The sequence below is a fragment of the Barbatula barbatula genome, assembly GCF_947034865.1.
Source record: "Barbatula barbatula genome assembly, chromosome: 14".
Lineage (NCBI taxonomy): Eukaryota > Metazoa > Chordata > Actinopteri > Cypriniformes > Nemacheilidae > Barbatula > Barbatula barbatula.
Window position 1 is genome coordinate 14,030,087 of NC_136777.1, and position 121,896 is coordinate 14,151,982.

Sequence of the window (121,896 nt, forward strand, 5' to 3'; positions counted from 1 at the left end):
GGTACACTATATAACAAATATGTAGTTGAATCAACCCAGCATTGTAGTTAATTTGACCCAGCATTTGGGTAGAATATTTAACTCATCTGTTGGGTTAAAAATAACCAACCCATCTTGCTGGGTCAAATTAACTACTGTTGGTCTGGTGCAATAGTGACCCAGCGGTTTGGTTATAAAATAACCCATGTTGGGTTATTTTTAACCCATCATTTTTTAGTGTGTATATACGTTTTACGACAGCTTTAGAGGTGTATCAGGTGGCCTTAACTTCCCTCTAAGCATCAAAACCTGCTTACAATGCAAGACCACACTTGTATGCAAGCAGTATTTCAAGCATGTTGAAAGTGAAATCTCCCAGTTACACAGTATCAGAACAGCTGTGAGGCTGCAACATCCTTAAGGTCAAAAGCGGCCACATACCCTCCAGTCTCTTAATCTTGGCCTTGACCGAGATGACCTGTTCAAAGTGTGACACGCGCAGCTGGAAGCAGGTGCCTGTCAGAGTTTCAATGAACAGCTCGTAGCGCACCACACCTAAATTGTCATCATTGAAAAAAGGTGGGTTTCTCTTGTCGGTCATTTCTGCACGGGGAGGCCAGCAAGGCTCAGGACGAGACAACAATGAACCCTGTCCAAGGTGGGGGAGTGACGGCTGTGATCCCACCTCTGTCACAGCACGAACACATCATGCATGAAGCTTGAGGCTGTGGACAAGAGACAGGACAAAGAGCTTTCAAATCTATGAGGTTATACCAACAAGAAGACAACAAATACCAAATAAGAGCATGCACGTCAAATGTTACGCTAACACTTTACAATAAGAGTTTGTTTGTTAAAATGAGTTAACATGAACAAACACCAAACAATACTTCTAGTTCATTTGGTGGTAAAATAATAATAATTGCTATTCTGCTATTTTAAACATTCTATAAATATACATAATAGTGTTTACTGTATTTATACTGTGCCACACCATAGGACACAATGCGCTATATTTGTCAACTCCTGATGTACACATTTTGGAAGAGGTTGGTTTGATCATTTAGTTATGTAATAAATAGTTAAAACCAAAAGCTGTATTTGATAAGTTAATAACCAACATAAACAAAGATTAATAAACGCGGTATGTTGTTCATTGTTTAGCTAATGCGTCATCTTATGTTAATGAACGAAAGCGTAACCATTATACAACACAAGAATTACTTTTTGTTTAAAAATCCCTTAAAATTCACACACTTTTGCGCTGAATTATGCACAACATGCCCAATGAGTCTGACGTTACACACTTTCCATTTAAAATCCAACAATTCTTATGTCGAAACGCAATACATTTTGTACAAACCATAAATTGACATCGTTTGGATATTTAAAAAAAGCTTTGTCACTTTTTCTTGTAAACAATCCTCCGGTGTCATCGTCTTAACTTAGTATCATGAGATCGGCTGTGAGCGACACCTGGATCTGATGTCCCAGCCCTCACACACCCCAAAAGGTAAAGGCTCTCCCTTTAAAGGTGAACGCGTTCGATCCTCGACAGTTACCTTACTGTATAAGTACAAAAACTAACTATACATGATGCTTTAAATCTCTTTTGGTGGCTAGTTGTTTTAGCAGAGACAGTCCAGCGAACTACTCACGGATGCCGTCGATTCACGAGTTCCTCCTCCTCCACCTTTGCAGTTCATGAAGTGTGAAACGTTTTCTTATTTTTCGAACCACGAGCAATTGCTTTTGTTCGCATGTCAAGCAGCTCAAAGGCCATTAAAACCATATATATATATATATATATATACGCGTGATGGGGACAGAGCCAGCCTCTTGCGATGCTCTTGATCGACTGTGAGCAGAACGAATTATAGTAGCCGTTGTTAAAACAAGATCCTTCTTCGTCCAATCGCAATAAGCGGTGGGCGGGACAACACGCTCGGCCCCTCCCTCCGTCTCCCGAATGTTCACCCTGGCAGCGTCAAACAATTGACTGCCTACAAGGGACTTTACGTTTCGGACAATAATACAAAACAGTGAACATGTTAAATGCGTGTAAGATTACAAGCTTGAAAGATTTTAAATACGACACATTATGAAAAGCAGAAAAACAGCCGTTTCTTCGTCAAGTGTGTGAATTTCAATGAAGACCTCAACACTCATACATTTCATAAAATATATTTCCTTTAGTTTCCAAAAATCATTTGACATGCGGCATGAGAAACGTAAGCTCAAGCTATAAAAACATCAACGACAGAAGACGGAGCACTTACGTTGGGCATAGAATTGGCACTACATTGGAAAATTAAACCCTACGGATGAGAAATGTGTCCAGTCTCGATCAAAACATAGTTTTAAACTAATCTCGTATTTAAAGTGCTGATGAAAGAGACATAAAACCGCTGCGCATCAACGCCAGTTCATGTCAGCAACATCATTTACCATTTAAATGACTTACAGATGCCATTCGACATTAACAGACATATGATCCTTTATTCTAGTTTTGTTTTTTCTAAAAGCTACTCATTTTAGTTTATACTATTAACAAACAGTGTTAGAATATGTCTACATTCTTTTAGTCCGTGAACTTTGCTACACAGTTAGAAGAAAACGGTTATGAAGTAGGGCTTAGTTTCCCCCAAACACGTTCAAGGGATCATCAAAAATATCGTGGCCTGTTTCCGCAGCCGTGCTGGGATCCTGGTTCTTCTTAGACTTGGGGGGCGGCTTTACGGTCGGTTTCGGAGTTGCAGCTGAGAAAATGTCATCTATGGGAATATAAAAAAAGGTCTGATATGTGTTTTGCAGAGTAGCACTTTTCATTTCATAGCAAATGCGAAGAATCACATCACGCTACATAGAAAGGGAACAGTGTTTGGCAAAGATAACTAACCCATGTCATCGTCAAATATTGATTTTGTCTCCACTTTCTTCTTCGCTTTCTTCTCCTTTGGCTTTGTGGTGGTAGTTAAGTCAGCAAAAATGTCGATGTCATCATCAAACAGACTTGCATCCAGAGACACTTCCTTCGGTTTCTTCCGGGGTTTGGAATGTTCTTCCACTTCATCCTGTAAAAACGAAATGATTAAAGTGAAAACCGAACATTAGCATATCACGCAAGTGAATCAAAAAAGGATTATCACCTGAAAAATGTCAGGTTTTGTAGTGCTGATCTCCATTTTAGATTTTTCTGTACTTTTTCCTGCTCCAAAGATATCATCATCGTCGTCTTCTAGGAAGGACATTGGTTTGGCCTTCTGCACAGGCTTCTGTTTCACCGTGGCAAAAAGATCATCCCCATGACTGTCAAAAATAGATGACGTCTGGTCTGTCTTTGAGGCTATGATGGCTTCTGTCTTCGCTTCCTTGTGGCCTTCCTCGGGAGGCTTTGTTTTGTGTTTTGAGGAGGGAGGAGGCTTTGTCAAGGGCGCGGTGGCAAAGAGATCATCAGAATCAAATAGGTCACCGAGACGTTTCTTCGGCCTGACTGCTCCATCTGGAATCCTGGCTGCGACAGGGGTGGCGACAGGTATAGTGAGTGCTGAAGGTCGCGGTGAAACAGGGTTCAATGGAGGGAGCGAAGAGGCCATGTCTGACTTCTCATATTGGCTTTCCCCAATCGCCTCTTCAGACTCCTGTGCTGCCAGATGTCTTGCTGCTCTCGTCTGAGGTCTCCGTCTCCCTGCACCTTTAGTGCGACTCTGAAGACCGAAGAAATAAATTAATTGTGTCTCCGTAAATAGGGTTTAGAAACACTCCTGTCTGACCTACCTTGTTAGCATTCTCAAGCGTGTTGACCTGAACCGGTGAGTCAAAGCTTAGGCCACTCTCACTGGAGGTCTGACGATCAAGGATGGTATCAGCAGGCCTGGCAGATGCAGGAAGGGAAGAGGACAGTCCAGGGACTGCAGCGACAGCTCCCGGAATCCGTGGAACAGTGCCTGGCAGAAGCCTGGCAGGGTTGACAGCTAAGCTAGCCTGAAAGAAAACAGACAGGTCTTCACATTTGTTTCACAACTTAAATCAATACAGACAGAAGCTGAGATTAAGGATGAGCAAAATGTCAGATGTAGAGTCCTGCATGAGTGTTTTCCGATCATTTAGACATTATTTGCAGCACTGGCACAAAGACAGACAATATTAAGGCAGAGATACAGGCATTCTGATATGCCCGAATATAATGTGAAAATGTTAACACGTCAGGAAATATTGTGTGCAGGCTGATGTGTTTTAAGAGATAACATGCATTCGGCGTGTGTTTCGCCCTGTAGAAATATCAGAGTCATGCAAGAGTTAAAAAGCTCCATTGTTGGAAGATAAAAAGAGAAGAGATACTGTATTTAGAAAAAATAAGTTACTTGAAGTTCTCCGATCCTTGAGGAGGTTTTTTTAGGTTTTAGAGGGCTTGTAGGCTCCTGTGCAATTAAATAATATCAATTATATTCAAGGCAACCAATAATAAAAAACTATATTCTTATTAATAGGGAGCAAAAATGTATGTCAAGTAGGTTTTATGTGAGCTAAAACCATATGTGTTTAAAAAGTAGTGTGTTTATTTTGCTAGTTTAGTAATTATGTAGTAAATGAAAATGTTTGATAAATATACCTTGTTTGATGTCAATGTTGGTTTGTTGACTTCATCTTTTTTAAGTTTGCTGTGCTTCTCTGCTACTTTCTAGATTGTAAATCATTTATAGATATAAAATATCAGTATAGTTCACTTTGCAAAAAACCCCAAACAAAAATCTGTGGTTCTCAACTGGTTATTTCAACACACGTATTTTATAATAAGAACCAAATCTGGCAACCGAATCTTGGTTTTAACATTTCTCAGTAGTTTTGTTCATGGTTTTGAAGGATGAGGGCATGTCACACAACCTGTCCATGTTGGCATTTGTGTTATTCGACCTCTATCTGGTGACAAATGAATTCGCACCTAAACATCCTAGAGTTGTTTATTATAAGTCAAGAGCAATTCACATGGGATATATCTCCTTATTATTTCTGTAGCTGCCTAAATGTTCTTTTTTCTTGCGAAAAACACACATTTTTGACACTAATTGAGAACCAGCACAGTTGAATTCACTTTTAATTCTCAAGTTTGAAACAAACAGTACCGGAGCAGCTTTAGGTTTAGATGAACTGAAGAGATCATCATCATCTTCATCCTCTCCGAACAGCATTGGGGCAACAGGTTTTACTGAGCTCTGAGACGACACCTGCGTAAATTAATTCATTTCTTTTTAACTATAGATTCAAATAAATACTTTTCATTCATGTTGTCACCAAAAAGTGAAAAAAAACTTCACACAACAGTCCAGAAACGTAATCACGTCTCAGATCGCAAATTTAGTTTTGCGTGTGATGGAACTCACAGCTGCTTTAGCAGATGATGAGAAGAGATCCACATCCGGATCGTTGTCCCTCTGTTGTGTGTGACTGAACAGAAGCTCCTCATCTTGAAACACACCTGTGCTCTTGATATGGGACCCATGGTCCTTAACAAAGCACAGCGATTGAACCCCTTTAATATATTAAACTCATACAAATCTACACTCTAACACAAAAACTGAATATATTTAAAACAACTAACTAACCATTAGTGTACTCTTTTCTGCAGGTTTGGAGGTTTTAGAAGACAGTATTTCACCAGAATTCTCATCTTCATCATCGTCGTCATCATCATCATCAAATAGACTCAGAGCTGTTTTTTTAGTCCTGGCCCCCTTACTGTCCATTGGCGGTGGACCCTCCTTGTATAGATCCTCGCCATCAGAAAGCACTTCCTGATTATTCAGTTTCCGTAGAACAGGCAGAAAGTACAGACATGTAATCCTTCAAGCGCTTATTAGAAGTTTAAAACAAAACATTTCTGTCTTTACAGAGGACAAAATTCGGACTAGTCTTGGTCTCGACTCTTTTTCTGAATTCATTTGAAAACGATCTCGCTCACCTTCCTTGTATCTTGCTTGCTTCCTAAAATGTCAATTCCACCAAAAAGACTAACTGCTCCTGCTGGCTTCTTCTTTATCTCAGTGTTGTTATCAGAGGATGGAACCGATTCCACAGGCTTCTTCTCGTCTGCCGTCTTGGCAGATGCTACGATGGGCAGAATGTCTTCTTCTGTAGATTCAAACAGGGAGGGAGCACCAGATGCCTGAAATACAGAAACACAAACACATAACAAAACAACTACACGCTGTTGTTCTTAGCTACTGGTCAATAAAGCAAAGTGTGTGTTGTTATATTGAAGCTTTCCTGGTTTAGTAAAGAGCTTACTTTAGATTCAGATGAAGCTTTGTTCGTTGGTGGTTTAAATCCAAAAAGCGGTTCTTTGTCTTCGTCATCATCTTCATCCTCAAACCGTAGAGACGCTCTCTGAGACGACTTCTTACTGCGAGGAAAAATAAAAAAAACATTTACAAGGAATTGTGCCTTACAACAAAATTAATTTCACCAGTTTCGTTTTTCTACTGGTCACAGATTCACAAACCTTGATTCCTTTGTGGCTGCAAACAGATCATCATCCTCATTCTCCACAAAAAGACCATCTTTTTGTGGAGCTTTGACACTAGGTAGCCTGGAGGGGGCGCTAACGCTTGACTTCATTCCACCCGGCTTTACCTCTGGACTTTCTTTGCTGGATTTTATGCTCATCCACTGATCCTGAAACAGACAGATATGATTCCTTTGCTTTTACCAAAATCGACATTCTACAGTTTTGTCTTAAGTGCAAACATAAGCATAGCACACAAATCTACAACAATCATGTACTTAGAAACTGCATTTTTACTGTTTTGGACACTAATATGAATATACACAACACAAATACCTGATCATCGCTAAACAGGGTGCTGGATACAGGTTTCTTGGGTTGTTGGGATTGTTTTTTTACCTCAACCGATTTGGACTTTGTTGCTGATGAAAAAAGGTCCTAAAAGATCCAAATAGGCTGTTACTGATGAACAGCGCAGATTAAAACAAAAGTATTTCAATTCAGGAGTCTCTCACCTCTTCATCTTCATCATCAAATATTGAGAGCGGAGTTTTACTGGGTTTATTCTGGTTTGCTGGCTTTGATTTACTTTTAGTAGCATTTGGGAATACCTTTATGAAAACAAAAAATGTGACAGTTATAGCAAATGCAAATACAGTGACAAATATGACGCGGCGACTTGTGACTATTCAATATATCAAACAAATGATGAGCCCTAATTGTAATCATAAGAAAACTGTAAAAACCGGAGCTGAAGGAAGAAGATGTTGAACTGTGCTATACCTGGGAGTCTTCCTCATCTGAAAATAAACCCTTGCTTTGGACCTTCCCTGATTCCTCCAGAACATGTAAAGATTTGACTGCTTCAGGTGGAGGTACATTCTAAAAGAAACCGATGCAAAAGCAATATATATTCATATTAATACATTCGTACAGAGCAGAAAGAAGGAGAGAGACGAAGAGAGAGTTATACCTCTTCAGATTTGGTGGACTCCTCACTGGTTGAAGGCTTGCGTTTCTTCAGTCCCTCCACTAGTATATTTTTTGTGCCAGGCCCGAACATTGAAATGGCACCAGCAGGGGGCTGCAAGCAAGTCCAGTCAATACAGTCAATACTCAATACTGTACGCAGATGGCAAGAATACAAAAATTAAACAAGACCTTTTTCTCAGGATGACGGGTTTCCTCCTCTCCATCTTCTCTTTTGTCATGCTGGGGAAGAATTGCACTGGATTTCCCACTAAACATAGAGCCATCATCATCCTCCTCTTCCTCAGCCTCCCCAAACAAGTCCACTGTCTTTTTTGGCATTTGCTTCTCTTTTCCAGCTGAACCCGAAAGATGAATAAAATACTTTCAGTTTCTCTTAATGACAATCATAAAGACATGATGAAAATAGACATTTACCAGGGGTGGATTTTGTAAGAGTCTTCCCGGTGAAGAAATCATCTCCATCATCGTCATCATCAAAGAGTCCACCCCCAGCTGGGGAAAGTTTTGGAGCTGCTTGTACTTTAGGCCTCACTGGGCTTTTATCATCTTTGCTCTCTAAAGAATCTGAATCGTTTGGTGTACCAAACAGGCAGACATGAAAATTACTTCCCTCATTAGAATCTACATTCACAATCTATGTAAAACAGTGTAGTACAGGGGTTCCCAAACTTTTCAGGCCGCGACCCCCAAAATACAGGGCCAGTGACTCGAGACCCCCACTATCCTCGGAGATGGTTAAAGTATACAAATGTTGCGCGCAAATGCGCATGATGACAACCCAAAAGAGCACAGTCTAACATAATACTATTTTACAGTAATTTTCTCATTACATTACTTGTTATATGTAAACTATGAACTATTATTACAGACGGTCGAATTTCACCGAACTGATTCGTGTGTTGATGGATGTTCCTCTTTTCGTACATGAGGTAGATGGCTTTCTGACTGCGGTGCTTCTCCGCCCTCCTCCGCCGGCCTCCCTGCGTTGCCTTTGGTCGATATTAATCAACGTTTCATTTCGACAAATAAGAATATCCTAAACTTAAAGCCTGAAAATCTGCGTGCACATGGGACCGTTTAACATGATGCTGTAAATGGACTTGCTGCACCAAACCTAATGTGGTTGCTAAAGTGACGTAATCTCCTCAGGGGTCACGATCGAGGGGGAGGAAATTCCTAAGGCGGATGGTTTTTATTTCCATGGTTTTATTTTTCACTTCCTCGCAGCCCTGTGATCCTACTTTGGAAACCCCTGGTGTAGTAGTATGCAACTATAGCACAGACAACACTCACCGGGAAAGATGGAAACAGCAGCAGTGGGGATTTTCTTAGTTTTTTGGGGTTCTAGAAAACAAAAAACAAGAAGCATGATGATTTATGTAGATTATTTTACGTTTCAACATCATCCATCTGATAACGTACAATAAAGTACAACAGAATCACTTTCCTTTATAGGCACCTATATCATCATACACAGCATAAACAGCAAAACTGTCCTACATTTCTTTTTTTACTATAACATTGTAATGTAAGAATAATGTAACACAATTGATATGCGTTAACATTAAATATTGGAAAGAAATGCACAATGGATATACTGACAAAGTTTGTTTAAGGAGTAGTTCACTTTCAAATTTCATGTAAATTCACCCACCCACATGTCATACAAGTGTTTATATCTTCTGTGGAAAACAAATTGAGGCTTATGAGGAAAGCTTTCCAGGGTTCTACACCATATTACGGACTTCAACGGGGGGCTGTTGGTTATGGTCCAATAATCAGTTTCATTGCAGCTTCAAAAGGCCCTACATGACACCCGCCAATGAATGAGGGTGTTGTCTAGCAAATGACAAGTCATTTTTCAAGAAAATGAAAAAAAAAGTACTTTTTAAGCATAAATATATAGCTTGCTCTGCCTCGGAGTGCCTCCATGTTTGCGTGTCCACAACTTCATTCTACATTATCACGTTGGAAAGGTCACGCAGTAAGGGGAACCTCCAATCCAGAGTTTACGAGTGTGGAGAAAGAAGGCAGGTTATGCGTCTTTGTGCAGGATTACTACTCCTTATAGAGTGTTCACACCAAACGTAAATGAAGTGTTAAGCGCGAGTGATTTACATGTTATGTCAATGCAAAGACGCCATGACCTACTTGCGGTGCCATTGGTGCTAATGACGCGCATGGCGCGAATTGAGTGTTCGCGTGATTTGTGCGAGTTCAAAAAATCTAAACTTTGGCGAAAAATACGCACCACGTTAACCAATCAGGAGCTTGCTGTAGTAGGGCGGTGAGCGAGCGGCAGAAGCCCATGACGCGAAACCGTGTATGTAACGAAGAGAATTTCACACGCGAATGATGCGAGTAAACTCAAAATGTTCAAGCGTCCAACTACACACGAATAGCGCGATTTACCGCGTTTGGTGTGAACGCTATTATAACGGCTGGTTGAACAGACTGTTACTTCTAGTAAATCATACCTGTTGTTCGCTTTGCAGTCTGTTCCCACTCAGCATGCTCTGTTTTGGGTGCATCAGAGAACAGATCTCCCTGAGAAACAAAACAATTATTTTTATCTGATCTATTACCACAGACGTCTGTGATTGATATAATTAACAAAAATATTTATCAAACCAACCTCATCATCATCAAATAATCCCCTGCCTCCACTAAACAGCCCACCCTTGCCTCCAAATGGAGAATACTCTTCATCGTCCATTTTTGGTGGTTTGAACATTTCATCCTGATCATCCTCCGCTGTAATAATATATACACAAAACCCAATGCATGACATTACTTTGTTTGTTAAGCAAAACTAGTCCAATCATGCTAGAAACCAGAAAGGAAAAAAAATAAACAGTGAAGTTGGTTTGATGAGAACAATATTGTCAATCTGTCAATATTTTCACATTAAATATGCAAACTTTAAATATTTATGTTTACATGCAAACTGCAACATATGGCAAGATATACGCTTCTGATAATTGAAGTGAACACAGAGTTGCTCATACCCTGAGGTTTTGTTTCTTTCTTTGTTTTACTCTTCTTCTGAGAGACGGATGGGCCTGATGACATGGCTTAGGAAATAAAAAAGAAGTGCATGCACATGACAAAGAAAACAAACTGAAAATAAAGATGGAAATGTTTGAAGTAAAAAAACAGAATCATTAATTGTATGTTCTTTGACTTTACATGTGCGATCAGCCTCTTGTTTGCTTGGAGTTTCTCCCTTAATTCTGGCTGCTAGTTCATCTGCAAATGATGGCAGGCCAGAGTCCTGAAAAAAACACAAGATAAGGTGTGAACTTTCAGCCTACAAATTTAAATCGGATTACAATTCTCTATGTTTCCAATTCTTTGTGGTTAGAAAGAAGGATATTAACCTTTCTGAGCTCGTCTTCATCTTTATCAGACCCTCCAAATATGTCTGAATCTTCATCATCTTCATTCTCTTCATCAGCATCATCATCACTGACAACGGAAGGTTTCTATACGACAAGCAGGATGTTTGTGAAGTAAAATATAGATTGAATCCACACATGTGCTGTGTGTAAATATAAAATAAAAGTATGCTGGATGTAAACGAATGTTTAAAAGTGTTATAAAATTGGCCAAATTATTACAATAAAGATTATGTAAATCTGACTAATCTTTTTTAGTCATCGTTTTATTTTTCTATTGGCAAACCCCATCTTTAAAGAAAATTATTATTGCCTTTAATAATTAAACCTGAACAGAAATCTTACTCACATACTTTACTTACCAATTTTTTACCAAAATATTAATCTCTTACTTTCTTTAAGTGCCGATGGACTTCATCGTCCTGGTCAAAATCTTCATCTGACTGCTTTTGCCATAGAATCCAAGGGGAAAATTGCACATAAACAAATATTAAGAGAATCTTTGCTTTTTATTTATTATAATGTTGGTTGCTAAAAAACTGAAAAATAAATATCATCGGATTAAAGTCTGATCAAATTAATATTTTTTTAATGCAAGCTTTATTTCTTTAAAATGCATATATATGTGTATATAATATACAACATCATCATCTCTCACCTCATCAGTGTCCTCATCCTCACTCTCAATGACACTGTCTCTGTCACTGCCAATAGACATTTCTAAACATAATGACAACAAACATGAGTTAAAAACAAGAAGTCTGTTTTTTTATCCTGAACATTATGAATAGGAATATAGTGAAACGTAGTGGGTCACCATCACTGGAGAGATCTCCCAGGCCAACATCATCCTGATCCATAAATGCTTGAGAACCAATCAAGTACGGCAAAGGCCTGTCCACATACAGGTCCTTTACACAGAAACATAGCAAGACACTTCAGCCTTTAGCCAAGCCATGAAATAGATTGTTATTGTCTAATAAGGATTCAATAATATTTTACTTTTGCTTCCAATATGGGCTCTACTTTCTCCGTTGCCTCCTCATCCTCAGACTCAGAGTTTCCTGCTTTAATGTCAAGCTGCTCGAAAGCAGATTCCAGAACCTTCAGACCGTAGTTCACCGCCTCCTGGACTTTGGGAATAAGTTCAGCCTCTTTCTGCTCTCTTGTCTTTTCCTTCAGAAAAATGCTTTTTATGAGATTATCTGATGCATCACATAATGAAAATACAGTAAAAAAACGTACCTGCTCAGGCTGTTTCTCCATTGTTTCAGGTTTTGGAGCAGACTCTTCAACCTCCTCATCATAAACTCTCTGATCAAAACATCACACATTACATCCAATACTACATTATGTGATTCTATTTGATGATTTTCATTACACACTCATTTTAGCTTGAAGCAGTTATCTGATCCCACCTAGAATAAGGTGTGAATGCTCACTAACAAGTTCCGAGCATTATTTTAAGGAAGATGGACAGCTCGTGGCCTTCGAAATGTGTGAATATCTATTAAGCTGTTAAACTAATTTGAACTCTTCCACAAATGATCACATGGCTTCAGTTGAAACTGAAGTTCAAGCTCAGGACCTAAATATGAAAGCTTACGAAAAGCTAGGCCTCAGCAACTTAACTGCCATTAATTTCTGTAAATGTCAAAATAAGCTTTGCACATCCATATACAAAGTGATTGTAATTTAATTTTCATATTTAGTCATGAAAAGAAAAGAACTGGCGTACGTTTTCAATGAACTGTGTGTTGGACAGCATAAGAAAGTCATTAAACACTGTGTGTAGGCAGCTGTCTGTGGCTTTAGTGTCCCGAATAAGACCGTCCAACTGCTTCTCAATGTCATGAGTCTTGGACAGCATCCTTTGAGAGAAGTCTTGCAGGAAATGTAGTAGCTGCACAGATAACACAAAAAGGTCTTTATCGAAAATCTTTACTGGGAGTCACACAGAAGTTAATACAGTATGAAATGAATTATGAATGCATTCCGCTTTAGGACTTCATACCCCTGAATCTGCTGCCAGTGACCAGCTTGAGCTGTTCTTCCTCATCTCTTCCAGTGTCCAGGGTCTCTCCCACACCTGCTCAGTCTCCCCATTATGAGTACTGGGACCATTCTCCATATAATTAGACATCCTGGTCAAATCGGAGCAATGCCACAGATTCATTCATATATCACCAGTGAAAATGCACTGCAAATGAAACTCATAAATATGAAATTAACCATGTCACTTTAAAGACCAGTATAACTTATGACTTTTGATGCTTAATGAAAAGACTTTGTCTAAGAGTGTTCTTACCAGGTCCAGAAAATACGATCAAATAACCCCAATGTTATCAACCCTTCACTGGCTACCTATTAAGTATTGTATTGACTTTAAAGTTCTTTTTATCACTTATAAAGCTTTAAAGGGTTTAGCCCCTACCTACCTAACAGAGCTTCTATCACACTAAAACCAATCACTCTCTCTAAGATCTCAAAACTCAGGACCTAGAATAACTAAATCCACCGAAGGGGGTCGAGCTTTCTCATACGTAGCCCCTCTGGAATAGCCTTACTGATACTATTCGAGGGTCAGACACACTCGCCCAATTTAAATCTAGATTAAAGACGCATCTTTTCAGCAAAGCATTTACTTAAATGCAAAATATGCTAAACGCCCGGGAGACTGCATTTATCAGATATTATTTACTAGAATAATTTAACTTGTTATATAAAACACCATGTAGTGTGATTGACCTTTTTAGTGTTTTAAGGTTTCAATTTTCCCCTGTAAAGCTGCTTTGGAACAATGCACATTGTGAAAAGTGCTATATCTATCAAATTGAATTGAATTGAGACTTCTCATGTGTTTACTGCCAGACGTATATAAAATAAAAGTCTAAGTACACTAACTATTTATCCATTAAATATTGATATTAAAAATTGGTACAACTGTGTCAGATGCTCTACTTCATAATTTCTCACATCGCAAACGCATTTAACACCGAGTTGCATTGATTTATTTGCTTTGTAGTGATTTCACCATTAATACGGTGTATGGTAGTTGCTGTCATGCAAGGTTAGCTGATGCGCTAGCAGCAAACTGAATCTATTCTGACTTCTGCAGCGCATTGATTTACCTTGTTTATAAATGATCCTCTCTAGTATTGTCTTCACTTCATATCTGAGGAGAGCAGCAGTGTGCAAGTGAAGCTGATCGCTGTCAGTCGTCTCGGCATTACTTCTTCCTCTTCCCTTAAGAGTTCCGCCATGTTCCGTCTGCGGAGAGTCAGCTGATTCCAGTCACCTGACTGAGACGCGCTCGTCACGGGAGCGCGCTGACCGATCTCAGAACAGCTTACGTTTCACGTCATGAATTTTAGGCTATTTTACAATATCCTTATGGATAACTAAAATGGATTAATAATATAAATTTTTACCAGAAAAAATTATGAATTAGTTTAATTCCAATTACACTGTAGGTAGCCTTTATATAATCGATTATAGTAATACACATTTGTTTATTTGATATTCTGGGTTATGCACATTTCCATTTGCACAAATTGTGTTGTTTATAAATGTCAGAAGGGAATAGGTCTGAATCCATATCTAGTTTATCAAGCATGCAATAGCAATAGCTATTTTGGGGTAAAAGCCACAAAGGAAAAGTACCCACCAGCTTCTTTGTGTAGGAAAACCACAAGGTTGAGGAGATGATGTAAGATTTGTTCTTCCCATTTACACGGATGCGGAACTTCCTCCCTACCACTTTCGACAGCTAAACATTTCCAAGGGCTTTCTAAAATCATCATTTATTTTTGGATATTATGGTACATTGCCCAAATGATCATGTATAAAACAAGGTTCTGCTTTTCATAGGCATTACAGTTATCTTTGTTCTACGTGTAATACATACATATTATTGGTCTTGCTTGTTAAGTAAAATTCTAAGCAAGCAATGAAAAGATTATAGCATTATTATGTGACATTTTTCTTATATTCATTTAACGGAGTTAAATAAACCACAGAAAAAGGAAATGGGAAACCACATGTACTCAAGTACACGGTATACAACTGGAGAAAAAAATCTATTGCAAAACCTTTTTTTCTGTTTAAAGAGTAAAGTAGCCTACGCAACTTATTTATTCATAAGAAATCATTATTCTTACACAAAACATTGTGGTTTTATTTATAGCAGTTTATTTAACATTTTAAAATTTGGGCTACAATATTATGAAATGTATTTTGTTTCCTTCTTCGACATTTGCAACCCTTCTTATTTCCTTCCCCCAGCATTTAACACATGGTTCTGTATTCCGGATATATATACATTCGAGAAAAGAATTAGGTGATTGAATCATGAAAAGTAAGTGTTATAAAACAGAACATACATAATAATTTGATGTGATGTACTAAAAAAAGAGGCATTAAAAAGAAGGGTATACGTCATTTTATAGGTAGAGCAATTATTATCCGATCATTTATTAAAGTTAAAAGTTACAAAGACTATTTTTATTTAAAATAAAAAGTATATGAACCATGCACCTGTATTTAAATAGGAAAAAGAGAGATGATGCATACAAATTATTCTTGTTGAATCATGAATGAATCCTGACTCTCTATACAACTCTGCTAAAGCATCTAACCCTCATGTGTCAGACAGCCACACTGTTTGGGATTCGGTCTGGAGACAGATAGTAGTATGGAAGCCTCTTGCCCTCATTTCGGTTCTTGATGACTTTGGTCACTTCTGCAAGATTCTTGCGAAATTTCACCATGGCCTCCTTCGCAGGTTTCTCAATGAAATGCTCATCATTATACATGCCTAAAAACAGCTGTAAAAATAACATTGATCAGTATGATAATGCCTTGATTCCTCATTATTTACATATAGCACAAGCAAGCAGTGTGTCCTCAATACCAGTCTGACTTTAAACATGTATTTCCTCAAAACAGCATGAATTCGAACATAAATTTATATTTATAAACGGTAATGAATCATATACCATATGAATATCCCACCTCATTTTCTTGAAACTGACTGAGGGCCCACACGGCTCCCAGATGCCAGCAGGAGCGGCCGCGATCAGGCAGACTCTCCACTATGTACTTCAGATCCACCTCTCCCTTTTTTGTTGGAGGAGGCTTTCGCATAGTTGGAGGGGAATTAGGAATCCACGAACACCAGTCATACTGGAGAAGTCACCGTTTTAGTTAAAGTTCAAAATTGGATGAAAGAGGAGGCTTTATAAAAAATAATATGTAGGAATGACATTTCAGTACAGCGTTTACAACAACATCTGTATCAACTCACCTGACCAAAGTTAACCGCAGCATGGTGTGCAGAGGCAGTGAATATTACCACGGTAAGATACTCCGCTAGCTGCTCTTTGGTTTGTAAAGTTTTGGGAAACTCTGCAAAAAGTAACATTTCATCATTACAGTTTTCATTCTGAGATCAGACATCAGGACGTGCTACACGTGTGCCTTTTATTTATACTGGAGTGTGCATTCAATATACTAGTTAGCCACCCAATGTTTAAGTTTAATATTCCAAACATGTGATAAAACAGGCAACTTTGCCAACTACCATTTAAGGAGAAATGTTTGAGACAATTGGGTTAATCCGAGAGTTCCTGATGTCATAAAAATATTGGATTTTCTTTTATTATACCTACCACAAAAGTCAAAATCCTGCATCCCAAAGCTGCAAACATCTTTAACAAACGCTTGAACCTCAACATCTTCCTGAACTGTGTCATCACTGTCGTAGTAGATGTTCACCATATCTGTCGCAAAGCTGTGAGGACAATAAATCAATAGAAAATTATTAACACATAATCATTGATGAGTTATCATTGAAGATGTTGAATCATTCACATCCTACAAAAAGTCTTTAAAAAAAGTAATAAAAATAATTCTTTCAATATCCTTCATTTTTACTTTCAGTTTGGATTCTGGGTTTAAAGGGATAGTTCTCCCAAAAATAAAAAACTCTTGCATCCTTTACTTGCATCCTCATGTCATTCTAAAACTCTGTGACCTTCTTCTGTGTAACACAATAGAAGGAGTTTTGAGAAATGTGGTTTTGTGTCCACATAATGTTTACAAAAGTTCTTTAAAATATATTCTTTTGTGTTCTGCAGAACAAAGAAAGTCATACAGGTTTGAAACGACATGTGGGTCAGAAAATGGTCACAATCTCCCTTTGATTAAAGCTTCTCAGACAGAATGAGATATACTTTGTCACAGCCTCCCAGACTCTGCAGCCATCATCTCTGTAGAAGTAGGTCGGCAGTTCCTCCTTGTTTTCCATGCCACGAGCTTTTATGGCCTCTGGGAAACACAGGGACTTGTAGGTGAAGGTCTTCATTGACTTCTGGACCAGTTCTACATGGCCTCCTCCACCCGTGCCATTAGCCTATGGCATATCCACACACATCAAATATATAACCTACATTGCTTCCTGAGATCTAATGGTGATGACAGGTAAAGGAGTTTGAAGAACGTCAGATTTGTTTACCTTGTCAAATAGTCCACACTCACAGATGAGTTGCTCACGAGCTTTGGTGTTAATAGCAATTGTGAAACGGATGTGAGGCAGCAGCAACTAGAGGAGCAAAGTATTTCCCTTTAGAAAAGCATACAGTGAATATTATGGACATGATCATGAACGTTAAATTACCTTAAAAACAGGGTGAACTGCAGGTAGTTGTCTGTACATGGCTATACCAAAGACCTCGGATATCAGATGCGTCCTAAGGAGATGCGTGACTGTCTGGTGTACGTGGAAGTCTGAAGATCTCACCCAGATCTTGGCCAGCATCCAGTCATACTGATCATCACTCGGGAGGAATATTGGGCTATCATTCCCTGGAGTTTGACCCAACTGTGTGAATGAAATAAAGGTCAATTTCAAAATTCTGTATGATCAGAAATGTTATTACAAAAACAGATTAAGATACCGTATTATAATTATTGGTATTGTTTCATTCACACCATCCTCGTGTTTTGCATAGTACAGATACCTGAATTGCAATTGGCATGATTTTGTTATGACCGTTCTTGTACAACAGGCAGATGGGGGCAGCCAAATACTGAAGAGTGCATGGGTCCGTAGAATTGGGTGTCACTCCATTTAATACCTCATAGTCAGCAATGAAGATGTTTCCTGCCTGAAAATCAAGACAAATTTGATATATAGGCAAAACTAAAGTATCAACCATAAAAAAAGAAATAAAAAATAGGTGATTGCTATTACTTAAGAGATGTGCTTTGCTTTAAAGAAAAAATTGTTTCTGCCTTAAAAAATAGACATGCCTGAAACGCCTCGTGTAACCACACCCCCACAAATCTATGTCAGATAAATCATGTATACACATTGCATTACATCTAAAACAAACGATAATATTAGTTTTAGCCGTGTGACACGACCCCTTTAAAAGGGGTACCTTGAGCTCTTCTTCAAGAGTGAGACCTCTCTCCAGGCTGTCCTCCAAAAGCTTATGTGTGACTGGAAACTTGTCTGGTATCTCAGTGCATTTTGTGATGACCACAGGATTACACCCATTCAGGAACTGGTATCCAAACATGAAATCCTCCTTCCAATGCTCCATCACATATTCTGTGGATTGGGCATAAAGACACATTTAACTTTTCTTTTAGTTTCATCAAATAACGTAGAGAAATATGAATGAACACAATGCAACATTATATTACAAATAGGATGTTTGTAGCTATGAAATGTGAGGGTAATGTCAAGCAATTCTTCATCACATATAGATAAAAAACAATTGTTGGAACGATCTGCCCAAAATATGCTGACAGCTAATTCAAGAAATAAATCCAAACCTGATATTGTGTTCTTTATTCTCATAAAAATTCGCTCAAAATCAGCAAAATCCGTCCATGAGGACTGAAACATGTGCATGAATTGATTTACACAGAGGTTCTCTATCCTAAAGAATAGAATACAGTTAAATATAGACCATTTATTATATTGCATTACACTCAAAATATATACAGACAAGACTGTACAATTTCAATGAAAAAAATTGCATTATCATCTTTTTATTTAAAATAATAGAAGTGCACACTTTTTAGAAAGACACTCAAACTATTTATGTCAACACCACAGTCTTCTGAACTCTGCAATTTCCCCTTTTTAACAGTCACAAAAACTTCGGCACGAAATGACACAATTGGTCAAGTCCTGTGGACATTTCGAATACCACGAGAACAGTGCGTGTTTCCATTTCGAAAAAGGTACAGTACATGCAAGTAGATGCAAACAAAGTTATTTTTGATGCATGCAAATATGAATGAGCACAAACACAGTCTCTATGGAATAGTCAGAAGATAACAATAATGAGATTTGCATTTACATTTAGTCATTTAGCAGACGCTTTTATCCAAAGCGACTTACAAAGAATTCAGGGAGCAATAAGCAATAAGCAATATGTCATACAAATAAAGGAATGCAAAGCCATTTCAAAACAAATCTCACGCTTTGCTGTAGTTGAGAACAAAGTCGACCCCTTTCTCGCTGTCGAACTGAATGTCGCGTGGAAGCTCGCTGTGGGCTTTGGCATCGATGCTCATAGGGAAGCCAGGGTGCCATTCCTTCCATCTTCAACATCAAGCACAACAAAGCCAGTTTGCATTATATCCACACTTAAGTCACTTCAAATCAAAATCATAGCATTCATTTAAATACAAATTCTGTCATTATTTATTCACCCTTGAGTCATTTTTTGAAGAACACAATATTAGTGGTAGACACACAATGGGAGTCAATGGGGCCAATATAATTTGGTTACCAACATTCATCAAAATATCGTCTTTTGTGTTCTGCAGAAGAACGTCATACAGATGTGGAATAATATGAGGGTGGATAAATGATGAACGTTATTTTTTCTTTTTTTGGGTGAACTGTCCCTTAAGGTTAGTCCAATGCAGATAACTAATGTAATTGGCTATTTTGGATTAAAAGCATGTGTTTAATGGGTCAAGCTAAAAATCTAACGCACTCATTATCTGTTACTCTTCAATACATGATAAAATCACATGCATTATACGAGGAAGTCACTTGTTAAGCTCTTGCCACAAGTTGCATCAAACCTGTATGCTTTCTGTCTCTGTTCCAGCTCTTTGCGTCTGTGCTGCTTCACGGTCCTGGTCTTATCTTGCTGTGGCAATCGAGCTAGAAAGCAAGCACTGAAGCATAAATATGATCTGAAAAATATGATTTAGATGTTGCTATGTGTAAATGGATAAAGCTGGTTCATCAGAACATACCCCTGCCGTCTCTGAGGATCACCTCATTGTCATCCACAAACCAGCGGAAGCAAGGAAACTCAATGTAATCCCCGTGTGGTGTTTTGACCGTGATGTATTTGCAGTACCAATCATCGTGCATCCAGTATTTCTTCTTTTCAATTTTGATCAGCTCGATTTCACCCAGGTCCTCTGAGACACTGACGTCATATGAATCCACCTTACAGTGCGTTGGGGGAGTGGGTTAGATACAGAGCAGGCAATGTCTTTGAACTTATCATACTCAGACCTTGTGGGCAGACTCACAATTTAGCTTGTTTTGAAAATGACTACATTTCTTTTTGAAATACGCACACTGTTCTTTGTATAAACATATTTTCTTTATAGGCCACTTTGGGAAATGTAAACAACGCTGTCCAACCCTGGTCGAGGGGAACTTTGGAGTTTGAACAAAATACAACCAACAGAACATTTCAAACGGAATCAAAATGTTAAATGAATATATCTAAGATTAAAAAATATATGTAAAATTATATAAAAAAATGAAACCAAAAATGCTTCTGGACCAGTCTATAATGAATGTATATTGACATTTATATTACATGCCATTTTGATAACATTTTGAAATCAAGCAGTAATAAATTCAACTCTCCTCCTGAATGAACATAATCATTACAGAGAAGCTTCCACCAACTGAAACAGAAAATGGCTGCTGTTTTTGTGATACATCTGTGCTAAAGTAAAAATTATTGTCAACCCCAGATGATTTTCTTGTTTGATAATAACTATTTGACATAACAGTCCACATTGTTTTCCTAAATGGTGTTGACACATTATTTGAGGCAGGCAAACAATTAATTTAGCACCAATATCCAAACATGGTGAACAACTTTATTACAGATTCAATTTATTTAACCTAATACCTTGCATACTATCTTTTTCAGCACTATAGAGTTTTATAGTCTATTTTGCCCCATTTCAGAAGAATCACTGCACCACTTGTGGTTTACACATCTTTTGGACAAATGTATTCAACAACAGCCATACAAGAATAAATGCCTAAGATTAAAAGTGCAAGTAGAAGACACGGATGTATTTCATGCAATAATCTGTTCTTTACCAAGACCTAAATAAACAGTACAAAATATCTTACCGCTCCTCTCTCAAAATCATTATAGAGGGGTTTATCCAGGAGAGTTCTCTCACTGCAGTGTTCAGATCCCACCATGGTCAGGTAAATGTAGTCATCTGTTCCAGCAAACCACTGTGTGCCAGTGGCAACAGTCACTGTGTAGTTGGGCATTTTAGCTGGACTGGAGAACAGTTCTTCCTCCTATGGACCTTTTAAGAAGAGTCTAAAAAAACACTGGTTCCTGTTCTCTCTCTCTCTCTCTCTCTCTCTCTAACTGACTCATACAAACATTTAAAACGACAAATGCCACAGCGTTCTCACATACTACACGGAAATGTGAGGTTGTGATCTTGATAACCATCGTGATAAACTTAACCAACAGTCTGTGTGAACTTTCTCATGCATTTGTTCTTTGATGAGCCGCTACAAGTTTTAAAGTATTTATTTTAGTAGTATGCATTTTAAACATGTTAAATGCACATGCAATAAAATCCTATAACAAGCACTAATCATTGGCTTCTCTTAATACTTGAATCACTTATACTGCGCTTGTTATGCACGTCAGATATTTTAGTCCCTCTGGGATTGTAAAAGTGTTACTCTGAGCAGGGAGTTGCTTAACACTTTTTTAAATGCGTTACTCATCAGCAGTTTGTTTGGGCTCCATTATCTGTGGTGTACCATCTTTAATCCTGCTGATAAAAATGGACGAAATGTATTTTTGCTCCTTATCTTTTAAAGTTATTGTGAGGATGGTTGAGTCTTAGGGGACACGCTTACAAAATAAAATGCCATATATATTTGATGTGTGAAAAGTTTTGAACATTACTCTCCAATGACTAGAACTCGTCTGTTTTTACTACTTAACGTTTGTCAATATGACACCACTATCATCGATGTTTTGTTTAGAGCATATTTTCCAGTCAAATAGGCCATTCTATACAACAGTACCTCACAAACATAGGAGGAAACAAATGCAAATTAAGTGGTAGGTACAGGAAAAAAAGTAATGCATTACCCAGCAGGAAAGTCAGGGAATGTCAGGTAAATCCCAGGGTGACTAATGGTATGGATTGTAATGACAATAATCATTTGTGCATTTAAAACATTACAAAAACTCAGAAAAAATGTTTATATTTTGACTCCATGTTTTATATTTATGTAAGCAACATAAAAACGAACACTCACATACAAAACAGCATGTCATTGATCACCAATAAGCCAAGCGGTCATTTCAACGTGTATTTTTAATACAAATAAAGCAAGAAATAAATACTAGAGCTAAACGTATTAAAATGTAAGATTGTGAACAGCCATAAAAACTGTCGATTCGCTACAATCAGTAAAGAGAATTAAGACAAACATGATAGTTGAGTGATTCAGCTCTGTGGTAATCTGTGCAAATAAACCTGAAATTCATCATGACCCTTTACGCATTACTGTTACTGTTGCTTTTCAGTCATAAAACTGCTTTCATCAGTTATAAACAAAATCCTCTGTCTGTTCACTGCACTTCTAACAAACAACCATGTTTTTTGTAAATGACAGATGTAAATGTTTCCTTTCATCCTCTGGCAACAAGTGCCCAAGTGGCCGTACAACATCATTTCACTGCAACAGTGCCACCATATGGCAGAACAAAAGAAGAACACAAGTCATCGAACTATTGAGATAAACATAGAATTGTGAAAATTCACAATTGTTTTAGGTGAAAATGTACAAACTACATTTAAAATGTGTTACTACGGTACAATAAGAGACTCAGAACAGAGGCTAGACAGCATTATTTACAAATATTTTCATATGTATATATACCTAACCAGTCTGAAAACAAAGTTCATGTTTTATTTAAGGGAGTCCATTTTGTTCCCATGACAAATGAGTGAATAATGTATGCACATCCCCAGTGATATGCACATCACCACAAACTGTTCTGCTTGCTTGTGTTTCCTGCAGAAATGCATGCACAATACTGGATGTTACCGAGCAGTCTTTAAGTTTAGCCACAGTAACCTCTTTATATAAATGTGACTCATTAATACTGCATAGGCATAATAGACACTCTCCTTCATTCAGTCCATTCCTAAATTATTGAATTGAAGTGGTTAGGAAGTCACTGAGTGAGATGGAGATGGTGAGATGAAAATGATTGACATGGATTTGATGAAATATAAAGCTCTATATAAATCAAGTCTGGCTATGGAAAATTTGGTTCCACACTTTTTTTTTCCAGTTGCTTCGATTATTAGTAATAGCTCAAAGCACTTTGTGTGGCTTCTGCAATCATCGCTGACATAATTGCGATGCCATAAGTGAGGTAAAGTTGAGGCATAATATTCAGAGAGATATTCACTTCCAATGCTTTTATAGATATAAGGTTGCCATGCAATTTCCATTGTCGGTTGCTAGGGGCACACTCCCAAGAGCTAGTCTTCTCTTTGTCCTCTGCCCAGCGACTGTTGCTGGAATTTGTAAAGCCACAGGTTTGCCATTAGCGTGCAGGGATTTTTAAAAACACATCGCTGTTGACTGGAATGGCACACAATGTTGATGTTGCCAGGGGTCATTTCAACGTTAAGGCTCAGTCAAACTTGTTCTAATTCAGATGAAAGAATTGCTTCATGAATTCATATGTTGTGAAGGCAACAGCTTGTGAGGGTATGCAGCGGATGTAGTTGAGGGACAGACCGCGATACAATCCGTTCTTAATACCGTAGTGAGAGTACACATACTTGAGGGTTTTTGAGAGGGTGCTGCTCAACACAATAAAGCAAAAATATATAAGCGATTGCATGAATAATGTTATAAGCATTGCAATTGAAATCGTTCATTTTATAATACTCACAAACATTTGTCCGAATCAGGAAGTGATGTGCCTAATTGCATTCTTCTCCTGGCGACATCTAGTGGATATCTATGCAAAAGAAAAAAGACAAGGGATAGGATATTCAAATGTCCCTGTGGTGCTATAAAACACAATACGGTACTCATTAAATAAATATTTTATAGAGATTCCTAGTTAATGAAATACTTGAGCATTACTACAAAATGAATCCCATAACTTTTTCAGCTTAACTTTAAACATTTGTGACATTTCCGGGTTTCCCACAACCATACAAATCCTCTTACTGACAATCTACAAAGATAACAAACAAACAAAAAAACGGAAAAACATACGAAATAGTTTGAGCAATTGCTCCAGCAACTCCACCGCACAGCAGATTGACATGAGTCTTCAGCACAAGAACATCTGGGTTGTCAAGAGACGGCTTGCCTAAATGCTCTGGAAAGTGGGTGAGTCCCAGAGTCTTCAAAGTACCATAGGTGAAGAAAGAAAATCCTGTAGGATGGAGCAAATGAACAAAAGGACATCAGCTATATTAAAAAGTGTTTTTGAGCCTGAAACTCCAAAATATCAGTATGTTTTATTGTACGATAATAACCTGCATATGGAGCCATGCCAATTATTGTGGGGGTCAAACCTCGGTAGAAGCCAGAGATTCCTCCTTCCTTAAAAAACAAAAACACAGTAATCCATACAGGCACCACAAAACCTCTCAACGATTCCTGTTTTCCATCATTCGTACCGTCAGGTAAATGGTCTGAAAGGCGTTTCCGATGCCAGTGTAGCGATGCTCTCCTGTCACTTGAAAAGCCAAGCGAGCTCGGATAACATCAAGTGGATAGGTGCAAATAACTGCCGTCATTCCTGTGGAAAGCAGTTAGTTATGCATAATTAAACACTAAAAGGCCTTTGGCATTAGTACAAATGTTATGACAAAAACAACAAACCTGCCATAGATCCCGCCATCAGCCGGTGAATGTGTCCAGATATTCCAAGCTGTGTGCTAAGGAACTAAAAATAAATAAGAAACATCTTAATGCATCAGATAATTTAAACAAAAAGTATCATTGGTATTAAGTACAAAGCAAACTTTATAGTCAAGCCACTAAAAAAGCCAACCACATCAAGGCAATTAATGATTTCAACACTGGTTGATATAAGTATAAGATGACTTTAAAATAAAAGAAACCTTTTTGTAGATATCAAAAGCCATAAACTGAATGGCTCCATAGGGGAAAATTCTCATCATCATAGCCCCATTTCCCTTGTACAGCCCAAGAAAGCCCTCCTTCTTTGGCACAGCTGTAAGAGTGGCAAACACTCCTACAAATAATAAAGAAAATCATAAATTCAGGTGTCTGTTGATCGATTATCTTATAAAGAATAATTCCTTAAACATTAACGTTGTTCGCATGCACAACACAGACTGACCAAGATGTTTGTAATGAGGATTTTGAGCTTGGAGTAAAATCTTTATTCTGTCCAGAGGTGCTATGGTGGACTTTGCACAGCATCCTGCCACACCTTTTGAACACAAAAACAGCATTACAACAGTGTTACAGCTGTCCTATAACATCGCAAAGTGGTCTGGTAGCGTGACTGGTCAAATATGGCATTGCACTAGCAACGCAAACAAATTAAAAGTAATCAGACTGAAGACGATTGGATAGAAGTGCTTCCCTTCGTGAAAACGAAAATGGTAAACAAGGAATGAATGTGACCTATATTGGTATTTCAACTTCAATAACACATTGTACACTACATATGTATGAGTGGCTCAACCCATGTACTTAACTACTCACTTTCCACAAGTGGATCGAACAAGGATCGAAAGTTTGCTTTACCTCCTGCTACAAAGGAGCGGGTCCAGTAATGGAAGTCCCTCTGAACAGGAGCCGGGATCTGAGCTGGACTCTGTGAAGACACAGCCTCTGCTGTCATGATGTCTGTTATCAGGATTCCAATGCGCTCATGTCTTCAGCACACTCTGGAATGTGGTCTAAACAAACATATGCATTGTTATTCCTACGCCTTAACTTATCTCTGCCACAGGTTGGACTATGCACGCAGACAAGTCATATCAAACAGAAATGGAGTTGTAAAAGTCAAATTTACAAGTCTTCGGTTTTGAGAAAAGCAATTACAATACACACTTTAAACTAGAAGGGCAAACTATATGACATACAGCTGTCATCTGGACAGGTGAGGGGCAGAATTAGATCTGGAATGAATGAATTTAACTTAAACGCAAACATGCAATAGTTACAGTGGCAATGATTCTTTATAGTAAAATGATTTCATATTTAGGCTGGAAATTTAAAATCTGATTTGCTGGTACAGTGATTGTAATTATATGATTATATGAATTAGAAAAGTGTAATGCAAAGTATTGTTCTATAAGGTTTAAAATCATAGTAATGCCATTACGCCATAACCAGAAAAGGTAAAAGCACGTTATTTCTGTTAGTGTGCCGTTGGCTTGTCTGTTTGTCGTTGCAATAACGTTCAATCACAAGCATTTACACCACAAATTAAATCACAACACGAATCACAATGATGTTTAGACAATGTTACCTTGGTCACTGTTGCTATACGTTATGTGCTTCCTCCCCACATCACAATTCAACAACTCTCGCCGTACAGAAATAGTTTGGTTTTGCAGTAGCACTCAGTTGAATGCGTTCATATGCACATAAAATACACTTGTACTCAAACAAGGTCAGCACAGGATTGCACAACTGAGCACATCGACCAGCGGAACTCACGTTACGTGACCTGTCAACTCTACCTCCTATAAACGACGCACCAGTTGCATTTATAAACCAAGCTCATGATACCAATACTATTCATTTTAGATTCAATCTAGAAAAGGTTTACTTACATACGATAAGACGTCAAGCCACGGGTACACGTTTTCACGTGTTTTTTGGCAGTTTAGCCCATAGCATGTCCTTCACTGATTCGTTTACCGTCGCAGGATTCATACGTCACCGCACCAAGCGGCCTGTGTATTTTTCTTAAGAGGATTTTTGTATTATTTAATTTAATGTTATTTTAAATTATTCCTTGGTTATATATGTATTTAAATGGTATATGATTTTTAATTTGATTTCGTATGGTAATATGTTGTGCATTTTTGGTGAATGCTTAATTTCCCCTTTGTTGGTATTTATAATTTGTATTCAAAAACATTTTACTTCAAATTATTTTTATTCAATGATTTTCTGTTTTATAATGTTTCTTTTTGGGGGGTTTACATAGCTGCTATCTGCCCTATTTAAAACGTTGTCTTTCTTTGCCTGGCTGTACCGTCTGTAGGATATTTTAGGAGTTTTTGTGTATTGTATATTTATTGCCTTGAGAATAATCCAATAATGCACAATATATACATATCTAAATGCATCGATTACTACGTAACCCTTTTCATATCTTAAATCAACATGAAAACACAAATACAAGTTTAACTTATTTCGATAAGTTATAGTAACGTTAAAATATATGTTGCCGTGAGTAGCCTAATTGATCATATAATGTTTTACAGTGTAAGAGTTTCACCGTATAAATTCAAAAGTATTACGATAACACCTCCAACATTTTAGTCATAATGAAACTGACGTCATCTCAAAACGTGGTACTCCACATTTTGGCTATCAGGCAATGCGCGACATGTTAGCCTGAAGCACATTTATTCGTTTTTAATGATTCATCCGACAGATATAAAGCCTTCCGGTAATCCAGTCCACGTTTTCCCTCCACCTGACGGACGTCCATTAAATAGCCTGAAGTTGACTGGAGAGTGTAGCTTGACTCTGGCTGCGGTACCAAATGGATTGACATTGGGTTCGTCTTTGATCAGACGCGTTACTCTCTGTGGCAGCACGTCAGGTACAGTTTGACGTTACGTTACGTTCGGAACAATGCAGCTCGATATGTTGGTCGCGCGCGGGTCGAAGGGAAAATGCTGAAGGATCAGTCGTGTCGTGCAGGCGGGGAATATTTAGCCCTTCGACAGCGCGACTGTCTCTCTGGTATGTAAAGTATTTCAACTCCCTTCAAAGTGTCCGCAACAACACGACAGACTTCTGTTTATAAACTTAAGTATGGCTATTTTCAATTGTTAAATTGTTATCACGCTTAATAGTTTGTAAACGGCGTTGTCTAAACCGAAACAAACTGTTGAGAGATAAGTGTGAAAGGACGTAAGCGATTAGTCAGCTAACTTGACACTGTGTCTCGAAACCCAGATACCTCCCTACATAGATGACCGACTTGGCGTCTGTGTTATGCTAACAGTGCTGTCTAAGTAGGGTGCCTAATGTGTTTTGCGCGTGTAAACATCTGCGAGGTCCTCGAGATTCACTTGTCAACTGGAATTGATCACGCACGCGCCTTTAAAATAACTTTACATTGAAGTTTAAGCAAGTGCTCGAATTGAATCAAGTCCCCACCATAAGACTTTTTTTGTGGGGGTGGGGGTTCGTGTCGAAAATATACAATTTATATAAAGTGCACAATATATTTGATCATAATATATAAAACAGGCTTACATAAAAGAACAGGCTTTTACTGTATTTTGGATCAAATCAATACAGGCTTGGTGAACAGAAATGACATTTGAACGGTTGTTTTGCGTTTCAAATTGAAAGTCACATGACAACTAGCCCATAAACAAACTTAATATCAATTATTGTAAATAATTAATTCACAAAATGTACCAAGTCCATTGTATGCATTTAATCACATTTGTCAATATCATTTTTACTCAAATAAAGATATCTGAGGGACCCCCCAAGTCTATTTTTGTACTTGTTATGGGGGTCTGATGCGTAAAGGGGATCCCGGATTCCCCCAGGTCCCCTTCAATTCGAGCACTGGTTTTAGCATTTAGTATTTGATAAACGTGTCACTCTGCACACATGAGTGACATTTATACTACAAACTTAAAATGAGTATTTTCCAGGAAGATGTAACTTAAGTCACATTTAAAACGTTTTAAATTAATGTCAACTTGTGCTGTAGGTTGGAATGTAACTTGGGCGACCTTCATGCTATGCCAGTTTTATACAATGTACTGTGTTATTCTGTGAAGTAATTCAAGAAAATGTTGTAATACTGTACTTAAACAATTTAACATTTAGCCTACTTAAGTGTTTTTATATTGTCAATAATGTTGGTGGATTTTAAGCCCAGGGAACATACTAACAGAAACAAATGTATACCTTGAATATACTTTGTCTGCCAGATAAATCGATGTAGATATTTTATTTTTATGTAAATTATAGCATCCTCATATTTACATAGTTTATACCAAAAATATAGGTTATATAGTTTATTGTAATGTTTTATACAGTTGGGACACTTCGTGAGATACTCCGTGAATGCATGAATGAATGAACTCTGTGCATGCACACATTATCTTGCGTAAAGTGCACTTTAAAAGTATATGACACTTTACACATGATAATAATAATCTAAAATGGTCTGTGTATGGTTAATGTAACTCTGCGTTATCTTGAATATGTAGTTACGAATGTCGTCTGATGGTTCATCGTCATGCTACAAAATTATTTGATAAAATATTTGCGTTTGGAAAATATAATAATAAATGTTATTTTCCACAGGTAATGCAACATTCTCAATGTAATCTTACTTGAAATATTTCAAACGTGCTGCCCAGAGTCCTCTTTGTACTGTTTCCCATGCCGGCTGTTCTGTACCGCTCCGCCCTCACTCTGTCAGCTCAGCCATGCCTCCTACTGCTAAAGTACCCAAGAGGTCAACACGTGCGTCTGTAAAGCAAAACGTTAGGGGGTTGAAAGCCTTCATGACCACAAGGCGAACGGTCAACTCGCTAAAAGCTTATGGCTTGGCTACACGGAGCCAAGATGAGATAAAAAAGTCCAGAGTCAAGAAGCAGGCAGTCAAGAGGGCCCAGAGGAGTGTTGTCAGTAAGCCTGGCGGGAGGAGAGGCAAGAATGTCCCTGTTGTCAAAGGATCCAGGCACACGCGTGGTTCTTTGAGGCAAAATGGCTTGTTGTCAAAAGATAATAGTCAAGGGAAGTCACCTTGGAGCAGTCTCTCGTGTCAGAGCGTCCTACGGGACCTTGATTCTCGCACGAGGCAGAGTAAAGGCAGAAAAGGAGGTCAGAAGATCAAGGAACAGGATACTGATACCGAAAGGTCAGAACTTCATGATCCTAATTGTGATGGCCTACAAATGAACTCCTTTATCCCGACTGGAGAAGGACTGACCGTTAACATCGACTCTGAGGAGACTGCGGAGGAGGACAGAGAGACTGTTGTTCACAACAGTGACAAGGCAGAGGAGGAGAAGCTGAAAGCCAACACAGAAACTGCACAAGATGAAAACCGCTCGGCTTCTTCCGAGCCGGCGAACACGGCACTTGTTGAGCAGCGTGACCCCGTCAGTGATGTAGACTTTGCGAACAACAACAACAGTTCCTCAGACTTAACATCTTTCTACCCTTCACAGGCAGATACGTACGCTTCAGGTCAAGCTGAGAAGGTCAACGATGAACCACACACACACTCAGACTTTCCTGACGGAAACGCTCCAGAACACTCCGAGACTGTGACTTCCCTAGTGTGCCAGTCCCCCAAAGAAACAGCACTTGAAAACTTTATAGATGCTGCCCAGGTGAACGAAACTGAGTTTCACAGCACTGTAGTGGACTCCAAAGATGAAACGGAGGATGCTGAAATGTCAGGGAAGAAAGAGGGAGCGCTTTCTCTCCTCTCGCTGAGCGCAAGCTTTTACGACAGCGCGCCGGTGTCTTTTAACAGCAGCACCGAGAGCAGCCGGTCCTCATTCAACAGCGAGGCAGAGTTGTTACTGGAGCAAAGAACATCAGGAAACCCTTCTCTCCAAGCTGAGGATATCCAGCTGCGTTTACTTCGGGTTCAAGAGAGGAAAAAGAGAAGTCGCTGTGGAGTTTGCACGCCCTGCCTGCACAAGATCAACTGCGGGGAATGCAGCAGTTGCCTGAACCGAAAAACAGGTCATCAGATCTGTAATCTGAGGAAATGTATTGAGCTGAGGAGGAAGAACATGCAGAGCTGCACTGCTGAGGTAAGAAACAAGGATCTTCCACTTTTAATTCACGTACATTTGGAAGATTGTCTGGACTTGGACGTGCTAAATATAAAGCGCTGTTTGTCTTCCTGTGTACTTTTTCCAACAGTTGGTGGGTAGGTTGCTTCCTTATTTTGTGTTTCTGTTGTGGGTACCGAGCCCTACAGAAGGTGCTGATAAATATGCAAAGAAGCTTCACTAGGAGCTGGACTTCTGTTGAGCACCTGCGACACAGCCCTGACTGCTTGCTTGCATGTAAATACTGTAACATGTGACTGGACAGAAATGTCCAGTACAGCTCTTACTTTACTACATTTAAACTTTACTTGAAAAATGAACTAGCCTGGAAAGGGTTTGATGTGAGGAAATCAAGACATGTTTGGCTTTTCGTCCATACTTTTACTTTACATAGATGTTTCCTCTATTCACTGCCTCAAGCAAATATGAATGCAAAGCAAAAAATACACAAGCTTTTGTTATGAAGGCATCACATGACACTGTGAGATGTGCACGTGCACCATTTTGGGGCCTGCATTTATAAACAGCCACAGACAAAAATTAAGTAAATTCTCTTTACAATGAAACAGTTTATCCTCGGAGTGGCCATCTTTTAAAATATAATCTAAACCTTTCCTCTTTGTTTGACCAAGAGGCTTGCTGTTTTGTTTTGCCATTGTTTGGGGCTTGCGTGGATCATGTGATAAAGAGCTTTCTGTGGATGTTATCATATATTGAGCTGATGGGGGAGAAATTTCATACATGGTAAATAATAAAAAAAAATGTAATATTAATTGGATCATTTCGAAGTAGACAATCTTTCTTTATACATAGGCTTTACGTTGAGTATTCGCAGAGTTTATAAAGTTTTTATGACGCATTTCATAAAGATGCACATGGAGAGAAAAGGCTTAAAGCACAGCCTGTATATTTCAAATTCTTTTACAAAGCAAAACATGTTGTATATAATAAGTACACACTAATAAAAGTAGACCGATCACGGTTTCGAATCATGTATTAGTCTTATTTGTATGACCAAAATGACTGGAGTATTTCAGTCTTGCTCTGCAGCAATAGAAAAAGATGTGGCAACATGTTAAGACCTAAAGGAATAACACTTATTACAGATGCTTTTAAAGATGAATTAATAAAAATATGAAACTTGATGTTCTGCTGGAACATTGTTTGGTCTAGATCATCATTATTATTCAAACTCGGATTTGGCCTTGGATTGTGGATTTCAGACTGTTTCCATCTTGAAATAAAATCATGTAGTTATTAGGCTTGTTCGACTTCATGCGATGCCACAAGAATCTGCAGCCGCCTGACAATAGCAATGCATTCTGGTTTGACAATTGGTCCTACTTGGATCTGCGCTGCAGTCTCCTCCTTACGATCACATGTGCCATTAAAGTACGGCAAGAGCAAAACGAGACCAGCCGCCTAGGTCAGGTGCTGCTCAAAACCGGCTGCGAAAGCCTTGATGACGACACGCCCTATTCTAATTGGGCAAAATGTTTACGTGTATTTAACATGTGCTGCGTGTTTATTCCGAAACACCCAGTTACGATTATGCTCACAAATGATCTTTTTATATCACAGTTTATGTTTATTGTACTGATCTGAATGCAAAACATAGTTATTCCTACATTCACTTAATCAGGGATAAATAAATGAATATACCGTGGTCTGCTGTAGGTTTAGCTCCCTACGGAAGCACAAAGTGTCTGTCGACTCGACAAGCCTAATGTGTAGTCATGGCGGATCTCTGCAGTTATTGGTGCTTCTGCCATGTATCTGTCTTTTAGAAGTAATATGGTAGAGCACCAGCAGCGATGGTGGTGAGATTACATCAGATTGAGGTCTATGTCTCTCATTTCCCTAAAATGTAGAGCAGTGTTTACCTGAAGTCACATCTGTCATAGTCATGTGATTGTTCAGGTTATCATCATCAGTGTGAATGGGTACGTTGAAAACCAAGGACGGGTCGGACTGTGTGTGCGGATTGTGTGAGAAAAGCCATCTTTAAACAAACAGAATTAGGAATATGAATAAAGAGGATTGTCATGTTTGCATTCATGTTGTTGACATCACATAATATGTAAAGTGGAAATAGGTTTTTGTAAGGGGAAGTGTTGAAACATCACCAAATATGCAGTCACCCACTGCACGATGTGTAACAACACCATTTTTCTGTTTTACACACATGCACACACACTTATCGGCTACTCTTCCCAGCCATTTTTTATTGTGATTTAAAAAAAGCGTATATATGTGCTTTAATTGTTCAGATCATTTCCTGAACAGGTCAAGTCTGTTTGGGTGTATAAGGATGCAAGAGGCTGTCTCGACAGGACGATCAGGATCAGCCTGTGTCCACACCTATAATATCACATCAGACAACAACTCAAAATGCTGCTACTGTCAGACGGGATTGAATGATGCTGATAGTCTGTACATACGCATAAGATGTGCGTTTATCTTTTTGTGTAAGAACTAATTAAAACATCAACATGTTGACTGGTTTGCCATCCAGTATGAGAGATCATTTGTCACATTTTTATAAGGTTCTTTGTATTTGTGTGTTATCTGTGTCTTTAGTGTTATTTCACACGATGAGCCCTGGGCTAGACAGAATCACATACCACATATCACAGCCTGTGCTAAAACATGTCTTAATAAGTCATTGCCTCTACTTTAGGCTTTACATTTGCTGGGATTATTCAGGATACATCTCGGTGCATTACTGGCTTTTTCTCTTAAAGATCTTTCTAATCATTTTCTTTTACACAATATAAACATATTGCATATTGCATAGATTCATACAAAAAATACACAAAGTGTTGCTGCAAAGCAATTTGGCACTAAAACTTCGGTGTATGGTAAAATGTGTTTACAGTCATCTTTGAATTTCATGATTCATCAAGTCTTCATCAGGTCTTCAGAGTCACAATTATTCAAATGTTTTTCCATGATACCTCATAGTGGACAATGGAAAGTTTACTTATGAATGACATTGCATGGTTGGCACTTTCAGTAGGAGGTAATAAGGGTAAAATGCAGGCTGTTTGTGCACGCCAGTGTGGTTTTAATCTCATATGACAGGGCTTTGAGGCCAGGCAGGATGCTGAGGAAATGCTCATAAAGTTTCTGTTGATGTCACATGTTCTGAGAAATGTTTTACTGACATCACAAGTTCTGATATCACAAACCCTTCCGATGAGCAAGAAAGATATCTTAAGTCATATGTTTTTTTTCTGTGTAGTTCTGCAGCTGGAGGGTTACTCATGGGGTCCTAAAGGTGTTGGTGAACACATGATCCTAATCTTCCATTTCTAAACAAATAACATAAGTGTGCATAAAACATACTTCTAACAAAATAAAATGCATCTAACTTTACAGACTTTTCTTGGCCTTTTGTTTACAAGAACTGAATGCCTTTTTAATCAATAAACGCAACATTTTGGGAAGGAGAGGTTCTGCGGCAAACACAAACATGGGAAGAAATGGGAAATCACAAGTTGATTTCGTATATATTTTTAGGCAAAGAGCAGTTTTAACAGTAGATGGTGATATTCGACTGCAACGTTTGGTTATTCATGCTTTGATGTGCTTGTGAGCTTTTCATATTTACAAGCAATTTTAGGAAGCGATAAGTCTGAAGTTGATTGGACATGGCAGCACAGTCACTACAGCAGCCGGTCCTCCCCTGTGTTCTGCTTTGTTTTAGAAGTAAACAATGCGTTTTACAATCTTTGGGGAAATTATTTATTTTCTCCAGGAAGTATATGGAATGTGCAAATCAAAAAGGTGACCTTAAGTTACCTATTTTTCAAAGCTAGTTTTGTTTACAGTTAGTGACTGAAAATCTGACTTCTCAGTTTGTGCAATAAATGTGTTGGGTAAGTACTGCTTTAGACACAGTGTGCTCCTCATGATGGCAGCACCTTGGATCTGTGTTTTGTATTGTTGGCATTAGGTTTTTTAAAACTTACCATCCATTTTTTATGTCTGATAGGAATCGGGATGTTCCTCTCATGCTGGTCACATACCTGTATGTGTCATGTCCAATGATGCAGTAATGTATTAAGGTTAGATTACACTTTGAATAAATGAAGAGATTTTAAAATATTCTAGACTTTAAAATTGTATTTTCTTTATTACAAGGATTACTATTTTCACAGTGTCTTTATCAGCCATTAGATGGTGTTTCTTCACTAAATATTGTTTTATAGCCTACATGAGTTTACACAGTCACATGTTTTTTGCAGGCAGTTTAATTATGTTGCTTCTGGAGTAATCATATTAAATAGCTTATTTGGTGGCAGAAATAACTTGAAAGTATGAAACATAGTTGAAAGGTGTGTTGTTCCTTTGAAGGTTAATGTTGTTTTGAGTTTGTAATAGACTGGTGGGTAGTCCATTTCGAGCAACATGTCAGTCCCACATTTATTGAGGCTACATAATGCTTGAAAAGACCAAAGCTCTACATACATACATGCATGAATCACGTACAACAGTGAAGACAAGACTCGGGCCTTATCAAATCAATTCCAAATAATAAGTCACTTTTAAAACCGAGTTGGGCAAAGAAACAAAGACATTGGGATACAATTGTAAAACAGTGTTTTGGATCTTAACCCATGAGCTGACAGCTATAATGCCAGGGAGAGGCAAGTTGTGCGTGGAGGATTTTAATTGAGAACACTTTGAAATAGATTAAAAGGTTCTGAGCAGTTTTTCAAGTTGTAATAGTAATTTTTCACATGAATAATGGCTTGATTGTACCTTGTGATCTGTTAACTGCCACTTTGATGAATTAAAGTAACAATGTCCTACTGAAACTACAAAATCTGCACATTATTCCAATATTTGGTCCCCTGTGTCTATGTATGATAATGTCTCGAAACAATAATGCGTTAATACATTGGTATGTGAGGGACTTTAGGAGTGTGTTGAGCAAATCTAGTGAGCATGTCAGTCAAGATTCACATGCTGAAGTTCAGGGGTGACCCGTGATATCATCTAGCAATTTAACTTGGCACAGATCACACACAACATAAACGCAGCACATCAGGGATGATGAATGTACAGCGCACAGTGGACACTCCGCTGGGCCAAAATCTATCCAAACCGTCCATTATCATCAGCGTTGATAATGCTGCAGTGTAAACCAAATTTTTTCCAAAAAAGTATCTGCAGACCAATGCTATTAATAAATGCAGAGCAGTTTTTTAACTATTACTTTAAAGCTGCCATAGCACATGCAGTTTCTGCCAATCTCATATTAATCTTGAGTACCTATTGAGTAGTATTGCATACTTCATATTTTCGAAGAGTGTTTGGTTTTATCACGTCCCTAAAAGAGATATCATTTGATTAACCAAGGTGATATGGTTACCATGGTGTCAGCCTATGAAGGTAAATCGGTAGCAAAACTTGAGAGCATGTAGATTTTAATTGTGACCTTGTAAAGTAAGTATTTGTACCTGTTTTTACTCAATGTGAAAACTTGTTGAATGTTGAGATTTGCACTCGTGGACAAAACTCACAAATCTGTCTTCTGAATTTGAAGTTGCAGAAAAATGGTCACAAATGTGTAAACTGCCATTTACAAAATACATTGGCAGATACAAATGCATTGCACATATTTACACGTTTTCCTAGATTCAGATTTGAATTGCAACCCCAAATAGGCATCTACATCCTCTCAAACCTGTCACTGCTGTTTCAAATTGCCTTGACTTTTGCTACTACTTTCGTGATAAACCCATTTCAAAACTAACTTGCAAAACAATCATATTGGAATATGATCCAGAAAATGCATTTGACCAAGCAGATTAATCAACTTTGGCAGCAGAGAGTAACAGATCGGTAAGGTTTTATTTTGAAAAACTATTAGGTTTAACAAGTAGCAAACTTCTTTAGCTGCCTTTGATACTTTATGTCCCGACGCAACACGATAAAGTCAATAAAACATATTAAAACTAAGCATTTGTTGCGTCCAGCGGGGACATATACTGAATATAAGATCATTTTACATAACATTTTTGGTGTAGCATCACGCTGCAGGGGAGAACAGCCAGAGGATACAAGGCTAAATCCAGTTCCCGATGGATTCAGCTTCGTAAATATGAAACAATTTCTGCATTTGTGACCGTAGGACTGACAAAAAGCTTACGTTTGAATAGTCTGTTGCAAATTCTTACTTACAGGCTGTGAGTGAGAAGCGTAAGACTGTCCTTACAAAGTTGGAATTGCCCCACTTTTTTTCAGAAACAGCCAGGTGTTAATGTGCTGCACATACTCAGATTTTGCAAAACCGTGTTGTAAATAAAACGTAACCAGCGATTTCTAAATGTGTTGTCGTTTGGAAGACCCAACTAAGTCGTTTTTCATTTAAAATGAAATGCACAACGTCTCCGCGACATGGCGGCAGCAACTATAACACTACAGCGGGAATAGACACGCCTTCTTACATTTACATTTATGCATTTGGCAGACACTTTTTTCCCAAAGCGGCTTACATTGCATTATACTATACAAAAGTATATGAATATGTCACCAGTACCTTACGCACGGTACTGGTGACATATTCAGCTGTCGATATGCTTTGATGGCTGCTGTTTCGAATATGTTAAGGACACAGCGCTTTTCACAACAATGAGCTTTGTCAAAAATAGAGGCGTTAAACATGTTTAATGTCATGTGCAAAAGTCGATTTTTGGGTAAACTTCCCCTTTAAGCAAAACATATAGTCAAATTCACATGTCAACATTCATCTCTCCACCTGACGTCATACAAATATCTGCACCCACCAATTGTCAAGAAATGAGGTTTTACAGGTAATGTCAGTATCTCCCAGTGGGCAAGCTTACGGCGGCTGTGGCAAGGAACCAAAGGTAAAGGGTTGGAAAAAATCTTTGGACAACCCATCCTCAACTAGGGTCCAGTTCTAAGGTGACTATTTATTATATGGTGTTTTTTTGCTCATTTCATAAAATAAAAAATAGAAATGATGTAATTTGTATTATTAACATAAGCATCTTACAGTAGTTCATTTCATAAGCTTTCAAGTAACATATTCATATACTCCAAGAAAACCTAAAAATACAAATACAAATCTCCTTTTCATCTGAGATGTTTAACATTATATACCACAAGTATTGAATTGATCTTTAGATGGAGATAAAAGAGTGGATTCTGTCCACAATGACTTCAACTCTGTGATTTACTGTAACATGTTTGATAAAACCTTTTAACGTCCTTTTAGAGCAAATTAAATTACATTTTAAAAGCACACGATTCGCATTTGAAATGACTGCATGTAATTCCTCTACTCTTCGAGTGATGCAAACCACAGCCCATATTTTACTTATAAATGGGAAACCACTGTAATTCCTGAGGTAACCCGTGGCGAATTAGCCCGTCTGTTACAAACTAATGTCATGACTTACTTTACAGCTCTGTGAAGTAGAATTCTGTCAATGTTACAATCATTTTATTTAATCACTATTTGAAAGCTTTTCTTGGAACCTGTGGGCAGGGAATGTAATGCTGTGCCCGTGTGTGATGCTTGGCAAAAGCAAGCATGAGTGTTTATGAGCCAGGCCAGCGAGTACAGCTGGTAGGTGGCTAATGTGAGAAAGTGAACGAATGAGTCGTGAAATGTCAGCACGAGCGAATGTTCAGCATCAGATCTCTCTGACCGTTGTCACGCAACCTCCACTAAAGCAGATATTTTGTGAAATGGCGCAGTGGTTTTGTGTCCATACAATGGAATTCAATGGGGGCTAGTGTTGTTCGGTTACCAACATCCTTAAAAATATCTTCTTTTGTGTTCTGCGGAATAAAGAAAGTCATACTGTTTTGGAATGACACGAGGGTGAATAAATGAGCTGTCTCTTTATATTTAGACCCACCATGAAGTGACTTGTTTATAAAAGCTTTTAGTATAGGGCTGGGCTACCCCAGTCTGAAAATATCTCATCACTTTTTGGTTACCCTAGGATTAGTATCTCTCAATATCGATAATGGGATATCTTAAAACGTTTACCATACAACATCAGTTGCCATGGCAGAGGTATGGCAGTGCTGGAAAATGTCTCCACAGTCCTCACATCTTTACAGTTGAATAGTGATTTAAATTTCAATGTCAGGCCTCCAAACAAGCCAACGGATGAATCTTTCAGCTTCTTTTGTGCAGTCCCAGGTGTTCCTGCACTGTTCTTTTCACACAGGCTAATCCTTCCAAGAGAACCGAACAGGTTTGCGGTGTGTTATATGAATCATCATCAGCTTAAATTAAAGTCATGAGAAACACAATGATGGTGATCAGGAGCCCTGTATATTTTTAATTGCTGAGGTCAACTTCATCAGTTCGATTGTCCTCGGTGCACGTTGTCGGTTTGGCCTTGTTAGCACAAAGCCAACCTGCAGATATTCTTCCTGTGTTCACACGCTTACCTCCAAAGATCTTGGGGAGCAAAACTGTCTCTGAAGGTCTTGTTTCTTATCAAAAGTGTTTTCATGCATCTTTTTGTTTTCAACGTGGACATGAATGCATAATGCGTCAAATCACAAGTGATGGTGTAGGACGTATGAGGGCGGAATGAGCAATACGGTTTCTTAACCCACTTCACCCACTTCCTAACTTTATTTGACTCTCGTGTGAAGCCCTGTCCAATACTTACTCACACTTTTAGGATTTCACATTAAATAACTTGTGTTAGCCAGCACGAGAGCTAATGAACGAAAGTCATACTCGCTCCATTAAAATATGATTTTATTGCCTCGTAGAGGGGATTTGGTTTTCAACTCACGTTTTTGTTCTTGCTGTCCGGGGGGGTTCATTTACTATGTGTGACTTCAGGGACTTGTCCAAGCATGGAGTCATGCTTTCCTGAAAAACATGAAAAACACCTTTGCTCATTACCACTTAATCGTCATGTTCCTGGTACTGTTGTGATTATTAAGCATTTTAGAACATTTTAATCTGGAGAATTATTGAGCTTGAGCTGGAAAAAAATCATGTTTGGGTTAGTTGACAACATATTTGATAGGGTTGGAAGATATATGCATATAGGAATAGTTTGCAATTACTGAATGATTATGATACTTCGCAGAGTTGCGTATAGTAAATGGTTTTGGTCAATGATACATAGCAGAGAGACTGGCGAGGCATTAATACTGATTATACAATTTTTAGTTTTTAAACATATTTTAATTTAATGTAAATATTCCAAATGTTATCTACATTTAATAGAATTACACACTCTTAACTACAGTTAGGGAAATAATTATTTGATCCCCTGCTGATTTTTTAAGTTTGCCTGCTTACAAAGAAATGAATGGTATATTATTGTTTTGGTAGGTTTACTGTATTTTAACTTATAGAGATTATAAATTGATTTGCATTTCAGTCAGTGAAATAAGTATTTGATTCCCGAACAAAACATAACTTTGTTCTTGGTGGAGAAACCCTTGTTTCTGATAGTTGGTCACCAGGTTTGCACATGTGTCAGGATACATAAGAGTACAGTCCTCTGTGAATCTTTAAGGTTTCTTGGCTGTCGCTCAGCAAATTGGAGTTTTAGCCTCCTTCACAGATTTTTTATCGGACTAGGGTCTAGAGACATTAAATGTGCTTCTTCTTAAGCCACTCTTTGGTTGTCTTGGCAATACGTTTTTGGTCTTTGTCATGTTAAAGGGACATCCACGAAACATCTTCAGTGATCTAGTTTAGGGGAGTAGGTTCTCCTCCAAGATTTTACGGTACACGGGCCCGTCCCTCAGCCCCTCTATACGGTGAAGTCATCCTGTGCCGGTAGCAGAGAAAAATCCCTAAAGCATAATGTTTCCAACACTGTGCTTCTCTGTAGGGATGGTGTTCACGGGGGCAGTCAAGTCATTCAGTCCTTTTCTGAATCATTTTATTGTTGTCAATCTTTTGTGGCATAGCGTGTTACCAATGGTTTGTTTGCTAACTTTGTTCCCAACTGTCTTGAAATCATCTTGTGGCCTAATGGTTAGAGTGTTGGGCTTGTGATCAGAAGGTTGCTGGTTCTAATCTCAGTGCCAGCAGGTCATGACTGAAGGGCCCTTGAGCAAGGCACCTCACCCCTGATTGCTCTGCACTAATGTGCCACTGTATAAAACTACTTGTAAGTCGCTTTGGATAAAAGCGTCTGCCAAATGAATAAATGTAAATGTATTTCTTCTATTTCCAAATAATTACACCAACAGTTGTCTCCTTCTCACCAATCTTCTGTCTATAGCCTATTCAAGGTTTTTGTAGGTCTTCAATCTTGTCCCTGTCATCCTTTGAAACCTATTTGGTCTTGACCATGGTAGGCTGGCATCTTTTATACAGTATACACAACAAGCTGACTTAGGAGTACTTTAGTGACAGGACCATCTGTGGATCCAGAATTATGGCTTGTTTCTAGGGGATCAAATTCTTATTTCACTGACTGAAACGCAAATTTCCCTCACTGTATAGTATTGCATTATATATCCAGTTATTGTATTCATTTCAGTATTCTGCAGATATTGATCTTCAACTAGAGTAGCAGGGTTTAAAAAATGTTTTAATACAATTTAAAAAACATTTAAAAAACCTATGTCTTTAAACATTATTACCAAACTGATCTGTTAAAATTTGTTTTTACACAAGTTAAAATGAATCGACCCCTTGCTTGATTGTTGTGTTAGTAAGTTCAAGATTTATTGGACTTTTTTTCCACACACCATTAAACTTTACGCTCTTATTGACCTGAAGTTTGCTCAAGACCATCTTCAGGTCTTTATTTACGGATATGTGATGATTTAGACAAAAGCACGCACATCAACCTCAAGTGGGTGCTCGGCCAAACAAACGAATAAAGAATTGTATATTAAGTCAGCACACCAAAGCTCCAAAAATATCAACAATGTATTTATTAAAAGACATTCGCAACTCGAAACGTCACACGCCATGCGAAAGTCTTTTAATTAATACATTTTGGATATTTTTGGAAATGTACGAAAAGTTATACACAATTTGTTTATGTTTTAACATAGATAAAACATAGTTTCAGATACTAATCACCCGTACAAATCCATCTGCCACAGAACTCAATGTTTTCTCTTCAGAAGATTCAGATGGATGAAGGTGGAGTCTCCTTCAACCGCCTGACATGCTCATTCATTGAGTTGGTATTGTTTTGGTATGAGCCATTGATCACCAGGTGACACTTCGACACAATGCAGTGGTGTAGGGGCTGCGCTTGCTAAAACTTGAGGAGAAGGGTGATTTATGCCTGGGCTGCTTGTGAGTAATGAAGGCTGGGTAGATTTTTTAAAGCTCAACATGTGGACACAAAGAAGGAAGGAGTTTTGGGATGCTCTGGAAAATCTGAGCACTGTTTGTAAGTTTACATATGTGTAAACAGAAGGTAAAGAAAGTACAAACTCACGACACTCTTGACGATGGCGTTTTTTGTACTCGAACAAGCCAAACAATTTTCATGATTTTTTTTTTGATGAAACATGCTAGGATTGACATTTTTAGTAGTCACGCGATCATTACCGGTGCTGCACGTAGAAACGCGCTGTCAGCATTCCAGCACGCATAAAACTTGCTTCAGAATATTAACAAGATTCGTCCTCTTTATCTGGTTTCCAATAGAATGCCACAACTCTATTGTCCCTCTACGTAAAAGCGTGAAGCAGACTGTCTTGAGGTAGCTGACTCACTGCACGACTCAAACCGATTTCCATCAGCTGCCTCACTTGTTATCACACAAAGCAGTGCAACAATAGTGAGCCATCAGAGAACACAGCAGGCAGGCTGATTATGGATGGCTGGTTTAGACACACGCTCACAGAGATGGTCACTCTATTGTGTGTGTTATACTTCGGAGGAAAGTTTCATCAGGGGGAAGGATTGGGTGAAATGTCTTAGTTTAGACCAATGTGGATTTTACAGCTTCACTTTCAACAAGTTAGACTGAGTGTAAAATGCATTACTTCATAAAATAAGCAAGTAATATCCCTTCTAGAGTTGTGTATAACGCAGGTAAACTAAGGTGGGTTTGTGTAGATTCATTTATTGACAAAAAGTAGAAACTAAAGTGAGTAATCCAGATGGACCAGTTTAGCATTAAACAGCCATTAAGGCAAAATAAAAACCTGTCCGATCACCTTGAGTTCACCTACTCAAACAATGTCATTTTATAATGACTCAACATGACAGACACGTTCTTAAAGAAACTGTCTACAGTAGGCATACTTTATTTAAGCAAGATGTATGCAAAAGGCGAAATGGATTCTGTAATTCTTTTTCCAGTGCTTGACAAGCATTGCCATGTGGTACATTTGTCATTCACTTGTGCGAGTACTTGTCCGAAGATAAAAAAAAATGCTATTTAATTGGAAGTGTTGAATAATTGTTTATTTTCTTGACTGGTCACGTTTGCTTATAGGCGTTTTACCTACCTTGTTAAAACTCTCCATGATTGCTATTGTACAGTACTTACAGGGCTGTACGCTAACTTTTTTTGCACATAGCGCTGGTACTACAGAGGCAAAACTGCACAAGTATAAAACGTCATTAAATAAATATGCAAGTGAAGTTCATCACATGAATAGGCAGGTAACTGACAAACGAGATTAAAGCGATAATTGGATTCAAAACAATATTTCCCAATGTTTTACTCACCCTCAAGGCATTCTACTGAATATGACTCTCTTCTTGAAGATTAATGAAGTCGGAGTTATAATACCACGTATCATTTTTCTTCTGAGTGGTTGAATGGGGGGCAATTTTTTGAAGCTCCAAAAAGTCCAACAAAGTTCGAATGGATGCGTTTGTTTAAGCGAAATATCCATATTGAGAGTGCTATTAACGTTAATGTCTAGCTTCCATTTTCCCTCTGCTGCGCGTGTACCAGTGACTTTTTTACTACCATGTATATGTTTCTTTTGTAAATCTTTGTTTAAACTCTACTCTATTTCTGTCAATATATATTTACACATATTGTAAACTACTTTAAGTTGCACTACATACATCATACTTTTATTTATTTTATTTGATTCTATTGCTATAATTATCTTTCTTTTTATTTGTATACATGATTGCACTTTTTGTACGCAGTCCAGCTGCAAATGCTTTGGCAATACGAATGTACATTTTGTCATGGCAATAAAGCACAATTAAATTGAAATCGAAAGAAAGAGAGAGACAGACACATAGCAGACAGACAGGAAGATAGATAAACTAAAAAACATACAGACAGACAGAAAAAAGACGGACAGATGGAAAGTTTTAAAAATTGATAGATGGATGGACAGTTGGACCAGATGGGTGGAATAAAAAGACAGATAGACAGACACACAGAAAGACAGATAGATGGAAAGATACAGATAAGACAGAGAGAGATAGATGGATAAGAAAAACATACACATTATATAGTTATTATGTAACTTTATATTAATATATCATCAATGTTAGTATAAAAATATTGCTGAAGCAAACAAGGTAAGATGTGATTGATTTGCTGTGATTGTCATGTCATAACACATTTGCAAGAAAATGTCGTTGATGTATGTCGACTAGAGTTGTGTCCGTGTTGAATAGCGTGAGCTAAAAGTAGCTGTCGGGTTCCCTTGTCCTCATGTGACCTCCATATGTTTGTGTGTAGATGATGGTGTTTGGTGTGCAGACAGACTGGTCTTAACATCACAGTGTGTTCCAGCTGCAGTGCAGCGATGAGAATCTGCGGCTGCGCACTCACATCCACTCTAAACACACATCTCCATAGAGAGAGAGAGGGGGGGGAGCACGATTTACCCTGAAGTGTCTGATATCCTTCCTGAAAAAAGAGAGCGTGACGCGACGTGACGTCTTGTAGAGAAACAGCTGTGCGGCAGCACGCTTAGTCATTACTCGTGCACTTCGCTTTTGCTCTTTGTGTTGTATTTTCAATGCCTTGTCAATATTGCGTCGCATCATGAGCAGCTTTTTTCTCCTTCCATTTTGTGCATGTGTGTCTATTTTTATATGACACAGTCATGTGACTTTTGGTGCAGTTTAGCGTTTCCCATAGGAAAGAAACATCACGGATGAGATGTACTGTACCTTTCTGACAACAGTGAGACCAATCTTGACTGTAATTTTAACACCAAAGTAAAACTAAATCAAAAGTCAGACATTTTAATAGGAACACACTTTGTGTGCATCAGATTTGTTCGCTCACATAATCTGGAATTTGTTCATCAGATAACTACAATATAAAAACAATTTGTTTATTTTGATGTTGTTTAGAAAAACATTAGAGATACTCGAAACATGCCATTTTACTGATGAGCCTCACGAGCTATGAACGAGCAACCTCTGAGGAATAACATTCTCCCCTGGGTCTTCATGACAATAACATTGTAGACATGATTATAATGCAGATAATGCATTCACAAAACTATAACACAAGCTAAATGGCTCTTATTTCTAAAAGCATCTTGGTACATTGTATCTCAAGCAAGTGAGTTTGCCAGCGTTCGCTGTTGAACTCCAGTCCAGTGTCGTGAGTGTCCGGACCGCAGTTTACCTCCCCCCTGCGTGCGTACTTGTAGAGTAAGAAACCACATAGGGGATCCTTTGTTTAGGAGGGTCTAGGCATGGATGATACATTTACGAGCCGCTAGAGTCCCTCCGCGATTGGCTGACGGGGCGCTGTCTGCGTCTGCGAAAGGCATGCGTCGGGTGTCAGTGATCTGAAGCCTCTCCTCAGTGCTGATCATGCAAACCTGGGCTGCGCGCTCTTCATCTGCCACTACAGCCACTTATTCTTCTGAAGCCGAGGGAGGCAAGATGGCCACCTTTTAGGATTATGCTGCCCAAAACTGAGGGTCTGCCTCTGAGGAATGAGAAGGTACAATGAGAGGCTTTTCATGGTTGTTGTCTCAGTCAGACGCTTGAAATAGATTGTTGTGACTGCGCGCGTGCTTAAACCTTTGTGTACCGTGTGTTCTTGTTGGCATTGCCGAGTCCTGGCTAATGTTTTGGTTTTTGTTTTAGGTAGGGTGTAAGGATTTTGACAAAGCAAAGACAAAAGAGAGAGGGTGAGAGAGAGAGCGTTTTAAAAATAAATACCAACAAAGTTTTATGTTCTTATTTGTTTACATTTTGTGCCCTGTGGTTCTTTTATGTAAGATGAATCATTCTGAAATCAGTGTGTAAGAGAGTTTAGGTTTGCTGAGAGGCAGCTGTATGTGTGTATTCACCTGCGCTCTGTCTGAGTTTTTTTTGTCACCGTAGTGGTTCTGAAACAGGAAAGCACTAGCGTATGAATGAAGAAAACTCATAACTTCACAGAAATACGCACACACCAGGAAGGAAATGGGCTTTTTTAGAATTTGTGTAACAGCGAAGGCTCGGCGCACGAAAACTGTGCGCGCAAAATCTCTGGCTTTGATGTGTTTAGAGGGGGTTGAGGATGCCTCACCTCCGAGCAACTCAACGTAAAGATGAATTGTATAACTTTTCTGTACCTAAATGTGAATTATTTTGTTTACATTACAAAAAGCAACTTTTTTTATCCAGACTGATCTAAAGTGCATTCACTCACTGCATAGATCCCTTTGAGTATTCCCTGGGAATCAAACCCTGGACTGTGCCGTCGCCAGCAGGAACGCAGTGTGACATTGCTCCCATCTGTGTCATTCTCTTATAGGATCAGGCAGCACTTTGTCTTTTTGAATGAGAGCATGGTGTGTACGTTCTTCAGTGTCACAGCTCTCCGCCTTTGCTCTCTTTAGGTTTGATGCTCCCTTCTGTTTTAACTTTCCCTTGGTAACGCTTCCTAAGGGAGGCTTCTTTGGATTCTGGCTGAACGCACGCTGTTGCTAGGGGTGTGTGCGTGCCTGCGTCTGTTATTACAATAAAAAGGAGGAAAAAAGTCAAGTGTGACTTTTTGGAGTTTTCAAGGCTTCAGACACAACAAATCGGGAACAAAGACACAGAGGCACTGCTTGGAGAGACTAGCGTTTGACGTGCTACGAATGAACAAAACGTCTCGAGATCTGTTTCAATTAAAAGCACATTGTGTGCATAATGAATGTCATTTCGTCTGAGGGGATTTCTTTTCCAAGGTTGACTTCTTTGATACACTTTCATCCTCTGTTTACATACATTATTTGAGAACTTGAATGCGTTTCGAATGCATCCAAAACTTGTGTTAAATTATTTACTTTAAGTTTAAAGTTCGGTTTCAACATTTGAAAGGTTTTTAAAGTTTCTTGAAACACATTTTTGACTTTTTTTTCATTATAGTCAGTAAGTATATTGTATTTGATGTGTATATAGACGGCTTGCTGAATTCGATCAGAGTCTTTAGCTTCAACGCCTTGATTCTCTGCAGCATTGTCAGTTATATAAGGAATAATCGACGAATCGTTCAATTATTCGAAGGTTATTGCACTCCCCGAGGTGGTAATGCGTCCAGTACGCGAAGCGGAGGCATTTCTGTCAAAGGACTTGCAGTAGAATATATAAGCAGTACGCACTGACATCAACAGCCAGTTAAGTTTTGATTTTATTTTTGTTCGTTTTTTCAAAATACGCATACGCAAAAAACAGTGGAGGAAGAATACACGTTTGTTTTCTTTTAGCAGAGAATGGCTTTTATTTCCTTGTCATTGCATACATTTAATTGCAACAACAAATTATCTTGTTGTAAGATGTAATGTAAAAGTTTTTTTATTTTCGTTTCTTATTTATTTTTTGCTTGATGTGTCCTGTGATTATTCGTTTAATATATTTCATTGTACTATTTAGTAGTTTTGTGTGTTTTTATTAAGAAAGATACAAATTTCATATGCAGTTAAAGTAAAAAGCGCGTCTTGCCGGTGCCACGGTTCCTTTGACTCAGATAATCTCCGCCTTTCACCTAAACCACTCCTCAAGCCCCAACTGTCTGGTCGGGCCAAAAAATCCTGGCCGTTCGCCCTGAGAAAGCCCCGGCTCGATCAAGCCCCGGACGTGACTGTGAAAATGCGGCTGGCCCTACCACGCACTAGCACGCTCGTTTCTGGCTCATTTTTCCTACTATGGTAGGCAATGGTGGCCAAGAACTGTTGGCCACCAGGGGACCCAACAAGTACAAATGTTTTGCCCCTCGTGGGAAGTGTTTTGTTTTGTATTCTTGTTTGGTTAACGTGTTTCCCCATTGTTGGTTTTGTTTTATTCATTTATTAAAGTCTGTTTGTTACCCCTTAACCGCTGCCTGCACTTGGGTTCTTCCCCCTGCAACCCCTTTACTCAGCATTCTGACTGTTTTGTTTCACTTCTGGATGGAGACGTCAGAGGAGCCGATTAGCATTATCTTCCATTTCCCCCCAGTAATAACAGTTGCATGGGCTGCCAAGTTTTTGCGTCACACTTGTTTAACCCCTCTGTTGCATCACCCATGTCTTTGGCATTAGTGAGACTGGATACTGTATTTGTTAGTGGTGCTTTGATTTACACACTGCACTGAAAGTCTAATTTAACATGCCTATAAATGCTAAAAACATAAAAACCACAAAACCTCACAAAAGTAACTGACTGGCTCCCTCACGTTTTTAATCTTCACATGCACACTGTTTTACACGGGTAGTAAAATGGGTTTTATGAGAACTGTTTAGGTTACTGTGAGATGTGGGCATTACACAGCCAGACACACTTCGAGACTCTCACATGTGCACTACTTGCCGCATACCTCTTTTCTGGTGTGGAAAAACCGTTATGAATATAATAAGTGTTTCACTTCAAATAGAAATGGTAAACATGGGGAAAGTACACCCACAAATAAAGATTTATTCACCTTCATATCAATTCAAAACTTAGACTCAGGGCTGTCACGATTATTTAATTTGGCTGACGATGAATTGTCTAATAAATCATCGCGATTATGATGATTAATTGTCTGTTTTAGAATTTTGACATTTAATTCTCATACATTTTTTATTCAACTTTGAAATCACCATAGTTTTTTTTCGTGGAAATAGATCGAAATAGATTTTGGCTTTTAACTGTCAATAACACAACCGCCAAATACTTGCAGCTTTGGAATGACACGAGGGTGATTAAATGATGAGAGAGTCAAAAAAACTGTCCCTTTAATTCAAGGTTTGCTTCTCAAGTAAACCATGCTTAAAATATATTTACCCATTGTTACTGGAGAACAGGACAAAAATACTGAAAGTAGTATGTTTTTAATTCTGAGTTTCAATTGACATTTTTGCATATTTTCTAAATAAAATAAAATACAACGACTACAGATCTATGTTTGTTTGCATTTTTGCTTAATCACCATTGCTTCATAGCAAAGCCAAAACATGCTGAACCATCTCTATATTCTTCCACTGCCTAGGTTGAGTCAGACGGCTACTCCGTAAATGGCACAGGTTCAGAGCAGATGGAGGAGACCAGTGTGGCACCAGAGGAAGAGGCTCATTACATATCCCCAATACACAATGTTCCACCTGACGTTCCCACGCCTCCACAGCATGGCTTACAACCAGCACCTGGTGAAAAAGAGCCCTGGACCACTGAAAGCAGAGATGTTCCTCTCACTCACAACCTCTCTGTAACCTCTCAAAATGGTGCTGAACAGACCAAACCAAACACTGAGAAACTTGTGTGTATTACTTACCCGCAAGCCATGTCTCGTAGAACTACGACTTTGTTTAACAAAACCCACGGACATGAGATGCTCCGGGACAAGATGGTTCATTTGAAGAAGGTCAAACTGGAGGAGCCCATGGTAGAGATTGACAACCAGCATTCGAATACCAATGTCAAGTATGAAGACGCTTTATCCACGTTAGCAGCTGTTGTTTGCTTCTCCAGTACGGATCGGAAAGGTCTTGAGAAGCTTTTCGGACCTCAGGCCTCAGATTTGTGTTGTTTGAAATCTGAGCCGAAAGAACCGCATCAGTGTCAGTCAAATCATAGAGAAAGTCCAATGGAACCTCTTCAGAAAGATAACATTGCACTTACCCAATCTTTACCCAATGTCCGATCTCTGGTCCAACATAGGAACATTACCGCTGATCAGGCCATTGCTATTGAAGCCCTCACCCAACTGGCAGCTACCCCACAAACAGTTGAAACAGAAAACCAGAGACGGGGCTCTCCGCTAGAAAGCACGACGTCGCTGCACTCCGCTTCATGCGACCACATACCTCTCCGAGAGGCTAAATCGATTTCAGATGGTGTCTTCAACAAGGTCTCTGTAATCAGTTCATCATTGCACCAGACGTCCGTCATCCGCAGTACTTTGAACAGACAGGCCAACTACGGCCATCACCGCGCATCCACCCCCAAAAAACTTTCCTTAAAGGATCTCCTGGTGGCCAGCTCGGAATGCGAAAAGCTATCAAAAACCACAGAGAACCGAAGATACGACCAAGCACTTTGTAAAGCTGAAAGATTCGAAGGCACTTATAAGAAATTCAAACATTGCGAAGGGACTTCTCGAAGGAGGGACGAAGAGGAAGTGGCTGCCCAATTGGTTCAACTCGCATTCATGATCGAATCGAGACAGATGCAAGCCTCCGAAAACAGTCCACCCAATGGTATGCCATCTCAGACCAACAAATACAATGGGAATTTCGCGGGGCAGCACTTGAAAAAGCAAAGAAAACCGAGAATGACACCATCAAAACCAAGGATATCAAAGAAGAAAGTTTGCCAGGACGATGGCGACCAATGTAGGGTTCCTTTAGCCAGGAAAACTCCCAACAGAAAAACAACCCCGCTCAAGGCCACCATCCAGAAAGCCATTCTGCAACAAAAGATGAGGTTTCAGCACAAGAGGAGCCCGTTTCTTCCACAAACTCAAATAGATTTGAAAAAATACATCGCAGAGGCCCATCACGAAAACAGACAACTGTTATATTACAGCAGCTCTCTAAAGAAGGAACACATATTTTCCTTCAAATACGAGGATGCGGCTCAAAGCGACTCGCAGCCAAATGGACTCTTTAACAATCACGCGAATGACCATCTAGGTGCTAGTCACCTTCAGAGGCATGAATGTGAACTACAAACGATTTCTCAGGTATCGAAAACCTACGACATGCTAAATCCCAGTGCTAAACAACAGCCTCAGCACACCGTGCGCAGTGTACCCTGTAAAGACTCTGATCATCAACACTTCAATCAAAATGGGTATTACAGGGTGGAGAAATCGGGTGGCATGACCGTGCTGTCCGCACCCACTGTACATTTGCAAAATGGTGACTTGGAGGACGCTGGAGAAGAGACTCCCACCAAACACTCTCTCAACAGCTTCTTGGAGTCTCCGGAGAGATTCTTGAACACACCAACCCGGAATCTCCTAAACACCCCCTCCAAACAGTTAACAGAGCTGCCGTCCTGTGACTGTGTTGGTTAGTCTCATTGATCGAATTATAGACTCTATCTATAGACTGATGATGATGGTGTGCTAGCTGTTCTTTTCATTAATTTTGCTTTTTTCCTCCACAGAGCAAATTATAGAGAAAGAGGAGGGTCCGTACTACACGCACCTCGGATCTGGTCCCAATGTAGCAGCGGTTAGAGAGTTGATGGAGAACAGGTGAAGTGGTTTTGACATCAGAACAGTAGTTTTTATACTAAAATATGCATGGTTTGAAATGCACAGTAGACCCAGACTCCGCTACATATGTAGTAACAACCATAGGTGTTTTTTTGGCAGAAACACGCTTTCATACTATCTAGAAGTTGAAACAGGAAGCCCCTAACTGGGTTCATGAGGCCCACAGAGTGACTCTCACCACAGAGGTTGAGAGTTTATTGTTGAAGTGTAGTAGCTATAGCAGGTTGTGGTGATACTGTTTCCCATTAGCTTTACATTCAAATGAAAAAACTTGTTGCAAGTACCATTAAAATTAAGCATGTTTTTGTGACGTTCTAAAAACCTCTGTTGTAAAGCTTAACAAAACACATGGGGCTCATGTGAAGATTATAACTTTTAACTCTTTCCCCGCCATTTAAAAATCACCGGTTCCCTGCCAGCTTAGAAAGCTTGGAATAAACTAAATAAGCTTTACTGTACTGGCTTATTAGATGGTATATAGTATCCGTGTACACTGTACAGTAGTTTGACTGATTTTAAAACATCCATTTTAAAACCAACCTATGTCCTCAACATGTCCTCATAATGTGCTCAACAGGTACGGTGAGAAAGGCAAAGCAGTACGTGTGGAGGTCGTGGTCTACACTGGCAAAGAGGGGCGGAGCTCGCAAGGTTGCCCAATCGCCAAGTGGGTCAGTGACCTATATAACACGCATCATGGTCTGTAAAAAGGTGGCCGAATATCTGTTGACACGTGTGTGTCGTATTCTTCAGATCATTCGACGGGAAAGCGAGGAGGAGAAGTTGCTGTGTCTCGTGCGGCGGCGTGCCGGTCACTGCTGTCAGAACGCCGTGGTGGTCATTTTGATTCTGGCCTGGGAGGGCCTTCCACGTGCCATGGCAGACCATCTGTACCAGGAGCTCACGCAGACTCTCTGTAAATATGGCTCGCCCACCAGCCGCCGATGCGCCCTCAATGAGGAGTGAGTCACAGTGACATGCGTACAGTGTGTGGGAAAGATTCATGCACACACACCCTCACACACATACGAAAGCACATTTTTGAGGTTGTTCTTGATGAAGTGTTTGTGAGGCATAAGTACTTTTAAGTCTTAAAGTGACTCTTTCACACATAAAGTGCACCAAATTTTGTTGCTGTGACATCCCTGCTGAAAAGCAAAGCCCAGTGTTCTTCGAAACTGGTCCACACTTGAATATGTCTAACATTACAGTGCATAAATGATGACAAGAATTTTCTTTCTTTTATCTAGCAAAGACCAGGAGTTGTCAATCATTTTATCTTTGTGTAATACGTTCTACATCTCTTTATCCCAGAATGCACTTAATTTTCTTTATGTTTTTGTTTGTTAGCCGTACCTGTGCATGCCAAGGCCTGGACCCAGAGACATGCGGTGCCTCCTTTTCCTTCGGTTGCTCATGGAGTATGTACTTCAACGGCTGCAAGTTTGCACGCAGTAAAACGCCCCGGAAGTTCAGACTACAGGGAGACTACCCTGAGGAGGTAAGGCATTAAAATACTTAATTAATCAGATGAATAAGTGATAAAACACTGCATAGTTATGTGCTGTTTTTCTGAGTATAAAACACTTGCAAAAACTGTGGCTCTCAAAGATTGAACCAGTGGGCCCCAGTTTTGTGGCATTTTATGAAATACAGTATTTATCATACATCAAATAATCGAACAGAAAAATAAGGCCACCCACCAAAGTAATTTAAGTTCAAATTCAAAGTTGTAAATCTTTGGATCCTTAACAAGCGGGACCAGTCACAATGCAAAGGTTTGAGAATCACTAAACTTAAACTGTTAAGCTTGCTGCCCTCTAGTGTCAATACTCCGAATTGCCCTATGAAGTGTTGCATCCTTCAAATGAAAAGTCATTTCGATCACACTTTTCAGTGTGTTCATATATTTATTTTGTAAATAGGAGGAGAAACTGGAGAAACATCTGCAGAACTTGGCGACAGATTTGGCGCCCGTGTACAGAAAACTCGCACCCGAGGCCTTTCATAATCAGGTTAGAATCACATGAACACAATGAAATTTCACTTGATCTTGTTGAATCTTATCTGCCATGAAGTTTGTGTATTTATAATTTTCATGATTAGCTGGATTTAATTTCCAGCTAGTTCAATAAAATGTTTGTTTTGTTTATTTTTTGTTCTGAATCATATATGAATATATATCTTAATTAAAGACTAGTTATTTAGTTTTTGTGGTGAAGTCAATAAGGTTACTAAAAAACTAAACTACTGCCCTGACAATACTATTAAAACATATTGTCGATCTTAAGGTTTGATCTGTTAAAGTTATTGTGTTCTAATGACCAGGGTTTAGCCCAGTCTGCGTCCAAAGGGAATGGCTTTAAACCAGGAATGGCGAAGTGGGTCTGATCTGAATATAAAACATTTGTCATCACGTTCTGTTCTGTGTGCTGTTGTAATGGAGGTGATGTGATGATGTGACCCGTCAGGTAGAGATGGAGCAGCTGGGACAGGACTGTCGGCTGGGCAGGAGGGAAGGTCGACCGTTTTCTGGTGTCACAGCATGTGTGGACTTCTGCGCTCATGCCCACAAAGACACACATAACATGACCAATGGAAGCACTGTGGTGAGCGTTAGCACTGGTATTATAATATCAGGGACACAGTGTGCACAACACACAGAAACATGTCCTGTACGTACAAATACATACATTTAGTATAGAGAATATCTCTTAAGCGTATTCAAAACGTCGCACAAATCATTGCGAGAATTTCATTACAACACCATCTGATTGATATATGAATCTTCTTCCCAGTAAAGAAAAGGATGTACACTTTTAAGGTAAATGCATGAGTCTGGAGTATTTTGAGAACAAATATCTTTCATACAAATCATTGTTTGTATACAAATGAAAATAGAGCACAAAAGCAAATTAGTTATTTATTAAACTGCCTTTAATACAGATTTAGTATCCATTGCAAAATTCCTTCCGTTATGAAACATATCTATTTCTTAATTTAAGTGTCAATTATTATTATTTATTACATCTTTTTATTTAATAAATTGTATATATTATTTTAACTGAAATAAAACTATGTATTTACAAATCTATATTAAATGATTTAATATATTATTGATAGTTAATTTAGAGGAAAATATATTTTCTTTAAGAGTATTGTCCGTCTTTGCACCCTGAAATTGAACTGTAACATTAAGGTTATTCTCTTTAAACGATGCTACTTGTGTGTCAAATGGCATGTTCGACTACACCAACGTATCTGTTCTCACAGTAGTTAGGTCTGAGCAGCGCCGTTTTAAGTAAAAAACCCAGGTCATGCGTTCTTGGTCACATGGTCTGAATGAAAGTGGGTGACAAATGCTTTGCCTAAACGAAGGTGCATACTAGCATAGAACGAGTCTGAAAGTCTTGTTTCGGGGATGTGGGTGCTTCCGTGAGCTGAAGTCCCACCGTGCTGTTGCTTCTGCCGCCGGATTGATAAATGTTAAGCTCCTGTATGTGATCAAAACGGCAAAAATCTAAAAAGGAGGACGAGGGTGCAGCTCGGAACTGATATAGTGTCTTCCTATAGAATCGTGCAACTGATTAATAGATAGAACTCATCATTTGGAGGTTGCATGCAAAACGGTCTGTTAAAAAATCCGAGAGGGCCCAAGCCCACTCTGTTTGAATGGGCTCTGTTTGAACAACGCCTCTTTATGACATCTTTTGTCATTCTTCTGGACCTCCCAACATTTGTTAAAAACTAAAGTTGACCGTCGTCTGTGACCCGCAGGTATGCACTTTAACCAAGGAGGACAACCGCGCCGTGCGGAACATTCCGGAGGACGAGCAGCTGCACGTTCTGCCTCTCTACAAGATCTCTGACACAGATGAGTTCGGCAGGGCTGAGGGCCAGTGGGCTAAAATGAAGACCGGGGCATTGCAGGTCCTCTCCTCTTTCCCGAGAGAAGTGCGGCTGCTAGCCGAGCCTGTCAAGTCAGCCCACAGGAAGAGGCTGGAAGCTAAAAGAGCACAAGCTGAAAAACGTAACGCTCCGGACAATAAGCAGGTCACCCCTGTGAAAGTGAAGAACGAGACCCTTAAAGGTATAACTGCTTGACTTTCTAAGGCTGTGTTTTACCAAGTGTGGGTCACGACCCGTAAACCGCAGTGGGACTTTGTGATTTCCTTGAAAATTTTGTGTTTTCATACTGAAAGTTTTGTGTTTTCATTCTGAAAATAGTAGGATGTCTTCTGTCTTTATTTAGATTTTTGAACCACATATAGTAATTGAAAAGGGAAGCGGTTGCCATGGCAACCAGGAGGCTTTGGGGTACACAGTACAGTATGTGACGAACCTTCCTTAATCTGCAATGCAGCAACATCAACCATAGCTTCAGGTTTCATGTTTGTTGTTGATTGTTTTTATGCATTTTATGTGTCATTTGTATGTTTAAGAGTCGAAATACACAGAAAGCAAGTAACAAAAATAGATAACTCTAATTTGAATCCCTGTCAACAGTATCTACACAAGCACAGTGATGTTGATCTGTAGTTTAAATGGAACCCATCATCTAGTTGCAATGTACATTTTTCATGTCCTCATGTTTTATATTGTTTGATATCGCTGATGTTCTTCTGAAACCTCATATCTCCATATTTCATGAGTTTTCTTTTTTGCCATAAATCATTATTATTCGTCGCTCTTTATGTCTGTCATTGGGTTTTGCAAATATCGAGCCAATACAAGGTATTAAAAAGTGCTTTTACACTTTGACAACACAATATTTAACTACGACAGCAGCACTACTTTAATTCTGTACCCAACCCGTTCTGTACCCAAAAATGCCACGACTCGAACCGCACCCGCATTACATCTTCATGATGTAGACACAACCATTTATTTTCTCACGCAACAAGCAACAAAATATAACAAATTCCTGGTTAATGCATGTTTAAACAGTTTCGGGAGAGACCGTAATATTGTTAGCTAAAAGTAGCTATTCTATATTTGATTAGTATGAAATGTGTTTTGATCTATGCAAATAAAAATGAAGTTTATGTAGCCAATATTGTTCATGTGATATTAACAATGTTTTCTTGAAAGATTATACCAAAGTCTCTAAAGGCTAAGCTCCCATCGAGGATAAATAAAGCTTAATGCAGGAAAGAGACGAGTAGCATGTTGAGCTAAAACATTTATTTAAATTGTGATTTGAGTCCTCACTATAGCTGTCCGCAGTTGTAAACGATTGGTTACAATGTTCTACGCTGCAAAGCGCGCTGCAATGAGAAACCAGCTCTTAAAAAAGGACATCGGCAATGTTTGACATGCATGTTTTTTTTTTTATTCTTTCTATTATTGATTTATTGTTCTCGTATGTGTCTCTCTACAGGTTCCAAACACACCTCTGTTGGACATTCAACAAGTTTGGAGAAAGAAGCTCGAAACGAATGTTCCACCATGCGATTGGCTAGGGTTCCAGAAATAGGAAGCACATTTTCAGACTTTCGCTCTTCTGATCCATACGTTAGCACGCTGTCCTCATCACCTCACTCTTCCCAAATCCAGCTTGTTTCCCCTGGTGGAACCACCCATGCTTCTCTTAAAAATGGTCCTGGAGTGGAGACCATTAGACAGACCTCTGAGCAGAAACCCTTCGGAAACCAGCTGTTTTTAAATTCAAATAATCCCTTGGACTTCTCTCCCAGACCCGAGGAGTTGCGGTGCTTTCAGGGTGGCGCGGCTCCAACGTTGATCTCCCCGCCGTCAGCCAAGGGTCTTCAAAGTCCGTTAAGCAGCCCCCCGCGAGCACAGCGAGGCCAAGACCACCACAACCCATCCGTTCCTCCAGAAGCAGAAGAGGTGTGGTCAGACAGCGAGCACAATTTCCACAACGCTGACATAGGGGGGGTGGCCGTGGCTCCGTCTCACGGCTCTATCCTGATCGAATGCGCTCGACTGGAGAAGCACGCAACCACTCCGATCCTGCGACCCGACCGCACGCACCCCACCCGCATCTCCTTGGTCTTCTACCAGCACAAGAGCCTGAACGCAACAGGCCACGGCCTGCAACAGTGGGAAGCCAAAAGGGCAGAAAAGGCCAGGGAGAAGGAGGAAGAGGCTGAGCGTATGGGACAAGGTGCGTTGGGGACCAAACATAAAGCGGCAAAGGATTCGAGTACGGAGAGTGAAGACGAGTACGAGACTTACGAGAAGGAGAGACACAAGCTTCAGGTCCCCACCCGTCAGTCGCTGACAGTTACACGGGATGGCCTCATTACGTCAGCCCCGTATTCCCTCACACACGTTACTGGGCCTTATAACCGGTGGACGTGATGTTTTACATGCTTTTTTAGCCAATGCCTTACCTCAGCTAGTTCTAATCCCATCGCAGCTGTTTTTACATGTGCCCTTTTTAAGTTGTGCTCTTGACTACCGTTTGTGGGTTTTTAACTGTGAGTTTTAGCGCGTGCGTCTGCGTGTGTGTTTTTTTATTGTTTGAAGAGATGGTGCTCAGAACACATGTTATAAAACTGGTTTTATACATATAGATTAAATTAGTGCATAGAAGATGTGATTATTTATTCTGATCCGTTTCAAAACTATTTTGTAATTTAATTTCTGGTCCAAGCCTGTTTACTGCAATAGGATCACGTCAGCCTTTAAATGAGGTGCATAGTAAACACTCTGAATTGACATTGTCAATTGTGAATTCTGTTTTCTCGTTTCAGCCGTGGGTGCTCTAATGTCTGATACTCGGTAGAAGAGATTTCATGGTGCCGTTGTAGCGGTAGGACAGTTGAAAAATACATGGGTCATTTTAAAACCTTTACATTAGATTGTTGATCGTGACAGTTAGCGATTGGCTTTGTCTTGACACTTTTCTTGGGAAGGAAGGTACATTGTTTTTGCATTGTGAGTTTCCCGTAATAGACATGCTTTATACAAGCACTTTGTATCTGCAAACCAGTTTTCCGATATGCATGTTTGTTTGTGTCATCGTCTGCTGTCTACAGTCGAACTATGGTTGGTTGTTTTGGAACTCAATCATGATTATGAAACTTTGCATATATGAGCAATAATCATGGAGCTGCATTTACCAACGTGTTACCAATTCATGTTAATCTAAAAGAAAAAAATGATTCGTTTTTTTCCGACTCCCTTAAACTTTGTAACGTGACTTGAAAACAGCATCATTGTTTATACATAATTACAAATATTTAATCAAGCGTGTTAAAATATATTCAAAACAAATTTACTGTATGTTTTTCACTGGTGCTTTGAAAGAGATCTCACAAAACCTGAGATTTCATTTCATGTGTTTTTATTGCTGCATAGTGCATTTTATTTAAGAAACAAACATTTTTATACAAATAAAGGCTTGTTATTTTTTTATTTAAATGCATCGCATGGAAAGATCAACAACATGTATTTTGTATGTACTCAGTGCCCTAATCAGCACATTGGCTTAAGAAAAATATAAGGTTTACATTTGGTTTAAAGCCTATTTTTGTCCACTCTTCTTCTATAAGGTGCTAAAGAGTGTGCATTAGTGTTTAAAACCATTGTACACCCAAAGTGCTGTTCTTGTAAGCACTTGAAACAACATCTTTTCATGTAAGTTGTGAGAAATCTTACACATCATCTCTAAAAAAAGGTGCTTTGACTATAAACTAGTACTTTACAGTCTCAAAGGTGGACAAGCTCTACATTAACCTAATGTGAACCTACAGTTTTTGGGCAACTTGAAGTCACATAGTGAGTGGCATGGGTAAATACACGCTACTGTCTCTTCAATTACTTTTATTGCTGAACAACGAAACTGTGTTAAACCAACACGACTATACAGTATATGGTAACCCTGAGTGTGTTTATAGCTCAGGACAATGGTTTTTGGTGCTTATGCATAGTACTGGATTCGGCATGCATTGACAAATCACATTTAGGTGCACTTTTCGCAAAATGCTGGGTTGTTTTCAATCCACGGCTGGGTAACAGCAACCCAGAATAGGTTTATAATGTTAACTTTATGCACCACACATAATACTATGACCTTGCAGTCAACCCATGGTTACAGATTGAAATGAAAACATCAGTAATGTCTGACGGGTCTTTTTAACTAAAGAATTACCAATGCATTTTGTTTCAAAGATCACACAATTTATGCATTTTTCTAACATGTTGTGTTTCATGATTTGTTTTTATTTTCTATTGTCACTAAAACCATGAATATCTGTTTAAATTAGATTTATATTCTGTATGTACATTTGGGAATTGTTTGTTCGGTTTTTACGGCTTTTGATAAAATAACGTCTGCAGATAACATGATTTTCTCAGTTTGTTCCGCATACAAAATACACATAGTCAAACGAGCTTTAAAAACGTTTAAAATGTTAAAAACAAGTTTACTACATAAAATCTAGTTATTGACATCAAACGTCAGTCATACGCTACTCAAATGTGTGACTTTAAAACTTGTTTATTTTTAAACAACAGTCTGGATTTTAATCATAAATCGAAACTGTGGTTCTATTAGAAATTAGAAACCCATTGATCACAAACACAAAGGTTTAGGACTACAAACAGAATGGCTTTGTTACTTCATAACTAATTTACACTCTTAAAAGTAAAGGTCACAATGAAGTCATAGAAGAACCATTTTTGGTTTCGCAAAGAACCATTCAGTCAAAGGTTCTTAAAAGAACCATCCTTTTCATAGTCTAAAGAATCCTTTTCCACTACAGAGAACATTCTTTATGCCAAAAAATCAATTTTCTGTGGCATCCTGTAGAACCCTTATTTTTAAGATTGTATGTATAAACTTGAGGGAAATGATCTCATTTAAGTTGTCAAGAAGACAAGACATGCACGTATAGCTACATTATAACAACTCAGAGTGAATGAAATATTGTTACATTCCTTTCCAACCTCATATACAGTATATTCACCTGACTATTCACATTGGATATGTCTTGCATGTGTCTCACTGTTCTTGTTGTCTGTCTTTGTTTTTCTCTTTTCTCAGGTAGTTTCTGTGCTCTTATGTAACTTTGGATGTAAGCTTTTAGGATTCTCATGCTGTCTTCCGATTAAATTCTCAAAAATGTACTTTTACTTTTGTTTATTTTTAAAATGGAAAATGTGTGACCCTTATCTCATCTTCATTTATTTGACCAGTTTGGCAATTGTTCTATGTACGGTGAATGCCTGTACCGGTTTAAAAGCTAAAGTTTGTAATTTCTTCGTAATAGTCACCAAACCAACATTTGTTCAATAATAGTTTTTTTATCAAACATTTAGCCCGTGCTCAAACAAACAGGTCAATGTTTTAATAGCAGCACAAAGCCACATTGTTTTCACTTTTCATTCAAGTTGCTTACTTTATGTCTACTTATTATGGGATAGGAACTAGTATTTTAACATGACAAATTACACACTTTAGCTTTAAGTATGAATGTAAGCTATTGCGGGCAAAGTTATGTGGAATTTCACACCTCTTGTTTTTGAAAGCAAACAAGCTCATACTATGACTTGAATACTTATTCATTCTTTGTGTGATTTGAAATGTTTTGTCATGCAAAGAAAACACCAGCTTTAGAGATTTTCTTTTAGAAAATAAAGTGCACAGTACAGTTACATTTGAAGTGTGACGTGTATGACTTTTCTATTTGCACATTGTCATAAGGAGCTTTCCTTTTGCAACATTCAAACATCTGAATTTGAAGTACACAGCTACATCCCAGTCAAACCATGTTAGAAACACATTTAAAGGGTTCTTCGAGGGGTTAACACTACCGGTCAAAAGTTTTTGATCACTTGCTCACTTTTCAAATTCATATTTTTCCACATTTTAGAAAAAATAGCAAACTCATCAAAACAAAACTATGAGGATTATGGTGCCACAAAACATCTTATAATAATACAACTTTTCATATATTAGCATCTTTAGTGTAGTCATTTTTGTCTAAATATTTCAGAAAGGTTCTCTTGGCATTTCACCATGACACTACTTTGGGGTTTCATCCTTTTCTAAACAATATTTAAGGAGTTCCCATCTATTCTGAGCTCTAATTGGCTGCTCATTTTTCATTATTTAGGCAAATTCATCCTTTTAAAGATCATTTAATTTAAACATTTATAATGAAAATGTGTATTTTATCATTATTTTCTATGAAACTGTATAAGCATACACATTCAGGTGAAACCCCTTTAAATAATTTTTAAGTTTGGACCCGAATAGTGTACATAAAATATGAATTTACTAAAATCGTCATCAATAAAGGTAATGAGATCTGTTAGCAATATTTTGGAAGACAATGTATATTATTTACGCAAAGCACAAGCTGTAGTCATGAAAAAGAGTGGAGAGAAAGCTTTAAATTGAATTTGTCTTTAATTTATTATGTTTATGAATGCTTATGAAATGAACAGTGTGATACATTACAGTTCTGGGCCCCTAGACATACGTTTAATTCCCATCACATTATGAACTAACATGAATTCATCATTCTGTCCCCTACACTCCAACTGAAACACACCGCGCTTACTTTAGTAAAGCTCTCTTCCAAAAAAGCGTTTCAGCATCCCCCGTCCAGCACTTGGCCCGCGCCAGTTGCCGTAGATTATCGAGCGCGTGCGTGACGCAGTGGCGTCGAACAGTCAGAAGAATTTTCACACAGGCAAGATGGCGACTTCGGAGCCGGTAAGAGTGAGGGGGTTTCTTTCATTTAGGGCTTCCCGGCGACCCGAAATGGTAAAGCCGCGTCCGCCGCGTCGTGTGTAGGGTTTGTACTGACAGTGAAATGCACAATCGAAAGATAAATGTGTTGAAAGCCCCGCGTGTGGCGTTCAGTCGGGTTTCGGTGTGGCTGGTGACTTGAGAGACAGGGAGGGTCCGGATCGTGACAATTCCTCAATTCAAACATTCGTTGACTGACCCATTCGGATTACTAACTGAATCCCGCGTTGCCTTGGAAGCAAATGTTGTTAGATTCTTTGCGGGCTCGACGGTATGAAATGAAATCTGCAGACATCTGGACACGTGTGTTCAAGGCTAACTGTGTGACTAGCAGCTCCCGCTAGCGTGCACTGTCGTGGTTGCTCAATAGATTGAATAGCCCGGTGTTACAAGTACGCGTGAAGAGTCTGTCAGGCATTACTGTTGAGTTTGACTTGGTGGATAGAACAACGATATTTGATGGATTCGTGGTTAAAGTCAACATGTGCTGTGGGAGGCGTATGCCATAGTGGACAGCAGAGGGTGTTTTACTTCACGTTGAACCTTAAACGAATCGGTAGTGTTTATTCCGCTGTTGTACACTACACGACATGTCACGTGGTCTTAAAAAGCGTCTTGCCAGACAAAGTCCCATTAATTAGACTAAATTGTACAAATATATCAAAGGCTTGAAATAGAGACTTGCACTTAAGCATTAACCTAAGAAGTATTCTACCAATAGATCTGAATGGCAACGTTTGTGTCCATATAGCTTGTTTGCCAGCTAACTTACCCATAAAAAAGCTCACTGACAGAGGCTTTTACCAGTGAACACAATATGACAGGTGCACTCTCACACAATGTCCTATGGGTCAGTTTATGGGTATAGCAACATCATGACTTTTTGAATGAATTCAAGACGGCGTATTGTTTGTGCATCAATAAGTTCTCTTAAGTAATGTGTCTGTGTTTTGCATTTGTGCAGCAAGGAACTGAAAACGAAGAAGTCTCTGCTGATAGTCCTACGACCGCAGTGACAAGTCCTGAACAGTATATCAAGCATCCTTTGCAAAACAGGTATGAGAATTTTACTTGTGCATTTTTAACCTGGAACTCATACACGTGAAGGTATCATTCGCCTGCACTCAGTGTAGCTGACATGGTTTAGTTGATAAAGGATTGGGCACATTTTAAGCACACTTGGTTCCCTGTAGGGATGTACCGATCCGATACTCTGGATCGGATTTGGCTCCGATCCATACCTTTTTGAATGGATCGGGTATCGATCATGCGCGAGTCAGCACAACCGATCCAAATCCGATACCAAATTACCAGCAATTGTTGAACGGGGAGCTCTATTTAAGTAAATAGAAAACGTTCGTTTATTTAGAGAAAAATGCATTTATTCCTACTTAAAATAATAATTAAATACTTTGAAATTTATTTTGCGTAATGGCCCGACAGGCGAGTTTAGTGGGGAGACCTTTCAGGACCCAACTTTATGCCTATATGGAAATTTCAGCGCGTTGAAGATCGCAGATGTGGAAATATTTCACGCTTGAAACAACAGAAAGCAGCACAGCTGCCAGTGTGTAAGTACTGTTGCGCGTTACAACACGACACATTTAATCAAACATCTTCAGAAGCATCACGGAAAAGATCACGAAGAGTTTGTACAAGCGAAACGCAAAAAGGACGAATTAAAGCACCAAACCTTGCAGGAATTATTTCAAAGGCAAGAAAAACTTCAGAAAATCACAGGAAAAGTTGTGGAATTTATTGTACTAGATAATCAGCCTCTCTCTGTTGTGGAAAATGTAGGCTTCCGTCGCCTGAACCGCGTTAGTTTACCATCGCGTAAATACATTTCAGAAACAGCTTTGCCCGAGTTATTTTATAGTGTCATCGCATGTTGCGGATCAGTTAAAAGATGTAAAATCTTTGAGCTTCACTGCTAATATTTGGAGCTCCGACGTGTGTCCCATTCCCTTTTGAGTTTAACCGCGCATAGGATGGATTCTGGTTACGCATTGCAGAGTGCTGTGCTACATGCTAAAGAGTTGCGAGGATCACACAGAAGCAGCTTGATTAAATTAAATTTATTTCAATTACAAGTTTAGCACAGTGTTCTTGATAAAGATGTTCGTCATACTGTGTATATTATTTATCTTAGTTTTGATGTATTTCATAAATATGCAAAGCTTGACTTTAAGCAGATAAATCTAATGACTGTGTGAGTTACAGACATTCTAAACCTTAAAAGGTCAACAATAACTGATATCGGATATGGATCGGTATCGGCCGATATTAGAAAGTTCAGTATCGGAATCGGATCGGCAGAGAAAAACTGGTATCGGTGCATCCCTAGTTCCCTGGTGATCTAACCTCAAGTTAAGAGGGTAATAAAGTACAATTAATGTCTATGACCGAAGCATAACCATTAATTTGGGTCAAAAGTGTGACACATGAATTTCAGTATTTCTTAGAAGTTAGTTGGATCCATTTTTCATTCATCATCACGCAGTTAACCTGACGTGGATTTCATAAAATTAGTGGACATCTTATGAGCCGTGTTATACCATCTTAATGTGCTTTAATGGATTAAAATTGAATATGGTCAATAACATGACATAGCATATATTATTCTTATTAATAACACTCATAAAAACTACTGTTTCATTTGGCATCAATACTTTTAGTTTTGGTTACAATCTTTTTCTATTATACAACTTGACTTCAATTAAACCTGAAAAGGATGGAGTTTGTATGTATATAAGGATGTTTTTTCATGCATTGAACTTTTCTTTCAGAATCTTTTTTTTATAAATGTTTAACTAGTGTTGTATCTCATGATTTATAAAAGCATCACATTTACCAGCAGTGTTTTGTGAAACTTGTGTTTGGTTGTCATTCTGTGCTCAAGAGTGAAATGAGCGATGCAGTGGCAGTCCGCCAGCGTGCTGCAGGGGAACGGGAAGTACTGAGCTCACATGTTCAGCCGTCTTATTCCAGACCCTTTTGCCCCTTTCTCTGTCTTTTTGGTGTATTTCTGTCATATCTGGATTTGTAAGGACCTTCATTTATTGTGAAAGCCATCCTTGTCCAGACTATCGTAAGACATTTATTTTAGAACTTACATTTGTTATATTGTTGCTCGTTTGAAGTTTCATTTCTGTTTTGTTTTTTTGTTAGTTCTGTTTTCTGTAGTCAATTATAAATTACTGAACGTTTAAAGTTCATCCCAGGTCAAGATTACAGTATACAGATAGCACTTTAGTATCAGTCACAGGGTGCATCTGTCATATCCCCAACATGCACTCAGTGCTGCTTTAACAAACAATAGGACCCTTGTTGTGACTTGTAGCAATGACAGGGGTTTATTTTGTGTAGTGGAACTCCTTTGTTACAGACGTCATTTGATTGTATTGTAAACAACTGGTCAGGATTGTAACACTCAAGTACATAAGAATCCATATCAATAACCTAATAAAAGCGCCTTCATTTTACAAGGAGTGGGTCACCGTAGGGGCCTTTATCTCTATTACTCATGGCTGTTTCCAAATGAATGCACATATACAACAATGAAACATTGAAAACTTTGCTTTTGTGTAATGCTGCATCTATGCCTATTGGTGTCAGACCAACATAAACAAAAATAATAGTCACATCATTATGATGCCGTGCTTTTCTGACAGCATTGAGGTGCTGGTAAAACAAATAGTAATAAAGCAATTTTTACATTTTCTTTTGCATAGAATATGTTTATTATTTTGACTAAGAGAGCTCTTTGCTCACTTGTCCTGTTTTCTCTTTTGCAGATGGGCTCTATGGTATTTCAAAAACGACAAGAGCAAAAGTTGGACAGAAAATCTGCGTCTCATTTCCAAGTTTGATACAGTGGAAGATTTCTGGGCGTAAGCGTTTTTCTCTGTCATATCTCCAAGAGCATACATTAAGAAACTGTTTGGGCATTTGGAGGGCAGCAGTCATTCACAAATAATTGGTTGTGTGTTCTTCCTCAGATTATATAATCACATACAAAAGCCCAGTAAACTTGGATTTGGCTGTGACTACAGTTTGTTTAAGGTAAGATTGTGGTGCTTGTGTATAACCAGGCGGAAGGTGTTTGGTTGTGAATTAGCCAGCATGTCATTGGAGCAGAATATCTTATTTCATTGAGGGGTTCATTTGATCACATTATCATGGTTTATATAGGGATCACACTGGTCAGGTGACTGCAGATTTAACCTCTGAACTCTCTAAATGCTGATAATGTCTCTGTCTCAGGATGGTATCAAACCTATGTGGGAGGATGATAGGAATAAACTTGGTGGTCGGTGGTTAATGACTCTCAATAAACAGCAACGACACAATGATCTAGACTGCTACTGGATGGAAACTGTAAGTGTGTGTGTATGTGTGGTCTACAAACAGATCGAAGTTTGACTTTCCAGATATTGCATATTCTTAATCTCTCAACATTTGCAGCTGTTGTGTTTAATCGGAGAATCCTTTGATGAGGCCAGTGAAGATGTGTGTGGAGCTGTGGTCAACGTCAGACCCAAGGGAGATAAAATATCCATCTGGACGAGCAACTGCCAAAACAGGGACGCGATCACCACGATAGGGTATGTTACTATGTTTTAATAAATAAAAAACAAGTCAAAATGTGTAAAGAAATGTATTGAATTGATGTTTTTCGTACAACATTGAAATTGTGACAATGATGTCTGTTGTTTTTCCCGTGTAGGCAACAATACAAAGAGCGTTTGAGTCTCCCAGGCAAAAGCACCCTTGGATACCAGTCACATGACGACACCTCTAGCAAAAGTGGTTCTACAACAAAGAATATGTACTCAGTTTGAAGAAAACTCATTTCAACTCATTGTAGGTTTATAAAATTACAAATTTGCATCACATTAATAATTTTGAGTTGTCAACTACTGTAGTGTCCTTCCTTTTTAAGAAAAGAAAAAGATAAAATATGTAAATGTAGTGCTCTCTAGATGATCATATGATCAGCGCCGGTACGGTGTAGATCACAGGATGTCTGATTGTTTGTCCCGAGAGAGCACTGCATCGGCAAAAGCTATTCAAGTTGAGCTAGATGTTACTGATATAATTTTAGAATCTGAGAGTTTAAAGGACTAATCGAAACTTGCCTAGCTGAAGATGTTCTGAGGCTTAGATAAAAGAAATACCATTCTTTGCTTTAACGATTCTTTCGCTCATGTGTCACACTATGAAAAGTGTTTCTCACCATCAGACGAACAAACTAAAAAAACCAGACTACACTAACGTGGAAATTTTAAGGGCCCAAACTGTTTTAACATGCTTTGGTTGGAGGTGTTTGGCATGAGAAGTAAATGCAGAGGTGCCTGCAGACTGACTATCTTAAAGGTTTGTAAAGGATTAACTTTGGTCGCGCTCCAAGTTTGGAATTTGGAGAAGTGGTCATTTATTATTTCAGCTATGCTGAAATTGTGGAGTCTTGCTTGTAGATCTATCTTGAACAGCTGTGTTTTTTCCTCCCCCTTCATCTATTTATGATATTTGCATTGCAGTTGAACTACATGGTGAAATTCAAGCGTTCTTTTTCTTTCAGTTTTTTTCAGGTTCTTAGCAATGTGGACTACTGCTCTCTTTTTATTTTTTTTATTTTACAGTGTATTCAATGATTGGCTGAACACACATGCATTTTAGTTTTGCTGTCATCTTTCCCCTCATATGAAAACTGTAGACATTTTCTAGACTGCCACAGTCTTTGGATCAATATAGGAAGAGAGGATACTCGTTTTGAATTTATTTAGCTCATAATGTATCTTTATTATCTGTAATTCCAGGATGTATATTACCTTCTTTCAAAGTAAAGGTTATGTGCTTTGCATTAAACTGAATTCTTTTTCCTTATTCTTCAATTCCAAGATAATGACTCTGGAGTTCAGATGAGAAACAGAGATGATAGATATGGTTATAAATTCGCTGCTTTCTTTTGATCAGGCTCTGGATGGGGAACCAATTTTGATAAAGGAATTCATTACAGGTCCTGCTCTTGAACTGTGTGGGAATGTGTAAATAACCTTTTCAAACAAAGTCACTCATCAGTCCGGACTTTGAGCATACAGTTGAAGAGTTCACAGTGGGTGTGACAGAATTAAAGAACAGGTGTTTCAATAGCACCAGAAGTATGTTAGCGTTGCATAAGCCACACCACCTAAGTGGGCTAAAAGGTCCTATCAGCTTTGTTGGAAACCACTGGAAATCCAATAAGTTTTTCTGGTAAAGCACTTGACAATAAAACCAACATTTCCTCTAGCCAAAATTAAGCCACTCCATTGCAATGATAAAAACAGGTTTAAATTTCAGCATGGTGAATTCATGCTGAAAATACAATTGAAGGTAAAGGTTTTATGAATTGCATAGTTTTTTAAAGCTTTATTTTATGAGTTAAAAATCCAAGCCAAACAAATGTATATAATATACATAAATATGTAAGTCTTTAAACAATGTTCATACAAACACAAAACATCACATTTGTTTAAATTAATATATTTGTTGCTTGCAATGTATTTTTAAAAGTGCTATATGTTGTCCATTTGAGGTCACTGTCTAAAGATATTTCTTCACTTATCACACTTAAGCCACAAAATGCAGTTTTATATGAATTCACTTTATAATATATGAGTATCTAATTTAAAGTCCTGATATAAAACATAATGCAAAATACTTTATGATTAACCTGTACGTGTTTCTTTTCTTATCCAATATGGGTCTTATGAAACTTTCTTCTCTGATAAATACATGTTTCCTGCCAGCAATTGATACAACATTATCAAGGAATTTCAATATTAGATTAAATATGTGAAGCAAACACTGATCAACCTTTGAAACGGAATGCACTGACCAAATACATGGTAATAAATACAGTCGTATGAAAACTTACTGTAGCTCAAGGGATATGTATCTCTAGATTGTATATTGCCACATCAAATATTGCGTTAATGTCCTTAAAAGTTCCAGAAGTGTAAACCGATGGAGTATTCTGCAAGCGATAACTTCATTGAGCAAAGTGTCTGGTGCCCCCTCCTAATACAAAATATCTTACTCAACAGTACATCCACTGCTTACAATAGCATAGGTATGGCACGATGATTTTATGAATCTATAACAGGGAAACTGTGATTTAGACATCAAGACAAAATCAAAGGTTTCTCCTCTTCTTTTGAGCCTAAAAGCACTGAAAGCATTGATGATGAGAAAAAGTAAAACTCCACAGCATAGCTGATTTCATAGAGCTCTAGATTGACACTGAGAATCCATTCAAATACAGCAGAGACGTGTTTGTAGTAGTAATCCACCTGCATGAAGAAGATGCAGTCTGATTCAAGTTGTCAAGAAAAAAACAAACTAGTTTTAGTCATTTTTAAATGATTATTTGATAAACATTTACTCAAAGAATTGCACAACAATCCATAACTTCGGATGTATTTTACTCGAGCCGTCTTTAAGTACAGCAAACACGATATGTTGCCTTGTAATTATAAGGTTCTATCTGCGTTCTGAGCATTTTTAAGATCACGAGTTTCAAAGTTTTTGCATTACATTTGACGTTGTATATAAACCTTTTTGTTTTCTAAAAAGAATAACAAAATGTACACAATGTAAATAAGAGAATATGTCAATGACAAAATGTTATATAAAACCTTATATTTTCAAGGCGATGACTATTGCAACATGTTTGGACATAAAAGGATACAGAGGATGGTGGCAGAAATCTGTATTGTTGAAGAGACAATGCGTAGCGGGTAGAGCACACGCTCGTACCCGGTCAGCATACATTTGCTAGTGAGGGAGGTCAGAATGGTGATGTAGAAACACACACACACAAAGCTCAGGGCAGCACCCAGATAATGCAGCAACACAAGCTCTACTGGCTACAACAAAACACAACAGACAAAATATTTATTGTAGACGAAATCTTGTCATAAGTATGTAGAAATACATTTAGAATGCATCGTCATAAAAATGTATGTAAACTTATAATGAAAAGTCTGTTTTTAAGTTTAACATTTTAAAAGTTGTTTTTTTCATATTGATATACATTCATCATATTCTCTGTACAGTACGTGTACAGGAAACAGCCTCCAACCTTAACAAAGTTTGTTTTGTGACCACACCTACGATCAACATGACATGAAATGCTGTGTCATACTTCTCCTGTAACATAATGTTAATAACTTTTCTCCATTACTCAGAATGAGACCATTGCCAAGGAACAAAATATAATATTTGATTGTTAATGACAAGAACTGTATGACGCTTTTTAAGGACTCTTATGTCTTAAAACATTTAAATATATTCAAGCAGCAAATAAAAGTAATGAAAATATATTTAGAAGTGCTTACATTACAGTTCCCAGCCACAAAAGCACCAGCAGCGGACACACAGCCTAAAATCATAGCGATCTTGCTGAGGAGACTATTAATACTGCTCCTGTTCAGAATGTGTGCGTGATTGAAAATGCAGAAAACCAGGACTGTGAGGACAAAGAAAAGGCATATTACAAAGATTTTGAGAAAAATTATACAATCATCTAACAGTCATCTAATAATTCTTCATTATTACATTTCATGACGACTATAAAATAATGGTGCCAGGATTATGTAATGAACAAAATGTTCTTATATATCAAAGCTTGTATAATGGTTTTAAACCGACGTCCCATTTAATTCATAATCTACGAAAGAAAATCATTCTGCGAACATGTCCAAACTCTCCTCACAGTGTATATTATATATGCTTTGGAATTTCTTAACTATAAAAGCAATATACTCACACAAAAAAGAAGCAGCATTGATTGTTGCAGAGAAAAGAGAGTTTTCTGGAAAGTTTGCCCCACTTGAGCTGCAAAATAAACACAAAAGGAAATCATTTGGATTACGAAGCGAATACAATTTTTTTATATAGGTGGTCATTTGAATACAAACCTTATGGTGGGAATATTACTCTGACTGCAGCACGTGCCTGTTTCATTTATTAAACACGAGTTTCTGTATTCCCTGTGAAGATGTTAGAAACCTCACAATGTTATAAGACGTATATTATAAAAAGAGAATGGTGGTTGAGATTATCACTTTACCAGTTATTAAGTGAGCAGACATGGTTAAGACTTAATGCTATTCCATATCTGTGGAGAAAGACATAAGAATCATTAACTAAAACGAACACTTTCACCTGTTTGCTAAGCCATTGTCTACCATAAAAGACAAAGTCATGTTTATATTGTATTTTCATCAGTAAAAAAAACCAATACTAAAACCAGAACCGGCTCATGTGCTGTGGCAGAGGCTTAATGTGGTTTGTTATATCTCAGTTGGTCTGATAATAAATCAACCGGAACCTTTTCACAGTGTATGAGTCAGATTAATAGAAATGATTGATTGTATGTAACAATGTACAAATATTATACTACAAATATTACATAGATGTATAGAAATATAGTGGTAATGGACCTACAGCCTTTCACGAGACAAATGTAGCAATGGTAAGAGTGTCATTGAGAAGTTTGCTATTGCTATTGAACTGCTGTTGGTCAGGCATTCTTGATTTATAGAGAACAAGTAAGATCAACTTCTGATCCTGACTTCAGAAAATCATAAAGTATGACATTTATGACATCAGTAGTCAAGCAGCTGCAAAGTTGTAAAGCTGGTTGTACAGCAACCGTTTACCTGTCATTATAGGCTACTATCATAATCTATATATCAATGACGTCTTTGAAGCTGTTAATGTTTTAAGATTTATCTAAAACATGTTTCATTTATATAATTTATCAATCATCCATCAATATAACACCTCGTGGACACAATATATAAAGTCTGTAAACTTTTACACATGTATGAGTAGCAAACTATCAAACACACTTGATATAGAACTTCTGTTCAATCTAACCGTGACAACACATGACAACATGTAAGTGAAATGAAAATGAGAAGAATGGCAAAGAATCTTCAACTCACACTGTCCAGCATCCGATGAATGAGATGGCACACAGAATAATGGGTAAGATAACCCAAACGCCCATGCTTCCAGAGAACTGATGAGGATAAAAGAATGATGATGTTAAGAACAGAAGTGATCCGTCCTGGAGGTCTTCAACAGCCAATAATTCAGCCTCACAACAACATCATCTTTTGTATCTTTGATTTTTCCTCCGGACACCTACATGAATTCTCCCTGTTCACACCTTGGCTTTACCGATTTCTGTCCTCACTCAGATGGGCAACATTCTTATTGAAAAACACAAAGGAAGGTTTGAGACCGACAGCTCCATCCAGCCACTCCCTAGTGGCAGTCACCTTTTCTTTAAGAAGAAGAAAACATCACGTCTACAAGGCAACTTGGGTTGGGTCAACCAAGCCTCGTCCCAGTGTTTACTTATTGACTTACTCACAGGCGTCACTTCTAAAAGCATGTTAGCCTAGAGTTATGTGTTTGGAGAAATGATAAGTGTGTAAGATTACATAACCATGCATTCAATTATTGTGCATGTTGCATATGTAATAAAATGAAGCATTGTTAGCCAATAAGAACTAATTGATACAGAAAATGAATTAATTCACATATAACTAAGAATCCTCAGGGGTCCATATAGAATGAAGGGCAGACCAAAAGCAGATAAATACATGAATACTGGCCACATTTGCCTCTGCTTGGAGCTTGTTTAAAAAAGACAAACCTCTATATCACACAGCATCTTCTACAGTTCAAGATGTTGTTTTCCAAAAACAGGAGAGAAGTGATTTATTAAAAATATATATGCTTATTTGAATACGTTTTTATGCTGATTTAAATAATTTCTCTCCTCCGAACTAAGCAAACAAATATCTTTTTTACATCTAACGTTACCTGTCGGGTGAACAGGTGAACACAATTAAACCGCACTAAGCAAACCAACGGGTGGACCTAATAGTTGCAAGAAATCTAACAGGATTACCAGAAAATAACAGTTTCAGGAGAAACTAACACAACATACAAAATAGTTTTACATTTTATAAGACGTAAAGGTCACTGATGATTTTTGAACAGGAGAGTTGTTGGCCGCTTCGGGGTCCTACATTTCAAAACAATCGAAATGGCGGCGCCTGTAAGATGGAGTCTAATGCGCTTTCTGCGGTTTCACTCATCAGCACAACAGTTTAGGTTGGAAGAGACATTTCAGATCTCATTTATAATAATATTAGTACATGTATTCATTGATAATATATGGTTACCTGACGTTTGCGCTTTTTGTTTTATTCATTAAACCTTCGACAATTGGGTCTAACTGACTGACTCCTTTTTGTGGGTCTGAATGGACACCTGGACCAGATCTCGACTTCTCCAAATTAGTTAACGTTACCGTGAAATGCAGCGATTCCAGCCAATGTCACCCCTCATTGTAAACATGCCTAAATCACGCCTCTAAAATCTATGTTAATAACCTGTGTGGCTTGTTCGAACCACTCTGGGAAAAGTCTCTTCAGTTCTCTTCCATTCAGCTCGCTACATATGAAAAGGGCGTTAATCTGTTTTATTTACTCACAGGCATGACATTTTTAATTCATTAATGTATGTTTTATTTTCATAAGGATTTAATAGTGATTCTATTCTACACTGTAGGCGAACGTTTGACTCAAATTACTATGATTGAATAATAGCCAAAGTCATTTTTTTAATATTAATTGAACTGCGAACTTTATATATTACCTGTATTATTTAAAACGCCACTATGTTTAAATGCATTATGTTTTTTTATTAGTGATAAAACACTAGTATTAATGGTATCTAGGTGGAAGCTATCTTTTTTCATAGTGTGTCTGCTGTGTGTATTTTCCATAGATTGCCAGTTAGTGAAAGACGTCAGTGCTATTCACTGTGGGCTGTCCAGACCCCCAGAATAAAGTCTCAACAGTATGAAAGCAAAGCATTTGCAGGTGAGGCATTAGATTTTGTACCTGATGTCCTCTTTAGTCCATAACAGATCAACCATGTTAAAAAAATGTTCGGGATCCTAAATCTAATATATTTTAAAGACCGCTATATTAGGTATTAATTATTACATTTATTTATGAATCCGTTGTGCTACTTGTGACAAACTGGTCATTTTTATTGCAGTGCGAAATCTTTCAATTTTAACTCAGGACACCCCGAATCCTAGAAGTTTAAAGTTTCTTCCTGGTAAGCCTGTGCTGGGGGCAGGAACTAAGGATTTCCCCACTTCAGACTCGGCAGAAAATTCCCCTTTAGCCAGGTTAATACTGTTTTTGCTTTGTTGCCAATCTTACATTATATATTATACTTCTGCAGAAAGGGAATTCAATTTATCATTAAATCCGCTGCAGTGATGCTGTGTATTTTTATATCCAACAGAGATCTTTTCCAAATCGAAGGCATAAAAAGTGTTTTTTATGGCCCAGATTTTATCACTCTGACTAAGGTAGCGTTTGATGATTAGATCTGAATGTTTGTTTCTTTGTACTGAATTTAACTGTGTAAACTTGTTTATTATCAAAGACCGATGATGACGTTGAATGGACAGAGATTAAACGGCATGCTGTTGAGGTCATCACTACATTTTTTGAGAGTGGTGAGTCCATCACAACTGGAGCAACACATGCTGAGAGCAGTGAGTGAAACTTTATCAGTCAAAGATGCTTTGGTTGTATTGTGCTTGTATATAGGATTTATATAACTAATATTTTTCACCTATTATTTTACAGATTTTCAGTATTTTATTGCTCTCTTTTTATAATTTTTCAGCTGTCACAGAGGATGATGATGACATTGTCTCTATGATCAAAGAACTTTTAGACACACGAATCAGGTATGAAATATAGCAACAGCTATAAGTGATTTCTTTAAGAAGAATAAATACCAACAGCTTATTTGTCACAGAGGCACTGAATGTTTACTGTCACCATGACTTTGCAAAGCAAGATTATTGTGACCCTAAATTTTATTTTATATACAGACGTGCTCGAATTTGTTGGTACCCTTACAGCTCATTGAAATAATGCTGATGGATTATTTCAAAGAGATGGATTATTGCTTATTAAACAAAGATATTCTATAAATGGCCTGGACACATTTGTTGGTACCCCTTAGAAAAGATAATACATCATTGAATTATAGTGATATTTCAAACTTATTGGTTTTTTTAGTTAGTATCACACATATATCCAATCTTGTTATCAGTCATTCACCCTATTTAAACCAAGAAAACTAGTCACTGTGCTATTTGGTATCATTGTGTGCCCCACACCGAACATGGACCAAAGAAAGCAAAGGATAGAGTTGTCTGTAGAGCTCAGAAAGAAAATAATAGACAGGCATGATAATGGTAAAGGCTACAAGACCATCTCCAAGCAGCTTGATGTTCCTGTGACAACTGGTGCCAATATTATTAAGAAGTTTAAGGTCCATGGAATTGTAGCCAACCTACCTGGTCTCGGCCCCCAGATTGAACAGAAGGATAGTGCGAATGGTCGAAAAAGAACAAAGGGTAACTGCCAAACAGATACAAGCTGAACTCCAAGGTGAATATACGTCAGTTTCTGATCCGTCGCTTTTTGAGCAAAAGTGTGCTCCATGAAAGACTGGAGAAGGCACCCATCAAACCTGAGACAGCTGGAGCAGTTTGCTCAGGAAGAGTGGGCCAAACTACCTGTTAACAGGTGCAGAAATCTCAGTGAGAGCTACAGAAAATGTTTGCTTGCAGTGATTGCTTCTAAAGGTTGTGCAACAAAATATTGGGTAAGGGGTTCCATCATCTTTGTCCATGACATTTTCATTTGTTTTATTATTTACAATATTATGTTGAATGAAAAATCTAAAGCAAAGTCCGATTTCTATTAAATCTGGAATAAACACTGGTGATGCCAATTATTTTTGTCAGTTTCAAGTTTTTTCAGATAAAATTGTGCGTTCTTCGTTTTCTTATGGAGGGGTGCCAACAAATTCAAGCATGTCTATATATATTTGAATATAAAGAGTTTGGTTCCAAAATAAGATAACTCAAAACACTAAACTCTTTCAAAAATCATGTTTTTTATTGCCAAATAATCTTGTTCAAACTGCAGTTGGTTTGTTTTGATTTAAGTCATAATAAAACAATGCAGCTAAATAATACAATAAAAGCATGGTTACATAATAAAAAACTAAATAGAAAGATTAGATCATTCAAAATTCATGTTTTTTATTATGTTATCATGTTTTTATTGTATTAGTTATCTGTATATTTTGATTTATTATGGCTTAAATCAAACAAACCAACTGCAGTTCGATTGATATTAATTGGAATGCACAATAAGAAACATAATTTGAAAAGCCAAACTATATTTTTATATTAAAAAGTAAACCAATGCGATCTCTGCTTTCTTTAAGACCTACAGTACAGGAGGATGGTGGTGATATTGTATTCAAGGGCTTTGAGGATGGCACTGTAAAGCTAAAGTTGATTGGCTCCTGCACAGGCTGCCCAAGCTCCACAGTTACCCTAAAAAATGGCATCCAGAACATGCTACAGTTTTATATACCTGAGGTCAAGACGGTAGAACAGGTGAGAATTATAGACTCAACATCCAGATTTTTGTGTCTACTTGAGAACTTTTCATATATGTCAATTTCTTTGACTGTTTTTCCCCCTGTTTAACAAGGTAGAGGATGAAGTGGATGAGATCAACTCTAAAGTGTTTGGTGAACTGGAAAAGAAACTGCAAGACTCGTAATATGACGTCCTAAATTTCAGCTTAATGTTAATGTGTTTTACAGTGGGATTTCACCATAAATGTGTTACCTATTAAGATTCTAAATCAAAAATATGATTTAATATTTAAGCAAGTGCAAAGTCTTCAAAAGTTTGTTATCTTGGTTCAATATTTTGATTGCATCAAGATAGAGAACAACAGCGCTCTGCACCTTCTAGACTCCCATCACGAGTCACTCATAGTCCAGCACTTATTGTGTTTAAAGATAAGGATTTGTGGATTTTAACTTGTTTTCTTTAGCTTGGCTTTGACAAAATCTTCAAATGTAAATGGTTATGCTCGTAATATAAGTATTTATTGTATACTGCAATTTCACAGACATACCATCATTAAGCGAGTGTATTTATGGTGTCAATAACTGCAATGATTCTAAAACATTATTTAATTTGAAAGTGATGTGTTTAGGGCTGATCTTTCACCCTGAGGCTTGCTTAGAAATTTGTTGTGGAATATTTGTTTGTGTTCATTGTTGGTGACTACATCTGCCTGTCCGCAGCTTTGGAGCACCTATAATAAAATTAACAGCTGTATGAGAAAATGTAGTTGTTCTGGGATGTGTTATATATTAAAATACCTTTAATGCAAAGGATTTGAACACCTAGGATTGTATGTCTCTTACATTCAACATAGCACTGTAAAAAATTACACAAAAGGTCAACATGTTTGTTATTCAGTCTGTAATTTAAGATTTAAATTTTTCTTTAAAAAAATATAGGGCGTTAACATTTGAGTGACATTCTGCTATATACCTTTTATCAGCAATTACTGATAAATGTTCACTTGATTTTAGCGGTACTGTATGTGCAATATGTAAAAAGTGGAATGTTGCCCATAATTCAGATGCGCATTTATTGCACCTCAAACTAGATTAAGACCGCTGGTGCAAAGACATTTTCAGGTCATACCAGATCTTGAGAGTGGATTCAGGACTGGCACCTGCTGTGCCATTTACAATTTTTAACATCTTTATGTAAATAACAGTAATAGACAGCGTGATCTGATCAGGAGTGATCTGATTTAAATTCACAGGGCTAAAGACAATAGTTGGCTTAGTGCAGTGTTTCTCAAACTTTTTTGAGAAAATAAAACATTATAAAAGGTTTGACTATTTCAGAAATGTACGGATTTTATAGTTTAAAATATAGTTTTTTTGTTGTGTGGGAAAATTAAATAAAATACCTTTGAAATTTGCATTGCACCACAACATTATGAGGGGAAAAAAGAGTGTGAAAACCTCTCTGAACTAGTGTGTAAAGCTGCATATCATAGTATGTGCGTTTTTATGTCTTACGTCAAATTAATTTTGAATTCATGTCACATAAAATCTATTTTACAACCTTGTATCTCATTTGATCATATCCTGGATCAGTGTTGCAGGTTGCATCAGTGCTGTACTTTAACCTATATGCGCATGCGCGGCACGTAAACCTCAGTCTCTACCGGTGAATGAGTCGACGGAGGGTAAGCAACGGTAATAACAGCTACATTGCATGTGCGCATATAGAGTCAAGTGTTGTTTTATTATTCACGATTTGTCGTGCATTCGGTTCTGTGCAGATTCTGTCTACTTTTGATGTGTAAATGAAAGCGGTAAGTGCACAGAGCGAACACTAGACAGTGTGCTAATGCGTGGGCCTGATTCAGACAGCGTTGCATGAAAAACAAAACACTCCAGTCAGCACAGTATACAGTACCACTGCTGACCAGCCATATCGATTCGCTTATCATTTAAGTTACTGCATGTTTTGTGGTTTATATGTTTGTTTAGAGAAACGGCACTGGGTTGAAATGGTCAATAGTGTTATGTTGCTGAGTTAGCCGGTTAGCTTACAGCATTGAGAATACGTTAGTGTGCTAAGCTAACTCTCTAGTGCTGGTTAAATGCGTAAAATGTATCGATTCGGTCTTCAAAAGCATAATGTAAATACTATTAGGTCTGATTTGCTGTGGGTCCGAGCTTGGGTTGTGTTTTAAAACAGGGTGCGTTTGCATAGTGCGCTGAGGCTGACAGATGGCACTGGCTGTGTTTTAAAACCCAGTAAGCTGCCTAACTAGACGGCATGTGTTTCGGGAATCTCATAATAACCAAAATGCTCGTTAAGGAAAAGTTGCTGCGTTTTCAGCTCTCAGTTTAAAGGGACAGTTCACCTAAAATAAAAATGTTGTATTTATTAACGCTCATGACTATTGCGGGACACAAGAAAATAGATAATAAGATGAATGTTTTTGTGGTTGCACATCCATACAATGGAGGTAAGCCAATGTTTGGCTATAAACGTCCTTTAAGATATCTTCCTTTGCAGAAAAAAGAAAGTCATACCGCTTTGGGATGACATGAGGCGGAGTAAATGACATTTTAGGTGAACTGTCCCTTTAAGTTCACATTGGTGATCTTGAGCTGGAGTGAGGAACTATAGGCACTAGTAGTGAGTATCGTATCATTCCCACAGGAAATCATTTGTCGCCTGGTACAGCAGAAGGTGTGAGCAGCTCTCAATGGCCCAGTTCGGAGGGCAGAAGAACCCTCCGTGGGCGGCTCAGTTTGCCGCAACTGCGGTATCACAGGCCGGTCACACAGGGCAGTCCATTGACCTGAACAGTTTACACTGTAAGTCAAACTCACAAACTCAATCCGATGATCAGAAGTTAAGATGACATTATTTGTCTTTATACTATACGTTGTCACACATAGGAGCTGCTGTGGGCACAGGCACGTGCACACGGTGAATAAAACTAGCTCTTGAGTGTTAAGCATCCATTTCTAATTGTGAATGTTGTACTTCAAGATGTTTATGTTTTGTTTACATTGATATTTAGATATGTTCAAGTTTGATGCAGTTTATCCATGGTTTGTACAATATCTTGACTCTATGGTGTTCACTCGTAGCTCTAGGGGTACAACAGCCGTCCCTCTTGGGTGCGTCCCCTATGTACTCTCAGCAGTCAGCATTAGCCGCAGCCTCCCTCAACTCACAGTCTGCAGCTAACTACCAGCTCTCACAGCAGACTGCAGCTCTCCAGCAGCAGGCCGCTGCAGCCGCAGCTGCTGCAATACAACAGGTGAGAGCCCGTCTCTGTAAGGTCGGTGCGTGGAGATCTACCAGTATAATAAAGCTGATGTATTTTCAAACAGCTGTCTGTGACTCTTCATGACTAAAAAATATTTTTCTAAGCTGATTTGTGGACACAATGTACGACAACAATGTAGCGTCAATGTTTGAAGAAGTTGAAGACATGTTGCTGTTTTACTTAATAAATGTTACCGTGTGTACTGGATATTTTTCAGCACGTTGCAAGCTACTATACCATTCCAAACTTAGCAAGTCACAATGAATCTGCTGAATTTCAAGAATGAGAGTTTTGTATCGCTGTGTGACTGTGGCGCTAACCTGTTCTTATGCTGTTTATCACATTATATATTGTGGTTGCTTTTTGGAATGGTCCTGCTGTGTGTTACTAGTGTTTGAGTGCAATAATCTGACCCAGCAGTGAACAGCTTTGAGACACCGCTGTGTTTTATAGTCTCAGATCAATTCAGCCCTGCAGCAGTATCAGCAGCAGCAGCAACAACAGCAGCAGCAGCAGCCGCCACCCCAAGCCCCCCCACCGCAGCCTCCCCCTCAACAGACCCTTTACAACATCCCTCATCAGGTACACCTCCATGCGTTTCACAATGTTTACCCTACTTCTTAATGATCAGAATAGTCTCAGATCTGTGCTATACAAAACACAATGATGATATGTCTTTTTTTAGTTCAAAATATTGAAGTCAATGGCTGAGACCAAACCAAAGCTACTGTTCTCATTGCGGCACACTTTTAGTTGTGACTCCTGTACTCTGTTGCCATGTAAAACGGTAATGCACCCATACTGGGATTACAACCATGATGGAGGAAGTGAAAGCACGGTGATGAATGAAAAGCACCGCAGTGTATGATATATGAATCACACTCCAAAACCTCTCTTCAGCAAAAATATGCAGATCTCTATTTCAAACTCACTGTCATTGTAAAGATGTTCACATAAATACTTTTTATTGATTCATTTTGTTTTTGACTAGCCAGTCTTTGTTTTAATGTGATTTGGAAAAGCTGATTGGTTCGACTATAAAACTTCATTTTTATGCATGTAAGCTGACATTTTTCTTTTTTCTTTTCTTATAACAGCTTCCACAACCTCAGCAAGCCCTGCTTTCACAGGTACACTCCATTTACAAATTATGGTTTGCATCAGATTTGCATCTGAAAGGGCTCAATTTGTTCCGTTGGATAGATTTATAAAAACAAGCAAGAGATCTTCTGACATATTGGGATGTGCCCATTTTTGTTGTTTTTTGCAGCCCCCTGTTAACTTGCCCACCAGCATGAGCCTGTCGAACCCGCAGCAGACGGCACAGATCACCGTGTCCTACCCAACGCCTCGATCCAGTCACCAGCAGCAGACCCAACCCCAAAAGCAGCGCGTTTTCACAGGGGTTGTTAGCAAGCTGCATGATACCTTTGGCTTTGTAGATGAAGATGTCTTCTTCCAGCTCAGGTTTGTTCTAGTGAATTTACATCACATTAGATGGTCAAACGGATAATCCCACCCCATACTCCCACCAGATTGGTTCGATACCCAAATAAACGTTGCAATGTATAAAAGTAGCACATAGCACAAACGTAGCACTGTGCCTTATGTGTTTGTAGTGCCGTTAAGGGAAAAACGCCACAAGTTGGCGATCGCGTTCTGGTGGAAGCCGTCTACAATCCCAACATGCCTTTCAAATGGAACGCCCAGCGCATCCAGACCTTACCTCAGCTGCCCAACCAAACGGTGAGCAGACCCACACGCTCCATATGAATCCACAGCATCAAATCTAAAAGATACAGTGTGATATCGGTGTACTTCCATTGTGTGTCATGTCACGTTTTTTGATTCCTGTGTTCTTAATCTCCATGTAGCACCAGATGCCCCAGCCCTTACCTCAGGTTTCCCAACCGCTGTCCAGCTTTTACTCTGATGGAATGCCACGCTTCTCTGACTCGCACCCTGTGGTGGATTCAAGACAAAATGTAACCCATGACACTTTTTTGGTCCCAAAACGTCTCTTCCTTCTCTTGATCTTCTGCTTGACCTGCGCCTCCATTCCGTTCTCCTTTCTGTCCCGCTTAGACGAGTCGCTGTTGCCCCTTTTTTGACCCTTTCCAGTATTACAGCCCACGGCTTGTGTGTTGATAGCGTAGTTGTGTATAGACGGTTTCATGGGACGCACGGGTCTGGCCCGCAGTTAGCTTCCAGTCTGGGTTTGGTTATAATATTAATATTATACATAATTTGATTTATATTTCATTTAAATTCATATTAATTTATAAAAATATTTAATTGTATATTAACTGTATTAAATTCTACCAGAAGTTAAATTTGGGACAAAACATCTGTGGTGTTCTTGTCACTGAAACTGTCTCTACAGTGTGTGTTTTTCCTACACTTTAATTTTTTTGCACATTAAATGGTAAACATTTTTGGTGCTGATTTTGAACGCTTGACTCTGAATAGGGGTCGCAACGGCAAAATTTCAGTAGTCAATATATATATATAACGTTTTAATGCCACAGCACAAACTAAATGCTTTATTGCATGATCCTTTACTTTACCTAAAACATAAAAATATAAATATTAAATAACAACAATTGTGAATGGTAGATTCAGTACTGTTACTTTTATTATATACACCAGTATTCTTGCTGTCAGAGTACTTTTGACATAAATTTTCTTTTTTACCAGGGGCCAAAAGAGTTAAATAATTAGGCAGTGCTGCTAACTATTTCAGTTTTTTCCCCACTGGGTTTTAGTACATTGGTAACTCATTTTTCTACCTCTATCGTTCAAAACATGCTTTTTGAATAGAGGCGCTTAAATGTTATTACATGGCTTGTTTGATAAGACTAAGCTGAAAACTGACATTTTGATGTACAATATGTTCAGATTTGGTTTCATTATGATCATTAATATAACATTCTCATATAGACGGTTTCATCTTAACAACATAAACAAACGTTATTACCTTGTTAAGATGAAACCGTCTCTAGCCACAGCAAAAATAAAGAGACCATTTCAAAACAAATTTTCCTTTTTCCGAATTTACTATTTATAGGTATGTGTTTTGGTAAATTATCATTTTTGTTTCATACTGTGAACTAATAACAATATTTCTCCCAATTTTCAAATCAAAATATTTGCATTTCTTTGCAAAAAAAAAGAAAGCTGTAGAAACAGGTCAAAATAACAGAAAAGATCCTCTGTATGTTTTCAGACCGCAAATAGTACAAAGAAAACAAGTTCATATTCAGTTCATAAGCAATACAACTGTTCTATTTCTACATGTATTAAGGAAAAGTTTCAAAAGTATTTTTTATGTGATAACCTCCATTTTATCGCAGTTTTCATGTGTCTTGTCAGTCTTTCACATTGCTGTTGAATGACTTTTGTCACTCCTGAGGTTTGATTTTTGTTTAAATTCATCAGACACTGAACTGTTGGAATGGTCTCTTTTTTAATTATATACATATACAGCCCCAGAAAAAAACAATTTTCGTCAAATGTTTTAAACATTAGCTAGCAGTATAATAATATAAGACTGAAAAATATAGACATACATTTTTATCTGTTTTGCCCAGCCCTAGTCTAAAGCCTTAAGTATAGTTCCTCTTGCACAGTCAAATGTACAGCCATGCAAAGAATTCTTCATTTGACCCATACGTGCAGACAGGTGTTCAACGCATGCACATTGCCACAAATTGCATTACCTCTCCTTGCCTACAGGGGTCCGAAAGGAGCAGTTAAGCAGGCCTTGCCATGCTACAAATGACAAAATCAAGTGTCACATGGTGGATAACGAAGTACCGCGATCTTCTCGTACAGCACGTGCATGCAACAATATCAGAGGGTTCACTAACCCTCGCATACGCGTAAAAAGTGAAGCATACTTTAAGCTTATTATGATATCAAGACGTTCTCTTGTGACTTCGAGGTTTGTTCATGATTGGACACCCATATCATGCGCTCCATCTGTTCTGTATTTCAGTGTCAACCCCCAAACATGATGAAATCAGGTCCCACAATGCTGCAGTCTCTACCCCCGCCCACTACGTTCAGCGTTCAGGCACAGGGACCTCCTCCATCGCTTCTACAAGCCCAGCTCTCTGCAGCCTCTCTGACACCACTGCTGCACAACCCACCACAACCCCTGCTGCCACAGCCACCTCCTAAAGGTACATTAACCCCTACACAGTCATTCACAGAGGGATAGATCTAGAAAATCTGACGATCTATGTTTTTCTCTGTGTAGAGTCTGTGTTCTCGGGAGGTTTACTCCAGCCCCCAGTGCGCATGATACCTCAGCCCCAGCAGGTGAGGCGCGTGGACCCCTCTCCTCGCTTCCCCAGTCGCAGTGACCGACCAGAGCTCATCCTGAGGAAGGATGACCGCAGGTAGTGTACTTTAAAATGCTGCAGTTGTGTTGAAGAGAAGTGTCGTTGCATAAATGTTGCGTAATACTTTTTGGTTGTGTTTGTGTAGTCGGGAGAGAGAAAGAGACCGAAGGAGGTCAAGAGAACGTTCACCCACACGGAAACGTTCCAGAGACAGATCTCCACGCAGAGAACGTTCTCCAAGACGGCCACGCAGAGTCGTACCAAGATACACCGTGCAGTTCTCAAAGTTCTCCCTCGACGGGTACGTTTTAAAAGAATCTAGACAAATGTTCAGCTGCAAAATTTCCTTTTGTTATTTTTCTCTAAATTGGTATTTAATTATGATATATATTAGATGCATGGGAAGCTCCACCGCTTTTTGCTCATGCCACAATGAGTTTGTTATTTTCAGTGATTTTTGTTAAATAAATCTTTTCCTGGCAGTTATAACTGTGATGTGATGGAGCTTCGGCAGAGGTATCAGAGCCTCTACATTCCCAGTGACTTCTTTGATGCTGTGTTTACCTGGGTGGATGCCTTCCCCGTGACACGACCTTTCACCTTTGGAAACTACTGTAACTTCCACATCATGCATAAAGAGGTGGACTCTCTGGTGAAGAACACGGCCGTGCTGGATCCACCTGACGCCAATCACACATATAGTGCAAAGGTATCACCTATGCTTTTACATGAGTGGAAATCTCCAAAACAACTACTTTTCAGGAAATAGAACGAATGGAAAATGTTTACAAACAATCGTTTAATTCTCCATGTATGACTGTGAATGTTGATGCCTGTTGTAGGTGATGCTACTTGCCAACCCCAGTTTAGATGAGTTGTATCATAAGTCCTGTGCATTGGCAGAAGATCCATCAGATCTGAGAGACACATTCCAGCACCCTGCCCGCCTCATCAAGGTACACCTCCCTCAATATTAATAGTCAAAATAAGTGTTTATTAATGAACATTGTTACACTTGTTATGAACAGGGATGGACAACATTAAAGCATAAGGGTCTTTGCTATTAAAACACCAGTAGTATATATAATCTCTATGTTTGATGAGTTTTGAATGGGGTTTTTGCACCCATATTGTGATCTGGCTGTACAGTGATATCAATATGCGTGTTTTATTTCATTATTTGGTCATTTTGGATAAAATTGACTTGTACCCCTGGGCACTGAAAGATGTTTGTCCACCCTGTATTTGACCTGGATAGTTTTTGGTGATATGGGTATGTTTTGTGTCACTGGTGTTGAGAGCTGACAGTGATGTCTCTGTTCTATTCTAATGTTGAACACTATGTTGTGTGGAGTAAGCTTCTCTGATGTCTCTCCTGCCGTCACCGCTAACCTCAGATGCTATCTGTTAACCAGTGTGTTCTCTTCGAACTCTTATGTTTTCAGTTCCTGGTGGGGATGAGGGGCAAAGACGAGGCCATGGCCATCGGGGGTCACTGGTCTCCTTCTTTGGACGGGGCCGACCCAGAAAACGATCCCTCGGTCCTTATAAAGACAGCCATACGTTGTTGTAAGGCTCTAACAGGCATTGATCTGAGTTTGTGCACTCAGTGGTAAGTACATTTCGTTTGGTCAGAATGCATCTTCTGTAATCTCCATGTGTGCATCTTTTAATATTAGGCCTTAGTGACACACAATAAGGCCTGTGGGGCAACACCAAAGCGCTGCATGGTTTTAAAGTGTACCTCCTGACATGTTTGATGCTTTTGTGTTGATTTTGTTTTGCAATGTTTACGCTGATGTCTGTGGCAGTCCTGCCTCTTTATCTATGTGGTGAATGCATTGATTCTTTTGCTCCGAGAGCAGAACCGGAGGAGTCGACCGCCATCGTTACTTTCTGTTCTCAATGACCTTTGCCTTGTGTTAAATATCTTACATATTTAACTTGCTTTCACTGTGTCTCAATCTGTCCTTCTCTCACACCCCCGGTTTGTACGCAAGCAACCGGTTCAGATTCACTGTGGGTGTGTTTGTGGGAGGGGCCTGATGCAAGAGGGAGGGGCCTTCGTCGGTTTTTTGGTTTACATTGTCTGTCGACCACCCCGGTACGTGGCTGCCGTTCATCCCGAGAAACTTTCGGGGGGGTCACATTACCAAGAACGGGGGCGCAGGGGGCTCATTTGGGGGAAGTGTGTGTGAATTTGTGTGATGTCTCACAGAATGTTTCTTTCCAACGCGCTTCTTCCTTTGCGACAGGTATCGTTTTGCAGAGATACGCTATCACCGCCCTGAGGAGACTCACAAAGGGCGGACAGTCCCCGCACATGTGGAGACAGTGGTTTTATTTCTCCCGGATGTTTGGCATTGTCTTCCTACCCGCTCAGAGTGGGAGGGCCAGTCCCGCGGACTCAAGGAGCAGCTGGCAGAGAAACTCTTGGCCGAACGGAAGGAAGCTGATGGAGAACAGGCACTGAACGCTAATCCCTCTCTTCTCATTTCCGCTTCTCACAGGCACAGGAATAGACAAACAAAACACTCAGAAAGACACAGAAAGAATCAGACAAGTATCACAGGCATCATACAAAACCCGTTGTCCCATCCCTTTCCTCATTCCTGTCTCATCCCCGATACTCCACCCCATTTCCTCCTGCTCTCCCTCTGTCACGCAGTCTCACACACAGCTGGAAGAGCTTAGGTCCTACTTTAATGACACCTGCTTCAACTGGTAAAACAGCTTCCAGCTGCGGCCGCCATTTACATGCCAATCTAACGGTTGACTCAAATTCCGGCTTAACTTCCCATCTGATTTCAAAATTAAACTCAATTCATGCATGAAACCAATGAGATTACAAAATCAATGCTGGAATCTGGAGGGCCAGTTGTGAGTTGTGTTTATAATGTTTGTGTGTTTTTTTAGAATGTTTTACCTGTTAATTCAGTACCTGACGAAAACTCTCCCAGTTGTCTCTCGTCTGTCTCTTTTTTTACGCTACTCTTCGATTGGATTGTGTCTAGATTTGGATGTCATGACGTTGGTTTATGCGAGGACAGTTCTGATTAACTGTTTAAGACGCCAAGCTAAAAAGAGTGTATGGAGAAAAGCAATATACTCGCAAGATGTAGACATAGGGTCATCTCTTGAGTGCACCTGCCCCCACGTCCATCTCCTGAACCCACTGTCATTGATTATCTTTTTGTACTCCACAGAACTGGCAATGATTGGCTGTTGAGTGGAATCTGTTTCTGAAAGCTAGAGAGCTTCCGTGTATCCTAGCAGTGGATATTTTTTTTACCCAGTCGAGAGCTCAGTAGGAGGAGACAATGAGACATACTTGTGACCTTTGCTTCTTGCACGGATCAACTTTTGTTTCAGAAAACCCACGTGGGGTATGAGAGTGGCGTTTTTAACACATTTGTCCCTTTCTTTTGTCCTTTCTCACGTGACGTGCACAGGAGGAGGATGATAAAGATGAAGACGATTCGAAGGAGGTCACTACGCCGACTCACTGGTCTAAGCTTGATCCCAAATCCATGAAGGTAAGATGAACGTTGTACGATTGCGAGCGCTTGAATAAAACTCACAAGTGTGATCTCTTACGTGACACATTGACACGCAGGTGAATGATTTGAGAAAAGAGCTGGAGAGCCGCATATTGAGCTCTAAAGGACTTAAGTCCCAGCTGATCGCTCGTCTTACCAAACAGCTGAAGGTGGAGGAGCAGGTTGAGGAGTCCAAGGAGCCAGAGAAACCTGAACCTCCTAGCGTAGAGGAGGACGAAGTCTGCCGAGTGGAAGATGACAGAGAGGTGAGACCGGACAGATCAGAGGACGGTTTTCCAATGGAACGTCTTACTGATCAATCAAATGCAAACATGATGTGCTTTTAGGAGGAGGAGCGAAAGCGGCAGGAGGAGCAAGAACGTCAGCGCAGAGAGAGACGATATGTTCTGCCAGATGAGCCGACCATTCTCGTCCACCCTAACTTGGCTGCCAAGAACGGCAAATTTGACTGCAGTATCATGTCGTTGAGTGTGCTGCTGGATTACAGACTGGAGGACAATAAAGAACATTCGTTTGAGGTGAGGATCACGGCTGACGTTGAGAATGGAGATTTTCTAATAAAGCGATAGACTACTTTGGATGATGCAAACAACTCTGGTACAGAATAACTTCCGGTTTCAGTTTTTAAAGGTCCGGATGAACGCTCCGTTTCAGCCAATCTAATATTAAGTTCCTATAGAGTACGTAACGGTTTTTCATATTAAAAAAACCTTTCCGAAACCTATAGGAACCTTGGGGGAGTGTATCGAGCTCAGAAATACTGCGTATTTACTACTGATTTTGACGAAAAAATATGGTGGCCTCAAAGTAAAAATATGTTTTCAAAGTTTATGAATACTGTGACAGTTACACTGTTTCTCTATTTCACAATTATAAAGTAAATGCCATTGTTCATATATTAAGCCATACGTCGTTCTATACCCAAGAATCCTTTTAATCAATTATATTTATTATTTTGAAAATAAAATCAATAAAAATTAAAGCAGAAGTGCTGCAGGACCAATGTTTAAATCTTGTGAAGTGGTCTATAAAGAGTTTTGGTTTCCTAAATCTATGTTTTATAAACCCTATTTAAATTGGGCAGACCAAAAATATATTTTTCATCTTACGTTTGGCATTACGGTCATTCTTCATCGAAGATGGTTGATGTGTATATGATCTAGAACAAATTCACTGCACTTAACCTCTGTATGTCTGTTTAGGTTTCTTTGTTTGCTGAACTGTTCAATGAAATGCTTCAACGAGACTTTGGCTTCAGGATCTACAAAACACTCGCTTCTCTTCCAAACAAAGATGAGAGAAGAGACAAGAAAGACAAAGCTAGAAAAGATGCAGAAAAAAGGGACACAAAGAAGGAGAAGGATGAAGAAAACGGAGAGCCGGTCTCTAAGAGAGTGAGGGATGAAGATGACAAGAGGAAGGTGGGGGAATGATGCATTAAGACTGATTGTACTTTGCTAAACGTCAGAGTAGCATCACTATTGTTTATAAGTTTACAAGCTACAAAATAAGAATTTTTTGTAGCTTGAGCTTTTATTTATGCAATAAATCAGAACTGCACTGCAAACAACATGAATCAGACCCTTCAGCTGTAAATATATTCTCTTTAAATTGTCACAGTTTAAAACAATTGTCAAGAACAGTTAGGATTTTTAAAAAATCGGCTATGGGGGTTGCTCCGTAATAAACCATGACTGTTGACCAATGAGTGTCCAGCATATAATTTTTTTGAAGCTTGAGCGTTTATTTAAACATTAAGATGAGGCATTAACATCAATGTGTGTCTCCTGAGTGAAGGACGAGGAGAAGGAAAGAGGGATTAAGAGAGAAGAATCAAAAGATGAAGATGATAATGAAGATGGAAGCAGCAACAACAACGCTGATGAATATGACCCCATGGAGGCAGAAGATGCAGACGACTATGACGATGATGGTAGAGATCACACTAAATTACATGCGGATGTGAAGATGGTTACGTTTCTTTGACTGACATGATCTGTTGTGCTCCTCAGATAAAGACGACGAAGACTCTAATGGGAGAGACAGAAGAGACGACCGCAGAGATGACCGAAAACCTAAAGATAGATCATCGAAAGATAAAGTGAGTTTGACCTCCATTACTTCACAAGATATTTTTAGTAGTGAGTGAACTAAGAAGAGGTTGGATTGATGACATAATCATTTCATCTGTCTGTAGGAGGAGAAGAAAAAGCTGATGGTGACATTTAACAAGGACCTCCTGATGGCATTTGTGTACTTCGATCAGAGCCACTGTGGCTACCTGCTGGAGAAGGACTTGGAGGAGATCATGTACACACTGGGCTTGCATCTCTCCCGAGCTCAGGTGCCTCTCTCTCTGAGTTTTGATGAGTTCCTTCCGTAGAGAGTTTACAAATAGGCTGTTAAATCAGTCAAGCTTGTCAATAAACTGACAAAGGGTCTTTTTCAGGTGAAGAAATTGTTGAACAAACCCATGGTCAAAGAGTCCTGCTACTATCGCAAGCTAACAGACCGACCAAAAGATGAACCCAGCCCGCCGTTGACCTCTGACACTCACATAGACAACCTTTTAGGTGTGTGAAGATGATAACTGAAATTAAGAGGGTTATTTGTAACACAAGAATATGACTCCTTTACCCGGGAATAGACTAAAGCCGCTTTTTGTATCTGCAGGTAACCGAACCTTGCTGTCCAATCAGAAGAGCAAGCAAAAATCAGAAGGCGTCAGCGAATCAGGTAGCCTGATCGTCTATAACGGAGCCATGGTGGATGTGGGTAGCTTGATGCAGAAACTGGAGAAGAGCGAGAAGAGCAGAGAGGAAATCGAGCAGAAACTCATGCAGCAGGACATTAAAATGGGTATTGGTCTCATTCGTCTTGCTTTGATCTGTGGTTTCATAATGCTTAGAATTCACACATAATTTAAGATCAACTGCAAATCTCATCGGTTCATTTTGTTTTGTAGATGAGAATTCAAAGAGTATGGCAGAGCTGGAAGCAGCTAACCACGGTCTTCGAAAAGAGCTGGAGGAAGTGAAGGGCAATCTCAAAGAGACAGAGAGCAGCCTGCAGTCCTCAGACCAGCAGAAAGGCACCTATGAAAAACAGCTTCACAGCACAGTCTCCAACCTCGACAGCATCATGAAGGAGATCCAAAGTGTCCTAAAAAATGTATAAACTTTGTCATTTGTTGTAAATTGAGCTTGAGATGTACAGTCTTTCATATCAGTTGTCTGTTGAACTTTCTCTTCTGTGCTGCAGGTTGATCGCTCAAAAGATGGTGACAGGAAAACTCAAGCGAATGGCTCCGATTAATAACCGTCCCTGTTCAGCTGATCCACATCTACCCCCAATATGTAAATAAGCTTGAAACTAAAACAATTCTTAAGATACATTTATTTAGATTTTCTGTTTCTATGTATAAAGTTTTAATGACAGTGGGGATAACTGTAAACCCATATCTCCTCCTCATTACTCTGTAATTCAAAATAAAGTTGCGCTTGTTTAATGTTTCTTTAAATGATGTGAAAATGTCATTTGGTTAGGCGCTGGATTTCACATTTTCTTGTTGAAATGATACATGACTTATGCCAGTACGTATGAGTTGTTATTAGCAGAGTTTATTAAGCAATAAATGTATGTGTTATTTATGTTAAAGCTGAATTGAGTTTAGATAAAAGCAACTGGTGATTTTCTTAGAATCGACATGTTTACTGATCCGTTCTAATGTTAAAACTACAAACAGTGAATAAACGTGTTTTGTTAGGTAGGCTTTGTTTTGCAGCCGTGTCACCTGTAAGCATGCATCTGAATCAGTGCATGCATACCAGCTTGATTCCAGATTATACTTGCAAATGTTACGTTTTATTTCCTGGTGATCTGTTTATGGTTTGTTTTTTGATCCTCGTGTAATCTAGTATAGTGTGAATGTGGACATGTCCTTTCATTGCAAACAAAGCCAGGCCAGTAACCCTGTCAATGATGCACAGATGGTATGGGGTCATATCCTGGGTACTTCAGAGAATATCCGAGTGATTGTAGTGTCAGAATAGTGTGGATTGAGTGCAGTATGTTTTTTCAGGATTTTTTGAAGGCAGTGATTTTTCATGGTTTACTTATTTTTGTTTCTATTGTTAGTTTACTGAGGAGGAGAATGATTATGTGATTATAGTGGCGTGTGGGGTGGGGGGCGTTCTGCTGAGGGAAAAGAGCCAAATTTAGTCAAAATGAGCCCAAAGCAACCAAGTGCTTATTATTTTTCTAATCTTGATGTACTTCATGGTTTTCCTGGTCAAGGAAAAAATAAAAGTGGTTCCTTTTAAACGTTTCGCAGAGTTTATTTCTGCTTTTCCGTTTTGTTTTCACGTGTGGACAACTTTGTAATGCAGTTTTGCCCCAGTAGATGGCAACATATTCTTTAGCTAGAGGAAATATCGTTTAATGGGGAAAGTGATTCTTCTATCAAAAAGGCATATGTCTCTTTAATAGACAGGTGGGATTTGTATTACTGATGTTTTAAGTGTTACAATTGATTCTTTTTTTTATTATTAGTGATTAAATGCCTGGTTGTACTCCTGTGACAAGTACTCTGATTGAATTTCAGATAACATCTTAAAAGTAGGTTTTCAATAGAAATAAATTTGACTGTGAATTTGGTTTAGATCACAAAATTTTTACAGTGCATCCAGAAAGTATTCACAGCTCTTCACTTTTACCACAAAATACTACAGACAATACCCCATAATGACAACGTGGAAGATGTTTGTTTGAAATCTTTAAAAAATGTATTACAAAATTCTTATTTTCGTATTACAAAAAATAAAACGGAAAAAGCACATGTACATAAGTATTCACAGCCTTTGCTCAATACTTTGTTGAAGCACATTTGACACCAATTACGGCCTCAAGTCTTTTTGAGTATTATGCTACAAGCTTGTCACACCTTTTTTTGTGCAGTTTCTCCCATTCGTCTTTGCAAGATCTCTCAAGCTCCATCAGGTTGGATGGCACAGCCATTTTCAGATCTCTCCAGAGATGTTCAATCGGGTTCAAGTCTGGGCTCTGGCTGGGCCACTCAAGGATATTCACAGAGTTGTCCTGTAGCCACTCCTTTGTTATCTTGGCTGTGTGCTTAGGGTCATTGTCCTGTTGGAAGATGAACCTTCTCCCCAGTCTGAGGTCCAGAGCGCTCTGGAGCAGGTTTTCATCGAGGATGTCTCAGTACATTTCTGCATTCATCTTTCCCTCGATCCTGACTAGTCTCCCAGTTCCTGCCACTGGAAAACGTCCCCACAGCATGATGCTGCCACCACCATGCTCACTGTAGGGATGGTATTGGCCAGGTGATGAGCGGTGCCTGGTTTCCTCGAGACAAAGAGTTCAATCTTTGTTTCATCCGACCAGAACATTTTGTTTCTCGTGGTCTGAAAGTCCGTCAGGTGCCTTTTGGCAAACTCCAGGCGGGCTGTCATGTGCCTTTTACTGAGGAGTGGCTTCCATCTTGCCATACAGGCCTGATTGGTGGAGTGCTGCACAGATGGTTGTTCTTCTGGAAGTCTCTCCTCTCTCCACAGAGACATGCTGTCTCGGAGGTCGACAGACAATTTCTTGGACTTCATGGCTTGGTTTGTGCTCTGACATGCACTGTTAACTGTGGGACCTTATATAGACATCAGTGGAAACAGGAGGCACCTGAGCTCAATTTTGAGTGTCATGGCAAAGGCTGTGAATACTTACTGTATGTACTTGTGCTTTTTTCATTTTATATATTATATAATTGCAAAGATTTCAAACAAACTTCTGTCACGTTGTCATTATGGGGTATTGTTTGTAGAATTCCGAGGACAATAATGAATTTAATCCATATTGGAATAAGGCTGTAACATGACAAAATGTGGAAAAAGTGAAGCGCTGTGAATACTTTCTGGGTGCACTGTATGTGTTTGAGCCCAAAAAGCTGCATCATACTGATCCCACAGGGAACAAAGAAAAATCATAAAACTATGTATCATGTTATACACACAAAAATACGCTTGATTAGTTTATCTGTTAAAATAATAAGACATTAGTCCCTATTAAGCTTTTCAGAAGTGTACAGTAAAGAAGTGATTTTGGCCCCATAAAATAACCCCAATTTAAAGGTGATTTGTTAATCACTGTGTGTAAACTACATTGGCGCAAACATCATTGATAAACCATTCAAAAGCATTTGCAGGTCGCAAAACTCGGGTAAACGCAAGAGCATTTACATTTTTTGTCCCCTTTGGGATTCGTAGAGCACCAGTAATCCGATTTGGTTATCTGAAATAGGTGTGTATTTGGATCAGAATGATCCATCTAGTTTTGCTTTGAATTACCGGCACAAATGTAAGACGTATTACTTGATCCTGTATAGTAGAAGATTGGATTTACTAAACATTTTGATCCAGATTATAATTTATGTTATTTCATCCCTTATATTACTTTCTAGATTGCTGGTATTTCGGATCTCGTTCCACAAACACATACCCTGTCAATATTATTTTAGATTAAAATTTGTTGTTTATCTTCTTTTAATTACTCTACATACTTTGCAAAAAATTTTAAGTATATTTTGAGATTTTAGAGCACAGTAAAGTACAATATGGTAAATGCATACAAGACGATGACATACTTCCGCTAAAATGGCTGCCAGCCCGGTCACTTCCGCTCTCATAGCACTAAGAGGATAAGTGAGAACAATATGCTTAGTAAGAAAATGCTCAAATTTGCCTCTAATAAGTGCAAACGTTCACTTTGCTTTTTTTCATATTTGTTGATGTACCTTGAAACAAACTGCCTAAAGTGCTTCTCTTTTTGGTTGTTGGCGTTTGAATAATTAGACTCGCCTTGTCCATCCTGAAGCGAAACAGCATTGTTCCCTATGACACTGGATGTAACAGAGCTGCCAGAGGTTTTAGCGGAAGGACGTCATTGTTTCGTGTGCATATACCCCATTGACCTACATTTCACTGCTAGTTGAAAAATGTGTATAACGGTGTATATGACAACACCTGGCCCCTGATCATTGGACAGATTCTTGTTTATGGCACAATATCACTGTTCAGCTCAGCTGTGACCGGAGCGAAGGCAGTGTTGTGAAATCAGAGCCGGTGCAGGTAATGCTCATACACCAGAGAGCCATGGGACAATCGTCCTCTCTTTGCTCCAGAGGGCAGGGCAACACTTCAGCAACAGCACCACGAACAATCACCTTATTTAAATTCAAGCCGGTTTTTCCTTGGCTTTTCTGGGCGGGGAGTTCAGTTGTTTCTGTTACTGCAGCATTAGTGAGAAGATTAAGTTACAAACTGCCCTGATCTAACAATTGCCTCCCCAAACAAGTAGGTCTTCTCATTTTTCTCATTTCAGAACAAAAGTGACTTTTTTGTCTCACAGCAAATGTTTTCCGAGGCCTTTAATGTGTATATTTAAATAATCACGGAAAGTGCTGATCACTTGATGTTTCTTCATTCTCCTTTTGTTTCTGAAAGCCTCCTCTTGTCTGCCATTCCTGGGTGGGATATAGAGGCTAATGTTTCCCCTTTGTCTACAGTCAGACTCATTATCCCCTCATCGTGTCTCAGTTCTACGTGTCTGCGCTGGCATTCTTCGTCCCCTCCCCCTGTTTTTGCACACAGGCTTTGTTTCAGGAGACCCCACACCATGTCCAAACCCCCTAACTCCTCCTCACAGTATCACTTCTTTTTAATGGCTTTTGCTGCCCGAAGCCTCGCCGTCTTCCACTAGTCACTTGCGCAAAGGTGTAATTATCATGACAATGGAATGAGATCTCCAGAGACACCTTGAGAGCTTTTCACAACATGTCAAGTTTCTTGATTTTTGGTCTGACTTCCTGGAAATAGATTTGAGACGAACGTCACTTTGTGGCCCTCCAAAAATGTTTTCTTCTTTGACCTTATGTGACGGCGTATAATATTTGGTTTACTGCTTTTTGTAAAGTAAAGTTGAGCTAAATAACTAGCACCATGCTAATCTTATTCATATAGGCTACTTTGCTGATTTCCATGAACAGAGATTTGTGATGTTTACCAGAGTCTGCTTTCCCTCACGTCTTGATCTTTACCAGAAGCCTCTACATAACACAAGTCAAACAAACATGAAAATCACACACTTACTTGACACTTTAAGCCATTGATATATGAGAGAGACCAGCGATGGGCAAAGAAACTTCTGATAACTTGACCCTAAATGAGATGCCAGGCAGTGTGTGAAGAGCACTTGTGTGGAGTTTTTGCTTTCACAGCCCCAGGGACAGGTAAAGTGGAGCAGTTGTTGAGGAAATTATCCTTTTTCCTGGCTCTGAGGCAGAGGTATACTGGGTTACAGTGTGAGAAACCCTGGACGCTTTTTGTGACTGGCTCTTTGGCATTTCCCAGCGGGAACACCACACCCCTGTGTTGTCTAGGTGATTTTATACAGGTGATTACTTGGGTACAGAGGTAACATGCCTGCACAACTTGTCTCAAAATGTTCAACTTCATTATTTAAAGGTGAAATGTGTAATATTTTGGAGGATTTATTGACAGAAATGCAATATAATATACATAACTATGTGTTCAGATGTGAATAAAGGCCTTACATAATGAAGCGTTATGTTTTTACTATCTTAGAATGAGCTATTTCTATCTACATACACCGCGGGTCCCCTAACATGGAATTCTCCATGTTGTTTCTACAGTAGCCCTAAACGGACAAACTGCTCTACAGAACGTGTTTCGTAAATACATGATATCCTTCAGCAAAGAACTCTAAGACTTTTGTTTTTTATTTATTGTTTTAGTTTAATGATTTAAAGGAATGTATATGTTTTGAATAATATTGATAAATAAACGATGATAGAATTTTTGTTTAGTCAGTGACTTGAACATGAGAACCAGATCAAACTGGTGAACAATTTCTTTCAGCCCAGTTTTGTTCACTGAATGAATGAATCATTGAAAAGATTTCATTCAGACATCAAAATATTGACTGTTTCATGAACGCTCATATTTGTATCTCTCATAAACACTTATGAATGGGGAAAATCTTGTTAATATCATTGGGTCTCTTAAACTGCTATATAAGCCAAACGTCTTGATTTCCCAAAATGAAGCGGAAATTGCTCAAGTTTATTTACAAAACATTTTCCGCCATGAATGTTTCCGTCTACGCACCAAAGCAACAATGAAACCAAACACAGGAAAACAACTTCTTTCCTGTTGCTTACTACATTGACTTGAAAGTAAAAACAAAAAGGGTTACCAGCAGACATTTCTGTTTCCTTAAAACCATATTAAAACATGTCTTAAACTTTGTCTTGCTGACCTTTTTTAGTGTAACACTTCACTGACACTCAATCTATCTCTTTTATTGTTGTAAAAATGCACTTACACAAAACAGAAATCCAAGGGAGGCATTTCCTGCGTGGATGTAGTCGCCCTAGTGAAGGGTCACTGGATACAGCAGGTGGTCTTTAACTTGAAGCGTTCACCTCCAATACACTCAATGTTTGATGTTACTCTTTTACAAGGCCTTTAGAGGAGCAGTGCTCCTTTCCTTTGAAGCTGGGTTTCTTTAAATTCTTTATTAAAATAAATGAAAGTTTGCGCTGTCCAGACACTTCTTATGAAGTGACAGATGACAACGAACAGAAATCTGAGTCGAGTTCACGACCCTTACTAAAATGCTGAAAGTATAAAAAGTAGCTCCCAAAACATACATCATCCTGTGCACCTGCAGAGATCTTCCTTGAGTATTTACTTCTTACTGCACCCTGCAATTACTTTATTACTTGGTTTTAAACCGTCTGCTCATCTTGCACTTTACTGTGAACATCAGCATGTTCAGACACTTGTTTGAATAATTTTGTGTAATTGGACGTCGTTATCTGTCGTGTGTTAAGCTGGATTTATTGTCACCCTTTACAACTTTTACAAAACAAACACTGCCATCATCGCCACAGAATTAGGCAATTGCTTTCTATTCGTTCCCAGATGTATCATGTACAGTATAATGCCGTTCGTGTCATATAAACATATTGGGTGACACTATATTACCTTGAACATTTTCTTAATTGGATTCAATTTATTGTCATTACACACATACAAGTACAGTGCAACGAAATGTATTAAAAGGTTGAATCGATATCTACACCTATGTCCAGACTTTTTTCTGGGTAAATAAATATTTATCAGTTTCCTGTTTCGTGTGAAAATGATATCCGGACATACACACACACTTTGAAATCTAGATCCTTGAGGTTTTAGAGTAGTCCTGTGTGTCCATTGTCCTGTTAAAGCAAAATAAGACATTCCTAATGTAAGACGCAAAGTGTATGAATGTTTGGACTAGACCAGACACATTTGTTCAGTCAAAAGCACATTTTGATGTACCACTCAGTACCACATTGATTTTTCTTCTAATGTCTAATGGCACTTTTAACTGCCTAATATACATCAGCTCACACCATAAAATTCGAACAGGAAGCAGTGAAGGGCGTCTTTGATCCAGTTTACTGCAGGACAGAGAGTACTTACATGTGCACTCATAATGAAGGAGTCGCATTTCAGATGGAAAGGGAAATCACAGTCAAAGGCAAGTCTTCAAGTACTATTCTTGCACGACATTCCATGAGAATGAAAACTCTGCCCTTGAATGTATTGTAGGTTGTTTCATCTGTTTCAGACGAGTTAAAGAATAAGAAAATCAACAGTGGTCTCCAGATCAAGAGTTCCAGTGAAGACTTTGTGCATGTGATTTTCTTTCATCTCTAAAAACATGTGCATGTTGGTAAGTTCAATGGAATTCTTGGCCAAAGGGGAAATGCACTGATTCTTGACCTTGGTGAAATTAGGTAGCCTATATACAAAGAAAATTACCAATCCTGATGTGGTCAGAACAGATGCTTTGGCTGACTTTAAATACAGATGTATGTTAGGACACAGGGTCTTATTCATTTACTTGCGGGGGTCTTGAACTTATATGGCAATCTTCCAAAAAGAGTGCGTTCGTGCACGTCTACCTCTAACATGATTTATGGTGGGAAGAGGCAATGTATTCTTTACACACACGGAGGAAACGCAATATCCGGTTCCGCTGCCAGACCCTCACCCTGTGGTCATACACACATATCAAACCCACTTTTGATGTGTCTATCATCACACCAGATCTCCAGCTTCGATTTCAGTCGCCCCGTTTTGTGAAATGTAAACTTCTCAAAGATGGTGGAGAAATGGTACAAAATGGTTGTTTTATTCAAGTTATGTTTGGAAACTGCAGACAAAATGTTAATACAAGGCTAACCTGGTAAATTCACAATGACGCAGATCAACCTAAATAGGTTCACTGTAAAAGATTCCTGTAAAAAATGGTAATATTCAGGTAGAATAAATGATTTTTTCAAGTGAAATGACATGTTTTTATGTAATGTATACCCACCGTTTGCAGTTTATCTCGCATTTAAAAAACACATGGAAATTTTGAAAGAGGAAATTAAACATGAAATAAAACAGTATAAAACAGTCAAAATATTTCAAATTATTTTTACAGTTTAGGCACGTTTAAAAAATATTTAAGAGTTCATCAGTCTTTTTTTAATCATTTATGTTATATAAATAAAATCTAAATACAGAGCTGTGCAGCACTAAAGTATTTTTTACGCTTCATTTTTATTTTAAGCATGTGTACTTACCTAAAAATGACCTAATAAACTTTTACTGCAGTATACTAACATGGTTTTTTATTTTAAAACCTGAATTAAGTAGAAGCTACATCTAGATACTTAAGTCAAAGATAAAAAGTCAAAGTACTAGATCTGAGCTTGTACGTAAGTATTAAAAGGTAAAAAACATAATTTATGTGTAAAAACCAATATTGGTAAGAGTATTGGTAAAAACCAATACTATGGTATATATATATATGCTTTTTTAATTTAGTGAAGTTAAACTTTTCCAAAGTGAAAACACAGATATTTAAATATGTACTCGAGGGTAAAAATACGTAAGTAATGTCCACCTCTGTTTAAATTGTAATGTTGTAATGTTTAAATATGCAATAATCTAAATATACAAAATGAATCATTTGAAACATAAATTCGCAGTTTAAATTCGAGAATGACCTCATTGTTCGGGTTATGAAACATATCCCTTTAGAAATGTAAATGACGAAAACACAACAGTCGAAATAAAGTGAGCAAACTACCGACTTCTCCAAACACGGTTTGTTTACTACCTGCGGTTTTTTAGCGCAGTCTAGACGCGACCACGCCTTTATAATTAGAGGTCTCTCCTCATTGGTCGAGAGCTGCTGCGCCTGGCCTCTCAGCAGCGGTTGCCTAGGGAGCCCGCAGATACCGAAGTACCGATGCGGAATCCAGACAGACGCGGCCGGGAGCTCCTTTGTAGGAATGTGGCACATCCACGCCGTGTTTCTGCAGTCGACCAAGCCGAATGATGTGGCGGAATAATTAGAATGAGATACATTTGATCGAGTCTTTCGCACGGGAGGGAAGAAATGTCTCTACAGCCAAGAGTGGTGCAACTATCAGCCGCCTCGCTCGCCGTCGTTCTGTGTCGGGACGAGGACACGAAATCCGGCACTCGCGGACAGGACGTGTTTGAGGATTTTAAATCGCAAAATTCGCGAAGCTTTTGGAATAAAAGGCTCGTAAGCGCGGTGACTGAAGTTTCCTTCCAAGGATGGCTGGAGAACTACGTGCTGCTTGTCCAAGGGAATGCCAACAACCTGGAGGTGCTGAGGGAGGCTTGGATGCGCAGGGCGCTCAGGTCACCCAGAGGATACATCATCAAAGCAGTGGGTAGGTGATGTACATTGGACTATTTCAAATGTATAAATAAATAAATAACACGGGTTTGCTTGAATGCGGAAACCTTGAATGTGTTGAATTGCATTGTTTGCTCATTCCTCTGTGAAAGAAATAGGCTTGGATGTCATGAAACTGATGGGAAAGATTACAAATATAGATATAACTGGGGTTGGTGTGAACAATGGCTCGACTTGTTCAATGGGAGGGAAATTTGAGAAAGGCTTTAGGTTCGAGATTTGTTTTCTTAGTTAACACTTTGTTGATCCCCTGGTGTCATGGTGGCCTATAACCAAAAGCTGAGAATGACATCTTTATCCATGTTTGTTAAGTAGACATGAACCTTTATTCGATCAATATACTTCTTAAATGGCCTACATATACGCGAACATGCCCCACACATCCTCACCCTCCATAGACGTTCCCTCTTTGTTTCTTTAGAGCACTCATAGAGAACCACAACGTGATTTTCATTCCGTATCCTCCTAACCTGACCAACCATTCCCGATGAGACCTCAGCACGCTTAAGGCATAACTGCACGCATGCAACATAACTGCATTATTTCCAGATGACAGGAAATATGATTTCTGGGGAGCATTATAACCCCCCTCTTTCTCTGACTTAATTTCCACGGCTCGGTTTAAGCTGAAGAAAATTAACCAAAATTGTGCCATCTCATTTTACAATGTAGCGTTTTGTTGGTTTTGATGCGAGGTAATATTGTTTTTATTGGTCCCGTGTTGAGGTGAGAGACCTTTTGTGACAGTGTGGGTTTCTGTTGCTCCAGGTGTCGCCGATTCCAAGAGGCATCTGGTTTGCCCTCTAAAAACATGAAGCAGATTGTAAGAATGGCCATTTGGTCCTGCAGAAGCAGCATGTTAACAAACACTGAAGTTGTCGACACGGAGAGATCAGTTTATAATTGAGGAGTGCGTTAGGACCACACATTACTATTGGCCGGAGATGTTACAGGCAATGACGTACATTGAGCTTTTTACACTTTGTTGCACATTGGATAATTGTCTGTATTTCTTCATCTGCATGCAAATGATTTAGACCTCGGGTTGGATTGTCCAACGTGGTGACATGAGCACAGCACTGGTCTCAATCGTACTTTATTACTCATTCACCAGGGCCCATAGTCCTGAATTATGTGCTGTCCGCCAGTCAATTTTATAGCTTTGCCCCTGAAACTGTTGTCGCTTGTTTCATGCTCAGTGCACTACCACAGACTAAATCTAAATTTTAACCAGTAAACAAAAACACGTTATTCTTATCTGATTCTTTGATGATTTATGTGTAAGAGAAGATATTGTTTTAGCCTTTGAGTGCGATTTTCTTTATCTGTTTGTTTTAAAGGGATTGTTCATCCAAAAATCTAAATTCTGTCGTCATTTACTCCCCCTCCTGTTGTTCCAAACCTGTGTACATTTCTTTGTTATGTTGAACACAAAAGGAGATATTTTGTTCTGGGGCACCCTTGACTACCATAGTAGTAGTTGTAGTAGGATTGCCCCAGTTTTTTTCTTTCCCACATTCTTAAAAATATCTTATTTTGTGTTCAATAGATCCATGAATACAGGGTGAGTAAATGATGACATCATTTTCATGTTTTGGTGAACTGTCCCCTGAAGTGGACTATAGAGTTTCTCACCTCTGGACATTGATCTCTAACATCTGAGTTTGCTGTTCACACTTGCTGATTTGGGTTCACTCTTTATTCGAGACTTTTTGCAAGTATCCCCAAAGCCCTACTTGTAGGCTTGTGTTTAGTCAGCAGGAAAATGTTAGCGGCTGTGATTATCCGTCAGAAGATGGGTTGATGAATTAGCCGGTGTCCTCTTGATTATCAGTATACATTAAGTGAAAAGACGGACTGTTCTCTGGGGTCTAGACTACACAGCACTGCACTGTGAAGTTAAAGCGACCTTGTTGTTTTAATCACAAGGGTAACTTGCTCATAATACTTAAATTGGCCCACTATGGTTAGTACCTATTAACAGGATAATAAAATATAAATAATAAATATAAATATTTCCACCTTCATGTCAGTCAAAGACAGTATATGACTATTTCCTCTGCGGCACACAAGAGAAGATATTTTGAGAATGTTCCAGTGGTTTTGTGTCCTTACAATGGAAGTCGATAGGGACCAGTGTTGTTTGGTTACCAACATTCTTCAAAATATCTTCTTTTGTGTTCTGCAAACAAAGAGAGTTTTGAAATGACTTTGAAAAGCAAACTATACGTTTTACAGCTGGAATAGTTGTTTTATGTAATGTGGTTCAGTCTTCAAACAGTGGTCATAGAACTGGAGAGGTCTTTGATGATAACTGCGAAAAGATATTCACGCATTGCTTTAGTCTAACAATCTATTAAATTCTAATGTGCTTACAGTGATTGTCTGTGGTCTTTGCGTTATTGAGTTACTTTGGATCATGCTTTCATTAGTCTGAACATTCAACATTCATGCGTTTTGTTGTTAATGTGTTCTTAGGCACAGTTAAAATGTTTATCAACATGCTGTGATCTGATTTTGTTCAATCAAATGAGGTGTCCTTAAACCTTTAATACTACATTTACCTATATAGACTGGAGTTCCTGTATCCATAGCTACTTGATTTGTTGATGACATCTCTCAGATCTCAACTCATTAGCCATGACATGGCATTGTGCTTGTGTCTTTTATACTGAGGTCAACACCCTGTGGTTCTCATGCATTGACAGTTGCCCTCTTGGATAACAAAGCACCAAAGGTCATTGCTCTCTGGTCCTGCCCTCTAAGATGCTGTTGCTGACCACAACATGTCCAGGTGTGCTCCGTAAACAGAGGAAGCACAGTTCAGTCAGCATGTGTTTGAAAAAGAACAAAAGCGTCCCTGTTTCATTGAAGCAGAGCAGAAAAAAGAAAAGAAACTTGCGTGTACCGGTACATAAAACTTTAATATTGGACTGAAACTTCATTGAAAAAACCACACAGCATCATCACAGGCAGACAATCCGGGGTACACAAGACAATATACATGTTTTAGTGGTTTACGTATATAAAATAATCCATGTGGTCATATGCCGTGTACATGACCAGCGTTAGGAGATAAAGTTGGAGCTAGATCAGGTTTCTAAGAAAGCAACCAATGGAATGTTTTCATAAGATAACCAAACACTGAACCAAAGCCTGCCACAAGAAGCCATGTGTATTTCTTCCTAAATCAACTTTGACTAGTTTCCCTTATCCCCCACTGTAGTTAAACAACCCCGACAGAACCGCAAGATAGATGGGGGTCTTATCTTTTGTCTCTCTTGACTAATATCACCTCTGAGAAATGAATCTGTCCGTGTGACTTCAATTATCTTCATGCTGTAAATGTTCATGCTGTCCAAACACAGCACACAAGACTCGCACTTTGTTATGAACACACATGTGAGGGCGTGTATAGGTGCCTGTGCAGGGGCTTCAGCTTCTCTATATGCATGAGTGGTCCCGAGTTATTTAGGCATGCCTTGCACAATGTTTTCCTTCCCAATCCATATAACTTGATGGATGTCCTTTATTCATCCTGATATGAATGGTATTGGCATTATATTTGAAAACCGGATGTCTGTACTGGACATCGTTGCAGCATCCTTTTCCCATTTCACAGGAAGTCAACCCTTGATGAAATCTGAGCTGCATGACATATTTATGGAGATCACAGCCAGGTGGAGATCTGGGCCATTAAAAACAAATGAAACGATTATCCTGCGCTCCTACTGGTAAGAAATGCAGCAGATGTGTCTGGAATAGGTGAACTGTACCTGTCTCATATTTTCATTTCGACCCTGTCCAAAGATGATGTAAGCGGTGTGCACTGTTTAGTAAACATGACCTGAGTGGGAGCTCTCAGCTAGATACTAAACCCAATTCTATGCTCCTAATTGACAAGTTTCTGTAACAAAATGTTTAGCTGTTTGGGACTTTTTGGTTGTTTCGGACAATATGTGAATTTCCTCCCAATGTAAGGATCACAAACCCAAAGTATGAGCTCAGCTTTAGAGGAAGTGGTTCTCATCTGGTGGAAATTACCAGAGTGGATCTTATTTAGTGGTGTTAACTGTGGTTTTGATAATGTCTGGTAGTATGAAACGCCTGAAACAATGAGCAAATCAGCAAACTAGGGGTGTAACGCTTACAATTGAATACTATACACAAAAGGGTTTACATATTATATAGTATGACAACATTTTAAGCGATTAAAAAAATTGAAAAACCGAAATTAGATTTATTTGCCAACAACATTAATGATTTTTGATGGCCATTTTGAGGTCCATACAACTTTACATATAACCTTATTCAACCTTAAGCTTTTTTAAGTTTAGAGTGGACATAATGTGGACTATATTGGCAGAAAATATGAGGGTGTCATGTTTTAACCATAAATATGACCTGTTTACAAAATATTAAAATAAGTGAGTGCCAAAATCAAAATAGCTTTACTTGAAAAAACAATAGGTGCACACTTTTGATCAAATACATAGCTTATATGTCATTATTGATTCCAAATATATATTTTTGGTAATATAGGCTATTGGTTATTGTTGCTGAATATAGCAGATGCTTACATTTACTCTTCTTGAGGTAGGGAACCTACATCAGGTCAAAAGAACTTCAGTATACTTGAGCCTGGGAACTCGAGATACCCTGCCAATTGATAATGACCTTCTTTTGTGTGATCTGATACAACACGCTATGCACAGAAAATAGCTCTCTACAATGAAACAAGATTGTTAGTTTTCTGTACCATTTTACAAAATAATAATATTGGATTAGACATTTTCAGTTAACTGTGTGAGTGAGGATGTTAAATTACCTGATAATTTTTTACTTTTTATTAAAAATTAAAACCATAAACGTCTAGATATGTTTTGATCAGTGTTTTAAGCCTTTCTAGACAAGATCAGAGACTATGTCATGAAGGCACATTGAATGTCAACATTGTAAAGTAGTCTTTATAACCAGCCTAGCAAACTAGAGATTTCATTCATCATTCCTTCATGAAAGAATTAGTCAAACAGGTTTATTTTTCCATTAGACCAAATTAAGACACATTTTTAGCATCAGATTTCAAACCCACACAAAATAAATGCAACTTGAATGGTTGTTTGTGAGAGGTTTGCCCTGTACACACTTTTGAGTAATACTAGCTTCAGCAGTTGCTGTAAATGGATAGTAAAGGTGTCTTAGTGGAGATGTGCTCAGGTACATCCGTAAGCGGACTATGGTACTACTGACAGCATTTTAAACTATGCCCACAACTGCTGAAACCGGTAAGAAACCGGAAAATGGTGGCTACTGGATTTGTTGACTTGATCCATTGGCTTGTTTTTGCAAATGCTTTTTAGAGGAACAGAAAACAATAAAACATATTGTCAATAGTGTCACATCTTTACAAACAATTTTGAAAGTCAGACTAGTTGTTTCTCCCAATACCGGTATGCTCGAGACTTTATAATATATTACTGCATGTGTTGAGTTTATTCTGACTTTGATTCTCTTGAGTCATGAACTTGGATGTCTGAAGTGCTGTTTTATTGGTAGGTGACCTCTTGACCTTGTGATGTCATCCAAACTTCTTTATTGGTGAGCAAAGACCAATTCACAACCAGGCCCCTGCAAATAATGGGCCATTGAAAACTTGCAGTATAGTGCTGGTTAATGGTGTAACATTCAACCATATGTTAAGCATTTCTAGGGTTAGAATCTGTTTGACCCCACACAGCCCATGCGTGACATTCTGTAGTGCTGAGATAATTGTCTGTTTATTCTTAAAAAAGATAATTGACTTTTTGTCAATTTTCCAGTAAAGCTCTATGAGTTCATGGGATTTAGCTGTATAAGCATTGTTCAAAATTCCAGCATAAAATATGTTTATTTCAAGGCAATTCTTTGATGCTTTGAATTTCATGACACCCTGTGCGCTTTCAGAAGCATGTCATTTTAGCCTCCCATAAAGCACAGGGCCAGGAAGTCGCCTACATGTGTGGTGTTATCAGGTTACCTTTTATTCACTTTCTCTTTCCCACCTTCTTCAGAAGAATTTCAGCCTACTTTGCGTTTTTGTTGTTTTGGCCACTCACGTTTTGGTGATGTTTATTTAGGTCAGGGGTGCTCAGCCCTGCTCCTGGTAATCTTACCTTCCTGAATAGTTTGGTTCCAACCACTTTCCAACACACCTGCATCTAATTATCAAGTGAAAATAAAGACTGTGGTTAGTGGGTTCAGGGTCTTTTATTTGGGCTGTTAGCTGGTAGATCTCCAGTAGATATATAGACGTGATATATACCGCACCTAACCACTTTATGCACATAAACTTTAATTACCTCTGTGGTTTCCCTGTGTGAGGTTTGACGCCCATATACCACCAGAGTGTTTTCAACAGAACTAAAACAATACTTTTTCTGTGTCTTGGTTAACCTGTTGAATGCTTGACATGGGCATTTATTTACTTTAGATTGATTGATTTATTTTTCTTGCTTTTTTTCAAGGTACTGTTTAATAAGCTATCTATTCCTAAAAAAATTTAAGCTCACTGTAAAAAAATGCTAGTATTACGGCAGCTGGGTGCCAGAATGTATTTTTATATAAAAATGCGTTTTTACAATGCTCTTTGCATTGAGCGAGAAGATGAGATCCCATTGAGCAGATGATCACACTCTTCTCTTCAGAGAGATCTCTAAAGTCACGCCTCCTGAAAAACACATGAATGCAATAGTGATGAAAGATTACTCGAGCAGGGTGTGAGGCGGTGTACACTTATGTAGTTTATATATATATATATATATATATATATAGTTTAACAGACAAGTGGGAAAGAATTGCCTACCCTGCTTTAAAGTGCAGAAAAATTACAGTTTAAAGTTGATGCTATCACAAAAATCTCAACAATACCAGTTTGACTGTATTTGAACATTTTTTAATATTTTATGGGTCCCATAAAGCTTTGCATTTTTAATATGTGTCTGCTGTATTTGATCTTCATGACTCCCTTCTTTTGTTTTCTCATACCTCTGATTTTCCCTAAACACTTTATGTCAACCCCCCACATTTTAGACTTGAAACGGAAGTTGTGATTGACTTCTTTTCCGTATCGTGACGTACAGTATATCCGAGTTAAATTAGAAAAAATGTGGGGCGGGGCTATATTTTGGCCTTCCCATTTTGATTGGTTTGTTGTAAGTTGGGCCTGCAGGGGAGGGCTAAAATTGCCTGGCCATTGGACAGTGAGTATAGTCCTACCTTTTTTTTGTGGTGAAGAGGGGGAAAGGAGCTTAATGTGCAAATGAATTAAAAATAAATAATAGTTTGCAAGGATAAATCATTTATAATAATCACCGCAACACTGTTCAAAACACTTCGAATTTTCCTGTTTGATTTCATGGTGACTTTAAGTTGCATGTGACTTTGTGTACACCTTCCTTGGCACTATTCGCAAAGTGACATGGTTGTCATGGTATCCGGTGAGGCATTTATGTGACAAAGGTTTTAAAGTCGTCAGAGTAGCTTCATGATACAATAAGGTCAGTTTCCCTGGAGAGATTAAGAGGACATGTGTCCTTAGCAACAACCACATGTCCCAGTCAGATAAAAGAGCCAGATCTTCCGATTGTTGTGCAAAACGTTTCCCACTTTCTCTCCGAAAAGACTCCATTTGAAGCACACTTACCCCTAAACATCTTTTGTTGTTAGATTCAAGATTTGTTGCATGCAAGGTTTCTGTAATGTAAATGATATTATAAACATCTTTGCTGTTGCTGAAGTCTTTAAGATGTCTGTCAATGACAACATAAAGATGTGCCGTTCCCTGACCACTTTCCTGAAACTAAAACTATTCATCAGTTTTTTCTCTCACACCTCTCAGAAACCATGAGGTCAAAACGTTGAGAGGATTTCCTGTCTAAGACCCTCGACGGAAGGTCTTTTTCCCATGGAAAACAGTGTCAAAAGTGAACTCTGAGTAGAAAGGAAAGGTTTTAGCATACTATTATCTCCGAGCATTCGGTCACAACAAAACACAATGGATCTGTTGCCAAGCACACAGGGAGTCAGACATTTAATAGGAAGGAATTAGGACAAAACGCCATCCCTGGTAAAAAAGTGACTTCTTGTAAAATGTGTAGGACTTGAATAGGGAGAACGTGTTTTATTTAACATGCTCAAATAAACCCAGTAACATTGGTTGTTATATTTTATCTTTCAAAGTAATTACTTTTGTTTGTTTTTATTCTATAAAACTAAAATTGTACAAGGCTTTTTTGGGAATGGCCTCTACTGCCACCAGACCGGGAATGACTTATGTAGTCCATATGTGAGGAGCACATATGTTTACATTATTCGGGGATAAGGACCTTTTCATTAGCGATCGCAAACTTCTAAGAGAGGCACATATAAACAGGCCTCCAGCAGCAGACAGTGAGATTGCAAACATGAACATATGAAGGAAAGACCTGCTGAATGCCACAGACTGATGAATCAACCGTGTTTCCAGGCCTGAGAGGGTTTGGTTCCCGGGAAAACATCTAAACATTAGTTACAGATGAACTCTGTATGGAGGGAGATGTTACCTGGGCTTGGTTTATTAATCAATAACAGAAGGGAAAGACAGTGGTGGCAGGTGTCCAGGATTCAATGTAGCCATGCCTAGTTAATAATCAGGACTTTGCTAGCGTGACATTCAGTGCAGGAGTTGACGTTAATGCTTGACCAGAAAACCACAGAAAAGTGGAGTAAAATTTTAAATGGGGATCAGACAACTACATCTAAATGCAAATTCAGTGCAGGAAAGTTTTTTTAAATTAGGGACAGATGTGGCGCAAACGTATTTACCCAGACATCACAGGAAACAGCATTGCTATATACACATTTAGCTTTTAATTTGAATGCATTGAAGCTGTATTGTTAAATATTTCAGGACAAGTGACTTAAACGGATAGTTCACCCAAAAGTGAAAATTCCTCATTTAGTCTGCAGCATGTCATTCCAAACCTGTATGACTTTCTTTCTTCTGCAGAAGGCAATATATATATATATATTATATCTTTTATATATTTTTATATATATTTCAAAGAATGATGGTAACCAAACAACACTGGATCCCACCTCTTTTGTATGGAGACAAAACCACTGAGACATTTTTCTAAATATCTTCTTTTGCGTTCAACAAATGAAAGAGTCATATAGGTGTTCAATGACATGAGGATTCATTAACGTAGTGATGAATGAGTTTTACTTGACTGGACTTTTTTAAATTGTTTCCACAGGTGATCTCTCGCCAGTGCAGATGTCGCCGATCTCACAGTCTCAGTTCATCCCACTGTCTGAAATATTGTGCTCTGTCATTTCGGACATGAATGCTGCCCATGTGGTTGTAAGCCAGGAAGCATTGATCAATCACATGATGAAAGCACACCCTGGTAACTTCACATCTTTACAAAACTAATATATGGGAATATAATGGAAAATATCATGCAATATATTATATAATACATTTACGTATATTTTCAATATATAAGAAGTGGAAATTCTTTATGTTTTAATACATTGTAATATTGTAATAAATGAACAATGTGTTATTCGCTATATATTCAAATACATATTAAATGATTAAATATATTGAACAATTTGCTAAATTAGTATTTGCAAAAGCAGATCTTTAAATGTTAAATTTTTAATGAGCAATAACTCATGAGTAATAACTAAAACACAATAAAAACATAACACAACAAAAAAGTTAAAAACTGAGTTATCTGTTTTTGCGAATAAACATTTTCTGTATGGGAATGTTCAACACCCCCCAAAAAACATTTTATTTGAAATGAGTTTCCTATATATCCAGATAAACATTTTGCCAACATATCCATGTCTTGCTGAAAAGCCAAAATGACCCCAATATTTCCATTTCATTTAGGAATGACCATTCCTACTCAGGATATCCTCTACAATGCTCTGGGAAATCTTATAAAGGAGAGGAAGATTTATCACACTGGCGAGGGCTACTTTGTTGTTACTCCTCAAACGTACTTCATCACCAACAACATGGTGAAAGAGAGGAACTGGTGGAGTACCGCTGACAATGACCTGCCCTCACCTCCTCCCATCACCTACCTGGTGAGCAACGAGAGCTGCCTGGACGCTATTACTGAGGTGCCTGGCATGGCTCACTGTAAATCCTGCAGCTGTTTCACCTCTCCATCCAATGTCCCTCCATCTGTCCAAGATCATCAATCCACCAGCATAAGTGAGTGCACGGGCAAAAGCCTCAAGTGGCCGAGAGAACACAAGCCTTCCGTTCAGCACCAGTCCACTTCTACAGCAGCGGATTGCCAGGCCAGCGAGATCAGCAAATCCACCACCAGCCGTAAGGACAAGGAGAAAGCAGGTCGCAAATTCGGCCTTAATCTGTTTCGTAGAAACACAGGGAAGAAGGAAAGCAAGCTCAAGAAAGAATACGTCACATTCTCTGGACAGTTTCCACCCGAAGAATGGCCTGTCAGAGATGAAGACGATTTGAATAACCTCCCCAGAGACCTAGAACATGCCATCATCAAACGGATCAACCCAGAGCTGACTGTGGACAATCTAGTAAAACACACGGTTCTTATGAAAAAACTTGAAGTGAAAGCTGAGTGGGCCACGGAGAGAGCTGTTGACAAGGGCATTTCAACCGAAGCTCTTGTGTCTAAGCAAAGGCATCAGACCTCAAAGGCCGGGGGCAGGAAATCGGTCCCTAGAGCTACTCGAAGTAAAAGAAAAGGGCCTTCGTCCAGAGAAAAACAGAAAGCAAAGAACAAAACTCAGCAATGTGCAGAAGATTTAGAGGCAGATAATCTGATTCTGCCTCACCTCAGACTGGAATTGGTTTTAGAGGACCCTGGCAACCATGACGAAAGCACGATTCTGAATCCAAAATGTGTTTACAAGAAACAGATAGAAAACCCATTTTTTGCATCACCAGGAAGAGACATGGAACCAAATGCTGGTCATAGAAGGAGAGAACCCAAAAATCTAATTGCTGGCCGTCGAGAAAGAATTGGTCACAGGTCAAAGTCTTGGGACCCTCACCGGGCCACAGCAATTCCTGACGGTGTAGAGAGATCCAACACCTTAATGGACGCACCTTGCGAAAGAGCCCAAACAGTGGACTCCAGCTTAGACGTTAAACCAATTACAGAGCTTTGTGGAGATTACAGCTCTATCTACCCTCAGAGCAGCACTTTGAGGATAGAGGACAAAATAAAGCTTCGCGAGACCAAAGTTAGAAGCAGAGAGTTGAGAAATGGCCGAGTAAGAGAACATAAACACAATGTCTTTCAAGACGGAGACATAAGAACTGATTCCAACGTTGTAGATCCCACTTATTTATGTGACTCAAAAGAAGCACCTCTCTCGTGGCCCGAACCCACAATTCAACGCAGACTTTCCCTACATCTACTCAACAGCAAGGAGGAGTCCCATCAACGTCCTGATCTGTTGTCTTCACATCAGCAATCTGGCAACATAACAAGCAGCAAACAACTGTCCAATGTTCAGAACCGAGACATGAACCACACTGAAAGTGACAGTGATGATGAACAGCACATCTATCAGAAGACAGATGAAGATGGGGATGTCTGTAGCTCCTTTAGCATGAATGAGGATGAGTGTGAGCTATTGCACACTGGCACATCTCGCTGTCGTGAGCCTGTCTGTCTGGATGAAGACTGGGATGCCAGTTTCATTGAGGGCCGCGTATCCGGTGCCCATCACAAACCTGTTAGCACCACGCAAAGACAGCATGAATATAGGTGGCAGACTGTGTCTCTTCTTCAGCAAGCTTCTAGCTCCAGACAAGATGCCCAGGGCTTGGGGAAAAGACTGCATGAGTCAAATTCAGTCGATGATGTACCCACTGAAGTACTGGAAAGCAGCATTTTCGACTACTGTCACACAAGCGAATTGGACTCGGAAACAGAAACAATACATAAGTCTGCAGATGAAGCTGAGGGAAAATCCAACCACTGGATATGTCACCCAGAGCTAAAGGACGGCCATCAAAGCACAGCAAAGACAACAGAAGATGCTGGCAACATTCACAATACAGGTGTGAGGGACCCGACAGGAGCCTGCGCAGGAGCAACCGTAGAGAATCTAAATTACACAGCAGATAGTGGTATTGACTCGCCAAGGTTAGTTTGTTCTGATCATTTATTTCATAATGTAGTCACTTGATTAATAACAGGAAATTATATTCATAGTACTTCAAAGGTACTTCACATTATACTTAAAGGGTTTTACTGATTTTATAATAGAGGATAACTTTTTTTTCGTTGATTTGCAGGACTCACATGAGCTTGACCTCCAGTAACTCGGCCATACTCAAAGGACTGAAGCATCAGAGTTTCCTGCAGAATTTAGAAAAGCTCCACTCCAAGAGTAACAACATTCACTCTCAGAGTTCTCTACTCAAACTTACCCCTGTCATGAATGTTTAAACTTTAAACATCAGATCAGATGTATAAAATGTATAGAATTATTTTCAACAAATGTAAATAAAAATTCAAGATTACTAGGAAATGAATTTAGGCACATTTTTATATACTTGCCTCATTACCATTTTGCATTTAACCAATTGTTTGATTCTTTTCTGTAAATATTTTTTTGTAAACCGGTCCTTTAGTGTTAAGAGAATGTCTGAACAAAACAAGGGATTATCTGATGAAAGTACCCCTACATTATATCTGTATTAGAAGGTAATTGGCACACATAAAAGTATAACAAAATGCCTTTATTATTTTCGCTTTCACCAACATCACCCCTGTTAGAAATGTATGACCTTGAATAAATAAACAAGTGTATAAATTCAATTTTAAAAATAACTTGAACATGCAAATAGATTTAGTCATAATATGGGGACTTAACAAAACATATATTAAACATATATTAAAATGCCTTAACAAAACATATATTACAGTGTTATATTTGTCAGCAATGTAAGTATAATACTACATGTGTACAAACAGCTTAACTTAACATTACGATAAAAGACATTCATTAAATATTCCTTCTGAATTCCTGCTCTAAAATGTGGTCTTGTTGGATCTATAACAACAACCAAGTTTACCTTTGCAATGGCCCTGCCTTTGATGGTCATGAAAAATTCATGACCAGAGTTAAAGGGCCTGCAGCTAATCCTGCATCTAAACTAACAAAGGCAGGCTGAGGTAACCATAGCTTACTGTTAAAAATAAAGCTATTTCAAAACCTTACAGTAAGACAATGAAAACTGGATACAGTATCATTAAAGATCTCTGAGCTTTACCACACACAGTATGATTCTAGCAACCTGAAGCAGGAGGCCGAGGTGAGAAGCTCTACGGGTTTAAACAGGAGCTCAGCAGATGGTGTTGTTGAATGGCAGGTATTAAATGATGGCTGGCTGTGTCATGTTTCGTTCAGAGTGCAATGGCAGAGAACAAAGAGCAAAGCCTCCCCGTGTTCATAAAAGACAGCACAGGAATACTGTAAGACACAAACCAAAACTGTTCTGTATATATTCACTACAAAATGAAATACATAAAAACAGCAAATAAAGCAATAAACCACGTGTTTCTTTTTAATAATACACGGAGTAATAGTGGTTTTACTTTTACACACAGTAACACTGGCAATTTGTCCATATTGATATTAGTTTAAAGCGTACGGCGCACCCTGGTGGCAATACAGATATTGGAAAAATTACTATCACAAAATAAGCAGTGTCAATTCTTGCTCCTGGATGGCCACCTTCCTGCAAGGTTTAGATCGAACCCTTATAAAACACATCTGCTGATCAAAATTTCAAGCATTCAACCCTGTATGATGGTGACCCTCCAGAAGCAGGGTTTAACATCGCCATCAGAAGACTCTTGAAGGAAAAATGTAGGCCAATACGTTTATGTTAAAATACCAACTGTATTTGGTTCCCCATCAGGGCAAGCAACATTGCAACTTTACATAAAAAGGTTAGAAAATATGGTATTGTTGATACCAAACTGCAATACATTATTTGTGTATGCATTTTTTTAAATCGCAAAATTATTTATTCATTGCAGGAAGGGTTATTTCCTGGGTGCCACAATTTTACAAATGTTATAGCCTAGTAACAGGCAAAACCATAGACCGTATAGGGCAAAACCTTGTGGTGTCAGGGTTGAACAAAAAAATGTACGGACAAAATAAATAAAAAAATACAATTAAAACCTGTTGTGAAATATCATTTAGACGGATGATTTCAAAATAAGCCTTTTGATTATGACATTTTAAAGGGACAGTTCACCCAAAATGAATTCTTTCATCATTTAAATTTGAGGTTGTTTACATTTCTTTGTTCTGTTTAACACAAAGAAAGATATTTGGAGAAATGTTAGCAGTTTTGAGTTCTGGGACATCATTCACTACCATAATAAAAACATACAAGTTCAGTTGAACACAAAATTTGATATTTTTAAGAATTTGAAAGCTTCTGAGACACCTTTGACTGCCATTCATTCATTTAGCAAACTAAAATGTGTGAATAATAAACATTAAAACTAAAACAAAGAGCATAATGTTCAACAATCTATTAGGGAAATGTGTTATGTAAAATATGAACTTTGCATATATCAAGAATGATTATTATAATAGGCCTGTCTTTGTAATGTAATTTGTATATTGTGTAAACAATTACTTACCAGGGGGTCCCTGCCTCTCTCTATCCTTAAACAAGGTTGGAGACCTCCGAGTTAAACCATTTTCCTTATCACCTCAATCCTTTGTCAAAAGTGTAATGTTGTTCGTTGGCCTGCTGTGCTTACGATCGCTTCCTCCGCGTCGCCAGGTGGCGCTCGTTCACTCGTTTCTTAAACGCTTTGCTTTTTTGCTCATGCGCCCAAACGCCGTTGGCGCCAGATGATCAGCGGCGCCATTCTGCTACGTCCGTACGGAGGGAGGGCGAGAGAAAGAGTGGCAGAGTGCAGACCGCAACCAGGCAGTGCAGACGCAAAAAAAGGAAGATCTTTACGCCACTGAATTCACCGACACTCCCAGCATCGCATTTCGCAAATAATACAACAAAAGGCAAAGAGGTCGGAGATTTTTTTTTAAATAAATAAAACTGTGTATATACGTGAACCTTCAATGTTTATGTGTACTGGAGATTATCCTTGCCATTGAACTTAGCTGGCTAATTAGCGTGCTATATTTGCGTCGGGGTTATTATATAACTGGTGCCTTGTGGCGTAAGTTATATTGCGTCTCGTCTGATGTGTAGAGTCGTTAGGGCGCGATAAGCAGCGTTTGTTCGGCGGTAGCGAAGCGTTATGGACGTCACGAAGTCCAGAGGTGTTCTATAGCAATGGCGACGGAGGCAGCTAGTGTTCCGCTAGCGAGGCAGCTTAGCACGACGACAGGCCATTTCACGCAGCTAAAAATCGGCTAAGACTATAGCATGATAAGCGCACCATATAGCATCCACTCGCTCGTGACAAGCATAGCGGTTGCACCTAGAATAACTCAGAACCTCAGATGACTTTAAATACATTTTTAATTGTATTTATTTGGACGCCACAAAACACAAACGCGATACGTATTATGTAAGAAGGGGGGCGCCTTTCCCGGGCTTCGCCAACAGCGTCCGTCTGTGGTTAGCCATTTAATTAGCCATTAACTTGAGCTATTTACCTTTCTAGCGTTTGGGGGGTTCAACGTGATTCACCGTGCGAATAATTGAACTACTTTATCGATGACCCAGATTATATGCATGTATTAACGTCGTGAGTTGCCCGAGTGCGTGCTTACATGGTTCCTGTAGGGCGGAAGCTACTCGCGGCGGCCATTTTATAGCTAGTTAGCTGTTCCCAAACCTTTATGCACAAGATGCCTACCGAGAAAGACGTCTTGTTTTCGTGTATCTGTCGTGTCTGCCACTGCGCAACTTTGCACCACTCGGAAGGTGATGCACTTCTGATAAATGCGCAGTGAAATTTAGAATCGAAGGTAAACTGACACTTGTATCTATAAAATAGCTAGTTCGCCAGCTAGTTAGCAGATAATGCAGGCTCAGGCAAGCTAACTAGCAGCTATTTAGCCAGCTAACCTAGCCAACATTGACAGATCCGACTGTCTATATGAGAAAGTTTGAAAACAAGGGAATAGTTTGGTTTCATCTGCAAGACGTTTGAGGAGGTTAGTTGGGGTACAGCATTGTGCTTTTGGCGTTTGATGTCAATCTGTCAATACTTGTGGAACTGAGAAATAAGCACTGTTTATTCTTGTTTATATAGCCTGACAAATTAGCCAAATAAAAACGGTTCATAGGCTAAGCTTAGCCATTTTTAGCCACTTCGATTTTTGCTAACTTAGCTTTGGTTGTAAACAAAAATCAGACTGATCTTTATAGAGACTTTGACAAAATGTCATATTTGTCATATTGGATTTGGTTGTGCATCAACTTATGCAGATCCTGCGCAATTTAATTCTAACAGCTAACTTGTCAACTGCCTTTTTAGTTTAAATGAGTCGCATGAAAAACATTATGCACAGCTTTATTTCTCAGTGCTTTTGCATGATTTAATGTAGACATTAAAACTTTGATGTTTCTGAGATGAGGAATGAACATTTTGATTGGCTATTGTTTTTATCTGGAATGTTGCTCTTTCGATATGCAAACAGGCTTAAACATTTGTTCTCTTCCCACAGGCAGGACTCGTCCTGACTCGAATCTGACCGAACCTGAACCAAGCAATCCCTCCCGTTTCTTTGCAAGGAAAGCGGTGCTCGTAGAGCAGCGCTTAGTTTCACTTAGACGTAAAAACGGAAGTCGTCAGGCTGGAGTGCGTCCTGATGGCAGAGTCAGAGACTGAATGTGACACACCGGGCCTCGATACGTTGGGGTCCGAGTGTGTCATAGCCCATACGCAAGTCGGTGACTTGCATTATGGGGCTGAAACAGAGATAATGACTGAGGACAAAAGACTTGACCTGGATGCTATCCATGGCGATTTGGGAGCTGTGACTTGTGTGGATGTGGTTACTGAGACGGACCACGACTACATTAAATCTGAAATACACCATGATCATCATCAGTACTTCAGCAGCGCAGAAATCAAAGGCAACGAGCATTTGCTTGGTGAGGTGCTGTTGAAGACCGAGATCGGCGGTGGAGAGCATATTGTAAAGGTGGAATCGGACCACGGAGGGGAGCTTACGGTGGAGTCTGAGAATGGTATTATTATTCACGAAGCCCAGGGCCTGCAGTGCAGTGAGTGTGGTGAGATTTTTGGCAGTATGACTGACCTCCATGAACATTTTGAAATCCACAAAGCCACTCACCCCTACATTTGCGTCCACTGTGGTGAGAGCTTCGCCATCGAGGCCAGCCTTAGAAGTCACATGAAGATTCACATGAAACTTGATAAGAGTTATACCACTGGTCTTGAGATGGTTGGTAAAGGAGTCATTGATGCATTCAGCTTGAAACCCCACCAGCTGATGCATTCCCCCGAAAAACCTCACAGATGCTCAGAATGCGGCAAGAGCTTTGCGGCAGCCATCACTCTCCGCGAGCACATGAAAATGCATTCGGATGACAAACCCTACAAATGCACCCAGTGCAGAAAAAGCTTTGTGCGCAGACGGCATCTTAAGAAACACCAGGAGCTGCATGCCCGTGACAAGCCATTTACCTGCATGCAGTGCGGGAAAGGTTTTGCTACGGCTTCCAATCTCAAGCAGCACCAGAAGACGCACGTTGGTGACAAGCCGAACAGATGCGCCCAGTGTGGCAAATGTTTTGCATCGGCTTCCACGTTACGAGAGCATCAGAGAATTCACTCGGGTGAAAAGCCCTACAAGTGCACCCAGTGTAGGAAGAGCTTTGTTAGGAAACGCCACCTCAAGAAGCACCAGCTGGTCCATCAGGGTGGAAAACCCTACCGGTGCTCTCAATGCGACAAGGGTTTTAACCATTCCTCTTCTCTGTCAAGGCATCACAAGGTCCACATTGAGGCAAGGATGTATGCCCAGGCTGATAAGGATTTCCCCTTCGATCCTCAATTAAAGAGGGAAATGAATACGGGTGAGAAGCCATACAGCTGCAGACATTGTGAGAAGAGCTTCAATCACTCCTCCTCGCTATCCAGACACCAGAGAACTCATTCCGATGGCAAGTCTTACACCTGTGCTCAATGTGGGAAGAGGTTTAATCATTCGTCCTCTCTTGCAAGGCACCAACGGGTTCATTTGGAGAAGACCTCTTATAGTGCTATGTCACCAGGAAAGGGATTCCCCCACACTACCATCTTGAAACAGCGAATCCTTCAGAGCGAAAAACCATACAGGTGTGCTCAGTGTGGAAAGGGTTTCAATCATTCGTCATCACTGTCTAGGCATCACAGAATTCATCTTGCTCAGTAAAATCGTGCCCCTTCCCACGAGTGGGGTTGACCAGCTTGATGATGGTGAAGGGTATGGCAAGATGCAAGAAAATGCAAAACGGACTGGTTCTAAAGGAACTGCTTATTCAGAATCCATGTACTTTTAACTTTTCAAGAGCAATGGTTTTCAATTTGCAATGCTTGACGTTGATGATACGGAAAAATCCCAGTTGTAATGTGCATATACAGTTTGACCAAATCCGCCATGTTTCAATGAAATATCTGTGATTAAAACTGTAGATGAAATTTTCCATCATTACTGGCTTGTGTTAGTCATGTTCTTTGTGGCTTCATGAAGCTTTCAGGAGTTTAAGTCTGGCACAATCTTGTATGAAGTATTAGGTCAAATTGGTTTTGAATGGCAGGTAAATGAGCGAATAGGATCTAGACTCAACTAGTAACACCCCTATTATGTATCATTACAGTTTTCTGTATCTTGGGTTAAGACGTAGGTATCACCTGTAAATATGTGTTGATTCTTTTATATAGATATGTATAGGTAAGTAGTGTGCTGTTGTTTGAAAATAGAGCATTTTTGATGTATGATCCAGTCCTGTCCATCTCTTGTAGGTAAAACAGAATGGTGCTTTCAGGGGATGTCACTAGTTTAAAAAGACCCGTGTAAGGCATAATAATAATAATTAACCCATTTGATGAGACAGACCTGACAAACCTCCAGATGTTGACAATGCAAAGTGGGGGAAAAGTAACTATAACATTGAGTCTGGAAATTTAGAAGGGTAGTAGGGGTTAAGAATTAAACCGGACAACCTGAATATTTACATGTATGCCTACAGTGCTTCTCCCTGTTGCCCACCAATGGTGGACTGTATACTTACGAAAGGTTTCCCCTGCCCTTGCTATTGTCATACAGCAATGTAAAGCATTTAGTTATATTCTGAATACACAACAGAGTATCAACATTTATTAAATAGATTGTGTATACTTTAATGCAAATACAAAATATAGCTTGCTTTTTGAAATGTTTAATTTCATTTGTTTCCCCCCAACAATTCCATGGGTATGTGCTTTCTATTAACAGTTGTGTACGGAGAAAATCTTTTACAAGCGGATGTATTTTTTTAACAATGTTTGGGTAATCTGAAAGGGAAATGAAAGGATAACAACGTTTTTATGGCAGTGAACATTGTATTGAAACGACTCTTTCTTTTCCATTGAATAACAATTGTGCTTTATCATGTAGCATAGGTTTATTCATTGTGTTAGTTAGGTGCCTTATTGCATGCCGTGTAGAAATGTATGCTGAGCTATAATAGAAAAAAAAGGTTTTGGCTTCTGCTCCCTTAGTTTCTTTACAAAGTAATCAATGTTTTAATTTGACCTTCTGTACTTTTTTTTTTGCTTCTCTGTACATGAATGTTTACACTGTTACTTATGTCTTTTAATTTCCTTCTCAGTCAACTAGCCTCTTTCTTGATTTAGAGGTTAAAGAAGTTGCAATGCCATTGATCCATATGTTCATAGCCCTCTATAGTGGTCAAATCTTGTCCCATATGTCTTTTCCCCCATCTTTGAGTGGCTCACCTATATGGATAAATAAAGGTTGTTGACTACCAACAGGTTTGTACTCTTTCTGACGTTTGGGGAAGTAGAAATAATCTTTTAGGGATTTCAATTTGAAATCCGAGCTCTCTTGACTAATGGAGCTATAAATGTGAACGTGGGGAGTTGTATTTCCTGTATATACACTGCCATCTGCTGGTGGCTACTCAAATTTGTACAAATACATTTTTAATTTTTTTAAATTTTAACTTCAATCTGTTAATCTTTTGTTATATATACAGCTGCGGAAATAATTAAGATACTCCTACAATGGATTTATTTTCCTTTTATTTAAATGTACCTTTCCTGGTTATGTCGATAAGTACCTTTTTTCTAATCTGAACTAGTGACAACTTTTCTCCCAAATTGCATTTATATAAAGAAATTAGTCACTGAGGTAGTCAAGAAACTCCTCAGTGGCAAGGCACCGGGGGTGGATGAGATTCGCCCTGAGTACCTCAAGTCTCTGGATGTTGTGGGGCTGACACGCCTCTGCAGCATCGCGTGGCGGTCGGGGACAGTGCCTCTGGGATGGCAGACCGGGGTGGTGGTCCCTCTTTTTAAGAAGGGGGACCGGAGGGTGTGTTCCAACTACAGGGGGATCACACTTCTCAGCCTTCCCGGGAAAGTCTATGCCAGGGTACTGGAGAGGAGAATACGGCCGATAGTAGAACCTCGGATTCAGGAGGAACAGTGTGGTTTTCGTCCAGGCCGT

General features: G+C 38.9%; 10 protein-coding genes across 21 annotated transcripts; 6 read left to right on the top strand and 4 right to left on the bottom strand.

Annotated features, from left to right (window-relative positions):
• Positions 1–2,108: 2,108 nt before the first annotated feature.
• Positions 2,109–14,187, bottom strand: washc2c (WASH complex subunit 2C). 2 transcript variants are annotated; one of them, XM_079472427.1, is made up of 32 exons: positions 14,004–14,187; positions 12,887–13,016; positions 12,611–12,775; positions 12,118–12,186; positions 11,875–12,048; positions 11,690–11,783; positions 11,531–11,592; positions 11,265–11,318; positions 10,855–10,959; positions 10,664–10,748; positions 10,483–10,548; positions 10,110–10,228; positions 9,952–10,021; positions 8,768–8,818; positions 7,889–8,038; positions 7,643–7,809; positions 7,455–7,565; positions 7,265–7,363; positions 6,997–7,092; positions 6,818–6,919; positions 6,479–6,651; positions 6,265–6,379; positions 5,939–6,142; positions 5,583–5,771; positions 5,361–5,483; positions 5,103–5,204; positions 4,592–4,660; positions 4,344–4,400; positions 3,757–3,963; positions 3,129–3,686; positions 2,879–3,053; positions 2,109–2,753 (listed from the first exon to the last, which is right to left on the bottom strand). In XM_079472427.1, exons 2-32 carry the CDS (start codon positions 13,013–13,015, stop codon positions 2,614–2,616), a joined length of 4,080 nt encoding a protein of 1,359 aa, XP_079328553.1. In that variant the 5' UTR covers position 13,016; positions 14,004–14,187; the 3' UTR covers positions 2,109–2,613. The 2 variants fall into 2 exon arrangements, with proteins under 2 accessions (XP_079328553.1, XP_079328554.1); XM_079472428.1 differs by having other exon boundaries at positions 11,265–11,315; positions 14,004–14,176.
• Positions 14,188–14,977: 790 nt separating this feature from the next.
• alox5a (arachidonate 5-lipoxygenase a) lies at positions 14,978–21,552 on the bottom strand. The gene is made up of 14 exons (XM_079472351.1): positions 21,293–21,552; positions 20,161–20,359; positions 19,984–20,065; positions 19,370–19,492; positions 18,715–18,821; positions 18,315–18,487; positions 17,892–18,038; positions 17,549–17,752; positions 17,387–17,473; positions 17,106–17,284; positions 16,542–16,663; positions 16,178–16,278; positions 15,886–16,056; positions 14,978–15,698 (listed from the first exon to the last, which is right to left on the bottom strand). Exons 1-14 carry the CDS (start codon positions 21,440–21,442, stop codon positions 15,519–15,521), a joined length of 2,025 nt encoding a protein of 674 aa, XP_079328477.1. The 5' UTR covers positions 21,443–21,552; the 3' UTR covers positions 14,978–15,518.
• Positions 21,553–22,500: 948 nt separating this feature from the next.
• Positions 22,501–27,121, bottom strand: slc25a16 (solute carrier family 25 member 16). 2 transcript variants are annotated; one of them, XM_079472639.1, is made up of 10 exons: positions 26,998–27,121; positions 25,961–26,115; positions 25,548–25,640; positions 25,306–25,439; positions 25,064–25,127; positions 24,859–24,980; positions 24,715–24,781; positions 24,449–24,611; positions 24,117–24,185; positions 22,501–24,024 (listed from the first exon to the last, which is right to left on the bottom strand). In XM_079472639.1, the coding sequence occupies exons 2-10, from the start codon at positions 26,055–26,057 to the stop codon at positions 23,868–23,870; spliced, it is 966 nt and encodes a 321-aa protein (XP_079328765.1). In that variant the 5' UTR covers positions 26,058–26,115; positions 26,998–27,121; the 3' UTR covers positions 22,501–23,867. The 2 variants fall into 2 exon arrangements, with proteins under 2 accessions (XP_079328765.1, XP_079328766.1); XM_079472640.1 differs by lacking the exon at positions 26,998–27,121 and adding an exon at positions 26,691–26,908.
• A 763-nt stretch (positions 27,122–27,884) lies between these two features.
• On the top strand, positions 27,885–61,451 carry tet1 (tet methylcytosine dioxygenase 1). 2 transcript variants are annotated; one of them, XM_079473174.1, is made up of 11 exons: positions 27,885–28,144; positions 29,738–31,206; positions 49,596–51,618; positions 51,716–51,806; positions 52,405–52,498; positions 52,581–52,789; positions 53,178–53,328; positions 53,753–53,842; positions 54,299–54,436; positions 55,605–55,917; positions 57,208–61,451. In XM_079473174.1, exons 2-11 carry the CDS (start codon positions 29,863–29,865, stop codon positions 58,149–58,151), a joined length of 5,397 nt encoding a protein of 1,798 aa, XP_079329300.1. In that variant the 5' UTR covers positions 27,885–28,144; positions 29,738–29,862; the 3' UTR covers positions 58,152–61,451. The 2 variants fall into 2 exon arrangements, with proteins under 2 accessions (XP_079329300.1, XP_079329301.1); XM_079473175.1 differs by lacking the exons at positions 27,885–28,144; positions 29,738–31,206 and adding an exon at positions 45,973–46,115.
• A 941-nt stretch (positions 61,452–62,392) lies between these two features.
• Positions 62,393–68,987, top strand: eif4e1c (eukaryotic translation initiation factor 4E family member 1c). 2 transcript variants are annotated; one of them, XM_079473819.1, is made up of 7 exons: positions 62,393–62,517; positions 63,518–63,609; positions 66,351–66,446; positions 66,555–66,618; positions 66,820–66,933; positions 67,021–67,160; positions 67,283–68,987. In XM_079473819.1, the coding sequence occupies exons 1-7, from the start codon at positions 62,500–62,502 to the stop codon at positions 67,395–67,397; spliced, it is 639 nt and encodes a 212-aa protein (XP_079329945.1). In that variant the 5' UTR covers positions 62,393–62,499; the 3' UTR covers positions 67,398–68,987. The 2 variants fall into 2 exon arrangements, with proteins under 2 accessions (XP_079329945.1, XP_079329944.1); XM_079473818.1 differs by having other exon boundaries at positions 62,499–62,568; positions 67,283–68,472.
• On the bottom strand, positions 68,945–73,984 carry LOC306904125 (transmembrane protein 150A). Of its 5 annotated transcripts, none has more exons than XM_079473815.1 (9): positions 73,441–73,622; positions 72,758–72,895; positions 72,552–72,628; positions 71,672–71,719; positions 71,520–71,591; positions 71,369–71,436; positions 70,938–71,068; positions 70,289–70,466; positions 68,945–69,910 (listed from the first exon to the last, which is right to left on the bottom strand). In XM_079473815.1, the coding sequence occupies exons 3-9, from the start codon at positions 72,614–72,616 to the stop codon at positions 69,723–69,725; spliced, it is 750 nt and encodes a 249-aa protein (XP_079329941.1). In that variant the 5' UTR covers positions 72,617–72,628; positions 72,758–72,895; positions 73,441–73,622; the 3' UTR covers positions 68,945–69,722. The 5 variants fall into 5 exon arrangements, with proteins under 5 accessions (XP_079329941.1, XP_079329943.1, XP_079329942.1 ...); XM_079473817.1 differs by having other exon boundaries at positions 72,758–72,821; positions 73,271–73,474; XM_079473816.1 differs by having other exon boundaries at positions 73,271–73,474.
• LOC306904124 (NFU1 iron-sulfur cluster scaffold homolog, mitochondrial) lies at positions 73,452–77,939 on the top strand. 2 transcript variants are annotated; one of them, XM_079473811.1, is made up of 8 exons: positions 73,452–73,734; positions 74,413–74,507; positions 74,689–74,824; positions 74,944–75,010; positions 75,088–75,199; positions 75,334–75,397; positions 76,957–77,131; positions 77,229–77,939. In XM_079473811.1, the coding sequence occupies exons 1-8, from the start codon at positions 73,667–73,669 to the stop codon at positions 77,298–77,300; spliced, it is 789 nt and encodes a 262-aa protein (XP_079329937.1). In that variant the 5' UTR covers positions 73,452–73,666; the 3' UTR covers positions 77,301–77,939. The 2 variants fall into 2 exon arrangements, with proteins under 2 accessions (XP_079329937.1, XP_079329938.1); XM_079473812.1 differs by having other exon boundaries at positions 73,671–73,710; positions 74,410–74,507.
• Positions 77,940–78,696: 757 nt separating this feature from the next.
• ccar1 (cell division cycle and apoptosis regulator 1) lies at positions 78,697–92,637 on the top strand. Of its 2 annotated transcripts, none has more exons than XM_079472335.1 (26): positions 78,697–78,810; positions 79,790–79,947; positions 80,227–80,399; positions 80,862–80,990; positions 81,506–81,538; positions 81,679–81,875; positions 82,028–82,154; positions 82,283–82,393; positions 84,406–84,592; positions 84,670–84,811; positions 84,900–85,055; positions 85,238–85,463; positions 85,597–85,710; positions 86,200–86,366; positions 87,010–87,220; positions 88,207–88,290; positions 88,371–88,559; positions 88,641–88,832; positions 89,517–89,735; positions 90,112–90,247; positions 90,327–90,415; positions 90,512–90,658; positions 90,764–90,887; positions 90,988–91,173; positions 91,280–91,485; positions 91,576–92,637. In XM_079472335.1, the coding sequence occupies exons 2-26, from the start codon at positions 79,836–79,838 to the stop codon at positions 91,627–91,629; spliced, it is 3,711 nt and encodes a 1,236-aa protein (XP_079328461.1). In that variant the 5' UTR covers positions 78,697–78,810; positions 79,790–79,835; the 3' UTR covers positions 91,630–92,637. The 2 variants fall into 2 exon arrangements, with proteins under 2 accessions (XP_079328461.1, XP_079328462.1); XM_079472336.1 differs by having other exon boundaries at positions 78,729–78,800.
• Positions 92,638–100,679: 8,042 nt separating this feature from the next.
• Positions 100,680–114,787, top strand: stox1 (storkhead box 1). The gene is made up of 4 exons (XM_079472818.1): positions 100,680–101,149; positions 110,451–110,603; positions 111,098–113,354; positions 113,507–114,787. Exons 1-4 carry the CDS (start codon positions 100,846–100,848, stop codon positions 113,658–113,660), a joined length of 2,868 nt encoding a protein of 955 aa, XP_079328944.1. The 5' UTR covers positions 100,680–100,845; the 3' UTR covers positions 113,661–114,787.
• A 1,289-nt stretch (positions 114,788–116,076) lies between these two features.
• LOC306903553 (uncharacterized protein) lies at positions 116,077–121,196 on the top strand. 2 transcript variants are annotated; one of them, XM_079472819.1, is made up of 2 exons: positions 116,077–116,270; positions 117,883–121,196. In XM_079472819.1, exon 2 carries the CDS (start codon positions 118,027–118,029, stop codon positions 119,596–119,598), a length of 1,572 nt encoding a protein of 523 aa, XP_079328945.1. In that variant the 5' UTR covers positions 116,077–116,270; positions 117,883–118,026; the 3' UTR covers positions 119,599–121,196. The 2 variants fall into 2 exon arrangements, with proteins under 2 accessions (XP_079328945.1, XP_079328946.1); XM_079472820.1 differs by having other exon boundaries at positions 116,094–117,369.
• The last annotated feature ends 700 nt before the right edge of the window (positions 121,197–121,896 follow it).

Coding starts and splice junctions, on each gene's coding strand:
- LOC306903553 (XM_079472819.1), top strand. CDS start 118,027: ATGGCAGAGTCAGAGACTGAATGTGACACACCGGGCCTCGATACGTTG.
- eif4e1c (XM_079473818.1), top strand. CDS start 62,500: ATGGCGACTTCGGAGCCGGTAAGAGTGAGGGGGTTTCTTTCATTTAGG. Junction 63,610..66,350: donor AAGCATCCTTTGCAAAACAG/GTATGAGAATTT, acceptor TCTCTTTTGCAG/ATGGGCTCTATGGTATTTCA. Junction 66,619..66,819: donor GTGACTACAGTTTGTTTAAG/GTAAGATTGTGG, acceptor TCTCTGTCTCAG/GATGGTATCAAACCTATGTG.
- LOC306904124 (XM_079473811.1), top strand. CDS start 73,667: ATGGCGGCGCCTGTAAGATGGAGTCTAATGCGCTTTCTGCGGTTTCAC. Junction 74,825..74,943: donor GAAAATTCCCCTTTAGCCAG/GTTAATACTGTT, acceptor TATATCCAACAG/AGATCTTTTCCAAATCGAAG. Junction 75,200..75,333: donor AGCAACACATGCTGAGAGCA/GTGAGTGAAACT, acceptor ATAATTTTTCAG/CTGTCACAGAGGATGATGAT.
- washc2c (XM_079472427.1), bottom strand. CDS start 13,015: ATGTCTAATTATATGGAGAATGGTCCCAGTACTCATAATGGGGAGACT. Junction 7,093..7,264: donor CAGATGAGGAAGACTCCCAG/GTATAGCACAGT, acceptor GTTTTCATAAAG/GTATTCCCAAATGCTACTAA. Junction 3,964..4,343: donor CAAGGATCGGAGAACTTCAA/GTAACTTATTTT, acceptor GTTTTCTTTCAG/GCTAGCTTAGCTGTCAACCC.
- tet1 (XM_079473174.1), top strand. CDS start 29,863: ATGCCTCCTACTGCTAAAGTACCCAAGAGGTCAACACGTGCGTCTGTA. Junction 51,619..51,715: donor GCCGTCCTGTGACTGTGTTG/GTTAGTCTCATT, acceptor TTTCCTCCACAG/AGCAAATTATAGAGAAAGAG. Junction 53,843..54,298: donor CCGAGGCCTTTCATAATCAG/GTTAGAATCACA, acceptor GTGACCCGTCAG/GTAGAGATGGAGCAGCTGGG.
- alox5a (XM_079472351.1), bottom strand. CDS start 21,442: ATGCCCAACTACACAGTGACTGTTGCCACTGGCACACAGTGGTTTGCT. Junction 20,066..20,160: donor GATCCTCAGAGACGGCAGGG/GTATGTTCTGAT, acceptor CTTGCTTTCTAG/CTCGATTGCCACAGCAAGAT. Junction 18,822..19,369: donor GTTCTCAACTACAGCAAAGC/GTGAGATTTGTT, acceptor TCTATTCTTTAG/GATAGAGAACCTCTGTGTAA.
- stox1 (XM_079472818.1), top strand. CDS start 100,846: ATGTCTCTACAGCCAAGAGTGGTGCAACTATCAGCCGCCTCGCTCGCC. Junction 101,150..110,450: donor ATACATCATCAAAGCAGTGG/GTAGGTGATGTA, acceptor TTGTTTCCACAG/GTGATCTCTCGCCAGTGCAG. Junction 113,355..113,506: donor AGTGGTATTGACTCGCCAAG/GTTAGTTTGTTC, acceptor GTTGATTTGCAG/GACTCACATGAGCTTGACCT.
- LOC306904125 (XM_079473814.1), bottom strand. CDS start 72,616: ATGGGCGTTTGGGTTATCTTACCCATTATTCTGTGTGCCATCTCATTC. Junction 71,437..71,519: donor AGTAATATTCCCACCATAAG/GTTTGTATTCAA, acceptor TTTATTTTGCAG/CTCAAGTGGGGCAAACTTTC. Junction 71,069..71,368: donor CAATGCTGCTTCTTTTTTGT/GTGAGTATATTG, acceptor TTGTCCTCACAG/TCCTGGTTTTCTGCATTTTC.
- ccar1 (XM_079472335.1), top strand. CDS start 79,836: ATGGCCCAGTTCGGAGGGCAGAAGAACCCTCCGTGGGCGGCTCAGTTT. Junction 85,711..86,199: donor ACCCTGCCCGCCTCATCAAG/GTACACCTCCCT, acceptor TTATGTTTTCAG/TTCCTGGTGGGGATGAGGGG. Junction 91,486..91,575: donor TCCAAAGTGTCCTAAAAAAT/GTATAAACTTTG, acceptor TCTGTGCTGCAG/GTTGATCGCTCAAAAGATGG.
- slc25a16 (XM_079472639.1), bottom strand. CDS start 26,057: ATGACAGCAGAGGCTGTGTCTTCACAGAGTCCAGCTCAGATCCCGGCT. Junction 24,782..24,858: donor TTCAGACCATTTACCTGACG/GTACGAATGATG, acceptor TTGTTTTTTAAG/GAAGGAGGAATCTCTGGCTT. Junction 24,612..24,714: donor TGGCATGGCTCCATATGCAG/GTTATTATCGTA, acceptor TCCATCCTACAG/GATTTTCTTTCTTCACCTAT.